The following is a 144,179-nucleotide window of genomic DNA, read 5'->3' on the forward strand; positions in this document are numbered from 1 at the left end:
AGGGAAGTCCCCATTAGGTTTTGGGGGTTTATTTTAGGATTTATTTATTCATTTATTTTTGGCTGTGCTAGGTCTTCATTGCCACTCTTGGGCTTTCTCTAGTTGTTGTAATTGGGGGCTATTTTCTAGTTGCAGTGCTTGGGCTTCTCCCTGAGGTGGCTTCTCTTGTTGCAGAGCACAGGCTCTAGAGTGTGGGTTCGGTAGTTGTGGCTCATGGGCTTAGTTGCTCTATGGCATGTCAGTCTTCCCAGACCAGGGATTGAACTTGGGTGTACTGCATTGGCAGGCAAGAGTCTTAACCACTGGACGCCTAGGGAAGCCCTAGGTATTTTTAACAAATGAAATTGTGCAAGTTGGGCTGTCTTGCCTTCTCTGTGAGATTATACAAATTTGTATAATGAGTTTACCATCATTTCCTGGCTCTACATCTAATGGGAGAAATTTTCTGTTTCTTGGATATTGATAAAACTTACTTTTATAGATAGTGTGGGGCTATTTACTTTATGGAGAGGGTATACTTCTGATTACTATTTCAGTGTATGTTATGATCATGGACTAATCAGTCTGGTCTTCCTAATTCTTTCTGGGAAAATTTTGGCTACTTTCATTTTCCTAGGAAAGTTTCTGTCTCTTCTAAGTTTTTGTATTTATTGGAACAAATTTATAAATACAGTCAATTTTGCTGTCATGTTTGCTTTAAAAATGTAAATTTGTTTCAGTATGTTAGGGAATGCTGTGAGCTTTCCGATTTCAGGCAAGCCTCTTTTCACCATTTTATAATAAACTACAGTGCTTCTTACACAAACATCGGGTCTTTTATAAGGTACAGTGCCATATTCATGGTGGTATTTATTTCTTAACCATTAAACATGTATAAAACTCTACTATTTTTATTAAGATTTTTTATTGACTTTTTTTCATGTGTGGTGATAAAGGTGTTACACCCCAACCCTGTTCTTCCCATAAGCCTGAGACTTTTCATAGTGGTGATTTTTTTTTTTTTTGTAAATACATATCACATTATAGCAGAACTGCCTTTGTATAGTGATCGCTTACAAATTTTAAAATCGCTTCTATATCCTAGAGTAATACACAGTCTTGGTCATAATAGTTTTCTTTTCCTTATTTCTTGATTATGCTTGTCCAATTAAAAAATTTTAGTAGTTCTTTTGTATTTTATTTTTATTCTTATCAAGCTTAAAATAGTAAAAGGCTTAAAATAGGGCTCCTGGTTGACTGCTTCCCCCACCCCTGCCCCAGCCCCAGCATAGACGTTTGTTTCCCTCTACAAGACTAAAACCTTCTTGAGGCCAGAATGGGTTTCACTCATCCCGAAATCTTCAGAACCCAAAAGGTTATGTGGTACATGGAGGCTCAATTATTAGTAGTATTTTTAATTCCCTCTCAAAAGAAGTGGTGGCCTGGGCACAGGAGGCAGACTGTGGAGGATAGTCTCCTTTCCTGGGTCCTCTACATCTTTCTCATGTCTCCAACTGTAATTGCAGCCTATTGAGTAATGTGTGTGTTGTTACAGGGGTTGTTGTCATTCACCGATATATCTATGGAGTTCAGCTGGGAAGAGTGGCAGCTGCTTGATTCTGTGCAGAAACACCTGTACCGGGATGTGACTCTGGAAAACTATAGTAACCTGGTGTCTGTAGGTAAGTACAGCTTCATGAGCCTGTACAAGCCCAGATCATGAGTCATAAGTCACCATTGCCTTTTCTTTTGTTGATCTACCCTGAAGCCTCTGGAGGTCACATGTTCTTAGCCCCTACTGAACCCTCAGCTCCTCACTGTCGTCTTCCCCAAGTGCAAACAAGCTGCTTTCTTTCCTCCCTCCTGACCTCTTAGTTCTCAGCAGTCTGACTACATTCTCTGTGACTTTCCCTTAACAGGGTATCATGGTACCAAACCAGATTTAATCTTCAAGTTGGAGCAAGGAGAAGAGCCATGGATCATAAACTTGGAAGTTTCCCATCAGAGCTGTCCAGGTGGGTGAGCAGATACCATGAAGATGGGAGATGGGGAGTAAACTGTGCTGGCATTCAGGCAGTGTCATGTGTGGGAACTGTTCTCTAACCCCTTGTACCATTGGAGCAGCTCGGGATGATCCCAAGAGTCCTCAGGTGAGGGCTGTCACTTTCCTCCCATGACTCCAAGAGGCTGGTGAGCTGTTCTCTGCACACTGCTCAAAGGTTGCTTTCTAGGTTAGTTTCCTTCCCTCGAGCACATTCCTAACTGTGGTCATAGGCCTTATTTTCCCTTTTGCCTCTGCAGTTAATTCCCTCAACTTTACCTGCAGTCTTTTCCTTCTTTCCTCTTGACCATCTTAGGAGGTTTCATTGCTTCCTTCACTCTTCTCACACTAGTCATTTGGAAATCACAACTCTTACCTTCTTGGGAACTTCTCTTTCTCTTTTTTTGCCACACCTCATGGCTTGCAGGATCTTAGTTCCTCAACCAGGGATGGAACCCATACCCCCTGCAGTGGAAACATGGAATCTTAAGCACCAGACACTGGGGAAGTCCCTTGGGCACTTTTCTGAAAAGAATTCTGAAACCTAGCCTTAAGTGGTTTTTATCACCTTATGTTTATTTCCCTGACTCCTCTTTCTCTTCCCTTTCAAGTTGTCCAAGTTTGGACTTCTCCTCTATATTGTAACTCTGGAAGGACTTACCATCTTGAAAACTGAAGCTTTTTCCTCCCAGTGTTGTAACAGCAGAGCTGCCAATCCCCTCCTCTCTTCTTCCTGCAATCTGGTTCCAACTTTATATGCTTCAGGACAGAGCTCTTGATCTCCCACTCTGCATTCTCAGTGGCAGAAATTGGAAGGCACTTCTGAAATTGTTCTTCCTCTTCAGTTTTCCCACCATTTTCTTCTTTGGGGAAGAAAATGTTTAGCAAGCAGTCCTGAGGAAACAGGACAGCTTCTGAAGTCCCCAGTACAGCAGTTATGTCCTAGGGTGACTAGGCTTGTGTCTGATGGGTGCTGTCAAGACCTTGCCCTGCTGTTGCTGCTTTCCTTTAACCTTGCCTTTCTGTCACTCTCATCATCATAGTGTTCAGGCTTCACAGATGGACTTTCCCATTCTCTCTACATCTCTTGTCCAATCTTAAATGTGACCTTCTCCAGGGCTCTTTTGGCATCCCTTTTAATTTGCACATGTGCCCTAGAAGACCTCATCCCTCATGTCATTCAATACCTTGTATGTGTTGTTGATGCCTGCTTTTTACTGAGCACTGAACTTAGGTGTAACTGCCTACCTGCTTCTCTGTTTGAATATTTAATGAAGATCTCCAGTATAATAAGATCCAAAACAAAGTCCTCTGTCTTTCTCCAAACATGTCTCTCTCCCAGTGATTTCAGTCTCAAAGAGCAGTACCTCCTGCTTGTCAAGTCTCAAATCTAGGAGTTTCTCTTGCTTCTGTCTAAAATGTTTTTGCCTTAATTTTCTTATGGCTCAATCCCTGTTTTAATATCTCATTGTACCATCCTAAACGTTATACCTAGCTATTATGTGCCCTGTTAATTCACCGTTTTAGTAAACTCCTGAAATGATAAAATTGGCATAAATAGTTGGCAATTATTTTATTAGTAAGTGCAGGCTAAATTTTTTAAATTTCTATTAAAAAACAATTCTCATCACTGCTAATCAGCTACCCATTTCTGTAGAGGGATTTATTGTGGTTTATTTCACTTACCTTTGCCCCCACACTTGGTTATATGGTGTGTGTGTGCACTTGGCCATTATTTCTTTTCAACCAGTGTCAGAGGCCTGGACCAGAAGAAAAAGACTCATTAAATAGCAGTTCTAAAGCACTTTAATTCTATATCAGGTTTATTTATGATTTTTAAATTACAGTGTTGTTGTTTTTTTTCTTAGATGGTTGGGAAGAATGGTACCAGAAAAATCATGATGAATTTGAAAGTGTTCAGAGAAGCCATGCTTGTAATGCATTTGGAAAACTTCATCTGAGCAAAACCCACATTTCTTCAAGACAAAGACTCCTTAAATATAAAACACATGGAAAAAGTTTGACACAAAACTTAGCTTCAGCCACAAGCTGTCTAAGAAAGAATACTGATCAATTTCATGGGTATAAAGAATCATGTTTTATTAAGCATCAAAGAACTCATAGTATAGAAAAAAACTGTGTATGTAATGAATGTGGGAAAGCTTTTCGTTGTAAATCACAGCTCATTGTACATCTCAGAATTCATACAGGAGAGAGACCATATGAGTGCACTAAATGTGAAAGAGCCTTTAGTGCCAAGTCAAACCTCAATGCTCATCAGAGAGTCCACACAGGAGAAAAGCCCTACTCCTGTATCGACTGTGGGAAAGTCTTCTCTTTCAGGTCACAACTCATTGTCCACCAGGAAATTCACACAGGAGGGAAACCTTATGGTTGCAGTGAATGTGGGAAAGCCTACAGCTGGAAATCACAACTGATATTACACCAGAGAAGCCATACAGGAGTGAAACCATATGAATGCAGTGAATGTGGGAAAGCCTTCAGTTTGAAGTCACCATTCGTTGTGCACCAGAGAACTCATACGGGAGTGAAACCCCATAAATGCAGTGAATGTGGGAAAGCCTTTAGGAGTAAGTCATACCTCCTTGTTCACATTAGGATGCACACAGGAGAAAAACCCTATCAATGCAGTGACTGTGGCAAAGCCTTCAATATGAAGACACAACTTGTTGTGCATCAGGGAATTCATACAGGAAATAATCCTTACCAATGCAGTGAATGTGGGAAAGCCTTTGGCAGGAAGGAACAGCTCACTGCACATCTGAGAGCTCATGCAGGAGAGAAACCTTACGGATGCAGTGAGTGTGGGAAGGCTTTCAGCAGCAAATCATACCTTGTTATACACAGGCGAACACACACAGGAGAGAGACCCTATGAATGTAGTTTCTGTGAGAGAGCCTTTTGTGGGAAGTCACAGCTAATTATACATCAAAGAACTCACTCAACAGAGAAGCCCTATGAATGCAGCGAATGTGAAAAAGCCTATCCCCGGAAGGCATCACTTCAGATACACCAGAAAACTCATTCAGGAGAAAAACCATTTAAATGCAGTGAGTGTGGGAAAGCATTTACTCAGAAGTCATCTCTCAGTGAACACCAAAGAGTTCATACAGGAGAAAAACCATGGAAATGCTCTGAGTGTGGGAAATCCTTCTGTTGGAATTCAGGGCTTCGTATACATCGAAAAACTCACAAGTGAGAAATCAGAATAGATTTGGATGTACTCACAGAAGTTGATCCTCAAGAGAATTCAGATGATGATAGAAGCAGGATATATAAGCAGGAACGCCTAAAAACACATTCTAATAAAATTAGTCGTGGGGGAGGGACCAATCATATTTGGAATGAACATGCAAAAGCTTTCAGAAATAAGTCATGCAAATCTTTATACATAGGAGAATGATTGAAGGAGTAAAGAGCAGTAATGGTATCATATACAGTAGCATAATTATGAAGATTTAATTTGGGGAATGCATATTAAGTTCATATGAATTTAATAAATCAGGAAAGCACTTTTCCATAGAAGGTGTGTTACAAGGGGAGTCATGTTCCAGATTTGATGCTGTTTTGGAGTGAAGAAAGTCCTTCTTGGTGGAGGATAAAGTAGTTTTGTTTTGTTTTTTAGTATGTAACTAATAGGAAAATAGCAAAGAACATATTCTGAAGGTTCAGGGGCATGGAGTGTGACTTTCCTGAGTAATACTACATAGCGTTTTTTAAAATTTTGGTATTTTATTTTTAAATGTAACTTGTTATATTTGATAATTTGTGGAATAACGTTCTCCAATATTCTTTATATTAAATGCTAGGTATCAGTATTGTCTCTTTATTTCCTAGCAATATAACTAAAGTAATGTGAATTTTAATAAATGAAAGGATTTTATCTTAATCCAAATGATTTTACTTATTCAATAAGTGGGCCTGTCCATTATTACAGGGCTGCTTTCCAAGAGCACTCATGGTAGTGAAGATTGATTATATTTAGCAATTCAGTGTCTGCTCCCTATTGATTGATAAGACTGGCTTAGAATTCTCTGGAGAAATACTCCTCCTATGTTGTGCACATCCTTGTGGTGTATCTCTCAGGGTGTCCTTCCCACCAGCCATAGGTGAGCATTCTGCCACGGTTGAGTCATGGTAACCTCTTTTCCAGAAGTTTGATTCTCTAATTCAGTCTCACATGAACCAGAAGGGAAATATCAGAATTCATTCTTGTCCCACAGTTTTACTAAGACCATCAATTAGTTCCTGCTATTTCAGTTTCTCAGGATAACTTTGGATATTCTGAACCTAGTTTTCTGGTGTTCTGTGTGCTTCCTCATATTTGCAATAAAAATATTATTTTCTGCTAATGTTAAGAAGAATGAGTTCTATTTCTTGTAACTGAAAGGCTTTAACTGGTAAATAGTTTCACTGGAATAAACTGTTAGTAAACTGTTAAAGAAAAGTGGGGTGTGTGGTTTAGCTTTATTCCTAAGACAAGAACAAAATCTTTCCGATTCCTACTTATATTCCAAAGTGGATATTTTTAGCTCATAGTATGAAATAGTGTTGTTGGTTATGTACACCAAGAACCTTGTGGACTCTGTTGGTAAGATTCTGGCAACACTCAGGAGTTATTGTCCTAGAAAACTTTTAAATTTATGAGGAAATCTAGGACATCAGATGAAATGGCTAATTCTGGTTCCATCAGCTCTTAAACATAAGGCCAGACTTGATGGCCTGAATCTCATCTCAAGGCAGAGTGTTGTCAGCAGCTCTCTGATATTGTGGTAATAATTGCTTACTCAAGAGTTGTAGGGTTGAGATGATGGAAATCAAAGACACAGTTGCTGAAATACAGAGTCATCTACCTTAAGTGTGCACCAATCCCTTATGTAAAAATGTTAGAAAAAGTGTCTCTTGATAATTAATCATTTGAGTAGAGGATCCTGTGAAGAATCTGAGGACTCAACCTAGCAAACTCATGATACACTTTGTATGCTTGTCACTCGGGGATACAGCCTAGAAGTTTGCAAACTGCAGTCCACAGGCCAAATACAGATGGTTGATACTTTTATGGATGGCAAGCTGAGAAGCTTTTACATTTTTAAATGGTTTAAAATTTTTCCAAACTATGAAATGACAAAATTATTTAATTAAAATTTCAGTGTCCATCAGTCGAGTTTCATTGGAACACAGCCAGCCATAATCTGGCTGTAGATTGCTTATACCTACAGTGGTAGAGTTGAGTGGTTGTGGCAGATACAGTATTGCCCCCAAAACCTGGCAACTCCTGATATAGAGGCCCTTCCTTCCCTGAAAAAGTGGACCATTCCTTGGAAGAGGAAGCTTATTCTTCCAATACCCCATGTTTCAGTTACCAGCTGTGTCCAAATGTACTCTTTTTATAAGGACACTGATCGTATTGACTTAGATCTCATTGTATAGACCTAATTTTAATTTAATTATCTCTGTAGAGGCCCTGTCTCTAATCCACATTCTGAGATACTGGGTTTAGGAATTCAATGTATTTTTGACAGGATGCAATTCAATCCATAACAGTCGGCCCTCCTGCCCCCCAACCCCACCAAATTCATGTCTTTCTCACATGCAAAGTACATTCACCCCTGCCCAACATTTCCTCCCCACCCAAATGTTAATCCACTCCAGCGTCAACTCTAAATCCAGAATCTTATCCAAATCAGATATGGGAGAGATTTGGGATATGATTTATCCTGGGGCAATATTCCTCTCCATTTGTGAACGTATGAAACCAAAAGAGTTATTTGCTACCAAAATACAATAATCAGATAGGTGTGGGATAGACATTCCCATTTCAAAAGGAAGAAATTGTCAGGGTAAGGGGTGTTATGATCCCAGAGAAGCCCCAAAACTAGCAGGGTAAATTCCATTAGATGTTAAGGTTTGAGAATAATCGCCTGTGGCTAAATGTTCTGTTCTCTAAGCCCAGTAGGATGGTGGCCCTGCATCTTCAATTTTGAATAGTGGGGCAGCTCTCTGGAATTGAAAAGGAGGCTTCACCCTCTGGAACCAAGAAAGTGGCCCCACCCTCAGTCTGTCCACAGCTAGATAGCTCTGTCAACCTGTTTCCTGCCTATAGAATCTCAGAAGTTTCACAAAGTTCCTTCATTTTAATTTTTCTCTGTTCTCTTGAGTCCAAGTTGGTAGCATTTCTGCCGAAATGATTGATTGGATTCATAAGCCACATACCCATAATCCCTTGAGCAAACAGTGTCTGGCCACATGCTTGGTGTTCTCTCCAGAGCTTGCTTTCTTGCTTTTTGCAATATGAGTAAGCTGAGAGTCTTCCAAACCTTTGCAATCTAGTTCCTTTATGCTTAACAATACAGTCTCAGTTTATCTCTGTCCTCCCATGTTTTACCATCACCATCAAGGAAAAGTTAAGTCATGCCTTCAACACCTAGCTTAGAAATCTCTGCAGCTAAATATCCCAATTCATCACTCACAAGTTCTGTCCTCTGGTAAACACTGAGACACATGTCAGTCAAGTTATCTGCCACTTTTCTCCAATTTCCAATAACATGTCCTTCATTTTTATCTGACATCTCACCAGTAGTACCTTAACATTCTCATATTTCTACCAATAACTCCCTCAAAGCAATCTGGGCTTTTTCTATCAAGTACCTCAAAACTCTTCCATCAGTTGCCAATTCCAAAGCCACTTCCAAAATTTTACGTATTTGCTAAAGCAACACCCTATTTTCTAGCCAAAATCTTTATACATTTGCTAGTCTGCTGTAACAAGGTACTGCAAAACAAGTGGTTTAAGCAACAAAAATTTATTTTTCATATATTTCATAGTTCTTGGGGCCAGAAATATGAAGTCAAGGTGCCAACAGAGTTGGCAGATTCTGAGGGAAGAATCTGCTCCAGGCCTCTCTTTGACTTCTGGATATTGATCTTCTCCGTTTGTCTCTCCACATCACTTTCTCCTATGTATGTCTAATTTGTGTTCAAATTTTTTCTTTTTATAAGGATACCAGTCATATTAGAGAAGGAAATGGCAACCCACTCCAGTTCCTGCCTGGAAAATTCCATGAACAGAGGAGCCTGGTGAGCTACAGCCCACGGGGTTGCAAAGAGTTGGACAAACTAAACACACACATACATGCACCAGTTTTATTGGTTTAGGGCCCACCCTAATGACCATTTGAACTTGATTATTCCTATAAAGACCCTGTCTCTAAGGTCACATTCTGAGGTGGGGGGTGAAGACTCCAACATATCTCTTGTGGTGAAAACAACTGACCCCATAACACTTGACAAGGAAACAGGCAGCTTGAACAACACTCTAAACCAACTGGACCTAACAGACATGTGAACCACTCTGCTCCACTGCAGCAGAATGCATAGTCTCCAAGTACTGTGAAACATTGTGCAGCACAGATCACACGTTAGGGCCACAGAACAAGCCCCAAAGGGCATCACAAACAGCTCTAAGGCTTTGGTCAAAACTGGGACCAAATAATAACAGGTTACAACTCAAAAGAATAAAATAAAAATTCATATATCTGTATTGATATATAATTGTATGTGTATAAACAACTAGGGCGGAGAAGGCAATGGCACCCCACTCTAGTACGCTTGCCTGGAAAATCCCATGGATGGAGGAGCCTGGTGGGCTGCAGTCCATGGGGTCACTACAAGTCAGACACAACTGAACAAGTTCACTTTCACTTTTCACTTTCATGCATTGGAGAAGGAAATGGCAACCCACTCCAGTGTTCTTGCCAGGAGAATCCCAGGGATGGGGGAGCCTGGTGGGCTGCTGTCTATGGGGTCGCACAGAGCTGGACACGACTGAAGCGACTTAGCAGTAGCAGCAGCAGCAAACAACTAGGGAAGAGGGGAAAACTTTTTTTAAAAGTTGACTATCAATAAATACAAAAGGAAATGACAGATTAGAAACTCACAGCTTGGTAGCCAGCAGAGTGATTCTTTAAAGCAACAGTCATCCATGAATGCTAAAACTAGGTGACAGTTTCATTAGTTTCAGAACATCTTTCCACAAAATGCTTACTGCTTATAGTTGGAAAACAAGAAATCTGGCATTTACCACCTTAATTATACAAAGCTAATATTGCAACTATTGGTACAATCAAACATCAGGGAACTGGTTGCTCTGATTCTCAGAGGAGGGCAAAACATCATTTATACAGTATTCCAGCCCAAAATGCATAACTGAATCGAAATTATGAGGCAGTATCTACCAAACACCAAGTCTGGGCCATTTACCATGACAATGACATGCAATTTTTAAAATATTGAGGATGTAAAAGACAGAGACTGAAAGGCTGCTCCAGTTTAAACACTTAAAGGGACAGCGCACTGCACACTGAACCCACATTGTTTCTTGGACATTTTCTGGGCAATTGATGGAATCTGGATAAGTTTTGTATGCTAAATAATAGTACTGTGTTTGCATTAATTTCCTCAATTTTATAATTTAACTGTCATTAGATAATAGAACGACCTTGTTGGAGAAACTCACTGAAGCTTTGGGGAGTGTAGAGGACTCACACCTGCAACTCATGCTCATACCTTTCAAGAAAAATATGTTCTTTTATAGAGAAAGCAGATATGGTCAAATGTAAGTGTTGTACAAATATAGATAAAAGGTATTTAGGAATTCTTCACAATTTTTAAAATTCTGTGTTTCCGTAGTATTTATTCAACTTTTTAATAGCATGAAATTATTTGTAAATGATACAGTTAGGAAAGAAAAATGAATTTAGCAAGGTCTTTGGATGTCACATCAGATTATCCATGTCAATTCTATTAATACTTCTACACACCACAAAATTTTCACAAAATAGGATTTAATACACTGAATTCATTTTCAAAAGTATCAAAATACAAAATAAGTTTTGTAGTGTTGGAACTGCGCTGTATCTTAACTGTAGTCATTAATACATAAACATTTCCTTCAGGGGATTTTCCCAACTCAGAGATCAAACCTGCCTCTCCTGCATCTTGCAGGTGGGTTCTTTTATCACTCATGCCACCTGTGAAACCCTGCATAAACACACAGGTGATAAAATAGAACTTAACACACACACAAATGAGTGTTAAGTAAAACGGGAAAACAGTTAAATCTTGTGGATTGTATCACTGTCAACACTCTGGCTGTGATATTATACTATAGTTTTGCAAAATGTTAACATTGGGGCAAACTTAGCCTCCTAGGCCTTTCCCAAGTTCCAAAGAACAAATTTAGTCAGAGAAGTAAGAAAATGCAGAATGAAAGGAAAACAGTCAAGCAAGACAAAATAATAATAGTTTAGCTGCTAAAGTCAAAGACCTTTAGTTCCTCCTCAGGGGCTTCCCTTGTAGCTCAGACAGTAAAGAATCTGCCTGCAATGCTGGAGACCCAGGTTCGATCCCTGGGTCAGGAAGATACCTTGGAGAAGGAAATGGCAAGCCACTCCAGTACTCTTGCCTAGAGAATTCCATGGACAGAGGAGCCCAGCAGGCTACAGCCCATGGGGTCACCAAGAGTCAGAAACGACTGAGCGACTACACTTTCTTTCTTTCAGGGGCTGTAGATAATGTTCTGAGCTATATCCTTTGAAATGTTTTGCAGATACTGAAACCTGCAGCAGATGGAAAAATTAAGTATATGCTGAACACCAGCATGTAGGCCCCAGAGAGATTGGAACCAGAAGATTGATGACGTTGACCCCTGATTACCTCACCACCAACCAATCAGAAGAATGTCCACAGGCTGATCACACACCTTGTAATCCCTCTCCTTCACCCTATCTTTAAAAACTTTCCCTGAAAGCCATCAAGCAATAGCCAACCATGCACCTTGCTTGGTCCCACATTGGGCACCTGCTGTAAACACTGCACTTACCTTCACCACAACCTAGTGTCAGTAGATTGGTGTTGCTGGGTGGGGGCAAGTGGACCCAAGTTTGGTTCAATAACATAATGACCTCTAATGGTAGAGCTGAGAGTTTTCTAGGGACAGTGTTACTGTGCTACCTGCCTTATTCTCATGCTACTTCTCTGGTGGCTCAGACAGCAAAGAATGCTGTCTGCAATGCAGGTAGACCTGGGTTCGATCCCTGGGTCAGAAAGATCCCCTGGAGAAGGGAATGGCTACCTGATCCAGTATTCTTGCCTGAAGAATTCCACAGAAGAGCTTGGCAGGCTACAGTCCATGGGGTCACAAAGAGTCAGACACAACTGAACGACTAAATACTTTCACTTTTCATAATAATATGAGAGAGGAGAGAGGAACTGAACAACGAACCACTCCATGAGGAATTATCAGTGGCTTAGTACAGTCTTTTATTCCAGGAAAGCATTCTCAAAGCAAGAAAGGTCCTCAGGGATCGAAAGATCCTTAGGGAAGATTTCAGGAAAATCTCAGAGGGTACCTCATGTACCCCTTCAGAGGGGAAAAAAAGGATCTTACAAGAAAGCCTCTGTGAAACTTCTCATAAAAAAACAAACCTTCCATGACAAAGAAAGGGATAACAAAGACTTATCCCTAAGACAAAGTCTTATCCCTAAAAAAATATTTTGATATATGCATGCCTGCTCAGTCACTCAGTCATATCTGACTCTTTCGTGACCCAGTGGACTGTAGCCCACAAGTTTCCTCTGGAATTTCCCAGGCAAGAATACTGAAATGGGTTGTAATTTCCTTGTCCAGGGGAATCTTCTCAACCCAGGCATCCAACCTGTGTCTCCTGCATTGGCAGGTGGATTCTTTTCCAGTGAGCCACCTGGGAAGCCCTACAATTAGCCATACTTATGTAATTTTGTCCTGTATTTTCCTTTCTACTCAAACAAGTTCCAATTTCACCATTTTTCTTTATTAGACACTCGTTTTATCCCTTTAGTTAGCATGCCTCCAACCGCAAGTAATGAAAATCCCATGGACAGAAGAATCTGGTGGGCTACAGTCCATGGGGTAGCAAAGAGTCAGACCTGACTTAGAGACTAAACAACAATGACTAATTGTAGGGTTCCCAGCAAGAAGAGGAACAAGTGAAAGCTAATTGTAGATAGAAAGATAGTATAAATATATACATATGCACCACAAAGTTTTAAAAAACAGCCATACTGGGGCTTCCCTGGTGACTCAGTGGTAAAAAATCAGCCTGCCAGTGCAGGAGACACATGTTTGATCCCTGGTCTGGGAAGCTTTCACATGCTGTGGAGGAACTAAGCCCTAGTGACACAACTATTGAGCCTGTGTCCTAGAGGCCAGGAGCCACAATTAATGAAGCCCCCAGACCCTAGAGCCCATGCTCTGCAGCAAGAGAAGCCACTGCAATGAGAAACATGTGCACCGCAACTAGAGAGTAGTCCCCATTCACCACAACTAGAGAAAAGCCCACACAACAACGAAGACCCAGCAGAGCCAAAACAATAACTAAATAAAAGTTTTAAAATGAAAATTAAATAAAAACTCCCATATTACCTTGAACTGAAAAAGACAAAAGCTGGACAAAATAAAAAAGAGATCTCTGGGCTCTCAATCATTTTTGGACAGGAAGGAGGCTGAAAAAGATACTCAATGGCAAACATGGATCACATTTTATGAATAAGGAAGGATGACTCAGCAGAATCAAGATCTAAGGTGCTGCTAAGAGGTATGGAGAACTGTACGTGAGCAGTGAACTGGTAACATATACCTAGCATGATTTGGAATTTCTATGAATCAGTGGCTGCTCTGTCGCCAGCAACTGCTGTATGAGGACTCCTGTTGTCCCCAGTTTGGAATAGTAGTGTCTAACTATTGCATTACATGTGTGTAAGATGAAGATAACAGGTAGTTTGATTGAGAGAAATAGCACGTAAGAGCTATATCCAAGGGGGAAGTCCTGAAGAGCCTCACCCCAAGCAGGGCCTGATTCCTAGCATGAGATTGATCAATCTGATGCCACAATGTAATGAGACATTTGGGGTCTTGGAACAGAAGATAGTGATAGTTTGCAGATATTAGCTATCAAACCCAGAGGACTGTGGTAATTGTGTATTCCTAAGATGACTACAAGAGCACCTCTTACACAGCACCCTCTTTCAGTGTGACAATGTGATTTTGTCACTTTTTCCATGGGGAGGAGAGGTCTGTGTCCCCGCCTCTTGAATCCGGATAGGCTAGTGAATTGTTCATAGACAGCAGATTGCAGCAGAAATGAAGCTGTGAGACTTCCAAGCCCAAGTCATAAAAGGAGATGCAGTTCCCACCTTGTTCACAGAAGCTCTTCCTGATGAAAAATTTCAGCTGCCAGGTAAGCAGTCCAACTGCCCTGAGGCTGCTGGGCTATGAAGAGGTGCAAACAGCTCACACAAAGAGATGAACTAAAGAGGCCTGAGACTACTGGAAGAGTGAGAGATGCCTACACCACCCCAAGTGTTACAGCACCTGCTGTTCTAGCTCCAGCTATTGACTGATTGCAATCACATGAAAGATCCCAAGACAAAAATTGCCTAGCTGAGGTTATCTTGAATTTCTGACCCAGGAAAGTGTGAGATATAATAAGCCCCTAAACTGTGACGTGATCTATTATGTAGAAGAGTAACTGGACCAGTTTGAATCAGACATGGAAAAACTGATGCCAGTTTGGGAAAGGAGCATGACAAGGCTGTATATTGTCACCATGCTTGTTTAACTTAGAGGCAGAGCACTCACTGGAGAAGGAAATGGCAACCCAAACCAGTATTCTTGCCTGGAAAATCCCATGGACAGAGAAGTCTGGTAGGCTATAGTTCAAGGGGTCACAAAGAGTTGGACACAACTGAGCAACTGAGCACACACACATGAAGAGTACATCATGCAAAATGCTGGGCTGAATGAATCACAAGCTGGAATCAAGATTGCTGGAAGAAATGTAGACAGCCTCAGATGTGCAGATGATACCACTCTAATAGCAGAGAGTGAAGAGAAACTTAAGAGCCTCTTGGTAAAAAAGGTGGCTTGAAACTCAACATTCAAAAAACTAAAATCATGGCATCCAGTCCCATCACTTCATAGCAAATAGATGGAGAAAAAGTGGGAGCAGTGACAGATTTTATTTTCTTGGGCTGCAAAATCAGTGTGGATGGTGACAGGTGCCATGAAATTAAAAGATGTTTGCTCCTTGGAAGGAAAGCTATGAGAAACCTAGACAGCATATTGAAAAGCAAATACATCACTTTCCTGACAAAGGTTCATTAGTCAAAGCTATGGTTTTCCCAGTCGTCATGTAGAAATGTGAGAATTGGACCATAAAGAAGGCTGAACACTGAAGAATTGATGCTTTCTAACTGTGGCACTAGAGAAGGCTCCTGAGAGTCCCTTGGGCTTCAATAAGATCAAACCAGTCAGTCATAAAGGAAATCAACCCTGAGTATTCATTGGAAGGACTGATGCTGAGTCTGAAGCTCCAATACTTTGGCCACCTGATGTGAAGAGCCAATTCACTTGGGAAAAAAGCTCTAATGATGGGAAAGATTTAAGAGGGTGGCAGAGGATGGCATGTTTGCATGGCATCACTGACTCAATGGACATGAATTTGAGCAAGCTGCAGGAGATACTGGAGGACAGAGGAGCCTAGTATGCTGCAATCCATGGGGTCACAAAGAGTTGGACATAATGACTGAACAACTGGACCAACACACAAAAGGACAGTATTGTTCAACTTTGTAAGTAAATAATATTCAAGATAATTTAATATTGAAGTTTATTAATGTATTCATCATATTAATCTTAATGCAGCAATAGGTTATTATAAAAATACATATTTATTTACCTATATAGCTAAAGAAAAATATTCAATATATTCCAGCCATTCTTCAGGATCAAGTCCTTAACAAATTCAAAATGGAAAGTAACTTCCTTTTAAGGTGATAAAGGGTATCTGCAACCTTCTACTGAAATTATACTGAATTCATTTATTAGTTCGAAAAGTTTTCTCTTCAGAACAGCATGGTAGGGGGTACTTCTCTGGCTGTCCAGTGATTAAGACTGTTGCTCCCAATGCAAGGGGCACAGGTAAGATCCCGCATGCCGCATAGTATAGCCAAAATAGAAAAAACAGCATGGGGGAGTGGGAGGATAGAAATAGGTGACAGTAATTAAGAGGTACAAACTTTAAGTTACAAGATAAATCAGTTATGGGTATGAAATATACAGTGTGTACTATATTATCAATAATTATGTAATATCCCATATGGCAGTAGTAGCCAAAATTTCTGGCATCAGGGACTGGTTTCATGGAAGAACAATTTTTCCTCAGACAGGAGTGTGGGGGTGGGGAATGGCTTTGAGATGATTCAAGTGTACAACATTTATTGTATTAATGATAATCTGTGTTTGCAATTGCTTCCCAGCACTAACATCACTGCCTCAGCTTCACTTCAAATCATCTTTTGCAAGTGCAGTTCATAGTAGGGTTCGAGCTCCTATGAGAATCTAATGCTGCCATTGATTTGATAGGAGATGGAGCTAAGGCAGTAATTCGAACAATGGGGAGCAGCTGTAACTACAGATGAAGTTTTGCTCATTTGCTGACGCTCACCACCTGCTGTGTAGCCCAGTTCCTAATAGACCGCAAGCTGACACTGGTTTGTGATCCACAGGATGGGGACCCCTGTTGTAAGGTAACAACAGACAGCAACTATACCTAACATGGTGATCATTTTGAAATGTATAAAAATATTGAATTGAGATAGGCTGGAACCTGGGAGGATTTGCAAATGGACAAACATCTCCTTGAACAATGGAAAACAAAGAAACTATAAAGGACTAAAAAATAACTGTACACATGTGCAATTGGGAAAAATTATGAATAATAAGACATATAAAGGCCAAAAACAACTGCTAGTTCTGATGTGCAGTGAGCAAAAGAAGGATACTGTGCATGATCCCTGAACAAAGTGGGTGGGTAGACCACCCTAAGCCACCCCTTTGGCCCAACCCACTGATCCACACCTACCTTCACCCTATTTAAGGGACAAGCTTACCCTATCTCAGAAAGCAAGCAAGGGCACTTGTTTCTTGTTCTGCAGTGTGAGTCCCAATAAAGCCTCATCTGAATTCCTTATCTGGCCACTTACCAATTTCTATCCATTAAAGAGTCCAAGGACCCAAGTTGGTAACATTATGTTATGTAACAGGAAGTAACTTGCAATTATAAGACAAACAAGTACTAGGAATGTGTTGAGGTCCTTTAATGGACCGGAACCTCGTGGTCCGGAGTCTATGATAAGAAAGTAAGAGAGAGAGAGAAAGAGGCTGATATTCCTTGGTTTACGCAGAAAGCCTAAAGCCTTTGACACAAGCCTTGCACTGCTACACGTAGGCACCAGGCGCCCTCTCGAGGAGGTGAAGGCACAGTGCACCTTCACCAGAGGGTATTAGAAGCCCGGGCAAGAAAGTGAGCTCAGTGAGCTTCTGTGCTCCAGAGAATTAGCCTGAGAGAGAGAGAGAAAGAAAGAAAGACACAGGGACCCAAGCTCTGATGGAGCAAAGGTGTTTATTTCAACATAGTGTGGGTATTTATACTGTCTTCAGTTCAGTTCAGTCGCTCAGTCATGTCCGACTCTTTGTGACCCCATGAATCACAGCACGTCAGGCCTCCTTGTCCATCACCAACTCCTGGAGTTCACTCAGACTCACGTCCATCGAGTCAGTGATGCCATCTAGCCATCTCATCCTCTGTCGTCCCCTTCTCCTCCTGCCCCCAATCCCTCCCAGCATCACAGTCTGTTCCAATGAGTCAACTCTTTGCATGAGGTGGCCAAAGTATTGGAGTTTCAGCTTTAGCATCATTCCTTCCAAAGAAATCCCAGGGCTGATCTCCTTCAGAATGGACTGGTTGGATCCCCTTGCAGTCCAAGGGACTCTCAAGAGTCTTCTCCAACACCACAGTTCAAAAGCATCAATGCTTCGGCGCTCAGTCTTCTTCACAGTCCAACTCTCACATCCATACATGACCACAGGAAAAACCATAGCCTTGACTAGATGGACCTTAGTCGGCAAAGTAATGTCTCTGCTTTTGAATATGCTATCTAGGTCGTAACTTTTCTTCCAAGGAGTAAGCGTCTTTTAATTTCATGGCTGCAGTCACCATCTGCAGTGATTTTGGAGCCCCCAAAAATAAAGTCTGACACTGTTTCCTCATCTATTTCCCATGAAGTGATAAGGTAACTATTTTCAGCAAAAATAAAAATCAAAAGTCCAAACTTACAAATTATCATAAGGCAATCCATATCAAAGACAGAGGGTTATAAATAATCACTTTTACCATATGGTTCATAAAAAGGAAGAGGGTCATAAATAGTTACTTATCACCATATGGAAAAACTAACGAAGGAAATGCATGCATTCTTCATTCCCTGGGAGTAGTTTGCTACTCTACTTAATTCCTGAATATTCAGGAATTAATAAGGGATGGAGGATTCATGACAGATCCAAAACAGCATACAGGAAGCTTCCTGTTAAATGCTTCCTGACGGGGATGTAATGTACAACGTGATAAATATAATCAACACTGCTGTATGTTATATATAAAAGTTTTTAAGAGAGTAAATCTAAGAATTCTCATCACAATGAAAAATATTTTGTTTCTTTAAATTTGTATCTATATGAGGTGATGATCACTAAACTTGTCATAATCATTCTATGATGTATTTAAATCAAATCATTATGCTATACACCCCAACTATGTATTGTGAAAAAGTGAAAGTATTAGTTGCTCAGTTGTGTCTGACTCTTTGTGATCCATGGACTATAACCCGCCAGGCTCCTCTGTCCATGGAATTCTCCAGACAAGAATACTGAAGTGGGTTGCCATTCTCATCTCCAGGAGACCTTTCCGACCCAGAGATGGGTTCAAAACCTCATCTCCTGCATTGCAGGCAGATTCTTTACCCTCTGAGCCACCAGGAAAGCCCAAATGTATATTGTGCTGTATGTCAATTATATATCAATACAACTGGAGAAAAAAAGGAGACTAAGACAAGGATATGCACAGATGGAGGACTATGTGAGGACATGGGAAGAAGACAGCCACCTGCAAGCCAAGCAGAGACCTTAAAAGAAACCAAAGCTACAAAATCATAATATCCTGTCTCCAGAATTGTGACAAAATAAATTTCTGATGTTTATTCCACCCATCTGTGATATTTTGTTATGGCAGCTCTGGCAACCAAACTGGAGATGAGGAAATTGGCTTCCGATGTGGAAACAAAATGAAACTGGAACAGTATCTCATACTCTGTGCACACATACAACTTCAGACAGAATACAAGTTAAATATGAAAGCAAAACACTGAAACTATTAAAAGATAATACATGGAAATCCTTTATGATATCAGAATGGAGAAAGATTTCTTAACAAAACACATAAGTAAACCACAAATAAAACGATAAAGGAAAAGCTAGATAAATTTTATGTCAAAAATAAAGCCTATGGGATCAACAATTTATAAACAAAATAAAGCATATATTGACAGAAAAAATTAAAATATATATTGCATATTGAGGATTAGTAAACAATATACATTCAGCTCCATGAATAGATAACACAATTGAAAAATGGCAAAGATAATTGACAATTTATGGAATAAAAGCCCCAAGTGGTGTAAAAATGTGTATGCTTCAGCAGTGATTGTTGACACACATCCTTGTAAAATAGGGAAGAACAAATCTGACTCCACGTTTGATCTGTTTCTTTTACTTTAATCTTTGTATTCTATTGCTTTTGCTACAATAGTGTTGCCTATAGTCTAAAATTTACGGGATAACCCATTCTCAAGTCTCTGACCTTTAAAGGTATAACACTTTTCTATTCACACAGAGATAAGAAGTTGCAGAAGAATAACATTTCTCTTATTGGAGGTTTAAATGAACCAGACCTACCTGAACAGCTCTGAGAACAAAGGATTCCAACACTAAGAAGTATGCAAAAACCAACCACTCCCCTTCTCCTTTCATTATAAAAGAAGCCTGAATTCTAACTCAGTTAAGATGGTTCTTATAAAACTCAATATTCAAAAAACTAAGATCATGGAATCTGGTACCATCACTTCATGGCAAATAGAAGGGGGAAAAGTAGAACCAGTAATAGACTTTATTTTCTTGGAATCCAAATTCACTGTGGATGGTGACTGCAGCCATGATATTAAAAGATACTTGCTCCTTTGAAGGAACGCTATGACAAACCTAGACAGCATATTAAAAAGCAAAGACATCACTTTGCTGACAAAGGTCTGTTAGTCAAAGCTAGGGTTTTCCCAGTAGTCATGTAAAGATGTGAGAGTTGGGCCATGACTCTGGTTGAACACTGGAGAACTGATGCTTTCGACTTGTGCTGCTGGAGAAGACTCTTGAGAGTCCCTTGAACTGCAAGGAGATCAAACCAGTCAATCCTAAAGGAAATCAACCCTGAATATTCATTGGAAGGACTGATGCTGAATCTGAAGCTCCAATAATTTGGTTACCTGATAAGAAGAGCTGACTCACTGGAAAAACAAAAACAAAACTGATGCTGGGAAGGATTGAAGGCAAAAGGAGAAGAGGACGGCACAGAATGAGATGGTTAGATAGCATCACCAACTCAATGGACATGAGCTTGAGCAAATTCCGGGAGATAGTGAAGGATAGGGAAGCCTGGTGTGCTTTACAGTCCATGGGGGTCACAGAGTCAGACATTATTTAGCCACTGAACAACAACAACAAGATGGTTCTTTGGGACACTAGTCCACCATCTTCTCTGTCTGCTGACCTTCCAAATAAAGTCACTATTCATTGCCCCAGCAACTCACCTCTGGATTTATTGCCCTGTCATGCAGCTGCCAGCATGAACTTGGACTCGCTTGTGTTCTGCATTTTAAGTATTAGTTTAGTTTTTCCGTGAATAAAATAATTAAATTATAGTGATTTAATTATTTTTCCGGGAAGTGGGTGCTTTGTTTTGGCCATGCCACTCAGGCTTGTGGGATCTTGGTTAGTTCCCCTACCAGGTATCAAACCCGAGCTCCCTGCAGTGGAAGCAAGGAGTTCTAATCACTGGAGCACCTGGAAATTATCAGTATTAGCCTGGTTAAAAAAAATCTGAATCCTGAGTATGGATCCCTTGTTTCTAACTCCTAATAATATTCCACCTTTAAGCAGCATAGTGGTTTAATAGTTGAAACGGATATTTTTTCAATCAGGCTAAATTAGGAAACAACTTTTTAAATTTATATTTTAAAACCTATAATGTATTTTTTCAGTTAAACATTTTTTTTCATCTCATCGAGGTAATATGTTTTTCCCTTTAACTTATTTACTTATGTTAATATATACCCTGATTACCCTTATAGTTCTAGAATAGAATCCACTTGGTTTCTAGTCTACGAAAATATTTCTATTTCTACAACGTATTAACAAAATATCCTACAAAAAATTATCTGTTGATAACTTTTCAGTATTTTTGCATGGGCAGCAATAATCAAGTTCTGTCTGTGCTTCCTTTTAAATCATAGTTTGTCCATTTTGATACCTTTATGCTATTAAATAAATAGAAACTTTTCCTTCTTCTAATTCCTCTAAAACAATTTAAATATAAGAGTTTTCTGATCACTGGATGTTTGAAAGAATTCATTGGAAACACAATGATGGATACTTTTCGGCACAGATTCCGTGATACTGTCTTCATTTTTATTCACGTCCAGGTTTCCTCGTTTCTCGGATCAAATCTGACACATCTGCTCCTTGAGAACCATAAAGAATTTAGAATTTATTAATACAGAGTGGATTCTCAATCCCTTAAGGGTCTGTGGCTCTGCACTTTCTTTCTTCATCCTACCTTTCACTCTCTTTTAAAAAAAATATAGTGACTTAATTATAACCTACCCCACTGCACTTGAGTTATAGATTAACTGCGCTTTTTTTGTACTTTACTATCTGTTTTCCATAAATGTGTTAGAATTATTCTTCTGTTTTCTCCAAGACCGACCCGCGTTCCAACGACGCCTGACGCTGCGTGTCCCAGGGCCTCCTGGGAAGTGTAGTTCGGCAGGGCTTTTCCCGCGCGCACGCGCAACCCTCTGCAGCCGGCTTGGCCCCTCTCTTTGTCTTTCGCTACCACGCGAGAGGCCACTGTGCGAGTGTCCGCGTGCTCGTGCGCGCTGTTCCCCGGCTAGGCTCCAGGCCGTCGGGAATCCCGCGGATCTGCCCGGGTCGCGCAAAGCCCGGGGGCGGGGCGGTCACTTGGGTCCCTGTCCCCGTCCGGCGCGTCCGTGGTCCGAGGCGTTTTTTGCAGGTTCCGGGGCTGGATCCCTGTGGAGCGGGCGGCGGGGGCTGAGAGGGCTCGCGGGGACCGGGTTGGGGGTCGTGCCAGGGCTGCAAGTGGGCGTCCCCATTTCGGCCTGGGTCTCAGTGGCTGGGTTGTGGTGGGCACCGGTGGGCTCTAGCGGTGGGGGGAGGCCCTTCCTCCGCTGCGGCCAGTGCTCAGAGCGCCTTGACGTTTCCTTCCAGACCGGCTCGTACAGGTGGTGTCTCCCACGCGCGTGCCCGGCCGCGCGCGACCTTAGGGACACACGGCCAGTCGTAGGGGCACCCTGGGAGTGTACGCGGGGCGACCCGATTATTCGCCTCCATCCCGGCTCCACCCAGCTTGCCTCTGCTTTTATCAGTAGGATTTTTTCCGAGGCGTCTCTACTAACAAAAAAGCCAAACAACTTTGACAGTTGCTAATGCGCTGAGGACAGCGTTGGCCTCAAGCCTTGTTTCTGACTTTGACCCACAACTGCCGCTTGAATCAGTCAACTCACAATTTCTGAGTCTCAGGCTTTTCATCTGAAACCGAGGGAGTGGCAAGAAATGACCTTTTCTTCCCGAGCTTGGAAGCTTTTTGCAGTCATTAAAACACTATTTTATTGATTACTTATCGATTCATTACTGTTTGTTTCAGCCACATGGTGCTGGACTGAAACTACTTTGCTTGCCTGTTTTCTTAGGTTAAGGATTTTAAAATATGTTCACTGTCGTCAGTTTAGAGTGTATTGATAAACAGGTTCAAATGAAAATCATTCATGATCCAATCAACAGGAAATAGTCACTGCTACGCTAACATTTTGTACATCTTTTAGTCAATAAATATGTGTATATTGTTAATAACCTTATTTGTTCCCTTTAAGAAAAAAACAACAAAATTGGAAATATGCTACATATCCTGCTTAAAGCCCTTACAATCTATCACAAATATGTTAAGTTGAAATATTTTGTCCCAAGTGGGGAGTTTGACCTTTCTGGGGGAGTTCTTTCAACTTGCCCCTGAGATCTTTTCTTTCTCTTCTTTTTCTCCTTAGTCTGCCCTGCTGCCATCGTCTCTGGACAGGGGACTGTATCGTGCGTGTACTGGGAACATAAACAGGGACTCCCAAGACATTTGCCCATCCCTCTTTCTACAGCTGTTGTGGGTCTTTGGTCACAGGCCCTGGGGTAGACTGCATGGAACCAGTGACCCCAATCTACCATTCGTGCATATATCATCTGTTTGGGGCACATGAACTTTTGTGCAGTATTACTTCTGTAATGAATGCTGAATGCATCAAAAAAGACAGCATGGTGTATAGAACATCTGGCACATAGTTGTTGTTTAGTTGCTACATTGTGTCTGACTCTTTTGGGACCACATGGACAGCAGGTGGGCAAGGCTTCTCTGTCCTCAAGATTTCCTAGGCAAGATTACTGGAGTGGGTTGCCATTTCCTTCTCTAGGGGATCTTCCCAACACAGGGATCCCATCTGTGTCTCCTGCATTGGCAGGCAAGTTCTTCGCCACTGAGCCACCAGGGAAGCCTGGCACATGATAGGTGTGAGTAAATGTCACTTTTCGTTGTTCTTTTTCCCTTGTAATTCCACAGGACTTGATGCTGAGTGGGAACTGTGGGATGATGATGAAGGTGCCCCTTCCTCCTGCAGGTGAACGTGCGCATGTCATGGGGAGGACTGCAGTCCTATGCAGGAAACTGCTGAGGTAAAGTCAAACCCACGAAGTTAAAAGGGGTCAAATTTTATAGCAGAGGGGTAGGCTTCCATTTCCTAAAGGAACACATGGAAGTCAAGAGGAAGAGCACTCAGGGAGAGCTCTCTCAAAAGCCAACCTGCAAAAACATTTGTTTAAATTAAATGAAAATAAGGTCGAATCTATTGTGCTGAGCAATTAATATCAAATTTTTAAAAACTACCACACTGATGGCTTATCACACTTTTTCCACCTCAGATTCTTATGCCTCATTTCAACATTTCTCTCTATTCTTGATAAATTTTTGCTGAAACCCAACTAAACTTTGCCAAGTAGTTTCTGACAAAGGAAATTTAAAGATCACATTGTGAATTTGGCTGTCTGCTTAATTTTTATTCCATGAAATAAAGTGAAAGCGTAACACAAAGGAAATGACCTGTTTTTTTACTAGAGGTGTATCTTCCTTGTCTGGGGTATGTGTGTATGTTTGTATTATGATTGACTTTTCTTGAACCACACAGAGGTTATTACATTTTTTAATGGTTAAATCTATTGGCTTTTAAGTAAAATTTTTTTACTTTTGCCTTTGTAGCATGTATAGGGACATTTTCTCCCAAATTACACTATCATGGTTTTCATTATTTTAAGTTCTGATTCCTCTGATAGTTGACCCTTGAAAAATAGGGGTATGAAATGCATGGGTCCACTTATATGCAGTGTTTTTGTGTTTTGTTTTGTTTTTTTTCAATAAATACCACAGTACTGTATGATCAGAGGTTGGTTGAATCTGCAGATATGAACCTTGGATATAGAGGGCTGACTATAAAATTAATTATGTGAGGATTTTTGAATGCATGGGTGGTACGGTGGATTAGTGTCCCTAACCCTCAAATTGTTCAAGGGTCAACGGTAGTTTGTTGTAATATATGAGATAGACATCTGGCTTTTTTTTCTTTCAAGTGTTAATCACTTCTCCTATTCATTAAGTAATCAGGTTTTACTTTGGGTGTGAAGTGCCACATTTATTGCATGAGAGATTTACATATTTGGCCTGTTATGCTTTATTTAGCTGTAAATCTTTTCTGGAGACAGTATGAAATACTTTTTTAAAATATAATTGTACAATATATGTTAATATTACTATTTACACTCATTATCTTGTGTTTCCCAAAATGTCCAAAGCTGTTCCTGTACCTTTTTTCTCCCAGGTGAACTTTAGAATTGCTTGTTAAAAAAAATTTTTTTTGAGATTGTGATTGGAATTGACTAAAAATATAAATCATTCAGGGCTGAATTATGAAGTCTTTCTGTCCTAGAAAGATCAATTTGTGTGTGAGGAAGTCTATTTTTATAGTCCCCATTGGTGGTTTTAGTTTGCTTTAGCCTATGAACTGTATACATTTCTTGTCACGTATATTCTATGTTTTATGTATTTTTTTCTGATATGCATAGATTTTTTTTCTACATTTTTATTTGTTTAAATAAGAAGGCTGTTGATATTACAGTACTATGTCTGTTGATCTGGAAGGATGGTTTGCATAGTGGGAAGAAAGCAAAAACAGTTTTTAAATGTGACCTTATATTTTTGTTAAAAATATCCAAATTGTTTATACCACCTCTTAAGAGTGGTTATGTTTGGTCACAAGAAAGAAATTTTTCTTATTTAGTTTATATACATTTATAAGTTTTGTCATCATATTTTACTTCTATAATAATAATTATGTCTCTCTTTGTCTTATGTGTGCCAGTTCCAGTTCTAAAATGAATATATTTTCACAATTTAGGGTATATAAAGGAATCATTTCTTGTGTAACTGGAAAGAACTTCAATATATATTTCTGAGTTGATACCAAGGGCTGAATCACAGGAAGACATGAAAGGGAAGAGGTTGGTGTTTCAAGTGCTGCTTTAGTGTGACATAGGGATGAGCAGGCTGTTCTTCATTTGTGCTTCTGTGGAACTAAGGTGACAGAATGTGTACATGGAAATAAGAGCTAATTCTGGGATGTGTGGTGAGTGTGTGAACATATGTGTATGTGAATACACACAAATAACTTTATGATTTTGGAAGTAAATATCTTGAATGTAGGGCTTCCCATGGTTCAGTCATAAAAGAATCCACCTGCCAATTGAGATGCAGGTTTGACCCCTGGGTTAGGAAGATCCCTGGAGAAGGAAATGGCAACCTACTCTAGTACTCTCGCCTGGGAAATCCAACGGACAGAGGAGCCTGGAGGGCTATAGTCCATGGAGTTTGAAAAAGAGTCAGACACAACTAAGCAACTAAACGACAACAACCCTGAACATAGCAAAAAAGAGAAATAGCATTCATTTCTGATACTTAATAGTTGTGCAGTCATTGCCACACTCTAAGTTTCATTTTTTGTTCTATAAAATGGAGATTTTAATGCTTTTTGTCAAATGCCTTTTGGGTTGTCTGTGAGGGTTGTTATAAAGTGCTTAGTATTTTGTCTTATATATTGAAAGCACTCAGATGTGAGAGCTATTGTTATTGCCAGGAACTAGTCACTTTCCCTTTAATATCTCATTTATTCCTCAGAACCCCCATGGCATTACATAGTGACTAAAGAGTAATTCTCCAGAAATATATACTCTCTATGCATCAAACAACATAACTTTAAACATATAATCCAAACATCAACAGAAGTACAAGGAAAAACTGGCCAATCTGTAATATTAGGAGAATTTAACATACTTCTTTTAGAAATTGATATGATTGGCAGACATAAATTAGGAATGTTATAGATTTTAAACCTTAGTTTCCTGTTTGTTCTTACCCAAAGTCACAAAGCCAGGAAAAGGAAAAAGTTGATTAAAACTCAAATCTGTTTTAATACAAATCACATAAGCTTTCCAAAAGTCTATCTAACACAAAGCTGCCTTGTCCTTCCCAGCACCTGTTCCTCAATGTCCTCAGTGGACATTAACTGGATTTTAGGATTACTTCTGCTGAGTAATTTTATCTGTGTGCAGAGACATAGACTTCTGCCATTCTTTTGTATCACATTCTATTTCTGTCCCTGGTAGTCCTGTGTCAGTTATACAGAAAACACACTCTGGCATTAGATGATTATGAATTCCTATTTCCTAGCAAGAAAGGAAGGTATTATAGGTGGACTATGAATATACCAATTGAAGTGCATTGGTCCCCAGGTTCACAGATCCTGGTTCCCCATAAATAAGCCTGCTCGTGTGAGACAAGAAAGACATTCCCAGCAGAGAAATTCATTCCTGGTGTTAGAGACCTCACTCCAGAGCTTCAGGGTAGAAGCAGAGGCCACAGGACTGAACAAACCTCAGACTTGCTGATCATCTCACACAGGCTGCAGAAATGACCATGTTACAGGTGAGTTTGTGTTTATTCCTCATTATTTTTCCAGGGGATTAGAAGAGGTATGTAAGACTTGAGTGAAAAAGGAAATACTACATTGTTAAGGAGTCAGGGGAAGATACCCTCAGAATGGAAGATCCAAACTGGGACAAAATCAAAGCAGTGATGCAATAACTATAGGGCCTTGAGAAGTTCTTAAAGTTTCAATTTTTGTAAGCCTTAGTGTCCAACATAATTATTCAATGAGATATAAACTTCTCAAATTCTCGACAAGTGTAATAAATACATGAATTGTATTATCCAAAGGAAAAAACAAAGTTCTTCATGGAAAGTAAGTATTTATTGGTCATTCCTTGGGGAAGCCTTTAAATAAATGATATAGTGGTAATGGCCTCAGGAGAAACATTGTAATAAATACAAGAGTATTGTAGCCATTTTTCATGGTTTTCCACAGAATGTGACCCAAAGGTAGTATGCCAAAGCCGAACTTAATCACTATAATTATTTATTTATTTACCTCTTAAGTTGTGAAGCAGAATTCATATGGAGAAAAATTCATAAAATGTTAAAGTGCAGCTTAATGTGTTATCAAATGAATACCCATGAAACCACCATTTCATTTCAAGAAATTGAACATCCCCTCCCAATCACAGCTTCTTCCTGACAGAGGGAATCAGGACTTTAGCTTCTGTAACCATTTCCTTGCTTGTCTGTTTAGTTTTACTCCTAAGCGTTTATTCACAAACACTGCAGTTGGTTTTGTCTGCTGTTTTCATGCTCATTTGTGTTTTGCTTCTTTCACTGTCACTTTCATTTGTTTCTGAGATTCATTGCATTTGCAACCTCTTCAATGAAGGCAGCTTCTTCTTTTTTAAGAAATATACATTCCATTTCCTCAGTTTATTTTTTTCAAAGCTTTAAAAAAAAAGTTTATTTACTTGTCTGTGTCGGGTTTTAGTTGTGGCATGCAGGTTCTTCCTGCATCTTTTCAGAATCTTTCATTGCAGTGCACAGACTTTCTGGTTGTGGCACATGGGCTCAGTAGTTGCAGTGTATGGCCTTAGTTATTCCACAGCATGTCAAGTCTTAGTTCTCAAACCAGGACTCAAACCTTGTCCCCTGCATTGCAAAGCAGATTCTTAATCACTGGACCATCAGGGAAGTCCCTGAAGGCAGCTCTTTAATATCATCAAATCCAGCCATTATCAAGTTTCCATTAGTCTCATAAATTCATAAGTTGTCATTTGTTTGCATCAGACTCAAGTGAAGTTCGTACAGTGCAGTTGATCTGTCTCTTAATTTTGGCACTGCGTATTTTTTTCTATCCAAATCATTTGTTGAAGAGGCCAGGCCATTGATCTGTAGTTTCTCACTATCTGAAGGCTCTGAATAAGAGATGTGGTGGGTAATGCATCCCCATGGTGTTACTGGTGTGTTGTCACTTGTGTTTCCTGTAAATTGGTAGATTCAGAGATGTGCTGTCCAGTACTGAAGCCACTGGCCACATACGACTGAACTTAATTCAGTTAAATCCCTTTGCCACGGTTGTTCCCTCTCAAGTGCTTAGTAGCCACAGATTGGACAGCCACGAACTGGGTAGCACAGGTAAAGAATGTTTCCATCATCATAGCAAGTTCCACACTGAGGTTTGATCAGGTTCAAGTGTGACTTCTTGGCAAGAATGTTTCAGAAGTTGTTGTGGTACTTCTTTCAGGAGGTGCATGATGCCCACAGGTCCCTCTTTGTCTTGCTATGGCTTTAAATGATCACTGCTTGTATGGATCATTTCATTAGGAGCTGCAGAATGATAACATCCTCCTTGTAACATTTTTTCTTATTTACTAACTAGAATGCTGTTCTCTAGTACCACAAAATACATCAAGGCTCAGTTTGTGCATCTGCCCTACAGTTAGTAGCTTAAAATTTAGTTATCATAAAATTTTGTTATAATTTTAAAAGTATGGCCAAAACATGGAAATATACTAGATTTTTACATATTGGCTTGGTATTCAGGAACTCCATAAGCCCATTGAAACTAACTAATAATTTTTCTTTAGATTTGGTTAGATTTCCATGTTTATAAAAATACCAGCAATACTTTTTTTTAATAAAAAGAAATTCCACTGACTTACTAGTTTGCTAAGACTTTCTATAACAAATAAATGTTGATTATTTTTCAATTTTTGGTGTGTTGTTTCATCTGTTTGTTCTTTTTCATACATTTATATTCTCCCTTATGAAATTTAGTCCTTCTTTTTGAAAAACATAAATGTGCTTTTTTAAAGCTGTTAGATTTTTCTGTTATCTGTAGCTCTTGTGATGTACATTATTCCACTTACAGATATGTTTTATCTGTATCTACTGAGGTGATAATATGTTTTTCCTTAATCTATTAATATAGTAAATATCGATGATTTTTTTAAAGTATTAAATCAACCTTGAATTTGGGGGATAAACTCCAGCTTATTTTTGATATATTTTCTTCTTTATATTTTATTCAGTATAGTAGCTTGGTGATATTACTTAGGATTTTTACATCAGTGTTCATGTGTAACTTGGCCTTTGCTTTTCCCTTCTTGCAGTATCCCTATTGAGTTTTGTTATCAAGATCATGCAAGTGTCAAAAAGTTTATCAAAAGTTGCTTCCATGTTATATAAGAGTTTAATAAAATTGAAATTATTTCAGCATTAAATGTTTATAAAATTAACTGGTAAAGCCATTTTTTTGTGAGATTTAAACTCAGGAGACCAGTTTTCCACATGGCCAATGCATGATTTGTAAAATCATTAATGAGTAAATGATCCATTTAAGAAGCAAGATAAAACAATAGATTTTAATGTGACCATGTGAGAAATTCACGTCTTCAATGTAGAATGAAGATTCTACATTGCAGCTCATTTTTGTGAGACCAGTTGATTAGTTTTGATGTGATATCAAAGAATGTCCACAATGAACTAATTCTAATTGTTGTAGGGTCTTTTGGATTTTCTTTATGCAATCATGCCATCTATGACAGTTTTACATGTTGTTTTCAATATTTATACTTGTTCCTCGCATTGTATTGTTCTGACCTCCTGCAGTACTTTGTGGACTAGAGGTGGCATTAGGAACACCCTTGTCTCATTAGGAACACCCAGGCCTGCACTGTACACTACATAGCACATCACAGGCGCTCACCTCTGACACCAGCCACCTGGAGTTCGCACAGACTCTGCAGGGTGAGAGCATCATCCCCAACAAGAGTGCCTTCACTTTAGTTGAAAGCTGTAAGTTCGAGAGTCCTCAGGCCACACACAACACTTCTGTCCAACTGGCTGCAAATTTGGGGGGTTCCTATGACCCTCTCAGGTTCAATGGAACAGTTCACAAAACTTAGGAAAGTGCTATACCTAAAACTAGTTTTATTACAAAGGACACAAGTTAGGACCAGCCAAATGAAGAGACACAGAGTGAGGTCTGACAATGTCCCAAACACAGAGCTGCTGTGCCCTCTCCCCATGGAATCAGGATACATCCTCCTCCTGGCCTGTGTCTGCTTACCAGCCAGAAAGCTAACCTGAGGCAGAAATATCCAGAGTTTTTATTGGGTGTCCACTGTGTAGGTGTGATTGATTAAATCCCTGGCCATTTGATAGAACTCAGCCTCCAGCCCTGTCTGCTCCATGGAGGTTGGACTGCTAGCCTCTCTCTGAAAGCCCCAACCCTCCAATCCAATGGTTGGTTCTTCCAGCATGGCCAGTGCTCACCTGGAGACTCCAGCGGCCCACCATGAGTTACCTTGTTCCATAAACTCAGGAGGGACCCACCACTAATAGCACAGAAACCTGCCATCCCAAAAAAACGGCACAAAAACCAGTTATATAACCTATAGCCATTAGCTTCACATACTGTTTAATTAAAATTAAGTAAAATAGAAAAGTCAGGTTCTAGTCACCTTTGACATATTCAGTAGACACTGGTGGCTGCCAGTGACTATATTGGATGATATAGATATGAGCATTTCAGTTGTCACAAGAAATTCTATTGGACAGTGCTGTTCTAGTTCTCAGAGACCAAACACTCTGTTGTACCATTAAGCATGAACCTAGATAGCATATTGAAAAGCAGAGACATTACTTTGCCAACAAAGGTCCATCTAGTCAAGGCTATGGTTTTTCCTGTGGTCATGTATTGATCTGAGAGTTGGACTGTGAAGAAGACTGAATGCCAAAGAATTGATGCTTTTGAACTGTGGTGTTCAAGAAGACTCTTGAGAGTCCCTTGGACTGCAAGGAGATCCAACCAGTCCATTCTGAAGGAGATCAGCCCTGGGATTTCTTTGGAGGGAATGATGCTGAAGCTGAAACTCCAGTACTTTGGCCACCTCATGGGAAGAGTTGACTCATTGGAAAAGACTCTGATGGGGGCAGGAGGAGAAGGGGACGACAGAGGATGAGATGGCTGGATGGCATCACTGACTCGATGGACGCGAGTCTGAGTGAACTCCGGGAGTTGGTGATGGACAAGGAGGCCTGGCGTGCTGCGATCATGGGGTCGCAAAAAGTCGGACACGACTGAGCGACTGAACTGAACTGAACTGATGATGCTAGCTGTACATATTTTATAGATTATGATTATCAGATTAAATTTCCTTCTATTTCTAGTTTGTTGATAGTATTTTACAATGAACAGATTTTCACAATATGCCTTTTCTGCATTTTGAAATGATAATGGCTTTTCTCCTTTATTCTGTTAATATAATAGTGATTTCAGAATCAATATCTTACATAACTGAAAGAAACTTCATTTGGTCAGGCCACATTATACTTTTTATGCATGTGTGTGTGTTAGTTGCTCAGTCGCGTCCAACTCTTTGCAACCCCATGAACGGTAGCCCTCCAGGCTCCTCTGTCCATGGGATTCTTCAGGCAAGAATACTGAAGTGGATAGCCATTCTCTTCTCCAGGAGGTCTTCCCAACCCAAGGATCAGACCCGGGTCTCTTGCGTTGCAGGCAGATTTTTTACCATCTGAGCCACCAGGGAAGCCCCTTTTCTGCATGGCTAAATTCAATTTGCTAACACTTTGTTAGGAATTTTGATTCTCTAAGAGCTTGTAATGTTCTTTTGTTGTGTTCATGTCTGGTTTGGGATTAGAGGTCTGCTGGCCTTACAAAATGAATTGAGAAGTTTGCACTGTTTATTCTCTGAAAGAATTTATATGAGATCATTTTATTTATTCCTTGAATGTTGGGAAGAATTCACCTCTGAAGCCATCTAAAACTTGTGGTTTTTTTTGAAGGAAGGTTTTTAATTGTGAGGGTCAATTCCTCTAATAGTTAAAGGACTAATTCAGACCTTTCTTCTGTCATTTTTGAGTACATTGTCTTTCAAGAAATATATCTATTTTATCTAAGTTGTCATGTATGTTGGCATAAATTAATATTATCTTTTTAACACCTTTATTGAACTATGTCAGTAGGATCCATTGACATCACTGACAAGTGTATAATTCAGTAATTTTTTTAGCAACTTTATATTATATAACCATCATCACAATCCAGTATTAGAAAGGTTCTATCATCCCAAGAGAATCTTTGTGACATTTGCAGTCGGTTCCTCCTCCCATCCCCGGCCTGAAGCAACCACTAATTTGCTTGCTGTCTATACAGGTTTTCCTTTTGGAAATATCATATAAATTGATTTTTATAAAAGCATAATCTTTTGTTTCTAGCTTCTTTCAATTAGCATAGTATTTTTGAGGTCCATCTATGTTTTAGTATATGTCAGAAACACATTCTTATTGTTGAATAGTATTCCATTGTATTGAATATATCATTTTTTATTTATCCATTCACACTTTATGGACACTTGGAATATTTATACTTTTTGGTATATTTGTTATATAAATATATTTTTATAAGTAGTACTAATATGAACAATCACTTATAAGTATTTTATTAAAGTATAGGTGATTTACAATGTGTTACTTTCAGGTTATAGCATTTATATGTATATGCATATATATATATATTCCTTTTCAGATTCTTTTTCATTATAGGGTATTATAGATATTGAATATAGCTCCCTGTGCAGGTCCTTGTTGGTTATCAATGGGATTTTATATATAGTAGTGTGTATATGTTAATCCCAAACTTTAATTTATCGCTTCACATTTCCCTCCTTACCCTTTTAGTAGCCATAAGTTTGTTTTCTATATTTGTGAGTTTGTTTCTGTTTTATAAATAAGTTCATTTGTATTACTTTTTTAGATTCTACTTATAAGTGATATATAATATTTGTCCTCTGTCTGACTTACTTCTCAGCATGATAATCTCTAGGTCCATCCATGTTGCTGCAAATGGCGTGATTTCATTCTTTTTTATGACTGGTATTCCACTGTGTATATATATACCGTATCTTTATCCATTCATTTTTCCATGGACATTGAGATCACTTCTATGTCTTGGCTATTGTAAATAGTGCTGCTGTGAACTTAAGAGGCACATGTATCTTTGCAAATAAGAGTTTTAATCTTTTCTGGATATATGCCCAGGAGTGAGATTGCCAAGTCTGTGGTAACTCTATTATTAGTTTCTTAAGGAGCCTCCATACTGTTTTCCAGAGTGGCTACACAAATTTACATTCCAACCAACAGTGTAGGAGGGTTCCATTTGCTCCATGCCCTCTCCAGCATTTATTATTTTTAGACTTTTTGATGATGGCCATTCTGTCTGCTGTGAGGTGATACCTTATTGTAGTTTTGATTTGTACTTTTTTAATAATTAGTGATGGTGCACATCTTTTCATGTGCTTTTGGACCATCTATATGTCTTCTTTGGAAGAATGTCTACTAATGTCTTCTCCCCCATTTTTTGATTGGATTGTTTGTTTTTTTGATATTGAGCTTTATGAGCTGTTTGTATATTTTGGAAACTAAGACCTTGTCAGTCACATCATTTGCAAATATTTTTTTCCATTCTGTAGGTTGTCTTTAAATGTTGTTTCTGGTTTCCTTTGCTGTGCAAAAGCTTTTATGTTTAATTAGATACAATTTGTTTATTTTTGCTTTATTTCCATTACTCTAGGAGACAGATCCAAAAAACTATTTTTGAGATTTATATCAAAAAGTATTCTCCCTGTGTTTTCCTCAAGGAGTTTTATAGTATCCAGTCTCACATTTACGTCATTAATCCATTTTGAGTGTATTTTCGTATGTGGTGTTAGAGAAGGTTCTACTTTCATTCATTTACGTGTAACTGCCCAGTTTTCTTAGCACTGCATATTGACAAGATTATCTTTTCTTTGTTGTATGTTTTCCCTACTTTGTTGTAGATTAATTGACCCTAGTGTGTAGGTATGTTTCTGGGCTTTCTGTCTAGTTCCATGGATGTATATGTCTGCTTTTGTGCCAGTACCATAATGTTTTGATTACTGTAACTTTGTAGTATAGTCTGAAGCCAGAGGGTGTGATTCATCCAGCTCTATTAAAGATTCTTTACTGATTATTTGGGATCTTTTATGTTTCTATACATATTTTAATACTATTTGTTCTATTAATAGTTCTGTGAAAAAAATGCCCTAATTTCATAGGGGTTACATTGAATCTGTAGATTGTCTTGAGTATTATGGTCATTTTAACAGTATTGATTCTTCCAATGCAAGAACATAGTGTATCTTTCCATCTATTTGTATCACCTTTTTTTTTCACAGCATCTTGTAGTTTTCAGAGCACAGGTCTTTTGCCTCCTTAGATCAGTTTATTTCTAGGTATTTTATTCTTTTTGATGCACTGGTAAATGGGATTGTTTCCTTAATTTCTCTTTCTGATATTTCATTATTCAGTTCAGTTCAGTTCAGTTCAGTCGCTCAGTCACGTCCGACTCTTTGCAACCCCATGAATTGCAGCATGCCAGGCCTCCCTGTCCATCACCATCTCCCAGAGTTCACTCAGACTCACGTCCGTTGAGTCAGTGATGCCATCCAGCCATCTCATCCTCGGTCGTCCCCTTCTTCTCTTGCCTCCAATCTCTCCCAGCATCAGAGTCTTTTCCAATGAGTCAGCTCTTCGCATGAGGTGGCCAAAGTACTGGAGCTTCAGCTTCAGCATCATTCCCTCCAAAGAAATCCCAGGGCTGATCTCCTTCAGAATGGACAGGTTGGATCTCCTTGCAGTCCAAGGGACTCTCAAGAGTCTTCTCCAACACCACAGTTCAAAAGCATCAATTCTTCGGTGCTCAGCCTTCTTCACAGTCCAACTCTCACATCCATACATGACCACAGGAAAAACCATAGCCTTGACTAGACAGACCTTAGTCGGCAAAGTAATGTCTCTGCTTTTGAATATACTATCTGGGTGGGTCATAACTTTTCTTCCAAGGGGTAAGCGTCTTTTAATTTCATGGCTGCCGTCACCATCTGCAGTGATTTTGGAGCCCAAAAAGATAAAGTCTGACACTGTTTCCACTGTTTCTGCATCTATTTCCCATGAAGTGATGGGACCGGATGCCATGATCTTCGTTTTCTGAATGTTGAGCTTTAAGCCAACTTTTTCACTCTCCTCTTTCACTTTCATCAAGAGGCTTTTTAGGTCCTCTTCACTTTCTGCCATAAGGGTGGTGTCATCTGCATATCTGAGGTTATTGATATTTCTCCCAGCAATCTTGATTCCAGCTTGTGTTTCTTCCAGTCCAGCATTTCTCATGATGTACTCTGCATATAAGTTAAATAAGCAGGGTGCCAATATACAGCCTTGACGTACTCCTTTTCCTATTTGGAACCAGTCTGTTGTTCCTCGTCCAGTTCTAACTGTTGCTTCCTGACCTGCATACAGATTTCTCAAGAGGCAGGTCAGGTGGTCTGGGATTCCCATCTCTTTAAGAATTGTCCACAGTTTATTGTGATCCACACAGTCAAAGGCTTTGGCATAGTCCATAAAGCAGAAATAGATGTTTTTCTGGAACTCTCTTGCTTTTTCCATGATCCAGCGGATGTTGGCACTTTGATCTCTGGTTCCTCTGCCTTTTCTAAAACCAGCTTGTACATCAGGGAGTTCACAGTTCACATATTGCTGAAGCCTGGCTTGGAGAATTTTGAGCATTACTTTACTAGCATGTGAGATGAGTGCAATTGTGTGGTAGTTTGAGCATTCTTTGGCATTGCCTTTGTTTGGCATTGGAATGAGAACAGACCTTTTCCAGTCCTGTGGCCACTGCTGAGTTTTCCCAGTTTGCTGGCATATTGAGTGCAGCACTTTCACAGCATCATCTTTCAGGATTTGAAACAGCTCAACTGGAATTCCATCACCTCCACTAGCTTTGTTCGTAGTGATGCTTTCTAAGGCCCACTTGACTTCACATTCCAAGATGTCTGGCTCTAGATTAGTGATCACATCATCATGATTATCTGGGTCGTGAAGATCTTTTTTGTACAGTTCTTCTGTGTATTCTTGCGTATATAGAAATGCAATGGATTTTGGTGTATTTATTTTGTATCCTGAAACTTTACCAAATTTATTGATGAGTTCTAGTAGTTTTCTGGTGGCATCTTTAGGACTTTCTGTGTATAGTATCAGGGACTTCCCCCAGTGGCTCTGCAGTGAAGAATCTGCCTGCACTGCAGGAGACTTGGCAGTAGACAAGGGTTCAATCCCTGGGTTGGGAAGATACCCTGGAGAAGGAAATGGCAATTCACTCCAGTATTCTTGCCTGGGAAATCCCAGGGGGTCCCAGACAGAGGAGCTTAGTGGGCTGTAGTCCATGGGGTTGCAAACGAGTCAGATATGACTGAGCAACTAAACAACAATGTATAGTATTATATCTTCTGAAAACTGATAATTTTACTCCTTCTTTTCAGATTTGGACTCCTTTTATTTCTTTTTCTTCTCTGATTGCCATGGCTAGGACTTCCAAAACTGTTGAATAAAAGTGGCAAGAGTGGGCATGTTTGTCTTGTTCCTGATCTTAGAAGGGATACTTTCAGCTTTTCACCATGGAATATGATGGTAGCTGTGGGTTTGTCATATATGTCCTTTATTGTGTTGAGGTATGTTTCCCCTATGCTTACTTTTTGGAGTTTTTATCATAAATGGGTGTTAAATTTTGTCAAAAGCCTTTTTTGCATCTATTGAGATGATTATATGGTTTTTATTCTATTGTTTGTTAATGTGGTATATCATGTTGATTGATTTGCACATACTGAAAAATCCTTCTCTCCCTGAGTTAAACTCCTTTTGATCATGGTGTATGATCCATCCTTTTACTATATTGTTGGATACACATTGCTAGTATTTTTATGAGTATTTTTGCATCTATGTTTATCAGTGATATCAGCCTGTAATTCTCTTTATTTGTGTGTGATACCTTTGTCTGGTTTAGGTATCAGGGTGATTATGGCCTCATAGAATGAGTTTGGAAGTGTTCATCTGCAAGTTTTGGAATAGTTTCATAAGGTTAGGTATTAACTCTTTAAATGTTTGGTAGAATTCACCTGTGAAGTCATCTGCTTCTGGACTTTTATTGTTGGTAGTTTTTAAATTACTAATTCAATTTCATTACTGGTAATTGATCTGTTCATATCTTCTATTTCTTTCTGGTTCAGTCTTAAGAGATTATACTTTACTAAGAATTTTTCCATTTCTTCCAGTTCAGTTCAGTCGCTCAGTTGTGTCTGACTCTTTGCATCCCCATGGACTGCAGCACGCCAGGTTTCCCTATCCATCACCAATTCCTGCAACTTGCTCAAACTCAAGTCCATCAAGTTGGTAATGCCATCCAACCATCACATCCTCTGTTGTCCCCTTTTCCACCTGCTTTCAATCTTTCCAGCATCGGGCTCTTTTCTAATGTCAGTTCTTTGCATCAAGTGGCCCAAGTACTGAGCTTCAGCTTCAGCATCAGTCCTTCCAATGAATATTCAGGACTGACTTCCTTTAGGATTGACTGGCTTGATTTCCTTGCAGTCCAAGGGACACTCATGAGTCTTCTCCAACATCACAGTTCAAAAGCATCAATTCTTTGGTGCTCAGCTTTCATTATAGTCCAACTCTCACATCGATAGATGACTACTGGAAAAACCATAGCTTTGACTAGATGGACCTTTGTTGGGAAAGTAATGTCTCTGCTTTTTAATGTGCTGTCTAGCTTGGTCATAGCTTTTCTTGAAAAGATGCTTTTCAAGGAACAAGCATCTTTTAATTTCATGGCTGCAGTCACTATCTGCAGTGATTTTGGAGCCCCCCAAAATAAAGTCTCACTCTTTCCATTGTTTCCCCATCTATTTGCCAATGAAGTGATGGGACCAGATGCCATGATCCTGGTTTTCTGAATGTTGAGTTTTAAGCCAACTTGTTCACTCTCCTTGTTCACTTTTATCAAGAGGCTCTTTAGCTCCTCTTCACTTTCTGCCATAAGGGTGGTATCATCTGCATACCTGAGGTTATTGATATTTCTCCTGGCAATCTTGATTCCAGCTTGTGCTTCATCCAGCCCAGCATCTGGCATGATGTACTCTGCATATAAGTTAAATAAGCGGACTGACAATATACAGCCTTGACATACTCCTTCCCCAATTTGGAACCAGTCTGTTGTTCCATGTTCAGTTCTAACTGTTGGTTCTTGACCTGCATACAGATTTCTCAGGAGGCAGATAAGGTGGTCTGGTATTCCCATCTCTTGAAGAATTTTGCACAGTTTGTTGTAATCTACACAGTCAAAAGCTTTGGCGTAGTCAGTAAAGCAAAAGTAGATGTTTTTCTGGAACTCTCTTGTTTTTTCCGTGATCCAGCGGATGTTGGCAATTTGATCTCTAGCTCCTCTGCCTTTTCTAAATCCAGCTTGAACATTTTGAATTTTATAGTTCACGTACTCTTGAAGCCTGGCTTGGAGAATTTTGACCATTACTTTGCTAGCGTGTGAGATGAGTGCAATTGTGCAGTAGTTTGAGCATTCTTTGGCATTGCTCTTTTTGGGGATTGGAATGAAAACTGACTTTTTCCAGTCCTGTGGCCACTGCTGAGTTTTCCCAATTTGCTGGCATATTGAGTGTAGCACTTTCACAGCATCTTCTTTCAGGATTTGAAATAGGTCAACTGGAATTCCATCACCTCCCCTAGCTTTGTTCTTAGAGATGCTTCCTAAGGGCCGCTTGACTTCACATTTCAGGATGTCTGGCTCTTTGTGAGTCATCACACCATCATGGTTATCTGGGTCAGGAAGATGTTTTTTATATGGTTCTTCTGTATGTTCTTGCCACCTCTTCTTAATATCTTCTGTCTATTAGGTCCATACCATTTCTGTCCTTTATTGAGCCCATCTTTGCATGAAATGTTCCCTTGGTATCTCTAATTTTCTTGAAAAGGTCTCCAGTCTTTCCCATTCCATCGTTTTCCTCTATTTCTTTGCACTGATCACTGAGGAAGGCTTTCTTATCTCTCCTTGCTATTCTTTAGAACTCTGCATTCAGATGGGTATATCTTTCCTTTTCTCCTTTGCCTTTTGCTTCTCTTCTTTTCTCAGCTATTTGTAAGGCCTTCTCAGACAACCATTTTGCCTTTTTGTATGTCTTTTTCTTGCATTTCTTCCAAGTTGACCACTTTATTGGTATATAGTTACTTGTAGTGGTCTCTTATGAGCCTTTCTATTTCTGTAGTGTTGGTTGTAACTTCATTTCTGAGTTTATTGATTTGAGCCCTCTCCCTTTTTTCCTGATGAGTCTGGCTAAAGGTTTGTCAGTTTTGTCTCTTCAAAAAACCAATTTTTAGTTTTGTTGATCTTTTCCTTTTTTTTTTTCCTTCCCTTATCTCTATTTCAGGTATTTCCCTTCTGATCTGTATGATTTCTTTCTACTAACTTCGGATTTTGTTTTTCTTTCTTTAGTTGCTTCACATGTAAGGTTGGCTTGTTTATTTGAGATTTTTCTTGTTTTCTGAAGTAAGCTTGTATCACTATAAACTTCTCTCTTAGAACTGTTTTTGCTGCATCCCGTAGGTTTGGGGTCATCATGTTTTTATTTTCATTTGTCTCTAGGTTTTTTTTTTTTTTTTTTCCTCCTTGATTTGTTCAGTGGTCCATTGAATCACTGGCATATTACAGCTTCCATGTGCTTGTGTTTTTTGCAGTTTTTTTTTTCCTTGCAGTTGATTTCTAACCTCAACCATGTTGTGGTTGCAAAAGATGCTTGATATGATTTCAGTTTTCTTAAAATTATGCAGGTTTGTTTTGCAGTGATCTGGAGAATGTTCCACATGCTTTTGAAAAGATTGTATATTCTGCTGGTCTTGAGTGTAATGTTCTCTACGTTTATATTAACCAGTTTAGTCTAATGTGTTTTTTAAGGCCAGTGTTTCCTTACTGATTCTTTAGTCTACATGATCTGTCCATTGACGTAAGTGGAGTGTTAAGCTCCCCTATTTTATGTGTTTGTGTGTGGGTGTAATATATAAAACCAGTGGCCCAGCGGTAAAGAATCCACGTGCAATGCAGGAGACACAAGAGATGGCAAGTTCAAACCCTAGATCAGGAAGATCCTCTGGAGAACGAAATGGCAACCCACTCCAGTATTCTTGTCTAAAGAATCCAGTGAACAGAGGAGCATGGTGGGCTATAGTCCATAGGGTTGCAAAGAGTTGGATATGACTGAAGTGACTGAACACAGCAGCACAGCACATTATTGTGTTACTGTCAGTTTCTCCCTTTATGTCTGTTAACATTTGCATTATACATTGAGGTGCTATGTTAGGTGCATATGTATTTACAATTATTATATCTTCTTCTTGGATTGATCCCTTAATCATTATATAGTGTCCTCTTTTGTCTTGTAACAGAGAAGTTCTGGATTTGTTTCTGTAGGTCCATTTTCCTATCTTTTGTTCTCTTCTCTTGTGATTAGATGACTCTCTTTAATGTTAGGCTTGTATCCCTTTTTCTTTTCTAGTATGTATATCTATTACAGATGTTTTGATTTGTGGTTACCATGAGGTCTTTGTATAGCAATCTGTATATATAAATGATTACTTTAAGTTGCTCATCTTTTAATTTCAAATACATTTTTAAAAGCCTGCATTTGTGTTCTCCTCCCCTCACAATTACTGTTGTTACCATATTTTATATCTATTTTATGATCCCCTAACTGCTTATTGATAAATGATTTTACCAGCTTTGTCTTTTAACCTTCTTACCAGCTTTATATGTGGATTACCAGCTTTACTGTGTGTTTGCCTTTACTGGTGGACTTTCTCATTTCTTCATTTTCTTTTTCACCTTGAGACATTCCTTTGTCATTTGTTGTAAAGCTGGTTTGGTGGTGCTGAATTCTTTTAGGTTTTCTTTAGTCTGTAAAGTGTTTGATTTCTGTCAGATCTGAACAAGATTGCTTGGTAGGCAGAGTATTCTTGATTGTAGGTTTTTCCCTTTCATCACTCTCAAAGTATGTGATGTGCTGTTTACAGTCAGGTTTCTTATTTTCTGGTGGTATTTTGAATTTTTAAAAGAGTGTGTTTGTGCTTTCTTGTCATCTTAGGAGACTTTGGGACAGAAATCCATCTTGATTTAAAATCCAGATACCACGACTTCCCTAGTGGTCCATTGGTTAAGAATCTGCCTGCTAATGTAGGAGACGGGGGTTCGATCCCCGGTCTGGGAAGATTCCTCATGCCATTGGGTAACTGAGCCCATGCACCACAACTACAGAGCCTACACTCCAGAGCCTGTGAGCCGCGACTACTTAAGCCTGCTTGCTCTACAGTCTGCATGCCACAACTAGTGAGCCTGCATGCCACAACTACCAAAAGCCCATGTGCCCTAGAGCCTGTGCTTTGCAACAGGAGAAGCCACCACACTGAGCAGCCTGTGCACTGTAGCAAGAGAAAGGCCACACACAGCAACAAAGATCTAGAGCAGTCAAAAATAAAAATAAATAAATAAAATTAATTTTTTAAATATCTGATATCTTTCTGCAATGTAAATTAGGTTATATCACTTCCATCCTGTAAAAGCTCTAATGGCTAATTGTCAACAGTGAGAAGGTGTGGTAACCACATCTGCCTTGCTCCCACTGTGTCCTGTAGTCCAGTCACTACAAGGTACCCTGGGACCTTGTCTGACTGAACTGTTTATACTGTGTTACCCTAGCAGTTTGGGTCCCCATTTTGGACTTGATGTCACTCAGAATGCTTTTGCACCCCCTTTTCTATGGAAACCACTACTAATTTCCTAAAACTTTATTTCATGTATCACATCTTCAGTAGAGACTGATACGACCATAGATGGAGTGCTAGGCTCCCTCTCTGACCCACGTCATGCCCTCACTGGACTTTCTGCCTCAACTCTTAAAGCAACTTGCTTTATTTATAAGTGTACACATTTGTATATGTCTACAACCTAAGAAGTTTTTGAGGATATTGTTTTATTATCTTTCTTTTGTTGCTGCCTCTTCTGGTGCCAAATTTGACATTCAGTGAAAACTTTGTTAGTGGTTTGGAAAATTTAAAGTCATATATTTCAGTTCTCATGTAAATGAGAGGATGAAAGAATGCATAATTGCCTTTTATCCTACAAAATAGAGTGCAAAAGTTGGGACCCAATAGACATTCTATAACTTGCCATGATAAGAATGATGTGTTTAAGCTCTGATACTTGTTTTCTATATCACCTAGTGATTTCTGCTTCTGATTCACTAGGACTGTGCTCTTACAGGGGTCATTCTCATTTGAAGATTTATCTGTGGACTTCACCCAGAAGGAATGGCAGCTACTGGACCCCCATCAGAAGGACTTATACAAGGATGTCATGTTGGAGAATTATAGCAGTCTCGTGTCCCTAGGTAAGAAAAGCTACCCAGGACTTCCCTGACAGTCCAGCAGTTAGAACTCTGTGCTTCTACTTCAGGGGGGCCTGGGTTCAATCCCTGGTCAGGGAACTACGATCCTGAGAGCTTTGTGGCATGGGCAAAAAAAGAAAAACTTCCCAGAAGATCTCATATTGTGTCTAGTACCTTGCTTGTTCTTTTTTAGTTTCTAAGAGTTCTGGGACTTGCAAATTTTTTAATGATTTTGGACCTAAATTTTAGAGATCAAAGTTCTTGGACTATGACAGTCCCAGGGAAAGTATTTGAACCTCACCTTCCAATAATGAAGTCTTATTTTCATTGTGCTGCCTCTGAAGCTAATAGCAATAGTGGTAGTGAGGCTCCTGAGGCTTTGCCAACAAAGGTCCATATTGTCAAAGCTATGGTTTTTCTAGTTGTCATATATGGATGTGAGTGAGAGTTGGACCATAAAGAAGGCTGAGTGTTGAAGAATTGATGCTTTTGAACTGTGGTGTTGGAGAAGACTCTTAAGAGTCGCTTGAACTACAAGAGGATCAAACTAGTCAGTCCTAAAGGAAATCAATCCTGAATATTCATTGGAAGGACTGATGCTGAAACTGAAGCTCCAATACTTTGGCCACCTAATATGAAGAGCCAACTCATTAGAAAAGACCCTGATGCTGGGAAAGATTGAATATGGTTGGATGGCATCACTGATTCAGTGGACATGAGTTTGAGCAAGCTCTGAGAGATGGTGAAGGACAGGGAAGCCTGGCATACTGCAGTCCATGGGGTCGCAAATAGTCGGACACAACTGAGTGACTGAACAGCAACAAAGCTCCTGAGGCATGTAATTTACCGAATTTCACATATTGTTCTTATATTGACTCAATCATAAGAGCAATCCTGTGTGGCAGGTGTGTTGCACTATTTTTTTTTTCTTCTAATGAGGAAATTGAAACAAAGAAAATAGTTAAGTATTTTTGCCAAGGCCTGACAGCTAGGAAAGGAAAGAGCCTGAATTTGAACCAGGGCAGACCAACTACAGAGCCTCTGAAAGGTTTATGGTTTTGGACTTGAGTTATAGAAGTCAAAGATTCTTAGACCATATTATCCACTGGGGAGACTGTTACCATTCCTCTGAGGATTGTTTACTTTGTTGGTATTCATGTGGGTGGCTTCACTGGGTCAGCTAATTCCAAACCTTGCTTCTTCTTCAGAGGCCTCAAAGGCCATGCAGTAGGGACCAAGGTTTTTGTGATTTTCCCTGAACAGGTTATGAAGTTATGAAACCTGGTGTCATCCTTAAGTTGGAGCAAGGAGAAGAGCCATGGACAGGAGATGGAGAAATTCCAAGTTCAGACTCGTTAGGTGAGTGTATGAAGACCAGGTAGAGGAGAGAAGGTGGAAGTCATTCTCAGCTGGTGGTGCTTGGCATCCTTGAAATGTGCCTTAGAGGGCTCTTTTCAAAATCTCAAACCTTTAATGGTGATTCAGAACAGTTAACATGAGCTACTGAAGTGAATCACATTACATATGGCTTCTTTGCTCATAGCTTGAAGTACATGTGGCTTCTTTGCTCGTAGCTTGAAGTGAAATGTTTCCAGCTGGTGTGGCCCATGATGTTATTCCCAGTCTTTCACATCTGGGACTTTGACTTCTTGCTAGGTATTCTGTCCCCTGATGTGGTTAATCTCCTTCTGTCCTCCTTTCTCTCTGTGGTCAAAGACACCTGTGCTTGACCATCAGGGCTTTATTTTTCCCCACTTTGGGTGTCTCTGATGTGAAACTCTCTCTGTTCAGCCTTATTATGTCAGAAAGTGGATTATTATTCCTCCCAAACTGTTGGTCCACTTCTCCCCTTAGTTGGTCAAGTTCTGTTGTGCTTTTTCTGTAGCTTAGACGTGGAGTATATGGAATTACCTCTTTTCTACCTTTTTTTTTTTTTACTAAGTTTTTTACCTTTGAAAAACATCTTTTGAAAGACTTCTCTATTCCTACTTAAAACTAAGCCTAGTCTGAACTTCCCAAATTACTAGCTAGTGTAGATCCCAGTTCTCATCTTCTTTTGTGAGTTACGTGGCACCACCAAGCATCCAGCACTGCTCTGAAGAGCTGGGCCCTCCTCCTCATTTCCTGTTGTGTGACGCTGACTTAATTCAAGGTCCCTCAAAAGCAGACCCTGAGATACTTAGCGGGACTGTGATCTCTACAGTGTTAGTGGGAGAAGAGGAAGTGAGATGGGGTGAGAGAGGAATGTATGAACAGTGTGCTTCTGGGAACCCTCTGAGGAACCAGAAAGCTAGTACCACCCTCTGTCTCCTGTTTCTCAGTGACTGAGTATTGCCCCAGGGAATATTAAGGCTCCAGAGTATCTGGCATCCCTGCACATGGCCCAAGAATGCACTTGCAGCCCATCTCTCCATCTCTTGGTGGAGAGATGTGGGCACGCTGGTTGTGTCCCACAATTGACCTGAGCTGCAGTGTCCTCTGAGTGTGGCTGAAGGGAGGCAGGTGACACTGAGGACCTGTGGAGTGAGCCCATGTAGCCTGTTCAGCGATTACTCCCTTTGCCCCAAGTTGGTGGTCAGTTTCATTTAAACTTAATCTACTGTCTGCTTTCTGTTCTTGTTTACAGTGTTTAAAGTGTTTTTCAATACCTAGAGGTTAGATATTGCAGTCATACTAGGAAACTAAACATTAAAAGGCCTTAATTCCATCAAATAGCATTTCTAGGTTTTTATTCAATAAACACAACTATGAAAGGACTTATAGGACTTTTTTTTTCTTCATAGATCAAGTCTTTCAAGTAAATGGTCATATGACTTGGCACAGGGATAACAAGAAGTTTAAAAATATGAAACAAGATCATGAATGTGATGCACTTGGAAAAAAGTTTAATCTGAGCATGAACTTTATTCCTTTAAGGAAATCAAACAAAGAAGGTGACATAGATGGATTAATTTTAAAACATCATTTAGATTTTCTTATTCCAAAAGCAAACTATGGAAGAATGGAACCAGCTGACTTAAACATATTTGACAAATTATTTCTCCATACCAAGACTGAGGAAACTGATACTTGGTTAAAATACTATGCATGTGATAAAATTAGCTATAAGAAGTCACAGATCATCATATATCACAGAAGTCGTTCAGGGGAGAAGCTCTATGAATGCAGTGAATGTAGGAAACGCTTCAGTAAGAAATCAAGTCTCATTAAACATCAGAGCAGACATATAAGAGAAATAGCCTATGGCTGTGGTAAATGTGGCAAAACTTTTCCCCAGAAGTCACAGTTTATTACACATCATAGAACTCATACAGGAGAGAAACCTTACAATTGTAGCCAGTGTGGGAAAGCCTTCTCCCAAAAGTCACAGCTGACATCCCATCAGAGGACACATACAGGAGAGAAACCCTATGAATGTGGTGAGTGTGGGAAAGCCTTCTCCCGGAAGTCACATCTCATATCACATTGGAGGACACACACAGGAGAGAAACCCTATGGATGCACTGAATGTGGGAGGGCTTTTAGTGAAAAGTCAAATCTCATCAATCATCAAAGGATTCATACAGGAGAGAAACCTTTTGAATGTAGAGAATGTGGGAAAGCCTTCAGCAGGAAGTCACAGCTTGTCACACATCACAGGACCCACACAGGAACAAAACCCTATGGATGTAGCGATTGTAGAAAAGCCTTCTTTGAGAAATCAGAGCTAATTAGACATCAAACAATTCATACTGGAGAGAAACCCTATGAGTGCTGTGAATGTGGGAAAGCCTTCAGAGAGAGGTCTAGTCTTATTAACCATCAGAGAACCCATACAGGAGAGAAGCCTCATGGATGCATCCAGTGTGGGAAAGCCTTTTCCCAGAAATCTCACCTCTTATCACATCAGATGACACACACAGGAGAGAAACCCTTTGTATGCACTAAGTGTGGGAAGGCTTTCAGTAGGAAATCCCAGCTTGTCAGACATCAGAGAACTCATACAGGTGAAAAACCCTATGAGTGCAGTGAATGTGGGAAAGCTTTCAGTGAAAAATTAAGCCTCACTAATCACCAGAGAATTCATACAGGAGAAAAACCGTATGTGTGCAGTGAGTGTGGAAAAGCCTTTTGTCAGAAGTCACATCTTATATCACATCAGAGGACGCACACAGGAGAGAAACCCTATGAATGCAGTGAATGTGGGAAAGCCTTTGGTGAAAAGTCAAGCCTTGCAACACATCAGAGAACCCATACAGGAGAAAAACCTTATGCATGCAGGGACTGTGAAAAAGCCTTCTCCCAGAAGTCACAGCTCAATACTCACCAGAGAATTCACACAGGAGAGAAACCATATGGATGCAGTCTTTGTCAAAAAGCTTTCTTTGAAAAATCAGAACTAATTAGACATCAGAGAACTCATACAGGAGAAAAGCCTTATGAATGCAGTGAATGTAGGAAAGCCTTCAGGGAGAGGTCAAGTCTCATAAATCATCAGAGGACACATACAGGAGAGAAACCCTTTGAATGCAGCGACTGTGGCAAAGCCTTCTCTCGGAAGTCACACCTCATACCACATCAGAGGACACACACAGGAGAGAGACCCTACAGTTGCAGTGAATGTAGAAAGGCCTTCTCTCAGAAGTCACAGCTTGTTAATCATCAGAGAATCCATACAGGAGAGAAACCTTTTCAATGCAGTGAATGTGGGAAAGCCTTCTCCCAAAAGTCACAGCTCATTAATCATCGGAGAACTCATACAGTAAAGAAATCCTAAGAATGGTATTAATGTTAGTCTTTGACAGAGATCTTACCTCATCAGTTATGGTAAATCTTTCAGATAATAGTTACATCACATTATATGTGTGAATACACTTTTAAGTTAGGAACTCTAAATAGGTTATGTCGGGGATGCTTTCAGCAGCCTGATGTGTTTCTTATATTAGAATCCATAGAGGGAGAATGACCCTATGAATTGCAGTGGATTTCAAAAACATTTCAAACCATTGTCAAACCTTTTACAGTAGAAAATTAACAGTACAGAAGAATACTGTGACTATAAGAAAGCTTTCCAGAGATCAAATTTCATTAGCCATTGGAAAAATTACCACTGAAAATGAACCCTATTCCAGTGAGTTAAGGAAAACTTCATGAATACAGCAAGTGAGGTGATATTTTCATCAAGAAATAACAGCTCATTGTACATAAGAAGATGCCCTCAGGAATGAATTCTTTGAAAATACTAAATATGGGACAATCTTCGGCAAGTAACCCCACCATATTGTATCCTGTGGTTTAGAGACATTAGAAATACATGCCCCTAGATACAATGCTATAATGGAAAGCCATGCACTCTTTATAGACATGGGTACCAAAAATAACTGGTTCTAAATTATATTAAGGCTCAACTATGAAGTTTCTAAAAATGTGAATAAATTGAGTCTTTGGAATACAAAATTTCTCCATGGTATGTAATTATGGCTTATTTTCCTGTGTCACAGGCTGTGTTTTGTATTTTGGAATTACATATGGTAATGTAATTTGGAGCATGAGATGTACATGCCTTGTAGTGCCTCTGATGTCTATGAAGACATACCATGTGCCACTGGTTTTTCTATTTTAATAATACTATAAAAATGGTAACTCATAGGACATGTCTTACTGCTCAATAAGTAGCATGTAATATCAACACATTTCCTTATGATTTGTTAGTTTATAAAAGGCTCTATTGTTGTCACTGACCTTTCTCTTTAGTAGCAAAAGCCAACATTATATAAAGTCTTTTGGATCCTAGACTCTGAGAAACAGTTTATATAAAACCTGGTTAATAAGTATTCTAGTGTAGAACTGCAGAATGGCACGAGTGAATTGTGAGGAGTGGGCACTGTGGCTCTGCACTCCTGCTCAGTGGCATTAACTTGGAGCAGAATGCCCTCCTTGTGTAACAAGGTGCCTCCATGCATCCAGTGTGTGTATCTTAAGTGCTATGTCACCCAAGTACAACTTGTATTTTAATTTACTGTGATGAATTGTCATGAATATTGTGTGCTGCTATTATGTTTTGGTGTTTCGTAAAATATCCTGTAAAAATTAGATGAAGAAACATGTACTTGAGAGTCACTATGCAGAGAATATAAAATATAGAGGATTTCATGGTGAGAACCATATTTTTTGTGTATCCCAGGAAGCCTATTTTGCCTTCCTGCAGATTTCTGTGATTACCAGACAGGTATCAGAAAACAAGTTTTTATTGTTTCATCATTGGAAATATTTGTGTTTCACTTGCCTTTCAACTGTCATATCATGCACAAGAGAAATTTCCTATGTGTGCTTACCATTTTATAAGGGTGGTTCCTTCTGAAAATGCATGACCCATGCCTAGGTTTATTTAGACTTTTGTAGCAATCTCTCTATAATGTTGTTTGACAAAATCAACTATGTTTTTTGTATGATGGTGAAATTCAGAAAAGTCTAGTCTAGTTTCCATACTTGGAAAAATCAGGCCTTCTCTCATGCACAAGTCGTTTTAACTGTGGTGTTTGGTACCTTTGATTCTAGCAGTATTTTTTTCTTTATGTACAATTTTACATCATTGTTGGAAAATTGGAATATTAAATAAATGAGGGTAAAATCATGAACTGTTGTACCAGAATTTCAACAAAGTCCTATTTCCCAAATTTTTATTCATACATAAATTTATGGACTTCCTACTTTTCTCCCTAATACCTTAAGGTCATTTTACCAGGTTGGTGAAACAGACCTTTGTAAAAGAACAAGTAGTTGCAGTGTGGTGTTTTACTTTGTGGGTTGTTGTTGTTGTTGTTTTCCATTTTTTCTTTTCCATCTATCCTGGGTCTCTTTCCTCAGCCCAGTGATTGGCTTGTTGGGTCTTGAATTGGGCCCAGGAGTCTGTTGTCTAAAAACTTCCTAGTTTTGCTCACTCCTGTTCTAGATTATTTTTGAACTATTAAGCAGTTAGTCTTAGAACTTCCTTTTTGAGATGATGAAACTTCACTGGCCTTTTGATTGAATCCCAAGGGCGAATGTGTTTCCTAAGGGTCTGATGTCAGTCATCCTGTGCCAGGGCTGATGCTGGCAGCAGGGGCTTTGTTTATCACAATACCTAATGTTCCACCTCCCAAGTGTGTGGTGTAGAACTCACTTGGCATTCTGTCTTCTGAAGGGTCACAAGAGGCCTCTGATTCTGAAATTTAGAGATTCTTAGTGTTACATTTTTAAGACACCTTGGTAAACCACAAAAATATATTTTCCCTCACTGATTCCTACTACAAATGCTGCATCAAGAAAGCCAATTTTAAAGTTAGGCTGGATTTACTTATGGTTTTGTGAAGCTCAATAAATGAGATTTAGATGGAATACTTGAGGAGGAGCATCTCCTTCCTTTTCCTCTTTCACCTCCCAGGTTCCTCCATTGGTGTGGAAGCAATCCTGCAGAGCATACTTTCTATTATATTCCTTACATTAAATACTGGATCTTCTGGAGGTCCTATCTATGAATTCTGAGACCTATATCAGGATTGCCTTGTGTTCAGCTTTTCTTTGTGGGCTTTGATATTTTCAGACACCATTATCTGTATGGATATATATGTTCCTGACATTTTTATTTCATGTGACTTGATCATATGTAGAACCCTGAGATGAAATGAACCCAAAGAATACCAGACATATCTACCAACATCTGCATTACATAGCAAAGTATACATCCATAGACATTTGGACTCTACACTCGAGATCTCAGTCATTTGGTCATTTACTCCAGTATGTGCGCAGATTGTCAATTTCATTGCGTTTGTTAGCCTACAAACATGATACCAACAAGTTTTCAGATGCTGAGCACCTAGTGCTGGCCTGCATGCCAATTAACTAATTCAGCTATGACTCAGCAGCTGTATGCATATTTTTTGCCCTTTTCGTCCTTTCAGTTCATTTTTTTGCACTTATATACATACTATTTATTTTAAGATGCAATTCTGATTATACACTCTTCTATTGAAATACCATGTGGCTAATTATAGACTTGGCTTCCCAGGTGGCTCAGCAGTAAAGAATCCACCTGCCAATGTAGGAGACATAGGAGACATGGCTTTGGTCCCTGGATCAGGAAGATCCACCTGGAGAAGGAATGGCAACCCACTCCAGTATTCTTACCTGGAAAATCCCATGGACAGAGGAGCCTGGTGGGCTACAGTCCATGAGGTTGCAAAGAGCTGGACATGACTGAGCACATGTGCGTGCACACACACACATACAGTTGTGGACTGAAGCTGTAATGTCCTCGTGGTATATGAGTACTTTTATACAAAATCATACCTGTTCATAATTTCTGAATACTTTATCTCTCCTCTTACAGTCTTGGTTTTGTTTTGTTTTTGTGTCCTTAACTTACTTGAGAGTTCTACAATCTCTACAATCTGTCTTTATGCTTTTGTGTGTGTGTGCTTTTTTGTCAATCTACTGCCACTGAAATGCCCTTGTTCCTTGTTAATACCTATTCAACCTATGTGAACCTGTACATGTATTTCACTGGTGATAAAATCGTTGCATGTTTTCTCTTTCCCATTAGGAAGCTTCTGGAAAGCTAGGACTCTCTTATTTGTCTATATAATGTTAACAACTGAAGCTTTGGTACATAAATGTAAGTGGTGTCAGTGGCTGTGTTTTCTACCACATAAGGAGGCATAGCTGCAATGAGAGAAGTGTGAAGCCACCACGGAAGCCAAGTCATGAGCGTCCTGGCTGGGTTCCAGGATCTGGTTCTTGTCTTGAAGTCTGGGTTTATCTCTGCCATTTTCTTGCCTTGATTATTGGATTTTCTGTGAGATATCCCAAATATCCTTATAATAAATCCCCATGTTTGTTTCAGCTGGTTCCAGTTGTGTTCATTATTACAACCCAAGTGCTGCTCCTCACTGACAGCAAGGTCAGACTATATCATAAGTTGCAGCCTCTGGAAGCAGATACTGAGGTGAAGTTTGGGGTGCAAGATGTTTATTGAGAATCAACATGAAGTAATGGGAGAAGAGAAGGGAATGGATTGGTCAAAGGAAAAGTCAAAACTACACTGTAGGTTGTGGAGACATTGGCCAGACCAGCAGAGGCTCTGAAGAGAATCACTCATAAAAGTATCTCATATTTGGCATGACATTCAGGCCCTTACAACCCTGAGCTGTCAGTCAGTAGAGGCAGGCTGCCCTGAGGAGAGAGTGATCTCAGGTGAAGCAGCCCTTTTCCCCTGAGACCAACTCTGGACAAGCTGACAAGTGGAGGGAGTCCCTGCCTCTGGGCAGCAGGTTGTTCCTGGAAGAGGGATCTGGGTGGTTCAGCTCCACAACTGCACAGAGCATCCCTTCCAAGGTTGGGTTTGTCTAGAGAGAGACTAAGAAGAGGGAAATCAGGAAGAACTACAGCCCTCCTGTTGCAACTGTTTGCTCTCACCTGTTACGCATTCCAGATTCTCACAGCTGCCACCATTGCTAACATCAGTGAGAGCAAGATCCTCATTCCTAAGGGCCCTGGTCAGCATGCCCTTCTCACACCCAAGCTGCTGTGTTTCTCCAGTTACCATCACAAGTGGGCAAGGAAACGCCAAGGAGGATCTCGGTGGGTTACCTGCATCAACTCAGATTCTCTGCCCCATGTATGATGGCAGCCCATTCTCCTCATGATGTATCAGACAACCTGCATAGACAACAGCTCCTCTTTCCTGCTGGTCCCAGGTTATAAGGAGCACAATCCTCAAGTCGTGTCTGTCTTTATTAATTAAGTGGGAAACACTCTGTCTCTGGTGAAATGTATGTCTCCTGTGGAGTTCAAGACCTCTTAACTCTGCAGCCTGGAGTGGAGTGTCCAGGAAGCACAACGGCCCCTGGAGGGTCTTTGGTAGTGGTGGTTGGTGAGGCCTACCCTCACTGCTGGGTTCTTCCACTTTGAGAACACAGCACTGCCTTTGTCCATTTTATAGACTGCACTCTGAAGGGAAGCACTCTGTCCTATCAGAATATTGCTTCTGAGCTGGGGCTTCAACTGTGCTTTCACGAGGCTGTTCCAAAGCTCTCTTGCAGAAGCAGCTACTGGTACATGCAGTGGGTCCTTTTGTGCTGGACATAGTCTTGCACATCCTTTAATGCAAAGTGGGTCCTCTGGACTGATGCAGTGTATATGGGATAGCATACTGGCTGACCAGACATTTTGTAAGCCTTTGGATAGTGGTGCTGGCTGAGGCCCTGGGGCAGGAAAGAAAACACATGCCTGGAATATTAGATTTTCCTGTGAGGACAAACATTGGCCTTTTGAGGGCCAAAATAGTCAAATGCTAGTTGGTCTCTCCTAGTAATGGTGCTATACTGGGGACTCAGTCTTCGTCTCTTATTTTAGACATTCAGTAGTGGCCAAATCAGCCCTGGTGGAAGAGACTGCTGTTGGACAGGATTGACATTCTCGGCCATTAGAGTAACCCCTGCATTGGAACCCTGGTCTTTGGTTAAGGGCCACCATGGTGAGGAGGCCAGATGGATGGCTCTGAAACTTACTCCCCAGGTAAGATAGTAAATGAAAAAGATATATATTGCATTCCAGGTAAGGGGCTCAGCAGGGAGGGTGGCAGAGATTAGTGTGTTCTTAAAGACTGGCAAGGAGAAGGCAATGGCACCCCACTCCAGTACTCTTGCCTGGAAAATCCCATGGACAGAGGAGCCTGTTAGGCTGCAGTCCATGGGATCACGAAGAGTCAGACATGACTGAACGACTTTACTTTCACTTTTCGCTTTCATGCATTGGAGAAGGAAATGGCAACCCACTCCAGTGTTCTTGCCTGGAGAATCCCAGGGACGGGGGAGCCTGGTGGGCTGCCATCTATGGGGTCGCACAGAGTCAGACATGACTGAAGCGACTTAGCAGCAGCAGCAAAGACTGGCAAGGTGACTATTCCTATCATAATCTGCAGGGGGCGCTCCGCAGAAAGACAGAGGCAGTGGAACTTCCCTCAGCAAAGCCAAGGGGTCCTGAGGAGAGGTGAGCCTGCTGTCCGCCAACCCAGCCCCTCGGCGAGCGGCGATCGAGAGACGATCAGACGCGACAGGGGTTCCGTCTAAGCAGTTCCGCTTTATTGCCACAAACTCTTGGTTTATATAGGCAAGCAAGGGGGTTTTGTGAGGGACTCTCTATAGTTGCACCAATCACGTTAAAGGTCAAGTCGTCATGTGCCATAGTTGCACCAATCATGTTAAAGATCAAATCGTCATGTGCCTTCATTATAACAGGAGTCTATGGTGATCACGCGATGTCCACGTGCACAGAAATCAAGAGAGCCAATCAAAAACTGTAACACAGACCATGCCCCTATCTCTTCCGCCAGGCGCCATCTTAGTTTCCGACTGCAAAGCTAGCCCATCTTTAAGGTTTCCCATTTAGGGCCCCACATCTCCCCCTTTTTTATTTTATTTAAGCCCTCGAGACATTTATATTGATGTTCTGTAGAGCAAGGCGTAAAGCTGTAGGCGGCCAACCTCCAGCCTCGCCAGCCCCTCTCGCAGCTGTGCCTGTCTTATGTTGCCCTCCTCTGAGGGTCTTACCCATCATTGGCTATCCAGCCACCTCTTGGGGGCTAGGCGGAATCTCTCTAGATGGGCATCTAGAACTCTTTATCTGTCTCAGTTAACCTCTTGAAGGGCTAAATTAATCCATGGGTTTTGTGGGTGCCTAATGTGGGGCTCCTTTTCCATGACCTGGGCAAGCATAACTATTTTTTGTTGTAAGCGCCTATTGCAGGCTGTGAGATTTTTTACCTTAAACATTACAACAAGCGGAATAACAAAAACAAGCGAATGACGAAAACAAGCAAATAGAAGGCATTTTTAAACCAGGTAAATGGACTTTGTACAGTCCCATAGATCCGTTGCTCCCTTTTTCACCTGTGAGAGTCTCTTTTAACACTGGTACAAAAGCTGGGGTATCTCACATAGCAGTCTGTGCACGCCAAGACACTCAACGTCTCGATCGCCCTGGCGTGGAGATCAAGCTGCTGTTGGAGTCCCATTATGGCGGATCTCAGGTGTTCGAGCTGGTTTGAAATCCTTGAGCAGAGGCAGTGGATATGTTTATAACCTCGATGGTCTGAGCTTGTTGAACTGGATGGATGCTGACCCTGTTTTACCCTCATGGTTGATGGCCTTGTGTATCATTAAACCCAGGCTTCAAAGATTCTAAAAACTGTTGCACAGCCATGGCAATGACGAAGGTCAGCAAGGAGAGGATAGGTAATCCAACGATCACCAGGAGCAGTGTCCACCAGGGTCACCGCATCGATGATCTGAAAGGGAAGAAAAGGTCACCTCAAGGACTTTTTGTTCTTGGGCTCAATATGTGAGTGTCTCTTTAATCTGTGTCAGATTTTGAGATTTGACCTCTCTCTTGTGGTGTAAATTTTAAGATTCCTTACTGGCACCCATATAGGGCTGGGGTCCCTTGGATGTGGTCCCCCCAGAGGCCATCATAGCAGAGAGGGCCTTGGTCATCGCCTTGGTAAGGGCTTCAGTTTGAGCCTGAAGGGCAGTCGAAATAGAGCGGGTCTGATGGCTCTGTATCCCCATGTCTTTGGTGGCTATAATCCATCGCTCCATAGAGCGGTCTTTCTGCCCTGCGCAAGCCAACTTATGGCCTGAGTTCATCCCTTCCCAGACTAATAGCCTAACAAATTGATCTCTCAGAGGCCCTGGAGGGAATTTTCTCTGTATACTCTTTTCCACCCGATCTATGAAGGTGGAGAGGTCTTCGTTATTTTTTTGAGTGATGCCCAATATAGGGGGCTCACTGGGACCCTCCGCAAGCTTTTTCCAGGCAGCCAGGCATATGGACCGTACCTGATCTGTATAAGGAGCAGGAATGGTGGCCTGTTGAGGTCCCGTACTCCATTGATCTGCCATCCCTGACGACATCCCGAAAGTCACTGGGATAACAGGGTTGGCAGCTTGATTTCTTTCTGCCTGAGCATGACACTCTTCCTTAAGAAAGGCACACCATTTGATATAGGTGTTACTGGGGAGCACTGCCTTACATAGCATCTTCCAGTCTTGGGTCGTACAAGGTTGATGAGCCAGGCCCTGGAGAATAGTTTCTGCCCACAGGGAGTTCGGGCCATCCTCTGCCACTGCCTTTATGAGCTCTTTTAAATCATTGGCCTCCCAGGGGTACCAGGCTGCCGGCCTATTCCCCCCTCCCCACCCGGGTTAACATTTACAGGAAAGGCTTGAGTCGGGCCGGTAAAGGGCAGCGAGGATCTCCAAGGGTCCCCGGGATAGGTTCTCCTTTCCCAAGGTGACCTCATTGTCTTTCCCACCCAAGGTACTCCCAAAACTTCCTCAAATCGGGGAGTCAGGGAGGGGCACAGTTCTCTCCCCTGGGCTCCCGGTCTCAGGGCATCAGAGGGGTCTCTATTCTCTTTCACCCCTTTGTCATCCCCAAAAGGCTCCCATGGCCCGCTATTCACTCTAGAGTCTTTATTCCCTACAGTGTCTTTTGCTATAATTTGGTCCGACATGAGTCATTCCTCGTCAAACTTTTCCCATTGTTTTCCTGATTTTGAATTGTGGGTACCCGTATCAGTGACATGCTCCTCGCTCCGTGAAAAGCAGAGCTTGAGGGCCAAAATGGTCAGACAGAACCCTAAGGGGGGGGCCTCACCATGTTGAACCTCTCGCTGCCTAGCAAGGGTTTGTACTTGATCCCAAGTGTCCCAAGAGAACAGATTGGCCGAAGCAACCCAGGGGGCTAACCGTACAATGGTCCCCCAGACCTAAATGGCCTGAGCGTCAGAAATCTCAAGTCCCCTGCTTATGAGCATATATCTCAGTGCCCTGAGTGCGGGCTCATCAGATTTCCCAATGTTATTTCCCATGCTGCTGAGAGAGAATAGAAAGAAAAGTCACTGAGGACAACCACCAAAAATCCTACTGGGAGTCGTGGTGGCCAGAAAGTTGGGCTTGTGGTATGCTTTTGAAACTTTTTATGTGCCTGCATTGTTGCACGGAAGTTTTCTTTCTGGGGGCGGGCACCCTAGAGGTTTCTTGCCCGGTCCGTGACCCCCTTATCCTGTCACGGGAGTCTTCAAGTGGCAGGCGCCCTAATGGCCTTTCAGTGCCTGACCCGTGCCCACAGGGAAGATTCTAGGCCACGTCCTCAGTTAAGGATGATTAAAGGGGAGTTTCACCCGGTCGGGCTCTAGTTACTGAGGCTCACTTTTTGCGGAGCCTTCAAAGTCCGCCAGAGAGTGGCCCTAGCCAGGACTTATCAATTGCCTTCACAACCATTCGCCTGTTCACTGAAACTCCCGAAAAAGGAGTTAAGGACAGATCAGAAAAGAAGAGGAGAATAAAAAGTCAGGAGAGTTTTGCCACTTCCCTCAAAACAGAGGGGGGCCCACCTTGAAATCCGGATTTCCTCTAAAGGGGAGCGCTGTGCTGCGACCAGCCTAGAGTCCTTCGTCGCTCCTTCTTTCAGAGCTGCACGGTGTCACCACCTCTGTCCATCCACTTCGTGCCCCACGTTGGGCGCCAGTTTCTGCAGGGGGCGCTCCGCAGAAAGACAGAGGCAGTGGAACTTCCCTCAGCAAAGCCAAGGGGTCCCGAGGAGAGGTGAGCCTGCTGTCCACCAACCCAGCCCAAGAGACAATCAGACGCAACAGGGGTTCCATCTAAGCAGTTCCGCTTTGTTGCCACAAACTCTTGGTTTATATAGGCAAGCAAGGGGGTTTTGTGAGGGACTTTCTATAGTTGCATCAATCATGTTAAAGGTCAAATTGTCATGTGCCATAGTTGCATCAATCACGTTAAAGATCAAATCGTCATGTGCCTTCATTATAACAGGAGTCTATGGTGATCACGCGCTGTCCACGTGCACGGAAATCAAGAGAGCCAATCAAAAACTGTAACATAGACCACGCCCCTATCTCTTCCGCCAGGCGCCATCTTAGTTTCCGACCGCAAAGCTAGCCCATCTTTAAGGTTTCCCATTTAGGGCCCTACAATAATCCTGTTTAATTAGGTAGCATAGATGGTGTAGAAGCCCAAGGTAGCCTAGAGAATGACTATAGACTGGACACAAGCTCAGTCAAGTAGTGATCCAATTTGCACACATGGGATTGTTTCTAAAGCAGATTTTCATGCCCTAAGATACATAATATGCAGCCTTTGATTTCACAACTTCATTCTTTGTATCCTTCTCAGGAAAAAGGAAATATTTTCATTACCACGGAGCAGACAGCACTACACATTCAGTTTTACTCCTGGATTGTTGTAATATAGCTTGAAGAGATCCAGACTATCTGAACATGCACAGAACATCAGCATGCTCCACCACAGCAGTGAAATCATGCCAGTCAAACAAGTTGTGCAGGAAGTGGCCAGTAGCTTGGAGACCCGATGCACCACATCCATTCCAGAAGCTAGGCAACACCCTGAGAAGGATTAGCAACTCACACCCCACTCCAGTACTCTTGCCTGGAAAAGCCCATGGATGGAGGAGCCTGGTGCTGCAGTCCATGGGGTCGCTGTGAGTCGGACACAACTGAGCGACTTTGATTTCACTTTTCACTTTCATCACTGGAGAAGGAAATGGCAACCCACTCCAGTATTCTTGCCTGGAGAATTCCAGGGATGGAGGAGCCTGGTGGGCTGCCATCTATGGGGTCGCACAGAGTTGGACACAACTGAAGTGACTTAGCAGCAGTAGCAGCACAGAAGATACCATAGGACTCACATTTCTGCACACTGGTTTATAGATTTTTGTTAAATTAAAAAAAATAATTTCATTTGTTTTATTTTTGGCTGTGATGGGTCTTCAATGCTGCATGGTCTTTCTCTAGTTGTAGCAATCAGGGGCTACTCTAGTTACGGTGCACAGGCTTCTTATTGAGGTGGCCTCTCTCGTGGTGAATGGGATCAAGGCATGTGGCCTTCAGTAGCCTCGGCTAATAGGCTCAGAGTTACTCTTTAGCATGGGCTTAGTAGTTGTAGTGTATGGGCTTAGTGGCTCCACAGCATATGGGATCAGGGATCGAACCTGTATCTCCTTCATTGGCAGGCAGATTCTTTACCACTGAGCCACAAGGGAAGCCCCTGCTTCATAGATTATCCAGGGCTGCTTTTTTAGTAATTTATGTGATGTGTTGACATCAAGTTATAAGTTCTTACTAACTGGAATCTTCTCTGTGCTTACGTTGAATTTTTCATTAATAATATCAATAAATTCTGTTTTCTTATTCCATTTTGGTAGAAGTGTGTCTATTAGCTTTTACAGTGAGCAAGATTTTGATTTTGTTGATCTGTTGGTACCTTTGTTTCTGTTTAGTTAATTAGCTTAAAGCTGAACTGGGCAGAGGCCAATATTAAGATATCAGAAATGCCCTGGCATAATATAAATACTGAAGGAAATACGGTTGTTGATGTAGATTTATCATGAGTAATTTACTCACCAATTCCCCCAATTTTGACCTCCAAGAGGGACTAGAAGACACTTCTGCCAGGACCCTGAGAAAATGCTGGGTGATGGGATCCCCAGCATCCTAGAAAAATATGAGTTCTTGAGGTCAGGTCATGGTCAGGTCACAGTCAGGTCACAGTGAGCCTATAAACCTCTAACAAAACAAATGTCAGGGCCTCCCTGGTGGTCTAGTGGTTAAGAATCTCCCTTTCAATGCAGGGGATACCAGTTCAATCCCTTGTCAGGGAAGATTCCACATGCTTTGGGGCAACTAAGCCTGAGCACCAAAATTACTGAGCTTGTGCTTTAGAGCCTGTGAGCTGCAACTCCTGAGCCTATGTATCATAGAGCCTGTGCTCCACAAGAGAGGCCACCGAAACGGAAAGCCCACACACTACCACAAGACAGTAGCCCCTGATTTCTTCAACTAGACAAACCCCACACGTAGTAACAAAGACGGAGCAACCAAAAACAAATAAATAAATGTTTTTTTAATGTTATTTTTGGTTAAGAAGAAAGAAAAGAGGAGGCATTTAATTCTGTCTCCATTCCTCCTTGCAGCTTTTAATACTTAGAAAACCCTGTAAGCAAAGCAGCATTATTATCCCTCACTTTATTTGCTTAAGGTCCTGAGCCTTGACTTTCACCCTCTGAAGTCCAGGCCCTGCTTAATAACAGGGGTTTCCTGTATGGACTGGTCACCCTGATTGAGAGTTTTTGTCCAGGACCTAGTCTGGGTCCTCCCACCAGTGCCCACGCCTGGCTGAGGAGGCAGATCTCAGCTGGCAGGGCCCTCAGGGTCAGGTCCCCAGGCTTTGTCCAGCAATCATCACTGAGGGAGCCAGATGTCCAGGACCCAGTTGGCCCCCAATTTGTCCCTGGGCTCCCCAGTTCACCCATTGTCCCAAGGCCAGAAAGTCTGAAGGGCCCCAGGGAGAAGGCCACCAGCCGTCTCTCACAGAACTCTCTCTGACCCAGGACCCCTGCAAGTCTAACTATTGACCTAGTAGGACTTCTAACTGCTGGGTTAATGGTCCCTCCTTAAGGGCCTTGTGGTAATGATCATGTTCCAGTGGCCATGCGCCTACCTCATCCGTTACAACTACAGTGGGCTCAAGGTCATTGTGGTAATCAGAATTGCTTGACCTACAGAAGTCTTTGGAAGTGGTTAATTGATCGTGGGATCTTAAGGACCAAAATAGAGGGACAACTTATGAAGGACTTATCTTTGTAATATCAAAAATATAGAAGTTGGATGTCATTGAGGACAGATCCTGTCATTGGGTCACAAGTACATACAGTAAAATTTAGGAACAGTCAACAGGCCACTTTCTTGTGTGTCAGACTGACTGCTTCTGGGCAGCAGATAAATGTTAATACTAGTGGACTTACCCATGATCATGATTCCATCACTACACTTTCTCTACCTTAAAAGATATTGTTGCATTTGCACAAAATGAGCCTCTCTGTCCTGTTTGCTTTCTCTGTCTCTTTTAGGCATCAGTGTGAAACACAAAACTCCACACGCTTTATGTCCATGACCAAAGTACCAAGTTCAACCACATCGCCTTTCTTTCACACTTCCTTGTCCCTGGTGTCCCAGTTTTGTGTCCTGTTGGGATTCTAACAACCAGACAAGTGAGTTACTTCTGCCAAGAAACTGATTCATATCTATGTTCCCAGGCATCCCTCCTCCTACAGAAAGCAGATTTCCAAGTATCCTGCTCATAACTTTGACCACTAGGAAGGTCTTCACAAAATGGGGGCTCCACGTATCAGTGGTGCCCTTCATATGGTGCTGATGTATCTGTGAACCAGGCCTGAGTTGTCTCCTCCTCAGCCAGTGGTCGTAGGGAGGTCCCCATGAAAGACATAGGGCTCTGGACTCCCCATTTATTCATTTTACTTTATGGACTTTCCAGGGCCCAATTCCAAATAGATCATTTCCACAATATGATGAGATGCAGCAGCAGTCAACGAACCTGATAATCCATCAGAGGATGGCTGTCACTGGTCAAGGACCACATGGTGGTGACGAGATTGGTCTCTATTAGAGTGTGTTGCCACAGAATCTATTTCTCCAGTGATATAGTGAAATAGTTCTCTGCCACAGAAGTCATGGTCTTCCTCCCAAATCTGAGGCCTTTGTAAATCTATTAGAGACTGAAGTCCACTCCACACAGTATCCCATCTCCCTCCTGTCCTAACACAGCAAGAGCTGAAGCATCTTGCAGTTTCATCTGGGGGAAATCTTGCAACCGCGCTGGGCCTGCTGCCAAGCTCTTGATCTGAGCTTCGCTCAAAATTGGAAACTGTTCACAGTAGAATTTCTGAGTGTGTTCCAAACTGCCTTCCTAATGCAGAGAGGTCCACTAAGTGTTATACCTCTTTGTGGTGTCGAGTGTAAATTTAAATAACTTTTCCCTTACTTTACAGGGCTGTCTCAGCATTCCTAGTTCACTAAATGTCTAAAAACATCATTGATATCAGGCTTCTAAATCTTTCTGGGGTTTGCCTTACACCTCTGGGGCATATGTGTGTTACCAGTGCATCTGTACTTGCTACCCCTTAAAAAATAGCGATAGAGCTGTCCTCCACAGGGCCCAGGATCTGATCAATTGCTGCTTTCTAACGGGGTTAGACCTGCTATTTTAAAAATTGTTCCTTTAAGGGCTTCCCTGGTGGTTCAGTGGTAAAGAATCTGCCTGCCAATGCAAGAGACACAGGTTCGATCCCTGATTCAGGAAGATCCCACATATCATGGAGCAGCTAAGCCCCTGAGCCACAACTATTGAGCCTGTGCTCTAGAGCCCAGGAGCCCCAACTACTGATGGCTGAGAGCCCTAGAGCCTCTACTTTGCAACAAGAGGAACCACTGCAATGAGAAGCACAAGCATTGCAACTAGAGAGTAGCCTCTGCTCACTGTAGCTAGAGAAAAGCCTGCACAGCAATGAAAACCCAGCACAGCCAAAAATAAATTGAAATTTTTAAAATTGTTCCTTTAACAAGTTTTAGTCTACCTATCTTCATTCTTTCTTCAGAACCACATTTTAAAAATAAATTTTATTGATAAAATATATCTATTTTAACATAAAGTTCAAGTTCCAAGCCTTTTTGGGAGGCGGGGAGGCTCCTTGCCACACAGCATGTGGAATCTTAGTTCTCTACCAGGAATCAAACCTGTGCCCCTTGCATGGAGTAGAAGCACAGGATCCTAACCACTGGAACACCAGAGAAGCCCTGAGTTCCATGCATTTTGGTAAATGCCTGAGTCTATATAACCACCACTGCTACCAAGATGTACAACTTTCCAGCGCTCAAAATGTTTCCTGTGCCTCTTCCCAGTCAGATCTACTCCTACTGCTAACTGCAACCATTGATCTCACATTCAACCCTATGGATTATTTTTATCTTTTCTAGAAATTCACATGAATGGAATTATACAATAGGTAATCCTTTGTGTCAGCTGAATGTTTTTGAAATTTGTGGGCATCAGTAGCCTGTTATTTTATTGCTGAGTAGTTCATTGTATGGTTACACCAGTTAGTCCATCTGTTCACCTGTTGATGGGCATTTGGACTGTTTCATGTTTTCAACTCTTAAGAATTAACCAAAGATGCAACATGATACTCAGAATGGCCAGACGTGAAAGACTCCAAGAAAAGTGTTGCAATCGTGTGAGAAAGCAAAACCCTCATACACTGCTGGTGGGGATATAAAACAACATGCAACCACTTTGGAAAACAGTTTGGCAGTTTCTTCAAAAGATTAACATGAACTGACCACAGGATACAGCAATTCTCCTTTTAGCTATATGCCCAAGGAAAATGAAAATGTCCATAAAAGCTTGTATACCTAGCTCATAAGATCAGTTTAATGAAAGTTTGATTTGTCTCTGCTTCTGATCTCTGTTGCTGAAACTATGATCTGAGGGTCAAAGAATAAGAAAAAGTCAATAAAAGGAGAAACCTGAGGGGGTGTACCTATACATTCTTACTCTTAAAAATCTGTTCAGGAATTTACCTTCATGTGACAGAGTCTGGGAGCCCATGTGAACATAATACTTCTGATTTGTGCTTATGTAATCACTGGGTCACTTAAATTTAAATTGTATGGCAGAAACCAACAAAACATTGTAAAGCAATTTTCTTCCAACTAAAAAGTAAATTTAAAAATTAAGAGCAGGATGTTTCATTAAATATATGTTGTTGGGACCTTCAACCAAACATTTTGGACAAAATAATAGCATCGCATTCCTTGCTGTTGTTATCTAGTCACTAGTTCATGTCCAACCCTTGCATTCCATGGACTGTAGCCCACCAGGCCCCTCTGTCCATGGGATTTCCCAGGCAAGAATACTGAAGTGGGTTGCTATTTCCTTCTCCAGGAGATCTTCCTAACCCAGAGATAGAACCCAAGTCTCCCACATTGCAAGTGGATTCTCTACCACTGAGCCACCTGGGAAGCCCCATTGCACCCCTACGTTACACTAAAAAACACCAATTCCAAAAGGGGTAATTTGTAATTGCAATATAAGAAACAACAAAAGTATCATATACAATCATATGGATACTTATAATATTATGGATGAAAAAGATTTTTAAGGCATATTGAGGAGATCAATTATAAAGCATAGATTTCACCTCACAAATTCAATGTTATAAGCTATAAAATTGTCTTCTATTACTGACTATGATTTTATTTTTAACATTTAAATCTTTTATCTATTTGACTAATTTATAGTAAATTGATACACTGAAGGAATGCACATTTACAAAAACATACTTATTGAATATATTCAATTATGCAAAAAATTTATGAGCCTATAAGTTCTAGGCAATGAAGTAAAGGTCCAAATAAGACAAAAAAGTTTTCTGCACTCAGGATCTGATATTCTAATGAAGGAACATAGACAATAATCATTAAATTTTTAAAAACAGAAGAAGTTATCTAGTATAAACAAATGCTATGATAAAAACAAAACAGGGCAATATGATGTAGAATAATTTGAGTGTGAGATAAGCTGTTCTTGGATGGAGTAGTTTTAAAGAACCTTTTGAGAAGATATATTTGAGTGGAGACCACAGAATGTTGTAGGCAGAGGAAAGAGAAATCGATAACAATTATCTTAGTATGTTTGAGAAAGAGAAGAAAAATAGCAACAAAAATACAGTATCAGTTCAGTTGAGTTCAGTCACTCAGTCGTGTCCAACCCTGCGACCCCATGAATTGCAGCACGCCAGGCCTCGCTGTCCATCACCATCTCCCGGAGTTCACTCAGACTCACGTCCATCGAGTCCGTGATGCCATCCAGCCATCTCATCCTCTGTCATTCCCTTCTCGTCCTGCCCCCAATCCCTCCCAGCATCAGAGTCTTTTCCAATGAGTCAACTCTTCGCATGAGGTGGCCAGAGTACTGGAATTTCAGCTTTAGAATCATTCCTTCCAAAGAAATCCCAGGGCTGATCTTCAGAATGGACTGATTGGATCTCCTTGCAGTCCAAGGGACTCTCAAGAGTCTTCTCCAACACCACAGTTCAAAAGCATCAATTCTTCGGTGCTCAGCCTTCTTCACAGTCCAATGCTCAGATCCATACATGACCACAGGAAAAACCATAGCCTTGACTAGATGGACCTTAGTTGGCAAAGTAATGTCTCTGCTTTTGAATATGCTATCTAGGTTGGTCATAACTTTTCTTCCAAGGAGTAAGCGTCTTTTAATTTCATGGCTGCAGTCACCATCTGCAGTGATTTTGGAGCTCAAAAAATAAAGTCTGACACTGTTTCCACTGTTTCCCCATCTATTTCCCATGAAGTGATGAGACCAGATGCCATGATCTTCGTTTTCTGAATGTTGAGCTTTAAGCCAACTTTTTCACTCTCCACTTTCATTTTCATAGCTAAGTATGAGTATGTACTGGTTTTGAACATAAGCATGAGTTGGGACTTTTACATTTTTTGCTCCTTATCATACCTCTTTTCCAATTTTCTTACTTTTCTGTGGGTTACTTGAACATTTTTTAGAATTCTATTCTTAATTATTGAAAGTATTTTTGAGTGTCTCTTTACAGTTTTCTTTTTTCCTTTTTAGTGGTTTCATTAGATATTACACATCCTACTTAATATAGTCTACTGGTTTTTGACATTTTCCCATTAGAGTGAAGTGCAAAAACCTTACTTCCCTCCTCACTCACTAATATAACTACCTTAAGGGTTTCCTCAACATACTTTGGATTTCCACATCAGATGGTGGTGTAATTTTCTGTTTCAACCATCAAATGTGATTTTAAAAGCTCATGAGAATAGTCCATTATATTTACCCTTAATTCTACCCATTTCTACCCATTTTTTAAAATTTTATTTATAATATTTGTAAAAAGAGTTTTGGCTAGAAGAGTTTGTTTAGTTTTAGCAATCTTTGTATGAAGGCAACAGTAGATGACAAATATAATTGTCAAGACAAACACTAAAATTAAGACTTGATGTTGTGAGTAATGTTTTGAAACCATCTGTGTGGGTCTAGCCCCGATAATTGATCAGTTAGTTGTTTAGTTAGAGTTTCTAAATTAGTGGAAGAGGGCAGATTATTAGAAAAGGTTTTAAATATTTTTTGTAATAATTGTATATTTATGGAGGCATTATCATGTAAGTTTTGTAAATGAAATTTGCTTTGTTTTCAGTTGTAGGCACTATTATTGAAATGAAGAGGAGTAACACAAAATTGAGTAGAATTTTAATCACATTTTAGCATCACCTGTTTTTGTATATCTGTTAATTGATTACTAACCCATTTGACGGCCATTTTTAGTTTGGGGTTTTTTTTTTTAATATCTCTATTTATTTGAGCCTGAGTGGCCCACATAGTTTGCGGATCTTTAGTCTAATTTTGAATAAAATTATGTGTTTGAATTGAGGTTTGTAAAGCAACACCAGTGACAGCAGCAGTGGTGTAAATAGCTATTAATTTCAAAATGTCAAAAATCAGCCATCTAATGAATTGTTTAGATCATCAGAGCAATTTAGTAAGTAACTGGGAAGCAAGTCTAGCCATGGGACCTTTTTTCAGGGCCACGGGAGATTTATTGGTAACAACAACAAAGGTCCATCTAGTCAAGGCTATGGTTTTTCCAGTAGTCATGTATGGATGTGAAGAAAGCTGAGCACCGAAGAATTGATGCTTTTGAACTGTGGTGTTGGAGAAGACTCTTGAGAGTCCCTTGGACTGCAAGGAGATCCAACCAGTCTATTCTGAAGGAGATCAGCCCTAGGATTTCTTTGGAAGGAATGATGCTAAAGCTGAAACTCCATTACTTTGACCACCTCATGCAAAGAGTTGACTCATTGGAAAAGACCCTGATGCTGGGAGGCATTGGGGGCAGGAGGAGAAGGGGATGACAGAGGATGAGATGGCTCGATGGCATCACCGACTCGATGGACGTGAGTCTGAGTGAACTCCAGTGTTGGTGATGGACAAGGGAGGCCTGGCATTCTGAAATTCATGGGGGTCGCAAAGAGTCGGACACGACTGAGCAACTGAACTGAACTGAACTGAACAGATTATGTGGCGATCGAAGAATCAAAAGGGAGTCATTTTTTAAGGAAATAGAGGAGTTAAGACAAGTATATAATTTACAATTTATGTAAGTTACAGAACGTAAAGTCTTATTGAATTGTAAAATTTTTATAGCTATAACAAAAGGAAGTGGAACACAGGCTTGTATAAAATATGATTGATTGTAGTGAAAGAAATAATTCTTATGGCTATGACTAGTTTTTGTGAAATGTCTGGTCTAAGTCTCAAGTTTTTTGGTGTTTGTAGCAAATTTTTAGGTGTCTCATTGTTCAGGCCCAATCTGTTTATCAAGAATGATTTGAGGATGAGGGGGGGCCATTTTACCATCAAACCATCTAAGAAGTCTTTTGTCATGGTAATGTTTTATTGTAGTATTAGTGACCTTTTATATTGCTTGAGTAACATAATCATATATAGTTTTGTTAATATCATCTGAGCAGTTAGATAACCACATACCATGGGGTCTCCAATCGACAATTGTATGATTAGCCACAAACATTAATTTTTTTGATTTGGCCTGACATTTGTCCCAATGAACAGGAATATACTTAAAGTTTTTATTAGTAAACTCTTTGTATAGTGTTATTTTTTCTAACTTTTTTCTAAAGTTTTAGTAGTATAAACATGGTTTATGGACAAAGGGCAGTAAATAATCTAAGCAGTGTCTGAAAGTCTTTTTTTGGAGGCAGGACAAAAGCCCAAGTTTGTCGGCTAATGTTTATGTATAATTTTGTTTGGCTCATACACAAAGGAAGGACTTTATAACTTAGAGAGATATTAATTAGTTTTTTTTTTTTTAAGGGTGTGAGGGCTCTTTAAGGCTCTAAGGAGAAGGCATATGTATAGAGTCATTGGTTAATATGATTGGGTTTTTTTCTATTTTACAACCTGAAGTAAAGGGGGGTTGGGTATGTAAGTCCAGTAAGTGTGATTAATTGGTTCATTTTGAGCAGAGGAGGCGAAAGCAAAGTAAGCATAGTGAGGTTTTTAGGACTTTTAGGCATTTTTTGTTGAGAAACCAGATTTTTAGTTTGATTAGTAAGGGTTTTTATTTGTCTCCAAGAGGGGAGATTATAAGGTTGATATTGCCGAGGGTGATGTTTTTTGGAGATATTTAGAGCCACCATGGCCCATATTGGAATTTTTTTTTTCGGGGCGGGGGGGGGGGGTTGTTGTTTCTTCTCTATCTCGAAAGCTGGGGGACCCCTTGGGTTGGATCTTTTGAAAAGGAAGCCATGTGAGTTTGTTGGATCTCTCTGGGGAAATATAGCATACCATTTTTTCTATAAGATTAATTTTTCAGATTTTCATTGTTTATTTAACCTATCTTGGTATCAAATGGGCAGAGGAGGAAAAGAGTCTTTTAATTTTTTGAAATGTTTTTTTTCTTCTTGTCAAGATATCTTCTTGTGGTAAATTAAAAAAAATAAAACAAATAAAGCTGTATTAACAATAGTTATTAATACAAAACAAGTGTTAGTGCAAAAACAAGACTGGGAGCTGACTGTGGCTCAGATCATGAACTCCTTATTGCCAAATTCAGACTCAAATTGAAGAAAGTGGGGAAAACCACTAGACCATTCAGGTATGACCTAAATCAAATTCCTTATGATTATACAGTGGAAGTGAGAAATAGATTTAAGGGACTAGATCTGATAGACAGAGTGCCTGATGAACTATGGACAGAGGTTCGTGACATTGTACAGGAGTTCGTGACATTGTACAGGAGATAGGGAACAAGACCATCCCCATGGAAAAGAAATGCAAAAAAGCAAAATGGCTGTCTGAGGAGGCCTTACAAATAGCTATGAAAAGAAGACAAGCAAAAAGCAAAGGAGAAAAGGGAAGATATAAGCATCTGAATGCAGAGTTCCAAAGAATAGCAAGGAGAGATAAGAATGCCTTCCTCAGCAATCAATGCAAAGAAATAGAGGAAAAGAACAGAATGGGAAAGACTAGAGATCTCTTCAAGAAAATTAGAGATATGAAGGGAACATTTCATAAAAAGATGGGCTCGATAAAGGACAGAAATGGTATGGACCTAACAGAAGCAGAAGATATTAAGAAGAGGTGGCAAGAATACACAGAAGAACTGTACAAAAAGAGCTTCACGACCAAGATAATCATGATGGTGTGATCACTCACCTAGAGCCAGACATCCTGGAATGTGAAGTCAAATAGGCTTTAGAAAGCATCACTAAGAACAAAGCTAGTGGAGGTGATGGAATTCCAGTTGAGCTGTTTCAAATTCTGAAAGATGATGCTGTGAAAGTGCTGCACTCAATATGCCAGCAAATTGGGAAAACTCAGCAGTGGCCACAGGACTGGAAAAGGTCAGTTTTCATTCCAATGCCAAACAAAGGCAATGCCAAAGAATGATCAAACTACTGCACAATTGCACTCATCTCACATGCTAGTAAAGTAACGCTCAATATTCTCCAAGCCACGCTTCAGCAATACGTGAACTGTGAACTTCCAGATGTTCAAGCCGGTTTTAGAAAAGGCAGAGGAACCAGAGATCAAAGTGCCAACATCCACTGGATCATGGAAAAAGCAAGAGAGTTCCAGAAACACATCTATGTCTGCTTTATTGACTATGCCAAAGCCTTTGACTGTGTGGATCACAATAAACTGTGGAAAATTCTGAAAGAGATGGGAATACCAGACCACCTGACCTGCCTCTTGAGAAACTTATATGCAGGTCAGGAAGCAACAGTTAGAACTGGACATGGAACAACAGACTGGTTCCAAATAGGAAAAGGAGTATGTCAAGGCTGTATATTGTCACCCTGCTTATTTAACTTCTGTGCAGAGTACATCATGAGAAACGCTGGGCTGGAAGAAGCACAAGCCGGAATCAAGATTGCCAGGAGAAATATCAATAACCTCAGATATGCAAATGACACCACCCTTTTGGCAGAAAGTGAAGAGGAACGAAAAGGCCTCTTGATGAAAGTGAAAGAGGAGAGTGAAAAAGTTGGCTTAAAGCTCAACATTCAGAAAACGAAGATCATGGCATCCGGTCCCATCACTTCATGGGAAATAGATGGGGAAACAGTGGAAACAGTGTCAGACTTTATTTTTTGAGCTCCAAAATCACTGCAGATGGTGACTGCAGCCATGAAATTAAAAGACGCTTACTCTTTGGAAGGAAAGTTATGACCAACCTAGATAGCATAATCAAAAGCAGAGTCATTACTTTGCTAACAAAGGTCCGTCTAATCAAGGCTATGGTTTTTCCAGTGGTCATGTATGGATGTGAGAGTTGGACTCTAAAGAAAGCTGAGTGCTGAAGAATTGATGCTTTTGAACTGTGGTGTTGGAGAAGACTCTTGAGAGTCCCTTGGACTGCAAAGAGATCCAACCAGTCCATCCTAAAGGAGATCAGTTCTGGGTGTTCATTGGAAGGAATGATGTTGAAGCTGAAACTCCAATACTTTGGCCACCTCATGCGAAGAGTTGACTCATTGGAAAAGACTCTGATGCTGGGAGGGATTGGGGGCAGGAGGAGAAGGGGACGACAGAGGATGAGATGGCTGAATGGCATCACAGACTCGATGGACCTGAGTTTGAGTGAACTCCGAGTGTTGGTGATGGACAGGGAGGCCTGGCGTGCTGTGATTCATGGGGTTGCAAGGAGTCGGACATGACTGAGCAACTGAACTGAACTGAACAATAGTTGTAGGTTTAGAAAATATCTTATGTTGGAATTTAGTAAAGTCTGCTTTAGATAAGGAAGACAGCAGTGTTTTTGTGTATTTTTTTAATTTTTTTTATTTGTAATTTTAGTGTGTCCTGTGTTCGTTTGACTATGTCTTGTGTCTGTGGTTATAAGGAATGTCTGTAATATGTTTAATAGAAAAGGATTGTAGAAATTGTTTGTATTGAAGTATAGGCAGGGCAATTGTCTATTTTAATAGAACTAGGAGTTCTTATTATAGCAAAGCAGGCTAATAGGTGAGTTATAACATGATGTGTAGCTTTACCATGAAGAGGTGTGGCTCATATAAAAGAATTGGTGTCGACACAGACACGTAGGAAGGAAGATGGAGAAAGTTTAGAACAATGAGTTACATCCATTTGTCATGGTTTATTAGGCTGTAATCTTTGAGGATTAATATCTTGTGTAATGGGTTGAAGATCTAGGGGTTTACAAGTAGAGCAATTATTAATGACTTTTTTAGCCTGGCGGTATGGGAGTTTTTATAGCTGGTGTAGGGAGCCAGCACTGTTGTGTAACAGAGCATATTGTTTTTTTGGAGTAGCAAAAGAAACAAGTTTATCAGTCTTTTTATTACCATAGTCATAGGACGAGGAAGGTAGGAATGTGTCTGAGTATGGGTAATATAATTGGGAGAAGTACAGTTTTTAATAATGGATTGTAATTTTTTTTAATGTTGTTGAATAATAGGTTGATTGGAGTTTATAGTAGAGGTTTTTATATTTTTTAATACAAAAACTGAATATAAGGAATCAGAGACTATATTAATGGGGTAAGGATGTAGGCAAATAACTTGAATAAGAGTATATAATTTATTTTGTTGAGCAGAATGGAATTTAGTGTAAGAGACTATATTTTTTGAGAGACTAGAATGAGGCTTTGGCGTTGTTAGTCTCATCTATATAGAAAACTTTAGCTTGTGGTATAGGCTGTGAGCTGACGATATGGGAAATAATAAATTTAGTATTTTTGAAGAAATTTCATAGCTTATTAGAATGAAATTTCTCCAAAATATTTTAGAAAGGCTATTTGAAAATCGGTGGAAGTTTGTAATGTGTTTTTAAATTGAGATTTATTTATAGGTATTACAATTTTATGAGGATCAAAGCCAATTAGAGTTTTAGGGTTTTTTTTAATTGATAATGATGAGAGCAATTAAATCAAGGTGAGGTGTAAGTGACTTTATTTTTTTTTAAGGGGTATAGATCTACTTTATTGGGTGTTTTTGTTGCGCAAGAAGTTTTGTGGGAGAATGAAGAGAAGGGAGTACAAATAATTTTAGAGGTAAATTTAATCTCATGTGAGTAATAAACTGTTTTTGTAATTTATTTTGTACTAAATAGAGTTTTTCTCGTATTTTTTGAGAAAGTGAACGAGGGCTATCTAAATTAGGATCTCTTTTTAAAGTATTAAATAGATTAGTCAGTTGATAATTAGCAATGTCTAATGAGGGTGTAATCTAATTTATATCATCCAAGAGTTTTTGAAAATCATTTAAAGTTGATAATTTATCAGTATGAATCTGAGTTAATTGAAGAATAATTTATTGTCTATCAACAATAAATCTTAAGCAATGGTAAGGTGTAGAGGTTTGAATTTTTTTAGGGGCAATGATTAACAAAGAGTTTTTAAGCATTCTTGAGCTATATCAAACATATGTTGAGTTTTTAAAACAGATGGAGCCGAAAACAATATATCATCTATATGATAAACAACAAGAAAGTCAGAAAATTGTTTTTTCACAGGCTCAAGGGCTTTAGCCACATAGTATTGACACCTGGTGGGAGAATTTATCATTTTTTGAGGCAGCACAATCTATTGATGTCGCTTATGAGGCCCGATGTGATTAGGAAAAGGGAGAGAGAAAACAAATCTCTCTTGGTCTAAAGGGTGTAAAGGTATATTTAAAAAGAAGTCTTGTAAATCAATAATAACAATATGTCAACTTTGAGGAATAATAGTAGGTGATGGGATTTTTGGTTGTAATGTTCCCATAGGTTTTATAGATGTATTAACTTTTTTAAGGTCTGTTAAAAGGCGCCACTTGTTAGATTTTTTTTTATATATAACAAAAATAGGAGAGTTTCAAGGAAAGTAAGATTTTTCAATATGTTTTAATTTTAATTGTATGTCTATAAGTTTTTTAGCAGCCTGTAATTTTTTTTTGTGTGAGGGGCCACTGCTCTGTTTAAATAGGCTCATCATTTATTTAAGTTATTTTAATAATTGTTTTGTTTGTTAAATGAGCAGTGACCCCTAGGAAAAAATGTGGAATGTATATTTGAGTCTGTCATTGTATAAGTAAGTCTCTTTTTATTAGATTAAGGGGGCATTTATCCCATAAGGTCTTAATGTTGTAGGTTGGCCTTTTGGTCTCTCACATGGGTATATCTGAACACTTTGACAGACTTTTTGTATTTTAGTTTGAAAAACTTTTGCAATTTGGCAAAAGACCTTTTGTACGGGCCAGGATTTAGGCCATAAGTGTTTGGAAATAATAGTAATATCAGATCCAGTGTCAAGGACACCAGAAAATCCTTTACCATTAATTTTGATATTTATATTTGGTCAGGCATATTTAGGTATCAATGATGTCCATAAGGATTGTTTTTTATTTGTACTGTCAAATCTGTCTGTCTGTACATTATTAGAGTAGTTAATAGAAATGTAAGGCAAAAGAAGTAATTGAGCAATTTTGTCTCTCTTTTTGAATTGTCAAAGAATCTGAGATGACATCATAATTTGAATTTTATTTTTATAATCTGAATCAATTATTTCAGGGTGAACAGTAATTTTTTTAGAAGTCAAACTACATTGGCCAAGCAAAAGACCGAAGGTTTGTGGGGGCAGTGGTCCAAAAAGTCTGGTAGGTACTCTAGAAGGGACTGTTTGAGAGTAAAGGAAAAAATCATTTAGGGCTGGTATATCGACAGCAGCACTGTCAGATGTTGAGGGTTTGAGGGAAAAGATAGAATTTGTCTCTGGTTTTTGTTGTCGGGGACCTGGGGCGGGGGGGGGGGGGGGGTCCCTGTTTGGAGTTTTTGGAATAGGTTTTTCATCAATATCAAATTTAGATTTATAATCTTTGGCCCAATGTATTTTTTATGGCAGCGAGGGCAAGTTTTTGGAGGTTTTTTATTAGCCTTTTTAAGGCAGTCTCTTTTTAAATGGTTTTTATTTCTACATGTAAAGCATCTTTTATTTTCTTTTTTAAAGTCAGCAGCCATTGTCTCAACTAGCATTTGTATCTTTTGAGTTTTTGATCTTAGATTGTGACAAGCCTTCAAATAATCAATAATAGTCTCAGTCTCACGAATTGCTCTCACGATAGCTCTTTGACATTTTTCATTTGTATTTTCATAAGCAAGTAATTGTTTTAGCTGTTTTTTGGCTTTTTTTTATTACAGTATGGGAAATAGCAGTTTTTAATCTAGCTAAAAAATCAGCATAACTTTTATTAGGTCTTTGTAATATTTTAGTGTAACTACCTGTAGGTTCCCTTTGAGGAGTAATTTGATCTCAAGCTTTAAGGGCCACTGTTTTTAATTGTTTATGTAACAAGGGAGGGCATTGTATTTGAGCTTTTATAGTATCAAATTGTCTGGAGCCAGTTAACATTTTATAAGTAATTTGGTTTTGGGAACGTGTCAGCTCAAGCATTTTTGTTAGCATGATCTTTGGCTGTATCATGAAACCACACTGTCTATTGAAGATATTTTTTCGGTTTAAGGAGAGTTTTTATTAAAGTTTGTCAATCATAGAGAATAAAGTTTTTAGTAGAAGATGTCACAACATTTAGAAGCTATCTAGTAAAAGGCGAATGTGGGCCATACATAGTTACAGCTGTTTTTATTTGTTGTATGTGAAAAAGATTAATACCGTCATATTGAGGTATCATCTTTGAGTGTCAGAATTTTTTTAAAACTGGAAAGATGGAAAAACCATCAGCGTCAGAACTTGTAATTGTAAAGCCAGTGATTTAGAGAGAGCTTCTGTTGTGGAGGAGAGTGAATAAGTGTTGATTTTTTGTAAATATGAGTCTGTGTCAAGGACTTATCATAATTGCCTATAAAAGCATTGTCAGTTTTGGTGTCAAAAAACGTCTCAGGAGAGTCGTTGTCAGAATCATTACGTTTTAACAAAGGAGAGACTTTTGGATTCATGTCTGTTGGCAGAGGAGGAGGAATTGGAACAGCTGGGACAGGGCTAGAAGGAAATTTTTGAAATATTTATGTTGTTCTAATTGGGCCTTTTGTTAAGTTTCATCATCTAATTCATATTTATGCAATAAGTGTTCTGTCTGTCATCGAATATCGTGAGGGCTAGATTTATCTTGAAATGGCAACATTATGGCTTTAATGAGAGCCCATAGAGGCCAGAAATCAATTGGAATATTTTTTCCTTGTCCAGTGGCTCATTCAACATTTTTTTGACCCAGTGCCAAATTTCTAAATCAAAACTGTCTTTATCAGGGAACCAGGGATTATGTTTGACTACTGTTTGAAGGCAAGCCTCTATTCATTGGCATGAAACCAGAAATCCCTGAACTTTAAACAAATGGTGAAGTAAAGTAGAGAAATGATGGGGCTTTCCAGCCGTTTGACCCATGTCTTAGTACTTACCAACCTCAATAGGCCCTGACCTCCTGGAGTCACTCTGTCTGAAATGTCACGTATATCAGACTCCCTGTTTGGGCGCCACTTGGTTGGGGTCCTTTAATGGACCAGAACCTGGTGGTCTGGAATCGACGATAAGAAAGTGAAAGAGAGGAAGAGGCTGATATTTCTTGGTTTATGCAGAAAACCAATAAAGCTCTTGGTACAGAGCTTGTGTCACTCACGAAGGCACCAGGCGCCCTCTTGAGGGGGTGAAGGCACAGACCGCCTTCAGAAGAGGGTCTTAGAAGCCCAGACAGGAAAGTGAGCACAAGGGGTCTCTAACGCTCCAGAGAATTAGCCAGAGAGAGAGAGGGGGCGAGGGGGAGAGAAAGAAACAAAAATGACACGGGGACCTGAGCTCTGATGGAGCAAAGGTGCTTTAATGATTTTTCTGTGAGTATATATAGGCTGTGGTACAAGAAATTTTTTTGACAATGATAAAGATCAGAAAACCAAACGTACAGTAACCATTACCAAGGGAAAAAGGGATAATAATGGTCACAAGGTCAAGAGACAATCTATATCTCAAGAAAAGGGGGGTGAGACTAAGCAGTTTTGTTGTAAAGAGAATGTTTGGCTGAGAGCTACCCCTCGTCTGAAGTCAGGGATAGCGGCCCAGAGTGCCAGGCTGCGACGGCGCAGGAACGGCCGGGAGGAGCCACTGAGTGTCCGAGGTCAGGGGCGGCGGCTGAGAGGAGCTACCGCGCGTCTGAGGTCAGTGGCGGCTGGGAGGAGACACCCCGCGTCAGAGGTCAGGGCGGCGGCCGGGAGGAGCTACACAGCGTCCGAGGCCAGTGGTGGCCGGGAGGAGACATCCCATGTCCGAGGTCAGAGGCGGCCAGGAGAATCCACCTCACCCCCGAGGCCGCGGCAGTGACCCTGAGGAGCCACCCCGAGCCCAAGGCCAGGGGCAGCAGCTGGGAGGAGCCATTCATGCCTGAGGCCAGGGCCAGCGGCCGGGAGGAGCAACCCAAGGAGGGGTGGCTGGGCGGGCATAGGATGGCCTAGAGGAGCTATCCCACGTTGAAGGTCAAGAAGTGCCTGGTAAGGAGATACCCCTCGTCCAAGGTAAGGAGCAGCGGCTGTGCTTTGCTGGAGCAGCCATGAAGAGATACCCCATGCCCAAGGCAGGAGAAACTCAAGTAAGATGGTAGGTGCTGCAAGACGGCATCAGAGGGCAGACACACTGAAACCATACTCACAGAAAACTAGTCAATCTAATCACACTAGGACCACAGCCTTGTCTAACTCAATGAAACCAAGCCATGCCTGCAGGGCAACCCAAGATGGGTGGGTCATGGTGGAGAGGTCTGACAGATTGTGGTCCACTGGAGAAGGGAATGGCAAGCCACTTCAGTATTCTTGCCTTGAGAACCCCGTGAACAGTATGAAAAGGCAAAATGATAGGATACCAAAAGAGGAACTCCCCAGGTCATTAGGTGCCCAATATGCTACTGGAGATCAGTGAAGAAATAACTCCAGAAAGAATGAAGGGATGGAGCCAAAGCAAAAACAATACCCAGTTGTGGATGTGACTGGTGATAGAAGCAAGATCCAATGCTGTAAAGAGCAATATTGCATAGGAACCTGGAATGTCAGGTCCATGAATCAAGGCAAATTGGAAGTGGTCAAACAAGAGATGGCAAGGGTGAACATCAACATTCAAGGAATCAGCGAACTAAAATGGACTGGAATGGGTGAATTTAACTCAGATGACCATTATCTCTACTACTGCGGGCAGGAATCCCTCAGAAGAAATGGAGTAGCCATCATGGTCAACAAAAGAGTCTGAAATGCAGTACTTGGATGCAATCTCAAATACGACAGAATGATCTCTGTTCGTCTCCAAGGCAAACCATTCAATATCACAGTTATCCAAGTCTATGCTCCAACCAGTAATGCTGAAGAAACTGAAGTTGAACGGTTTTATGAAGACCTACAAGACCTTTTAGAACTAACACCCAAAAAAGATGTCCTTTTCATTATAGGGGACTGGAATGCAAAAGCAGGAAGTTAAGAAACACCTGGAGTAACAGGCAAATTTGGCTTTGGAATGCGGAATGAAGCAGGGCAAGAGTTTTGCCAAGAAAATGCACTGGTCATAGCAAACACCCTCTTCCAACAACATGAGAGAAGACTCTACACATGGACATCACCAGATGGTCAACACCGAAATCAGATTGATTATATTCTTTGCAGCCAAAGATGGAAAAGCTCTATACAGTCAACAAAAACAAGACCAGGAGCTGACTGTGGCTCAGATCATGAACTCCTTATTGCCAAATTCAGACTCAAATTGAAGAAAATAGAGAAAACCACTAGACCATTCAGGTATGACCTAAATCAAATCCCTTATGATTATACAGTGGAAGTGAGAAATAGATTTAGGGGCCTAGATCTGATAGATAGAGTGCTTGATGAACTATGGAATGCAGTTCATGACATTGTACAGGAGACAGGGATCAAGACCATCCCCATGGAAAAGAAATGCAAAAAAGCAATATGGCTGTCTGGGGAGGCCTTACAAATAGCTGTGAAAAGAAGAGAGGTGAAAGCAAAGGAGAAAAGGAAAGATATAAGCATCTGAATACAGAGTTCCAAAGAATAGCAAGAAAACATAAGAAAGCCTTCTTCAGTGATCAATGCAAAGAAATAGAGGAAAACAACAGAATGGGAAAGACTAGAGATGTCTTTATGAAAATTAGAGAGACCAAGGGAATATTTCATGCAAAGATGGGCTCGATAAAGGACAGAAATGGTATGGACCTAACAGAAGCAGAAGGTATTAAGAAGAGGTGGCAAGAATACACGGAAGAACTGTACAAAAAAGATCTTCATGACCCAGATAATCATGATGATGTGATCACTAATCTAGAGCCAGACATCTTGGAATGTGAAGTCAAGTGGGCCTTAGAAAGCGTCACTAAGAACAAAGCTAGTGGAGGTGATGGAATTCCAGTTGAGCTGTTTCAAATCCTGAAAGATGATGCTGTGAAAGTGCTGCACTCAATATGCCAGCAAATTGGGAAAACTCAGCAGTGGCCACAGGACTGGAAAAGGTCAGTTTTCATTCCAATCCCAAAGAAACGCAATGCCAAAGAATGCTCAAACTACCGCACAATTGCACTCATCTCACATGCTAGTAAAGTAATGCTCAAAATTCTCCAAGCCAGGCTTCAGCAATACGTGAACCGTGAACTCCCTGATGCTCAAGCTGGTTTTAGAAAAGGCAGAGGAACCAGAGATCAAAGTGCCAACATCCACTGGATCATGGAGAAAGCAAGAGAGTTCCAGATACACATCTATGTCTGCTTTATTGACTATGCCAAAGCCTTTGACTGTGTGGATCACAATAAACTGTGGAAAATTCTGAAAGAGATGGGAATACCAGACCACCTGACCTGCCTCTTGAGAAATCTGTATGCAGGTCAGGAAGCAACAGTTAGAACTGGATATGGAACAACAGACTGGTTCCAAATAGGAAAAGGAGTATGTCAAGGCTGTATATTGTCACCCTGCTTATTTAACTTCTATGCAGAGTACATCATGAGAAACGCTGGACTGGAAGAAACACAAGCTGGAATCAAGATTGCTGGGAGAAATATCAATAACAGAAATATAATATCAGATATGCAGATGATACCACCCTTATGGCAGAAAGTGAAGAGGAACTAAAAAGCTTCTTGATGAAAGTGAAAGAGGAGAGTGAAAAAGTTGGCTTAAAGCTCAACATTCAGAAAACGAAGATCATGGCATCCGGTCCCATCACTTCATGGGAAATAGATGGGGAAACAGTGGAAACAGTGTCAGACTTTATTTTTTGAGCTCCAAAATCACTGCAGATGGTGACTGCAGCCATGAAATTAAAAGACACTTACTCCTTGGAAGAAAAGTTATGACCAGCCTAGATAGCATATTCAAAAGCAGAGACATTACTTTGCCGACTAAGGTCCGTCTAGTCAAGGCTATGGTTTTTCCTGTGGTCATGTATGGATGTGAGAGTTGGACTGTGAAGAAGGGTGAGCGCCAAAGGATTGATGCTGGGAGGGATTGGGGGCAGGAGGAGAAGGGGACGACAGAGGATGAGATGGCTTGATGGCATCACAGACTCGATGGACGTGAGTCTGAGTGAACTCCGGGAGATGGTGATGGACAGGGAGGCCTGGCATGCTGCGATTCATGGGGTCACAAAGATTGTACACGACTGAGCGACTGAACTGAACTGAACTGACTAAAAGAGACCCAAGCCTGTCTCACACAATGACCTCAGTCCTGAGAGCTGTATGCATTTCTACTCGCCTCTGGCAGAAGCTGATAAGGAACAGAGGATATATGAGAAACAGCATGTAGGAATCCTCCGGTTAAACATTCCCTGACAACTGTTGTTTTTTCTTTTGAGGCTCTAACCCTCTTCTTGTTACCAGTTCCTTTATAAGCATAGAACTTATTCTAGCTGGTCTTTTTCGTTAGGCCTTCTGGTGACAAATTCTTCATTTTCCTTCATCTGAAGGTCTTCATTATCTAGAGGTCTTTATTTCCCCTTCATTTCTAAAGAGAATTTTTGCTAGATGCAGAATTAGGAGTTTACAGTTTGGGTTTTTTGTTTTGTTTCGTTTTGTTTTTTCAGCACTTGAAAATTACTATGCCATCTCCTTCTGGTCTCTGTGGTTTCAGATGAGAAATCCATGTTCTTTAATTGTTCCCCTACAAAGAATACACTTTTTTCTCTCTTCAAATTGAATAGTCAAAACTGAGTTCCTAGTGAATTATTATAGAGAATTAGGCCATTGTTGTCCTCCATGTTTAGCATAGAAAAAGGATTTTCTAATGGACTTTTCAGAGTATAACTACGCATGATGTGTAGCACTATTTAAAGTCTACTGATGAAAGAACATGTACAATGCTTCTGTGACAATTGGGTATGGATGACAAAATGCCTAGCCTATGAAATGTTTCCCTGTTAGCATAACTTCTGACCTTAGTTACAATATCTGATTAGTTTCCTCCTAATGTGGAAATTACTGGAAAAACCATAGCTTTGACTAGACAGACCTTTGTTGGCAAAGTAATGTCTCTGCTTTTTAATATGCTGTCTAGGTTGGTCACAACTTTTCTTTCAAGGAGCAAGCATCTTTTAATTTCATGGCTGCAGCCACCATCTGCAGTGATTTTGGAGCCAAAAAAAACAAAGTCTGTCACTGTTTCCATTGTTTTCTCAATGTAAAACATTGTTTCCCCATTTTTACCTATCAAGAAAGCTGTCCTCTGAAGAATTGATGCTTTTGAACTGTGGTGTTGGAGAAGACTCTTGAGAGTCCCTTGGACTGCAAGGAGATCCAACCAGTCCATCCTAAAGGAAATCAGTCCTGAATATTTATTGGAAGGACTGATGCTGAAGCTGAAACTCCAATACTTTGGCCACCTGATTTGAAGAACTGACTCACTGGAAAAGACCCTGATGCTGGGAAAGATTGAAGGGGGGAGGAGAAGGGGACGACAGAGGATGAGATGGTTGTATGGCATCACCGACTTGATGGACATGAGTTTGAGTAAGCTCCAGGAGCTGGAGATGGACAGGGAACCATGGGGTCGCAAAGAGTCAGACACGACTGAGCGACTAACACACAACACCAAGGGAGACAATCTGCACCTGGGACAGGCAGCTGACCCACCATAGTATAGAGTGATAGATATGTTGATTATATCAATGCTTCCTATTGAAAGATTTGCAATCAAAAGGGGAAAATGATGGGGAAATTTTTCACATGTTGAGGTATGGGAAAGTGACTCTGGCTTATACATGATTTAATTTGAACTTTAGGCTAAACAAAACAGTCTATTTATGGCCTAAACATGCACTGTATATCTGCTTTAGCCAGTAAGGAAAAATACATTTAAAAATCAGAATGAAGTAACCATGGTTCAGACATCTAAAATGGAGCTGGGTGGCCATTGTGGATGTAGGTTCAGACACAGTCCTATATTACTGAGAACCTGAGTTAGCTAAACTTTATCAGACTTAAGGACATCATCAGCCATTTTATCAAAACAGCTATTTTATCTGTTAGCAGCTGCCAATCAGAACCTCATGGTCTTAATGTCTCCTCACAACTATGAAATCTTTCTCCTACTTTAGAAATCGTAGTGGCAAAAGAGCTCAAGCTATAGCCTGCTAGCAAAAGGCACCAGTTTCTTTAGACAGAATTGTATTCATTAATAAACTTGCTTTAAATTATATTTTGGCAAAAAATAAAAACACTCCAAAACTTATTTTCCCAGTTGCCATATAAAATAGGAGGGCTCTTTTCAGGAATACTACAAGGGTGCATTTTAGTCATTATCCTTAGTGTAATTGTCTACTAATTGTCAAATGTTTGTCCAGGTGCTATAACAAAACAAAGAGAGAAGTAATGTATTCATAATACAAAATGTTGATGCTAAGCTTGGGAATTAGACTATTTCCAACTTTGTGTCCAATTTCCCCAAATTGAGGCAGAACTACAGGGCACTTTAATAGGAAGTAGCCACAGTGGCTGTTTCCCATTTGCTCAAAGAGTTGGGGGAAATTAAAACAGAAATGGAAACTAAAACTGAGCTCCTCTGCCAAGTTTCAAATTAACCTCTCAATCCTAAACTTTATCCCCTCTCTTATTCCACACCTGTTCCCCCTCAAGACTGAGGAGTATCCAAGAAAAGCAGTAAACTGTTAACAGAGCAGGACCCTATAGGGCCTTCCTGGAATAACTCCCCTCACCACCCCTCATCCTGTCCATGCATTCAGAAATGTAGGAAAACTTTAGCCTCCTAGGCCTTCCTCAAGTTCCAAAGAACAAATTTAATCAGATAAGTGAGAAAATGCAGAAAGGAAAACAGTAAAGCAAGAAAAAATAATAGTTTAGCCATTACACAAAGTAAAAGACCTTTAGTTTCTCCTCAAGGGCTATAGATAACATGCTAATAAGCCTCTTCCTTTGAGCTGTTTTGCAGATACCGAAACCCTCACCAGGTTGAAGAGGTTACCTGTAAGGTGCCCGCTAGTACTAGACCCCAGACCAGTTAGAAACAGAAGGTTGGGGATGCTGACTCCCAGTTACCTCACCGCCAGCAAATCAGAATGTCCACAACCTGATGCACTCCACAAACCCTGTCTCATAATGTTTTTAAAAACTTATTGAAAGCCCTCAGGGAGTTCGAGTCTTTTAAGCACCACTTTCTGTCACCAGAAACCTGTTTCCGTGGATTGATTGTACTGTGGATGGCTGAGCCAATCCAAGTTTAGTTGGCTAACAGATCATTTTTCTTTCTTGTCTCTTTTTTCATAAACTGTTCAGCTCCACCTAGAATAAGGTTCCCTGAGTCAGTGGGCCTAATCTCTCCTAACCTTCCCATCACAATACAAAGCTTCCCGCCCTACCTCCCATTCCCTCAGCTAGGAGCTCTGTCAGAGCTTAGTCCTCTGTGTGTGCTCGGGACCGAGCTCGGGACCGGGAGGAACCGAGCTTTCGGGGCTCCCTTTGGAGCTTCAGGGTGGAAGCCCGGCTGCCGCCTCTGCTCAGGCGGACAGCTCGCCAATCCGGGCTTGGCTTGGGGACGATCGCCGTGGCCGCCCCGGCCTCGGTGGTTGAGCTGCCACACCGGACTCCAGGGTCTGGGAGTCAGAGTCCCTTGGGTAGGACGGTCCTGCCACTGCCGCCTTCTGGGCTGCAAGTCTTGGAAGCAAAGGCAAGGGCTGCAGTCGATTCTGGGAACAGTAGTCCAAGCGTGGATGGCTTGGACTCAGGCTGAAGCCGCAGTGGACCCTGGGAAGTGTAGTTGTTTGAGGCCCCGTTCACCTTGTGGGCGCGGGGCGTACTGGGAGTCTTCGTGTGGGGGGCTCTCTGCCCGCGAGGCGCTGAGGCCGCGGTGGGTGCTGGGAAGCAGAGCTGTCTGAGGCCCGCGGCCTGGTCGCGGTCGGTGGCTGAGGCTCCGGAAGGGGCAGTTTGCGGGACTCTGGCTCGGGGTCCCCGTTGCAGAGACAAGAACTGTCCTGTACTGACCGAGGTAGGAGAAGGGCCCGCTCTGCCCGAGCCGGGGTCCGCCGGGCCTGAGGTGACCGAGGGCGGTGGCCTCATCCCGAGCTCTGGAAGTCGTGGCTGCCCAGCCAGCAGCGCGGAGGAGATGCCCCAGCTGCGGCCCCGTTAAAGGCTGCGGCGCTGCGGCCGCGGGTCCGGCCCAGGCTGGGTGCCCCTGCCGCGGCGGGGAGGGAGCTGTCGTGGACGTCCCTGATCCTTCGTGACGAGGGCGGTGGTTGCGGAGCGACTGGCCCCCAGCCCGGCCCGGTTCGCCCGCACGGCCCCGCCGGCAGTGCCTCAGCTTCTTTCTCTCCCGGCCAGCTGCGCCCTCCACGCTGCGTTTTCAGCCGGCCGTGCCCTGAGCCATGTCGCAGGTAAATTGTGCTTCCTTTCTTCTGAATGCAGCTGTGTTTACATAGGCTTTCCTTCTCCTGTAACTCCTACCCCTGTATCTGCCCTGCCTCCCTCTCTTGTGCTTGATAGGACAGGAGAGGGTTCGCTGGGGGCGCTGTCCCGATGTGGGCGGGGTCTGAACGTACACCTGGCTGTCCCGTTCTCCTTTTGCCAAACGAATTCGATGGAATGAGGAGTGCTTTAGGCTTCTCTCTCCCGCTGCCGTTCTTTCACTTATTCGTCCTGTTTTTATTGATTATTTTATTATTATTTTATTGATTGTTTTCGTTGAGGCTAAATGCTTGGCAGGCAGTTGTGCTTCACAGAGGTGGGGGACAAGAAGGCCAGCCAGTCCAAATTATTCCGTCTGGATGCAGTTTCATTTCTCTGTCCTGCTTTTTTTCATGCTTGTCTCCAAATCCAGAGGCTCTCCAACTTTTGCCTTGAGTCCAGTTTCCTTCTGTACCGCAGATCCCACTGCAGTATATTATATTAGGAAACAGCTTCCTTTATTAGCCAATAATCTATAACAAGTTATAGGGACTTGAATTTTTTTTTTTTTTTTACTGTAAAATATGACTCTGTCATACCTCTGGAACTGTTACTAGTTTGGAACTTTTAAACATCCCGTTCATGCCTGATGGCTATGTGGATCACTCAAGTACTGTAAAGCGGGGGCTTTTTATTACCCCAACCCTGAGGGAAAAAGCTTTAGGTTCCACCCTGGAATGTCCTTATACTTTAGTCTTTATTCTCTTGTTCCCTGACTTTGCTGAAACTGTCTCCAAGTTTCACAGCTATTTCTTCAGAAATGGGGATGCCTGGGGATAAACCTGGGTGTCCCTTAAACAGATGCTGCTGCTATATGCTACAACCAGTAGTGACTACAAAGAAATTCTTGTCAAATCATTTTAAAATGTTGTTGGTTTAGTCACTAATGCATGTCCAACTCTATGCAACCCCATGGACTGTAGCCCGCCAGGCTCCTCTGTCCATGGGATTTCCCCAGGCAAGGCTAGTGGAGTAGATTGCCATTTCCTTCTCCAGGGGATTCTCCCAACCTAGGGACTGAAGCCGTGTGGCCTGTGTCTCCCACATTGGCAGGTGGATTCTTTACCACTGAACCATCAGGGAAGCCCCCGCTAAAGTAGGCTGGTATTAAGGAAAATATACATCCCCTATTAAACATAAAGGGATTGTCTTCATTATTTATAAAGTGTTGTGAGATCTTAAGAATATTTACAGCCAAAGCCAGAAATACGTGTTGTTCACATGTATAGTCACAAAATTATAAATTATCTCAGGACAAAGCATATTTTTTTTCTTTAACTACACAATAAAACGAAACCGCTAAGCTCTTACTTATATTCTTAATAATAACTCAGAATACTGAAAACTGTCATTGCACTACTTACGTACATTGTCCACCCTCCACAGTGGACTCATTTCACTCCTTGATCAGGGCCTTTGGGAGTATAGATGCTGGTTGTACAGATGTATGTGTGTCATTTCAGGGGTCAGTGACATTCACAGATGTGTCCATAGACTTCTCCCGGGAGGAGTGGGAATGGCTCCAGCCTGCTCAGAGAGATTTGTACAGACATGTAATGTTGGAGAACTATGGCCACCTGGTCTCACTGGGTAGGTATTTCCTCTCATCTCCTCTGACCTTTAGGATGACAGTTGTGAATCTTGATTATCTGACTGAATATTCCCAAGGAAGGAAAGTTTTTGTTTGTTTGTTTTCTTTCAAGAGGAGGGTTATAACTTCAACTAGTCTTTCGACATCTTTCATACTTATATCTGGCATTTCTAATAATGGCCTCTTTTTTGGTAAGGATTCAAGGACTAATTTTGAATGTATTTCATTTTCCACAAGCAGGTCTTAACATTTCTAAGCCAGATGTGGTTTCCTTATTGGAGCAAGGGAAAGAGCCCTGGCTGGGGAATGGAGATGTAAGCAGAGAGCTGTTTCCAGGTGAGTGAGTGAGAAGCTGGTAATTAAGTTTTTTAAAATAACAACCCAAGCAGCCAGTGAGAAAGCAGTACTTTTCTTATATGTTGGATAGAAAGTTTTCCTTGAAAGATGCCAGAGATACAGGAGGGGACTGTGAGGTCTTGCCCATGCAAGGGGATCGCTTCACACCTACTTACCTGTCTGCCTTCAGTTCTCTTCTCATCCTTTTCCTCACTTTATTTCTCTTCTCTTTCTTTTTAAAAATTGACATATGTGCTTTTATTGTCTTAAGTTAAAAGGTGTATATTTTTTCCTTTATATTTCTGTTCTAACCCTCTTGAGTGATTCATTATGCTTTGGTTAATTAATGGGTTTATTCCTTCACTAATAGATTAACAATATTTATTTTTTAATCTCATTAAGAGTTTCTCTTAGGTAGTATGCCTCAGAGAGTAGAAGGCATGGCATAGTGAGATAGTGGGTCTGTAAATAACTTGGTTAGAGGTCCTCAAGTTGGCAGTTCAACAGTTAGAAGAAAGGAATTTCCAGTTGGTGTTAAAGACCTGGGTAATTCAAATAGGGATAGTAGTAACAGAAATAAAAAAGACAGAAAAAGGGTCAGTTTTTGAGAAAATGTAGTGAATTAGCTTGAGATATGCATGGTGTGAGTAGAGGATGGTATTTCCAAGTAGAGAGGTGCACAAACTACTGGAATATGTCTTAGAAAAGAATTCAAGTTAGGAATGTAGAAGTGGGAATCTTGTATTAAGAAGGAAAAAATAGAAGCAATGAGATTGATTGAGAAGAGCTTTGAAAGCCTTCTTCATGTTAGGTTGAAATAAAATTGCTGGTGAAGCTCTTTAAAAAATCAATATGGCCATGCTTCACCATTTAAGATTCTGACATAGAAGACCTTTGGAGTCTAAATTGTATGTATTTATGACAATTTGCATAAGTTCTGTAGTTGATTCTGAAGCCTACCTCCATTGGAAATCTACTGGCCTTTAGAGAGTGGTCCTCTGGAGATAACAGGGGAACACTTACATTTAAAGAGAAGAAGCTAATGGAAGGACTAGTGACAGGACAGAAGATGCCTTGAAAACAGAGTTCTGACTTTGAGAGCAAGACTTTCAGGAGTAAGGACATGGAAAGAGAGTCCTGTATGGCTGAAAGTCACAAGGTGGGACAAGTGCCCAGAGACTTCCTCATCAAAGAATGAATTGAAGAAAAAGCCTCTAATACCACTATGTTAATATAACTCTTGCAATTTTTGTGTGTTCCTTCCAGTACCCCCTTTTGTTGGTGAGTTAAATTTTATTGGGGGCAAAATGAGCACTGCAGCCCAGGAGACAGCACCTCAGATAGTTCTGAGGAACTGTTCCCCCATAAGTTTTTGAAAGGTGAAATAGCTCACAGAAATAAGGCATAAAACATAAACATGCAGCGTAAATTATTATAAGACACCCATGTAACTACCACTCAGGTCGGTAAACACAGAAGTCCTGGGTCCCTAAGAGCTGTTTGGGTGCTCATCCCAGTCACTCCCCACTGCACCCCCTGCAAAGGTAATTAATTTTCTTTAATGATAGTAACTTCCTTGGTTTTCTTTATAGCTTTTTCAACTGTTTGTGTCTCTAGTCACTAGTTTACATCTGTATGTTTGTGAACTTTTTTACAGATAATCATATGTATGTTCTAATTTACTTCTCTCAAAATTATAATATTCAGGTATTTTGCATATTGATCTAGGAGTTTGTTTCATTATACAAGTAGATACAACCCAGTTTATCCATTCTGTTATTGACAGCTTCTTGGGTTGTTTGCAGTTTAGGGCTGTTGCAAGTAACATTGCTGTTGTCCTTGGGTCCTGGCACATCCTGGCACAGGGTTCCTGTGGTTTATATCTAGAACTGGAATTGCTGAGCCAGAGGATGATGTGCCTCTTTCACATCATTAGATGATGCCAAAATGTTTTCCAAAGTATTTTTACTGACTTGCACTCCCACAGATACCATAAGTGAGTTCCTCTTGCTCCCCATGTTTATCAACACCATGTACTATTAGATATCATAATCTTCACACCTGTCAGGAGATAGCACACCTGTTAGGAGTGTGTGCAGTGCGAGCTTAATCTAGTTTAAATGTGCATTCTACAATTACTGATGAAGTTCAGCACCTTTTCATATGTTTATTGAGTATTTAGATACCCTCTTTTATGAAGTGCCTCTTAGTTTTTGCTCATTTATTGTATTCTTTTCTTGTTTTGTAGGAGTTAAAAATTTTGGATACAAATCCTTCGCAATTCTATTCACTTCAAATATCTTCTCTTACATGTGACTTACTTTTCCCCTTAAAACCTCTTTTAATGAACAGAAATTCTTAATTCTAGTGCTGTCAGATTCATCAGTCCTTCCCTTTATGAGGTTTTTTTTTTGGATGTGTTTAAGAAATATTTCCCTACCACGAGGTCATGATGATGTTTTCCCAGATTTTCTTTTTTAAAAGCCTAGTTGTTTTGCCATTCACATTTAGATCCATGGTTCACTTTGGGTTTATTTTTGTATGTCACATGACTTAGTGGTCAGTTTTGGTGTCTTCTTTGTTGACATCCATTTCTCAAGGTACCATTTATTGATATGTCTGCCCTTTCCTTCACTGGTTACTCATAAATTAAGTTGTTATATCCTGGGTAGGAAGAGTCAATATTGGGAAAATGACTATACTACCAGATGCAATCTACAGATTCAGTGTGCCCCTATCAAATCACCAATGGCATTTTTCACAGAACTAGAACAAAAAAATTCACAATTCACATGGAAACACAAAAGATCCCAAATAGCCAAAGCAGTCTTCAGAAAGTTAAGTTTTTGTGTATGTTTCTGGGTTCCCTATTTTTTTTTCTATTTTTCTATCTTTGCATAAATCAATACAGTCAGTTATGGATTTAATACTGGATAACATTTGATTGTATTTGCCTCACCTCATTCCTTTTTTTGCTGAATAATGTCATTTACAGACATCTTGACATTTCACTATATAGTACTTCATTATGTATAAAGTATAGGGATATTTTCTATACAATTGGAATATTTTCACATCAGAATAACAGTTTTCCCTAATTTTGTTTTAATGCAGTATCCATATATAAATGATTCATAAATGTGTTTATAACTGGATTGTCTTTTCCCTGTGGGATGATGAAATGTTCCTCTATGTCCTGTAACTTTGAGTTGTAACTTTTTTTTAAATATTAAGACTTTGGGTCTTATTTAAATCCTGTTGAGATATTAACTTTATTTAAGCAGGCTGTCAACATGGGTAAGTTCTAACCTGTTTTCTCTGTACATGGTTCCAACGACAGTCTGGTTTTCAAAGCCTTTGCAGGTCTATTTCATTTGTCCCCATAAGCACCTCTTAGTGGCCTTTCTGGAACTTAGACAGTGGGTTCAGCTTTAGGTGTGCTATTTAGGGTCAGATCCATGCATGCACAGCTCAAGGATGAGCCCAGAATTTCATACACAACTTCACGAGATCACTTTCTTGAGCTCCTTTTCTCACAATCTCCCCTTTCCTTTTTGACTCCCAGGGCCCCCTCTTTCAGGTCTTCTGGATAGAAAGGTAGACCTTTAGGTTCCCCTCTACACTTCTGTAACTTTGTCTGCCTCTGTCGCCATGCAACAAGGGGACAGAGGAAAAAAAACAAGGTGAGGGGTATTACCCCTGTGCTCTTAGGACGATAGGTTTTTCTGCTGAGGGAGGAAATGTTACTCTGCCTTGGAGTGTTAATTGCCTATATGGCCATCACTGCTGCAGCATGCTTTGGGTTTGAGCAGAAGAGAATGGGAAATGAACAAACAATAAGATTTCTCTGTATGGCTCCCCTTTCCCATTTATAAGACAGAAATAAAGGCTTCTCTTGGAGCTCTTTACCTGTTCCCCAGTTTTTGCTTTCAGGTTGCATTTGACTTTAGGCCTGGAGAGAGTAGAGATGGGAAAAAATACAAGAAACTCACCACCAGTTGTGTTACTTTGTGTTCTGACTTCCTTCTGCAGTCAGGTTGCTACCATTTACCTTTCAGAGTACTCAGCTAGCTCCTTTATGGACTGTTCATGGTTTTCACTTGTACTTAGTGGGAGAGCCAGTCAGAGTGTACTTAGTCCATCTGTACACGCTGGGAGCCACTCATATTTTATAAGTGAAGAAAAAAAAAAACAGTTACAGCATGCGTAAAGATCATGCTAATAAAGTGAGAGGATGAGGCCCAGTTTAGATTGAGCAAAAGTATAAAGTGTAAGAGGAAAATGGTGGGAATTAAGGATGGTTCTGGAAAGCACTGGTCAGATCATGCAGGTATTTTACAGGCTGTATTAATGAACTTAGAGTTCATCCCTAGGCTAATAGGGAGTCATCCAAAGATGTTAGGCAAGCGAGCACTTTAGTGACATCCTTCTGGCTGAAGTTTGGGAAACAGATTTATTGGAAGCAAGCCTAGGAAACAGGATAGCCATTTAAGAGTTGTTTCCATAACCTAATCTAGATGTAATCATTACCTGAACCATGGAGGTGTCCAGGGAATGGAAGAAGGTATACAGATGGCAACAAAGTAAGGAAGTGAACTCAAAAAGACCCAGTGATTGACTAGATAAATGACATGACGATGACTGAGGAATTGTGATTGACATCACTTTTTTGGCTGGTATTATTATTTCTTGGAAGAAAAAAAGGATGAGCAAGTTTGAAAAAAGAAAGATTATATCAATTTGTAACTTGCTAAATTTTGGATCTTTGGGTTACTCAAGTATATAAATTCAGTAGGCAACTCAGTATCATAGTCTAGATCTTAAGAGAGAGATCGCAGTGCTTCTTAAATTTTAGTCCTCTGGATTGTTTTAAAACATACTTCCAGGCCCCTCTCCAGAAATTTTGAGTCATTAGGTTTGGGATAGAACTCAAGAATTGACATTTTTAACAAGCCCCCGTGATACTGATGCTGAGTTAAAGTACACATTTAGGAGTTAGTGGTACAGCTTCTCAAGATTTGAATTTTCTTTGTAAAATCTCCATACCCCTGTTGTTGAATTTATTCTTAAGCAACTTTTTAAAGTTTCTTTTCTAAGAAGTTATATTGCTTTTCTATAAGAATGCTAATGACTTTGTATATTTATCTCTCAGTCTTTACTGTAGCATTTTAATAATATCTTAAACTTTCCCTGCAAATAATATAATGATTTTTCTATTAATTAATAAACTTTATTTTTCAAAAAAGCAGTCTTAGGTTCACAGCAAAGCTGAGTGGAAAGTACACAGTTCCCCTGCCCATTCCCACCCTTGCCTGGTCTTCCTCACTGACAACATCCACAGTTCAGTTCAGTGGCTCAGTCGTGTCCAACTCTTTGCGACCCCATGAATCGCAGGACACCAGGCCTCCCTGTTCATCACCATCTCCCGGAGTTCACTCAGACTCACGTCCATCGAGTCAGTGATGCCATCCAGCCATCTCATCCTCGGTCGTCCCCTTCTCCTCCTGCCTCCAATCCCTCCCAGCATCAGAATCTTTTCCAATGAGTCAACTCTTCGCATGAGGTGGCCAAAGGACTGGAGTTTCAGCTTTAGCATCATTCCTTCCAAAGAAATCCCAGGGTTGATCTCCTTCAGAATGGACTGGTTGGATCTCCTTGCAGTGCAAGGGACTCTCAAGAGTCTTCTCCAACACCACAGTTCAAAAGCATCAATTCTTCGGCGCTCAGCCTTCTTGACAGTCCAACTCTCACATCCATACATGACCACAGGAAAAACCATAGCCTTGACTAGACGGACCTTAGTCGGCAAAGTCATGTCTCTGCTTTTGAATATGCTGTCTAGGTTGGTCATAAGTTTTCTTCCAAGGAGTAAGCGTCTTTTAATTTCATGGCTGCAGTCACCATCTGCAGTGATTCTGGAGCCCAAAATAATAAAGTCTGACACCATTTCCACTGTTTCCCCATCTATTTCCCATGAAGTGATGGGACCAGATGCCATGATCTTCGTTTTCTGAATGTTGAACTTTAGGCCAACTTTTTCGGTCTCCCCTTTCACCTTCATCAAGAGGCTTTTTAGTTCCTCTTCACTTTCTGCCATAAGGGTGGTGTCATCTGCATATCTGAGGTTATTGATATTTCTCCCGGCAATCTTGATTCCAGCTTGTGTTTCTTCCAGTCCAGCGTTTCTCATAATGTACTCTGCATAGAAGTTAAATAAGCAGGGTGACAATATACAGCCTTGACGTACTCGTTTTCCTATTTGGAACCAGTCTGTTGTTCCATGTCCAGTTCTAACTGTTGCTTCCTGACCTGCATACAGATTTCTCAAAAGGCAGGTTAGGTGGTCTGGTATTCCCATCTCTTTCAGAGTTTTCCACAGTTTATTGTGATCCACACAGTCAAAGGCTTTGGCATAGTCAATAAAGCAGAAATAGATGTGTTTCTGGAACTCTCTTGCTTTTTCCATGATCCAGTGGATGTTGGCAATTTGATCTCTGGTTCCTCTGCCTTTTCTAAAACCAGCTTGAACATCAGGGAGTTCATGGTTCACGTATTGCTGAAGCCTGGCTTGGAGAATTTTGAGCATTACTTTACTAGCGTGTGAGATGAGTGCAATTGTGCAGTAGTTTGAGCATTCTTTGGCATTGCCTTTCTTTGGAATTGGAATGAAAACTGACCTTTTCCAGTCCTGTGGCCACTGCTGAGTTTTCCCAATTTGCTGGCATATTGAGTGCAGCACTTTCACAGCATCATCTTTCAGGATTTGAAACAGCTCAATTGGAATTCCATCACCTCCACTAGCTTTGTTCGTAGTGATGCTTTCTAAGGCCACCTTGACTTCACTTTCCAAGATGTTTGGTTCTAGATTAGTGATCACATCATCATGATTATCTGGGTCGTGAAGATCTTTTTTGTACAGTTCTTCCGTGTATTCTTGCCACCTCTTCTTTATATCTTCTGCTTATGTTAGGTCCATACCATTTCTGTCCTTTATCGAGCCCATCTTTGCATGAAATGTTCCCTTGGTATCTCTAATTTTCTTGAAGAGATCTCTAGTCTTTCCCATTCTGTTTTCCTCTATTTCTTTGCATTGATCCCTGAGAAGGCTTTCTTATCTCTTCTTGCTATTCTTTGGAACTCTGCATTTAGATGCCTATATCTTTCCTTTTCTCCTTTGCTTTTTGCCTCTCTTCTCTTCACAGCTATTTATAAGGCCTCCCCAGACAGCCATTTTGCTTTCTGCATTTCTTTTCCATGGGGATGGTCTTGATCCCTGTCTCCTGCACAATGTCACAACATCCACAGTATTACATTTTTCACAACTGATGAACATACCTTGACATACCATTATCACCCTAAGTCCATAGTTTACCTTAAAGGTTCTTTCTTGGTGTTGTACATTCTGTGCATTTTGACAAATGTGTAATGACATGTATCCATATGTTAGTATGATACAGAATAGTTTTACTGCCCTAAAAATTCTTATTCTCTGCCTACTCATCACTCTCTTCCCCCAACCCCTGGCAACCATGGATCTTTTTACTGTTTCCATAGTTTTTCCTTTTCCAGAGTATCCTATAGTTGAATTCATAGTATTTAGCTTTTTCAGATTGGCTTTTTTCAGTTAATATTATGCATTTAAGGCTTATTCATTTATACCTTTTCATGGTTTGATAGCTCATTTCTTTTTAGTGCTGAGTAATATCCCATAGTCTAGCTGTATCATGGTTTGCCATTCTCTTACTGAAAGACATCCTGTTTCTAAGTTTTGACAGTTATTAATAAAGCTGCTGTAAACTTCCATGTGTAAGTTTTTGTATGGACATGTTTTAATTATTTGTGTAAATACCAAGGAATGTGATTGCTGAATTGTATGGTAAGAGGATGTTCCATTTTATAGAAAACTGACAAACTGTTTTTCAAAGGCCTGTGCTATTTTTCATTCCCACCAGCAATGAATAAGAGTTCCTGTTGTTCCACATCCCTGTCAGCATATGTTGTTAGAGAATTGTATTTTGACTATTTTGATAGGTGTGTAGTGGTATATCATTTTAATTTACAATTCCTTAATGACATATGATGTTGAGTATCTTTTTATATTCTTACTTACCACCTATATATCTTCTTTGGTGAAGTGTCTGTTCATGTCTTTTGCCTATTTTTAAATTGGGTTGTTCATTTTCTTATTGTTGAGTTTTAAGAGTTCTTTGTATATTTTGGGTAGTAACTCTTGTCAGATATGTATTTTTCCAAATATTTTCTTTCAGTCTTTTCATCCTGTCTTCTTACTCCCTTGACACTGGCTATTTCAGAACAGAGGTTTTTAATTTTAGTGATGTCCACCTTATCAATTACTTCTTTCATGGATTGTGCCTTTGATGTTATATCCAAAAAGTCATCAATATAACTAACATCATCTAGGTTTTCTCCTTTGTTATCTTCTAGAAGTTTTATAGTTTTGTTTTACATTTAGTTCTGTGATCCATTTTGAGTTAATTTTTGTTAACAATGTAATCTGTGTCTAGGCTCGTTTTTATGCATGTGGATGTCTAGTTGTTCCATACCATTTTATGAGAAGGCTGTATTTGCTTCTTGTGTTGTCCTTGCTATTTTGTCAAAGATCAGCTGACTGTAATCATGCAGATCTCATGCATGCGCTCTCTCCTCTGTTCCATTTATCTCCTTGTCTAGTCTTTCACCAGTGCTGCTCTATCTTGATTACTGTAGCATTACATAAGTCTTGAAGTCAAGAGTCAGTCCTTTGACTGTTGTTCAGTGTTGTGTTAAGTATTCTAGGTCATTTTCTTTTTTGTATAGAGTCCATTTGTTGAGATCTATGAAATAACTTGCTGGGATTTTGATTGGAATTTTGTTGAATCTGTGTACCAAGTTGGAAATAATTTTAAACTTCCAGAGTTGCAAATGCAATTGTCATTTTCAAGACATTCTGACAGCAAATAAAGTTTAAATAGAGGTGAAGAAGATTAACCACCTATCCTTTACAATTATTTATCTTCCTAATAGTTTTGTTTTTCCCTCACCTTCAATTACTTATTTTTAGTCTCCTAATTCACCTACATCTTTCTTATTTAATGTCTTCTGGACATGACAACTATAAAAGTCATGCAATGCTAAGATTTTTTTTTTCACTATAATTCTCATTTTAAAATGGAAGAATGGCTTTTATGTTACTCAATACAAAAAATTAAAAAAAAATTTGCTTTGTTTTTTCAGCTTCAAAGTCAAATATTGAGATCCAAGAGTTTTCTCCAAAAAATGTCATATTAGAAGATGATTCATCCCAGTACTTGATAATGGAAAGATTTCTAAGCCAAGGCTCTGAGTATTCCAGTTTTAAAGAAGGCTGGAAATGTGAGGGTGATACTGAGATGCTGCAGGGAAATCAGGGATGCATCAGGCAAGTGACAGTTCCCCATCAAGAAGCCCTGTCTCAGCATGTGAATGTCAGTACTGTGGAGAGACCCTATGGATGCCATGAATGTGGAAAAACTTTCAGTCGGCGCTTTTCCCTTGTGTTACATCAGAGAACTCATACTGGAGAGAAACCATATGTATGTAAGGAATGTGGGAAAACCTTTAGCCAGATCTCAAACCTCGTAAAACATCAGATGATACATACAGGAAAGAAACCCCATGAATGTAAAGACTGTAATAAAACATTCAGTTACCTTTCTTTCCTCATTGAACACCAGAGAACACATACTGGGGAAAAACCCTATGAGTGTACTGAATGTGGAAAGGCCTTTAGTCGTGCCTCAAACCTCACTCGACATCAGAGAATTCACATAGGAAAGAAACAGTATGTATGCAGGAAATGTGGGAAGGCCTTTAGCAGTGGCTCTGAACTCATTCGTCACCAGATTACACACACTGGAGAGAAACCTTATGAATGCATTGAGTGTGGGAAGGCATTTCGCCGTTCTTCACATCTTACCCGTCATCAGAGTGTCCATACCTCCAAAACCCCCTATGAATGTAATGAATGCAGTAAAGCTTTCCGTTGCCACTCCTTCCTTATCAAACATCAGAGAATTCATGCTGGAGAAAAGCTCTATGAATGTGATGAATGTGGTAAAGTTTTCACATGGCATGCATCTCTTGCACAACATATGAAAATTCATACTGGAGAAAAACCCTACGCATGTACTGAATGTGACAAAACCTTTAGTAGGAGCTTTTCCCTCATTCTACATCAGATAACTCATACTGGAGAGAAGCCCTATGTATGTAAGGTATGCAATAAATCCTTCAGCTGGAGCTCAAACCTTGCTAAACATGAGAGAACACACACTCTAGAGAACTCCTATGAGTATGAAAATTCATTTAATTACCACTCATTCCTTACTGAACATCAGGGAATTCACATGATAGACAAAACCTAAAAATGTATAGATTTAAAAAAAAAAAGTAGTTAATGCCTTACTTTGACTTCAGTGAACTCTTGAAAAGAAGCCTTATGTGAATATGTTGTGATTAAAATGTGATCTATGCTGTAGTCAGTATTCTGGAGAAAACGCCCAGGAATATTTGGGAAAGCCATTAATAGCTGCTCATTCTCTTTTATAACAATAGAAGATGAAATCAATCAGTATTGAGAAGATTCTTCATCTGGTGGTGGTGGTAGTGGTGGTGGTTTAGTCACTAAGTCGTGTCCAACTCGACCCCATGGACTGTAGCCTGCCAGGCTCCTCTGTCCATGAGATTTCCCAGGCAAGACCACTGGAGTGCTTTGCCATTTCCTTCTCCAGGGGATCTTCCTGACCCAGGGATCAACCCTGCATCTCCTGCATTGCAGGCAGATTCTTTACCGCTGAGTCACCAGGGAAGCCTGTACTTCTTCCTGGAGATCAGAAAATTCATAATGAAGAAAAGTCAAACACAATAAGAAATTTTAAAATACTCTTCCTAAGGGGGGGAAAGCAACCCTATAAATGAACTTAACATAGGGTGACTTTCTTCAGTATTTCAAACCTACAAAATTATCCTGGGGAAAAACCACCATTATAAAGAGTGCAGCAAAATCTTAGAGTTCTAAGAAGTTATACTGGACAGAATTGATGTGGGAGGTTTTTTTTTTTTTAATGGGAATGTTTGTTTTGGCTTTTTTAAAAAGCAAATTCATTAAAGCTATGAATAAATCTTTTGATTTATAGTAAATTAAATGTGGTACTGGCTGAGTTTGTTTCTTCACAGCAAGTGTGATTATGAAACTGCAACTATCACAATATTGACATCAGCAAGAGTAGCATGCTTTTGTAAACATTATAAAGACATAGAAGCATTTTTAGATATTTTATGGTTTTAACTTTGAGTCAGAGTTTGGACCTAAGATTATGATAATTCATGTTTACCCTTGAATCTGACTAGATGTCTTAATCAGTCTGAAATAACTGTAAATAAGGTACATCAGAGGAAAATGCCAAGGTTTTCCTCTTTTGCTCCAATTACAGTAAGAACATTTCTTTTGTAATCACATTTGTCAAATCATATTGTTTTCATCTCCACATATACCTGCCCATTCTTTATTCTCCCATTTTAAAGATTGTGTTATCTTTGAGGCATCTGACTGCCTCCTAAGAACTTCTCTTGCATTTAGTACACGAAATATGTGATTAGCACTCGGATAAGTGCTTCATTCAGAGAAGGTGATGACACCCCACTCCAGTACTCTTGCCTGGAAAATCCCATGGACGGAGGAGCCTGGTAGGCTGTAGTCCATGGCGTCGCAAAGAGTGAGACACGACTGAGCAACTTCACTTTCACTTTTCACTTTCATGCATTGGAGAAGGAAATGGCGACCCACTCCAATGTTCTTGCCTGGAGAATCCCAGGGACGGGGGACCCTGGTGGGCTGCCGTCTCGGGTCACACAGAGTCAGGCACGACTGAAGTGACTTAGCAGCTGCTATGTCTGACTCTTCACGACCCCATGGACTGCGGCCTACCAGGCTCCTCCGTCCATGGGATTTGCCAGGGAAGAGTATTGGAGTGGGTTGCCATTGCCTTTTCCAGGACTTAGCAGCAGCAAGTGCTTCATTAGTGCATATTTTTTCATGTTCTTTCACAAGATGAGAGCTAGATACTTCTTTTCCACTCAATGTAACAACAAAACACATAGCTGCTGTCTAATATTTACTTTTCTAGAACCATTCAAAACCTCAAACTATTAGAACAGCTCCACTCTATAAACCCCCATTTTCCTATAGTGGTGGCCAATATGATTATTTTCCCTTGCACCCTGTGGCAATCTTTGATGAACAAGAATATATTTGTCATCTCAAATATATCTGTTACATTCAGAGGTATGACCATAAACTTCTCCCAGGAGGAATGAGGGCTGATTAAACCCTGCTCCAAATTTTTGTATGGGAATGTAATGATGGAGGACTATGGGAATCTGGTCTAAGGTGGGTACTATTCCTCCAAATTCAGAATCTGAATTTAGGAATCTGCCTTCTCCATAGGAAATATCAGGATGTAAGCTCCAAGTTGCCTGGCTGAATTTGTAGTCCATGTTCTTGAAGTAATGTTTTAAATTGGTACAAGTTGGAAGTGGCATGCATTCTGCTTTGGTTCTTCTACTGCTTCTCTTCCCTAGGATCTAGGGAAACCATAATATTTCGAATTATCTGTCTTCTCCTTATAAGCAGGACTTTCTATTTCTAAACCAAATATGGTCTCCTTACTGGAGCAAGGGAGAATGAAGAATGATGGAAAAAATGGGAACAGGCCTATGCTCAAGTGAGGGAAGAGCACTTAGGAACAGAGTGTCTTTGCAGGCCACCACAAAGTCAGTTCTCCAGATATGTTGCTTGAATAATTTTGTAAAAAATAAGAACTTTCCCCCCAAAATTTACTTCATGCAGCATCATTCTGAACTACATAATTCACCCAAAGTTCCTCTTGTTCTTTGTGGTAAAATACTTCAGAAAATAAGAACTATGCTATTGTTTTTCATTTAATTAAAGTACAGATAATGCATCAAATACATTAAAATATAGTTAATTCCTAAATTATACAATAAAAGATACGTCAAAACACTGAAAAGAGAAAGTGAAAGTTTTGGTATTTTCATTTATATAGTATGCTTTCTTTGTCATAGCAGTGCAGTGCTGGCAATGTTGCTTTCACTCAATTTCAGTACAGAAATCTGTGTTACATCTTTCCATGGTTAACATAACAATCTTTTTTTTTTAATAAGTTATTGCAGAGGTAGCAGAAGACTAAAAGAAAAGCTTCTTGTTTTTCAAGATGAAATTCAGTAACAATGGCCAGCCAAACACAAGATAGAAAAGAAAATGGCAGAAATAAAGTATATGTTGTACTTTAAATTACTCGTATATTATTTCAGTTCCAATTTGTTTGACAAAGAAACAATAGTGACATATAGTGTGACCATCTCAATACATGTGAAAGGGTAAACATCCAAAATGAACATTTTAATCTATGTAGTACAAGGAGTTTGTATTTCAGATACACAATTATCTTAGGTTTGCATACTCAAAAGATGTGAAACACCGGAAGGAAACCATTGTAGCTATGAAAGAGTTACAATATTTTTATTACTCTGTTGTCATGATTATCCAATTATCCATACTAAAACAGAGACAGAGGAGAGAGAAGGAAAAAAAGATGAGTGTAAGGCACAGACATTTAGGACAAACTCAAAAGTTCTGACATATGTGTAGTTATAGTCTTTTAAGAAGAGAGAATGACAGAAGAAATAGTTGAGGAATTCACTCAAGAATCTTAGAAATGATGCAAGATAATCTATAGATTCAAGAAGCTGAGCAAATTCCAACCAGGCAACTATGCACATTGTAATAAAAAGTAAAACCTGGTTATCTAAAACTGGTATGGGGTAGGAGAGATTACCTTCAAAGGAGCAACAATAAGACTGGAAACTTCCTCCTCAAATGATATGATGGAAGTCAGATGATAATGAAACAATGCCTTTAAAGTGCTGAAAAGGAAAAAAAACCAGAGGTCAAATTGCCAACATCCGTTGGATCATAGAAAAAGCAAAAGAGTTCCAGAAAAACATCTGCTTTATTGACTACGCCAAAGCCTTTGACTGTGTGGATCACAACAAACTGTGGAAAATTCAAGAGATGGGAATACCAGACCACCTGACCTGCCTCCTGAGAAATCTGTATGCAGATCAAGAAGCAACAGTTAGAACTGTGCATGGAACAACAGAAAGGACTATGTCAAGGCTGTATATTGTTACCCTGCTTATTTAACTTATATGCAAAGTACCTCATGCGAAATGCCAGGCTCGATGAAGCACAAGCTGGAATCAAAATTGCCAGGAGAAATATCAATAACCTCAGATACACAGATGATACCACCCTTATGGCAGGAAGCAAAGAAGAACTAAAGAGCCTCTTGATGAAAGTGAACAAGGAGAGTGAAAAAGTAGACTTAAAACTCAACATTCAGAAAACTAAGATCATGGCATCCGGTCCCATTGTTTCATGGCAAATAGCTGGGGAACAGTGGAAATGGTGAGAGACTTTATTTGGTGGGGCAGCGCAGGGGCTCCAAAATCACTGCAGATGGTGACTGCAGCCATGAAATTAAAAGATGCGTGCTCTTTGGAAGAAAAGCTATGACCAACCTAGACAGCATATTAAAAAGCAGAGACATTACTTTGCCAACAAAGGTCCATCTGGTTAAAGCTATGGTTTTTCCAGTAGTCATGTATGGATGTGAGAGTTGGACTATAAAGAAAGCTGAGTGCCGAAGAACTGATGCTTTTGAACTGTGGTGTTGGAGAAGACTCTTGAAAGGCTGTTGGACTGCAAGGAGATCCAACCAGTCAATCCTAAGGGAAGTCAGTTCTGAATATTCATTGGAAGGACTGATGCTGATGCTGAAGCTCCAATACTTTGGCCACCTGATGTGAAGAACTGACTCACTGGGAAAGACCCTGTTGCTGGGAAGGATTGAGCACAGGAGGAGAAGGGGATGACAGAGGATGAGATGGTTGGATGGCATCACCGACTCTATGGACATGAGTTTGAGTAAGCTCCAGGAGTTGGTGATGGACAGGGAAGCCTGGCATGCAGCATCCATGGGGTCACAAAGAGTTAAGACACAACTGAGTTACTGAACTGATACTGATACCAATCTAGATTTCTATACCAACCAAAAAATCCTTTAAAGTTGAAATAAGGATGTTTCAGATAAAAACGGAGGGAATGTGTGTAGCACAGCTATGACTAAAAGAAATAATACAATGAGCTCTTCAGGCAGTATGAGCTGATCCTAGATGGAAACTTGCAATACAGAAGTATTGGGAAACTAAGGCCTATGGTCCAAATCAAGGCCTGTGAGCTAATAATAGGTAATATTTTAAATGGTTGCTTTAAAAGATGAATATGCAAGAAATATAAATGAATTTGACACAGTAGTTTGTAGTTTAAAATATACATGAAACTAGAGAAGCATGATAATTAATACATGGTAAGAAAAGTTATGACCAATCTAGATAGCATATTTAAAAGCAGAGACATTACTTTGCTGACTAAGGTCCATCTAGTCAAGGCTATGGCTTTTCCAATAGTCATGTATGGATGTGAGAGTTGGACTGTGAAGAAGGCTGAGCACCGAAGAATTGATGCTTTTGAAGTGTGGTGTTGGAGAAGACTCTTGAGAGTCCCTTGCACTGCAAGGAGATCCAACCAGTCCATTCTGAAGATCAGCCCTGGGATTTCTTTGGAAGGAATGATGCTAAAGCTGAAACTCCAGTCCTTTGGCCACCTCATGCGAAGAGTTGACTCATTGGAAAAGACTTTGATGCCGGGAGGGACTGGGGGCAGGAGGAGAAGGGGATGACAGAGGATGAGATGGCTGGATGGCATCACTGACTCGATGGACATGAATCTGAGTGAACTCCGGGAGTTGGTGATGGACAGGGAGGCCTGGCGTGCTGCAATTCATGGGGTCGCAAAGAGTCGGACACGACTGAGCAACTGAACTGAACTGAACTGAACTGAACTGAACTGAAGAGGGGATGGATGGAGTGTAAGATTCTAGCCAGCACTGGGAAAGTGGTAAAAGTACTTGTTCGGCTCTCTCTTGATCTAGGGGCCAATTAATAAGTATATTCTACTTGAGAAAATTCAATATGCCATACACATTTCTCTATTATGTTTCAGTAAAAAAAAGTTTTTATAAGTCTCCCAAAAGATTATTAAGCTTCAACTTTAAAACAAGAAGTTACTACAAGAATTCCATATTGTCTTAGAAAGCAGCAACCAATGCTTCAGGGCACTTAAGATATCCACACAGAGTTAAGGCTGGGTCAAGTGTTGTTACTGAGAAATGACTTCAAAGAGTTTTCTATTGAACATTATACAGTACGTCTCAGGACAGGAAACTTGTTAAATCCTTTAAAGAAATTTCAAAGCAAAAAGGCAGGAGACCTTGGAGACTGGGTGTTAATGACTTGGGAGAAAGAGAACATGTCTTCAGTAACACTTTCAAAGAGTCTACCTTTAAAGGGTAGGAGAGAGGAAAGGTAGTAAACCAAAAGGTAAACAAATTTGTTATTCTTTTAAAACTATTTTTAAAAATTAATTTTTTAAGTATTACATTCTGTAACACCAATACTCTCAATATCACAGAGGAAAACATTATGTATAAAAATTGAAATTGATCAGAAAATAGAAATTTCAGATTCAATGTGAAATTTTGTTGACTGGTAAAAAATATAATTTTACCTGTTTTCTGTGCCTTTCTTAAATTATAGGGCAGTTTATGTCATTACATTTATTAGTCTGTGAATTCCCTACTGATGTTAAATATGTTAATTACTATCTTAATAGAACTCTTTACGCTAAGTAAATGACAATTTTCTGTAATTCAAATTTCACACATGAACTGCTATAGTAGACTCCTAGTTTCCCAGGATTTTTACAATAGCCAGTATAAGTTTTTTTAAAGCAATAATTTCAACCTCTGAGGAAAGATTTCTAAAGAACTTCTGCTAGCTCTTCAAATAAAATATACACTCATGCTGGAGCTGGTATGTGGCCTACATTCCAACCCAGTCTCATATATTCTTCTCTTTACCCCCTTGCCTGTCCATGTTCCAGCCACTGACCTGTGATTTATTTAAATAAACAAACGAGGACTTTTGTTTTTGCTGTTCTACTTACAAAGCTATTCTGCCCCTCCACCTCTCCAATTCCCCATGGATGACTCCTTTCCTTTCCTTCAGGTTTCAGCTTGAATGTCACTATCTCATGGAAGCCTTTCCTGACTGCCTTATCTAACATATGTTTCCCTATTATAACACCTCATTTGTTTCCCTTATATTATGAATTTTGCCTAGAGGTCAATTTAGATGAAGTCTAAAAAGAGCTCAGGCCCTTTAGCAACATTTTCAAAACGTGCCTTTAAAAAACTGTAGACAGAAAAGCTGGCTTAAAATATGTTTAAAAAAAATTATCTGATATTTTTAAATGGCTAGAACCTATATATTCAACAATAGCCTGAGAAAATATATTTGTAACTTTGAAGATATTAAAATCATACTTTTGAAAATTATCTAAGTATTTCATGATGGAATTGTTTACTATTTTAAAAAATACACAACTTACCTAGAAACTTTAACAGCAAAGAAGTAAAACAAAAAAAAATTATGACTCAGAAATAAGCACTGATAATATTTTGGAACATATTCTTCTAGGATAGTTCAATGCACATATATACACACATATTTACAATATATATTTTAACAAAAACATGGTTCTACTCAACTTAAATGCAGAATACATCATGTGAAATGCTAGGCTGGATGACTCACAAGCTGGAATCAAGATTACTGTTAGAAATAGCAACAACCTCAGATACACAGAAGATACCACTCTCATGACAGAGAGTGAAAACTTTTCACCCTATTAATGAGGGTGAAAGAGGAGAATGAAAAAGCTGGCTTGAAACTCAACATTAAAAAAACTAAGATCATGGCATCCAGTCCTGTCACTTCATGGCAAACAGAATGGGAAAAAGTGGAAACAGTGACATTTTATTTTCTTCACCTCCAAAATCATTGAGAATGGTGACTGCAGTCATGAAATTAAAAAGATGCTTGAATGCTCCCTGAAAGGAAAGTTATGGCAAACCTAGACAGTGTGTTAAAGAGCAGAGACATCACTTTGCTGTATAGTCAAAGCTACAGTTTTTCCAGTAGCCATGTATGGATGTAAGAGTTGGACCATAAAGAAGGCTGAGCACTGAAGAATTGCTGCTTTGTGGTGCTGGAGAAGACTCTTGAGAGTCCCTTGGACTGCAAGGAGAACAAACCAGTCAATCCTAAAGGAAATCAACCCTGAATATTCATTGGAAGGACTGATGCTGAAGCTGAAGCTCCAATATTTTGGCCCCCTGATACTGGGAAAGACTGAAAGCAAAAGAAGAAGGGGGCAGCAGAGGATGAAATGGTAGATAGCAGCACTCACACAACGGTAATAAATTTGAGGAAACTCTGGGAGAGAGCGGAGGACAGAGGAACCTGGCATCCTGCAGTCCATAGGGTTGCAAAGAATTGGACATGACTTAGGAACTGAACAACAGCAACAATTTAAAAATCAAAATACAGTATATTCCCAGTTATCAATAAACACAGAACATTTTAATGACCATATTATATTCCATTTTATGGAAATACATAATTTAGAAAAAACAATTAGCTGTTAGAGGGAATTTAGGAATTTTAGTTTTTCACTACAGCATGAAACTCAGGTGACTGTTGTTACTTATACATGTTTGAATGAAGGATTCTTCTATAAAAGCTAAGAAAAAATTGTTAGGTTAAAGGCTAGGAATATTCTCACTCTGCAAATATACTGCTTACCTGTCCCCCAGAAAGGTTTTATGAATTTTTGCTTCCATCAGTAGCCTAAAGAACAAAGCACTGTCACAAGTATTTGGGTCATTTCACTCCTTTTCTATGAACAGTGATCAAAGTATATGAATTTGAGGACGGAGGAGGCAGCGGGAGGGAACATGAATAATTAAACTACAGTTCTCTCAAGAGTCTGTTTCTGCATGCGTGTCAATTGTTGGAATATCTTGCTATGCTGACTGTGACTCTCGTGCTTAAAAGAGAAAAGAAATTTTGATTCCAAGCAATTTTTGCCTTATACAATCACTTAAATTTCTTATTTTAAGTTTATCCTCCATTGAAACACTAAGTAAACAAAAGACACATAATTTGGGGGGGCGGATACAAATATTTAAATGAGTACCTATTATGGGCCAAGTACTAGGAATAAAACAATTAACAAGTTAGAGTTCCCATCTTACCAAAGCTTAAAGCTTAGATTGTAAGATACATAATTAAATAGGAAATACTGTGAAAGTTTGAAAAGCATGTTAGAGCAGATATAGGATACAATACCTAAAGGATGAACAGGCCAGGTTAAGGTCCAGAGAGAGTGAAGAGATGGAGTAGCAAGGGATGTGGCCTGAAAAGACAGGTAAAAGTTTGAGCATAAAAGGTCTTGTAAAACATTCAAAAGGAGGGAAAAGACAGTAGAGGATTTAAAAGTGAAAAGTAATACCATCAGATTAGTACCTTACACTAATCACCCTGGGAGCAGTGTCGAACACAGATGAAAGGAAAGCAAAATGTATTAACAATCTTATTCATGCAGTATTGGTTGTAATTACAAAATATCTGGAAGGGAAAATGGATTAAATGTACATTATAGTATATCCACATAGTCAAATACTAAGCTATTTGAATGAAATGAATGAAAGAATGAAACAGCATGCACTGACATAGAAAGATATGCTTGTTATTTTTTTGACATAAGTTTATTTATTTTAATTGGAGGTTAATTACTTTACAATATTAGATTGGTTTTGCCATACATCAACATGAATCCGCCACAGGTATACACGTGTTCCCCATCCTGAAACTCCTCCCTCCTCCCTCCCCATACTCTGTGGGAGAGGGAGAAAGATATGCTTTTTAAAAAGATATAGAATAAAAGCTATGACTCAATTTTCATAATAAGAAAAAACCAAGGTGAAATATGCTGGGTGAGACTGGGCCTGAGTCCACAGCTGCTGGTGTACCAAGTTATTAGTGAGCCAAAACTAGTACATAAATTCCAACCCCCATTTAAGCAGACCACAACTCCTTTGCTGAACATCATTTAAGATGATCTCCTCATGCAAGGACCACATGCATTTGGGATCCTTTTCTAACTGCTGCCTGCTACTGCTATACCCGGAGGGCTGCAAACACCTAATGAACAAAGGGAATATTGGGTGCCATAGCATGGCTGCAGGTGCTGCTTTCCAGGAGCACCTAGAAAGGTTAGGTAGGAAGTTAAGCATGAGCAAGCAACAAGGATGCCCTAGCCAAAAAGGATGCAAGCTGATTTCTAAACCCCACCCCAGGCATGGCAAGGAGAACTCACAGATATGCTACAGATACAAACTAACCACAGGGGCTTCTCCAACTCTTGCACATGGCAGCTATGTCCTCAAGTAACCTTAGGCAGCTAGGAGCCCATTCAGTTCAGTTCAGTTCAGTTCAGTCCCTCAGTCGTATCCGACTCTGTGACCCCATGAATCGCAGCAGGCCTCCCTGTCCATCACCATCTCCCGGAGTTCAGACTCACGTCCATCGAGTCAGTGATGGCATCCAGCCATCTCATCCTCTGTCGTCCCCTTCTCCTCCTGCCTCCAATCCCTCCCAGCATCAAAGTCTTTTCCAATGAGTCAACTCTTCGCATGAGGTGGCCAAAGTACTGGAGTTTCAGCTTTAGCATCATTCCTTCCAAAGAAATCCCAGGGCTGATCTCCTTCAGAATGGACTGGTTGGATCTCCTTGCAGTCCAAGGGACTCTCAAGAGTCTTCTCCAACACACTTCAAAAGCATCAATTCTTTGGTGCTCAGCCTTCTTCACAGTCCAACTCTCACATCCATACATCACCACTGGAAAAACCATAGCCTTGACTAGACGGACCTTAGTCGGCAAAGTAATGTCTCTGCTTTTGAATATTACTATCTAGGTTGGTCATAACTTTTCTTCCAAGGAGTAAGCGTCTTTTAATTTCATGGCTGCAGTCACCGTCTGCAGTGATTTTGGAGCCCAAAATAATAAAGTCTGACACCATTTCCACTGTTTCCCCATCTATTTCCCATGAAGTGATGGGACCGGATGCCATGATCTTCGTTTTCTGAATGTTGAGCTTTAAGCCAACTTTTTCACTCTCCTCTTTCACTTTCATCAAGAGGCTTTTTAGCTCCTCTTCACTTTCTGCCATAAGGGTGGTGTCATCTGCATATCTGAGGTTATTGATATTTCTCCCAGCAATCTTGATTCCAGCTTGTGTTTCTTCCAGTCCAGTGTTTCTCATGATGTACTCTGCAAAGAAGTTAAATAAGCAGGGTGACAATATACAGGCTTGATGTACTCCTTTTCCTATTTGGAACCAGTCTGTTGTTCCATGTCCAGTTCGAACTGTTGCTTCCTGACCTGCATACAGATTTCTCAAGAGGCAGGTTAGGTGGTCTGGTATTCCCATTGCTTTCAGAATTTTCCACAGTTTATTGTGATCCACACAGTCAAAGGCTTTGGCACAGTCAATAAAGCAGATATGTTTTTCTGGAACTCTCTTGCTTTTTCCATGATCCAGCAGATGTTGGCAATTTGATCTCTGGTTCCTCTGCCTTTTCTAAAACCAGCCTGAACATCTGGAAGTTCACAGTTCACATATTGCTGAAGCCTGGCTTGGAGAATTTTGAGCATTACTTTACTAGCATGTGAGATGAGTGCAGTTGTGCGGTAGTTTGAGCATTCTTTGGCACTGCCTTTCTTTCAGCCCATTAAGGATTCATAAATATCCTAAATATACATACATCTGATTATAGCAGACTGAGTTGTGGGAAAGACATGCACAATAGAGTCTGTTATTATATAACTTGCAACTTTCAATTGGCCTTGAGTGTATGCCCATTTGCATTCCCTTTCCTGACTGGTGGTGGATGTAAGCCCTATTTTGCACAGGGCAGAATCAAGAGGAGATGGAGAAAATAAAAAGGAAAGTCAAGAGGGCTTGTGGCCAATCCTTTGGGGCTGGCCTGTTTTCACATCTAGGGAGTGTATTATCCTCTATTAAATAAAAGATATGTTTGCTTGAGCTGTAACCAGTCTGTTGTCTCAAATCCTTGCTATGATGAGATAGGAGCCAAGAAATCCTACCTGAGCTATAATTAGTCCATCATTCCAAATCTTTGTTATGATGAGACAAGAACCAAAGGAGAGAAATAAACCGACCTGACATTTCCAAGCTACATGTGAATCCTATTAGAGTATCCCTCATCTTAGAATCTTCTGGGATTTAATCTAGGCCCCTATAAATTTTGTTTTCTTTGGTCACAGCCCAATATCAGCCTAACCTCAGCTCTGATGTTTTCTGTCTGTATAGCCATCATGACAATCTTCTGTATTCCTCATGCCACAGTCATAAACTCCAAATGCCTGCCCTTCTGGAAAATTTCCTGGTGCCCTCTGAGATTTCCCTGAGTGATAAAGAAACTACTTTATTCCTCAATAACTTCCCTACAAATTCCCTTCATTTCTTTGCATTAACAAACTTGGCTACCCCCTGACAAAAACACTGTGTGCATGCTAAGATGCTTCAGTGGTGTCTGATTCTTTGAGACCCACGGACTGTAGCCCACCAGGCTCCTCTGTCCATGGGATATTCTCCAGGCAAGAATACTGGAGTGGGTTGCCATACCCTCTTCCAGGGGATCTTCCTGACCCAGGGATCAAACCCACATCTCTTACATCTCCTGCACTGGCATTGGCAGGCAGGTTCTTTACCACTGAGCCACCAGGGAAGCTTGGAAAAAAACCCACTCAACAAAAATCACACCAAAGGGCTATTTATTCCCATGCACTCTGTATCTATAGGCTGTTCTAATCAATTGCTACCTCTTGTAAAAAAAACAAAACAAAAACGCCCAAAATGAAAAAACTATTTGAGACTCATACCAGCTAGTTACAACTTTCTCTCTTCTTTGTTGTTACCTTCTGTTCAACTGGACTCTCATCATTCACTTAGACTTTCCTATTTGTTTTACTGTCTTCTCCAGGGGAGGCCTACTGGTAACTGGCTGGGGGGGGGGGGGCCGGGAGTGGGGGTGGGGGGTCGCTTTCACATACATAGTCTTCTTCTCTAAAGCCTCTGATCAGTCTTTCATTCATTTTACTCTTGGCAGATTATCTTGGCATGAAATCTATAGTCTCATTTCTATATTCTTTCTGTTGGCCAAGAACAGGGGGAACGACTCATCTTGGCCATGTAGCCTGCCCTGGGATAAGGAATTCTGTAACTGGACACATGTTCTCTAAGCAAAACCAGGCTACTGTTAGTAAAGGAGAAGGAGGAAACATAGCAATTAGCAGTTATCTGCCACACTGGGCCAGAAAGTAGTTCTTAAGAAACCAAACAAGCTGTATTGTATGGCTCAGATACTCTTAAGACAGCTCTTAGATATAAGTAAATCAAGAGGTAATTAAAACCTTTCCTTTTGAGAGAATGGTACAAGTATCCCTTCTGGTAGAAAACATCAATCTGTCTATATGTGCTCAGATTCCTCTTTCCCCTTCTCAGAACTTAATGGTACTGACAGTCCCTCTTCTTATGCAGGCACATTTAATCCCTCCATACTGGATACATTACATTAGGAATTAAACATGTCCTAGTTTTTCATTAAAAAATATTTTCCATTTGAAGAAGGAAAGGAGCTGATTGCACCAACTGTACTGACTCCATTTTTAAAAGAAAAGGAACTCCATCTTACACTCTCAGTGAACTTTGGAATGCAAACCTGGGAAGCCACAGAGATAAAATGCCAACAGCCGAGCAGGCCTCCCGGGTGGATAAAAACCAGGCCAGGCAGACCCCGTACTTAGACCTCCCAGAGCCAGAAGGAATGCAATGTCCACATGTAATCTTAATAATACTTATTGATGTAGACTAAACCATATGTTCAGATAGGTTTAGAATGTAAATTTATGGCCTTAATCTGATTGTATCTCTTACTAATATTGTCCCGAGTGGACTTTGGGGATGAGGATTTGGGGACATGGGCTTGGACATGTACACTTTGGGTATAAAAAAAGGTTGTCACAAAAATTGGTTGGGATCCTTGGCTAAGGAGGAAACTCTGCCTCGGACCCGCCGGTATAATAAACTGCACTCCACTATCCACGCTGTCCTTCTGACTGAGTTTGCTTCCTGGAGCGTTTGGCTATAACATTTCATGCATTGGCTGGGAAGCTCCTCACTGTGAGGAGACAAGTCCCATTTGGGGCTACTCTGAGACTTTGCGACTCAGATCTTCTGGACAGGGGAAGGCGCCTCGCCCTTCTGCAAAGATTCCATTTCCCGACGCCCAGATCTTTCATGTTAGTGGGTAGTGGACAGCAGCAGGGGAGTTGAGCACTCAAGTAAGGAGGTTCCCACCCAGCAGGGTGGAAGAGGGGACCTGATCAACCCCCTGGGAGGGAATGGGGAAGACAATGACTGTGACTGTTATAAAGGAGATGCTGTCCGCGTTGTCTTGAAGTAAATTATTACCAGGCGATTGTGAGACAGCTTTTGAAGGAAAAACTTGGGTGAATGTCACAAAGAAGGTGGTGTCCACGTCGTCTTGGGGTAAATTATTACCAGGCAATTGCGAGAGGGATTTGGGGGAAAGAAACTTGGTCTTTGTGTGTTCATATTCTGCTCCCCCTGAGGAGGTGTCCCATCTGTTGCAAAATTCTTGATCCCCTCAGAATTGTCAGGCTAGAAGGAGGGGGATACATAAGTGAGTATGAATTGGCTTTTCTGGAGACGGCCTGGAACATGGGATATTTAACCCATCTGTGTTTTCATCTGCACCTGATCAAGCCCACCAAGGTAGAACAGACTTAGACCACGTGGTGTTCTGGTTCGGCCATCCAAGCAGCAGGTGAAGACACACAGATCCCCCTTCTCCCTCTGGGATCTGGCAGGTAAGGCTCTTCTCACCCCAATGGCAATTTAAGTGTTTCATTGAGTGGAAATAGCAGAAGTACATAGGGCATAGAGAACTTCGTAAACAGAACAAAAAGGAAAGGAAGAAGAAGGTCCAAGAAGGTAAGCAAGATGGGGGGAAGTGAATCTAAAGCAACTGTGTTGGAGTGCATGATTAAAATTTTAAGAAGGGATTTGGAGGAGACTATGGGGTGAAGATGGAGAAGGCAATGGCACCCCACTCCAGCACTCTTGCCTGGAAAATCCCATGGACAGAGGAGCCTGGTGGGCTGCAGTCCATGGGGTCACGAAGAGTCGGACACGACTGAGCAACTTCACTTTCACTTTTCACTTTCATGCATTGGAGAAGGAAATGGCAACCCACTCCAGTGTTCTTGCCTGGAGAATCCCAGGGACGGGGGAGCCTGGTGGGCTGCCGTCTATGAGGTCACACAGAGTTGGACACGACTGAAGTGACTTTAGCAGCAGCAGCAGCAGCAGCATGGGGTGAAGATGGTGCCTAACCACCTTCACATACTCTGAAGTCGAATGGCCCACTATGGGGTAGGAATGGCCACCAGAGGGCACCATGTCCTTAAAAATAGTGGAAGCAGTCTATACAGTAGTCACAGGAGAGCTAGGACACTGATCAATATCCATATATTGACTTGTAGCTATGGTTGGCTCGAGATCCTCCTCCTTGGGCAAGGCTCTACATTCAGAAAAGGAAAGGGAAAATATTAATGGTACAAAAATTGATGACAAAAAACAAATTTTGCAGGATCCAGACAGGGACGATTTGCCCCATACTGGATGATGCATTGCCATCCAATGCTCCATCTGGACCGGAGGCCACCTTGCCCGATCCAGGGCCTGCTGGTGCTCCCGCAGCTGCCCTCCCACCAGCTCCCCCAGAGATCGCAGAGCTGCCATCTTGGCAGGCTGCAATCCCAGCAAAGGAGCCTCTAGTCAACGCCCACAGGATTCAGCCCCAGACGAATCTCCTAAACTATACCCACCTCTCCTGGTGAGTACTGACAGGGAAGGGGGAAGGAAACACTGGAATTAAACAGAGGCTACACTCTGCCGAAGAGCTAGGGGAAAGGGCTCCACTACAAATGCCCCTCGGACAGCTTCAACAGCCCCAGTTCAGGGAGCAGACGGACATTACCACTAACCTCCTGTAGCTTATCGTTACCAACCGTTTTCCTCTATGGACATATTAAATTGGCAGAAACACACTCCACCATACTCGGAGGTGCCACAAGGCATAATAAGGCTGATGGAGACTATTTTTCCAACCCACTGTCTTACATGAGACAGCATAATTCAGTTACTACTCTCACTCTTCAGCACTGAAGACAGATACAGGATCCATACTGAGGCTAGAAAATGGCTATGAGAAACGGTCCCTGGGGGTATCACGAACCCACAGCGGTGGGCAGAATTAGCCACCCCTGAAAAAAGGTCCAATTAGGACTATAACACAGAGGGAAGGAAGGGGTGGCTATTTTGCAAGGTCTCAAGAGGGGGACCCGAAGTCTTGTTAATATGGCAAAACCTAATCGAAGTAATCCAAAAGGAAACTGAAAACACCTACTGAGTTTTATGAAAGACCATGTGAGACCTGTAGACTTTCAGCTCAGTTCAGTTCACTCGCTCAGTCATGTCCAACTCTTTGCAGCCCCAGGGACTGCAGCACGCCAGGCCTCCCTGTCCATCACCAACTCACGGAGTTTACCCAAACTCATGTCCATTGGGTCAGTGATGCCATCCAACCATCTCATCCTCTGTCATCCCCTTCACCTCCTGCCTTCAATCTTTCCCAGCATCAGGATCTTTTCAAATGAGTCAGCTCTTCACATCAGGTGGCCAAAGTATTGGAGCTTCAGCTTCAACATCAGTCCTTCCAATGAACACTGAGGACTGATCTCCTTTAGGATGGACTGGTTGGATCTCCTTGCAGTTCAAGGGACTCTCAAGAGTCTTCTAAAACACCATAGTTCAAAAGCATCAATTCTTTGGAGCTCAGCTTTCTTCACAGTCCAATTCTCATATACATACATGACCACTGGAAAAACCATAGCCTTGACTATATGGACCTTTGTTGGAAAAGTAATGTCTCTGCTCTTTAATATGCTGTCTAGGTTGGTCATAACTTTCTTGCCAAGGAGTAAGTGTCTTTTAATTTTATGGCTGCAGTCACCATCAGCAGTGATTTTGGAGCTCAAAAAATAAAGTCTGACACTGTTTCCACTGTTTCCCTTTCTATTTGCCATGAAGTGATAGGACCAGATGCCATGATCTTCGTTTTCTGAATGTTGAGCTTTAAGCCAATTTTTTTACTCTCCTCTTTCACTTTCATCAAGAGGCTCTTTAGTTCTTCTTCACTTTCTGCCATAAGAGTGGTGTCATCTGTATATCTGAGGTTACTGATATTTCTCCTGGCAATCTTGATTCCAGCTTGTGCTTCTTCCAGCCCAGCATTTCTCATGATGTACTCTGCATAGAAGTTAAATTAACAGGGTGACAGTATACAGCCTTGACATACTCCTTTTCCTATTTGGAACCAGTCTGTTGTTCCATGTCCAGTTCTAACTGTTGCTTCCTGACCTGCATACAGATTTCTCAAGAGGCAGGTCAGGTGGTCTGGTATTCCCATTGATTTCAGAATTTTCCAGTTTATTGTGATCCACACAGTCAAAGGCTTTGGCATAGTCAATAAAGCAGAAATATATGTTTTTCTGGAACTCTCTTGCTTTTGCGATGATCCAGCAGATGTTGGCAATTTGATCTCTGGTTCCTCTGCCTTTTCTAAAACCAGCTTGAACGTCAGGGAGTTCACAGTTCACGTATTGCTGAAGCCTGGCTTGGAGAATTTTGAGCATCACTTTACTATCATGTGAGATGAGTGCAACTGTGCAGTTGTTTGAGCATTCTTTGGCATTGCCTTTCTTTGGAATTGGAATGAAAACTGACCTTTTCCAGTCCTGTGGCCACTGCTGAGTTTTCCCAATTTGCTGGCATATTGAGTGCAGCACTTTCACAGCATCATCTTTCAGGATATGAAACAGCTCAACTGGAATTCCATCCCCTATGCAGTCAATCACTTTTGTAATCTTTATGGCACCTGATGTAAACTACAATGTATAACCAGCTGACCTTTTAAATTATGAATCATGACTGTAACATGATTGTATCTCTCTTTAACATTTCCCAGGCTAAGCTTAAGGAATTTGGGGATGTGGGTTTGAGCATGTACACTTAAGGTATATAAGGTTTTCACAAAAGTTGGTCAAGGCCCCTGGCTAAACAGGAAATCTGTCTCAGACCCACCAGGGTAATAAACTGCACTGCACTATCCACGTTGTCCTTCTGAGTGAGTTTGCTCCCCGGAGTGTTTGGCTACAACACAGCCTTTGTATCTCAAGCCTACCCTGATATCAGACAAACTCCAAAAGGCAAATGGAGTATTAGCCATGACCACCTCACAAATAATTGAGATTGCTGATAAGGTATTCAGAAACAGAGATGTGGAGGCAAAAAAGGAGGCTGATAAAAAACAGAGAGAAGATAACAAGAGAACCAATCAGAGGACCATGGTAGTGGCCACGACCTTGGGAAGATCCCTCCCTGGGCCTTCCCCCAAACCTCCACCCCCTCTAAATCGGAGTTGTTCTCCTGGCAAGCTTCCTGCAAGAAAGCCCAGGACAGCCCTGCAACCAAACCAATGTGCCTGATGCTAGGGCTTTGGTCATTGGAAAAATGAATGCCCCCAGAATAACAGGGAAAAAGAACTGGCATTGGCCGTTATAGGGCTGGCCAGACTAGAGACTGAATAGGGGTGCCAGGGCTCAAAGACACAAGGTCCCTTGTGAAGAACCCATGGTAAAACTAAAAGTGGGGGTCCAAATTATTGACTTTATGGTGCATACTGGAACTGAAATGTCAGTGGTGACCAAACCAGTGGCACCCCTGTCAGAAAAGGCCAATGCTATAGAAGGAATAACCGGGGAAAAGCTAATCAGACCATTTTGTCTATCCTGGAAATGCCAGATGGGAGGACATCAAGTCACTCATGAATTCCTGTATATTCCTGAATGCCCAGTACCTCTGTTGGGGAGAGACTTGTTGTCTAAATTGGGACACAAGTGACCTTTTCCCCCCAAGACAGGCCCACTCTCTGGGTGGGCTCAACCACCTATTTACTCTCCCTCCCAATAACCCCTCAAGATGAATGGAGGTTGAAACCAGATGGGCTAAACAATCATAAGAGAGAGAGCTGATCTGACAATTCCCTGAGATTTGTGCAGAATATACCCCGTACCCCACCCCTCCGCCCCCGCCGGGCTCGCCCAATATCAAGCTCCGGTGGTAACAGAATTCAAACCCAGTGCCATACCAGTCAGGAAACGTCAGTACCTGCTACCTCTGGAGGCCAGAGTTGACATCTTGCCACATATTAATAAGCTATGACAGGCGGGCATCCTGATTGAATGCCAGTCAGCCGGGAACACACCAATCCTACCTGTAAAGAAGGAAGAGGTCTAGACTACAAGCCTGTGCAGTACCTCAGACTGGTCAAACAAGCAGCTGTAACCCCATACCCCACTGTTTCTAATCCCTATACCTTGCTCAGCCTCCTCCCACGGAGTGCTAAGATCTATACTTGCCTGGATCTAAAAGACGCAGTTTTTTTGTTTCTGCATTGCTCCAGTATCTCAGCCCATTTTTGCCTTTGAATGGGAAGATCTAGCAGGGGGCACCAAGTGACCACTCACTTGGACTCACCTCCTGCAAGGATTTAAGAATTCCCGACCATTTTCGGGGAAGCCTCGGCTTCCGATCTGGACTCATTCCACCCAGAAAGATTTAGATGCTGGCTGTAATAGTACTAGACGACCTGCTGTTGGTTGCAGAGAATAAAGAGGCCACCCCGCAATGACGGGGAAAACCGACTGGCAGATAAAGCCGCAAAACAAGTGGCTGAGGAATTTGGAGGTGCTGGGGGTGCGACTGTTAAGACTCTTGTGCTCTCGAGAATGCCTGAGTTAACTTCAACTCTCCCACAGTATACCCTGGCCCAAGACCAGCTGGCTGAAACAGAAAGGGCCACCAAAAGTGAAAAGGGTTTGTGGGAACTGCTGGATCACAGGCTGCTAGTTCCCGAGGCATTAGCCCCTTCATTAGTGTCTCAGGTACACCAGACTACCCACTTGGGACGTGACAAAATGGAAAAACTAATTTGGAAATATTTCTTAATACCACGGCTTTCTTCCCTGTGTAAAATGGAATCCCAGAACTGTTCTGCTTGCTCAGAGGTCAATGCTGCCCCTGACATAAGCAGAACTCTCCAGGAATACAGTTAAAGGACACTGTGCCCTTTGAACATTTAGAAGTGGACTTTACTGAGATGAAACCCTGCCAACATGATCGTTATTTACTGGTCATGGTATGTACCTTCTCAGGATGGGTGGAGGCCTTCCCCACCTGAACTGAAAAAGCAAATGAAACGGCTTGCTGTCTGCCTCAGGATATAATCCCCAGATTCAGGTTCCCACCCAGTATATGATCAGACAATGGCCCTGCTTTCGTAGCTGATTTAATTCAACAGGTATATAAAGCTCTAAATGTCAAACGGAAATTACATACAGCATATAGGCCCGAGTTCCAGAATGGTGGAAAGAACTAACCGAACCCTTAAAGAAACACTTTCAAAATGGATTATAGAGACTGATTATTCATGGATGGACTTACTTCCGGTGGCCTTGCTCAAATTAAGAGTGACCCCACATTCCCACAGTTATTCTCCTTATGAAATTGTCTATGGGAAACACACTCCCATAGTAAGACAGGTATTAGCAAATTTGCCACAGGTAAGAGGGGATGGGATTTCATGCAAATGGAACAATTAAGTAAGGTAATAAACCAGGTAACTAAGTTTGTCCAAGAAAGGGTGCCATTCCCCCTTGGGGAACAGATTCATGAATTTGTGCCCAGTGATCAAGTGTGGGTCAAGGACTGGAAGCATGATTCTCTGGCCCCACACTGGAAGGGTCCATACACTGTTGTTCTAACTACACCTACAGCAGTTAAAATTGCAGGTGTCACTCCCTGGATCCATTACACAAGGGTGAAGAGGACATACCACGCAGACCTGGAGGATGCTGAGTGGACTGCACAGAAGGACCCCACTGATCCCCATGAAATCAAGATCATCTTAAAAATAAAAAAAGAAAAAATGAAGCTCTGCTATCAACTCCTGCTACATGGACTTTCCTGTATCATCTTGGGACTAACCATAATTTCAACACAAAACATTTTTATCTCATGGCACATTCCTATGCGAACTTCCATAACACTTCTAACTGTTGGGTTTGTGGGGCAATGCCTTTATCAGTAATGGATAGATTCCCTTGGTGGGTGTCTCCCCTCCACAGAGGGGACTTTAGCCCCCTCTGTTCCTTTTTGAGATAACAAAGAAACAACAATCTTTCTTTGGTAACTCACAACCTGTCACTTCTTTCTTGGTGTAAACTGAAATCTAATCAGATTGACCAAGGCCATGAGGTGACATTTGATGTAAATGCAAGCTTTACAGAAGTGACAAAAGCCTATACTTTTTACTTTAAAAATAGTAAAGATAAGAACTCTATGGCCAATAAAAGGGGCCAATCCATCAGGTACTTTGAACAGTTTTACCAGATATGGGGTGAATATTTTTGGATGACTCCAGAAAAAGGCCAGCTTATTGTCCCTACCCCTATCTGCTGGGAACAAAGGGAACAAAAGATTGGATTTGGTGACCATGCTGTAGATCCAAAAGAATTGAAATACATGGGATACTTATCTTCTGAGCAATGTAAACAAATATTAGAGGTCACCTATTGCCCAGATTTACCAGCTCGCTGGCCTGGCTCAGACTGGAAAAACAACCCTGGGATCCAAAGGGTGGCCCCTAACAGCACTCAATGGCTGTGCAGGTCAAATTTATGGCCTTGGCTTCCAGCCGGTTGGGTCAGCCACTGCACTTTAGGATTTGCCTTTGCTCGTGGAATTATTAAGCCATCCTTAAAACAAGCCCCAGTAAATTTGCTGTATTTACATGTGCGGTGGGCAAGGTCTGTATTTCAATGGTACGATTACTTAGCTGCCTTGTTCATACCATCTAGAGGAACAACAGATATTATAATTAAAGTAGAAGCTCTAACTAATTTCAAGAAACAGGCCCTCCTGGACAACACAAAGGCTATCCAAGCTTTAAATGAAGAATAAATACAAATAAGAAGGGCAGTGATTCAAAATTGGATGGCTTTAGACATACTTACAGCCACCCAAGGAGGGACCTGTGCTATAATTAAAATTGAATGTTGTGTATATATTCCTGATTTATCTGGCAATGTATCAGCTGCTCTAGATAACATGAAAAACCAGGTAAAATCTATGTTTAATGATAACCCTCCTTTTCGGACTTCTGTTTGCCCATGGATAAAGGGCAATTAGTGGAAGACTATGTAATCATTGTTATAGTTGCTCTGTTAATTTTGTTATGTGGACCTTGTCCAGTGTATTGTCTGGTTGGTGTCACTGAGATTGGCTGCATTCACACAAATATATACCAAATATATCCCTATGAGTGATGCTCATACTAGAAGTTGAGAGCATCAAGAAGGGGGAATGAAGAAGGAAAGGAGCAGGTTGCCCTGACTGGACTGACTCCATCTTTAAAAGAAAAGGTACTCCATCTTACACTCTTGGCAAACTTTGGACTGCATACCTGGGAAGCCATAGAGATAAAATGCCAACGGCTGAGCAGGCCTCCCAGGTGGATAAAAACCAGGCCAGGCAGACCCCATAGCTAGACCTCCTGGAGCCAGAAGGAATGCAACGTCCACCATGTAATCTTAATAATACTTATTGACGTAGACCAAACTGTATGTCCAGATAGCTTTAGAATGTAAATTCATGGCTGTAACCTGACTGTATCTCTTACTAACGTTGTCCAGAGTGGACTTTGGAGAACTTGAGGATGTGGGCTTGGACATGTACACTTTGGGTATAAAAGGTTGTCACAAAAATCGGTTGGGGACCCACTGGTGTAATATACTGCACTTCAGGGGACTTCCGTGGTGGTCCAGTGGCTAAGCCCCCAAGCTCCCAATGCAGAGGGTCTGGGTTTGATCCCTGGTCAGGGAACTAGATTCCACATTCCACAACTAAGAGCTGGCATGCTGTAACTAAAGATCCCACATGCCGCAATTAAAAGATCCTGAGTGCTGCAACTAAGAGCTGGGGAAGCCAAAATTAATCAAGTTTAAAAAAATAAATCAACAATCTGCACTCCACCATCCACACCGTCCTTCTGATTGAGTTTGCTTCCTGGAACGTTTGGCTATAACACCTTGACCGAACCTCTTTTCAGCAACTTCCCTATCTTTCTCCTACTATCCAAATTCGTCCATGTTTATTCTTTACTTCCTCATCCTTTATCATTAAACTCATCCCAATCTACCACCCATCCTCAACATATCATTCAGTATTTACACCTAGTTCAGTTCAGTTCAGTTCAGTCGCTCAGTCATGTCTGACTCTGCGACCCCATGAATCACAGCACACCAGGCCTCCCTGTCCATCACCAACACCTGGAGTTCACTCAAACTCATGTCCATCGAGTTGGTAATGCCATCCAGCCATCTCATCCTCTGTCGTCCCCTTTCCCTCCTGCCCCCAATCCCTCCCAGCATCACGGTCTTTTCCAATGGGTCAACTTTTCACATGAGGTGGCCAAAGTACTGCAGTTTCAGCTTTAACATCATTCCTTCCAAAGAAAACCCAGGACTGATCTCCTTCACACCTAAGGTCAACGATAGTCTTCATGTTGCCTTTTTTTTTTTTTTTTAAGAATTCATCTACTTAACCTCATCAGTCAGCCAGTCAGTCAGTCAGTGCAGTCGCTCAGTCATGTCCGACTCTTTGCAACCCCATGAATCACAGCACGCCAGGCCTCCCCGTCTATCACCAACTCCCGGAATTCACTCAAACTCATGTCCATCGAGTCGGTAATGCCATCCAGTCATCTCATTCTCTGTCGTCCTCTTTTCCTCCTGCCCCCAATCCCTCCCAGCGTCAGAGTCTTTTCCAATGAGTCAACTCTTCGCATGAGGTGGCCAAAGTACTGGAGTTTCAGCTTCACCATCAGTCCTTCCAATGAACACCCAGGACTGATCTCCTTTAGGATGGACTGGTTGGATCTCCTTGCAGTCCAAGGGACTCTCGTGAGTCTTCTCCAACACCACAGTTCAAAAGCATCAATTCTTCAGTGCTCAGCTTTCTTCACAGTCCAACTCTCACATCCATCTGGAAAAACCATAGCCTTGACTAGATGGACCTTTGTTGGCAAAGTAATATCTCTGCTTTTCAATATATTATCTAGGTTGGTCATAACTTTCCTTCCAAGGAGTAACTGTCTTTTAATTTCATGTCTGCGATCACCATCTCCAGTGATTTTTGAAGCCCAAGAAAATAAAGTCAGCCACTGTTTCCGCATCTATTTCCCATGAAGTGATGGGACCAGATGCCATGATCTTAGTTTAACCTCATAGCAGCATTTAAACAACCGACTTTGCCTTCCTTCTTCAAACACTAATTTGTTCTGGTTTAGTAAAATTCTAGTTTTACTTACTTTAGATATAGGTCTCCGTGGTCAGTGGTAGACATTCTCTTTTCACACTATCAATTTTCCCTGTGCAATTTTAGTAACTTCCACAAAACCCATTACCCAGTCTATCTCCTGATGTTGCTAAAATTGTATCTCCATCCTAGACATCTCCTCATGTCCAGATCAACATATAAGCCTGCTCATCTAATGTCTCATATAACATGAGCATGACAAATTGCAACTACTGCTTTTTACTTCCATCATAAGTTCCTCATTCTGTATTTTGTTTCTTAATAAATTAGAACTACTCTAGTCAGTATCTGTAAGACCAAGTAGCCAATCTCAAGGGTTCATTCAGTATTGAAAATTGGTAACTTCCCCTTTACTTGAAGACTCACTGGTTTTCTCATGCTGAAATGTCGGGATTTCCTTCCTGCTTCTCTGACACCTGCTTTCAATGACCTCAGCTCCATCCACTCTACACTAAGCCCAAAAGTTCTATCAACATATCACTTCCATTCCTCCCTTTTCTATGGTCTTATCCAAATTTGTACAGTCAGCATAAAATATTTAACTACAAACCTTGTGACCTTTGTCTTTTTTTAAAAACAAGATTACTGTATTGACTCTATTCCAATAAGCTTATTTTTCTCATATAAAAATATGCCCAAATATAAGCAGTATAGTGCTGGTACAACTATTTGAAGATATCTTTGTGAAACCAGGATCTCTCTGACATCATCCTTATTTAGGCCATGCTTGTCATCCTCCTGGTCACAAGATGGCTCATTCAGCTTTATGAGTGCAAAATCCAAAGGGAGAAGACTAGGGAAGACAGAATGCAAAAGGCAGTGCAAAAGGCAAAGAGAAAACACTAGATAGACCTGTCCCCAGTAATACTGTCTATATTTGATTCATCAGGAATGAGGGGAATGGCTCCACATGGCAGCAAAGCTGCTGAAAAGAGTTCTATAATTAGACATGTTGATATAAGCTAAAATAGGATTGCCAGTAGGGAGGGATGAACTGAATATTCATTTAGCTACTAGCAATATCTGTCACGCCAGGCCAGAAAGCAACTCTCAAGAAAATGCTAGTAAAGTAGTATCATATAGTTCAGATACTTTGAACTTAATGCAATTAACTTAATCAATAAGGTAACTGCAAACATATTAAAAACACATAATTTTAAAGTTATGTATCAAAAAAGACAACATCATAGTGAATATTAGACAACACTTAGATTTTAAAACATGTGTATACCTGTGGCAGATACATGTTGATGTATGGCAAAACCAATACAATATTGTAAAGTAATTAACCTCCAATTAAATAAATTTATTTTTAAAAAAAATTATCTTAGACCAAAATGTGTTATATAGCTATAGGTGTGTTTATAGGACTATTGATAGCCTCAAATGCTTATTTTAGAGGACACTGAAACAATGACCTTGAAATCCACCTTAAGACAATGAAAAAGGCAACCTCACATTCTTAACTGTTACAGGGTTTCTCTTCCAGTATGAATTCTCTTATGTATAATAAGTGAAGAACTCTGACTGAAGGTTTTTCCACATTGAATACATTCATAGGGTTTCTCTCCAGTATGAGTTCTCACATGTCTTCTAAGAGAAGAGGAAACACTGAAGGTTTTCCTACATTCCTTACATTCATAGGGTTTCTCCCCTGTATGAGTTCTCACATGCATTCTAAGAGATGAGAGACCACTAAAAACCTTCCCACAGTCAGTGCATTCATAAAGATTCTCTCCAGTGTGTATTTTCTTGTGAACTTTAAGGTGAGAGCTTGTGTTGAAGGCTTTTCCACAGTCATCACATTCATAGCGTTTCTCCCCACTGTGTATCCTCTTGTGCACTATAAGGTAAGAACTTGTGCCAAAGGATTTTCCACAATGATTACACTCATAAGGTTTCTCTCCAGTGTGAGTTCTCACATGAACCTTAAGAGATGTTTTTTGACTGAAAGCTTTTCCACACTGATTACATTCATAAGGTTTCTCACCAGTGTGAGTTCTTACATGTCTCCTTAGGGTCGAGGAGTCATTGAAGATTTTCCCACATTCTTTACATTCATATTGTTTCTCACTCATGTGACTTCTCTGGTGCAAAATAAGATTAGAAATCCTTTTGAAAGTTTTTCCACACTGATTACATTCATGTTTCTCTTCAGTAGGAGTTTGCTCCTGTTGCTCAAGGGATGAATGATGACAAAAGATTTTGTTTTTATTACATTCACAGGAATTCTCCACCATGCAAAAATTGTTGCATATAGGAAGCATATTATTATGTTTGAAGTGTGTGTCACATTTGCAATATGTGTACACTCTCTGTGCTATTTGAGTTCTTTCAAGATGCCACAGAGTTCTGTCATATTCATGACTTTCACAGAGCCTCTCACTTACAGAGATATTTTCAAAATTGTTTAGGGTTGGATTATGTTTCAAACACTCAATATTTAAGTAACATTTATGGCAATGTTTACTGGTAGAAACTCTCCTTGAAAAAACAAGTGCTGATCTAAGTTTAGAGTTTTCCTCTAATTCATGATAGTCAAACAATCTCTCCTGAGATGCTGTCTTCTTTTGAGTAAATGTCACTTGCCTCAAAATTCCCTCTGGGATCTTGTGCTGTTTTCTGATCCTACCGCATTCCCAGTCTTCTTTTAATGTAGAAGACAAATCATCCATTGTGAATCTTATTATTTTCATGCCACCAGATGATTTTTCACCCAAAATATTCTGATTAGAAGTTGACTCTTTGGTTTTGAATTGAATCTCCCAGTCTGAACAGGTGCCTTGGGGAATTCTGCTTTTCACAGTTCTTATGTCTTCTTGACCCAACAGGGAGATCACAGGCTTGCATAATTGATATTCCACTAAGGTGAGATTTATATAGTTTTCCAACATCACATCTCTGTACATACTTCTCTGAGCAGAGTCCAGCATCATCCACTCCTCCTGGGTGAACTCCACAGCCACATCTTTAAAAGACATTGGTCCCTGTAACCAAGTTGCTGGAAATCCTGGCACTATCCTTTCCCCCTTAGTATTTCTCATATAGAAACAGGCAGAGTCCTGTGCAGGCAGAGCCCATATTGAGGATAGGTCAGTGGCTGCCATCTTGAGCATTTGAATGTGACATCCACCTGTACAACAGGGCTGAGAGATCTGGATACTTCTTTTTTTGTTTCTCTGGTCCAATCAGGTCAGGAATGCATTTCACTGGGTGTCCTCCCTGTAGCCAAAGAGGCAGGTTCAGGTAAAAGAAGAAAGGTAAAAACAGGGTTCCATGGGAAGCAAGGTAAAAAAAAAAAAAAATTGTAGACCCTCCCCTGTACCTTCCAGTAAGGTCTCATCAATTTAAAACATTTATTGGGATTTGTATCGATATGCAATATAGTCATCTTTGGCCCCCTTCTAGAACTGCTGCCTTGGTTATTTATACTGGCTTCTCCTGTAGACTACTACTCAGCTCTGGGTAGAAAAACAAGATTTTAAAAAATTGAAGTCAAAGAGAATCAGTTTAAAAAGGCATAGTTTCTTGAATTTCATGCATACCTTACTACTTTTTCAGTTCACTTTTTAAAATAAAAAATAATTTTCCTGCTAATCACAACTGTTTTATGTAAATTTATTTATTGTATATGTAACTAAGTATTTACCTAAACAACCTTACATATAATTAATAGGACTAATGATTTGGCTGCTACCCTACTTTTAATTTTATTGGAGCTGTTTAAGGTAAACGTGACTTCATTTGATTACCTTCAATTTAATCTCTGTCCCCAAAGTCCATATTTCCTTATGATAATTCATTCTATCTAAAACTTGAATGGGGTTAACAAAGAGGCATGAGCTATGTTCTAAGTTTTGAGACTGAGGCCTTTAAATTTCAGATGGTATAATACTTCCTGAATAATTTTTATAATATAAATATTGAAACAACTGACACTTTCTGTGAGTAGAAATGAGGAATGCTTGGAGACTTTAAGGATCACAAGAAATCATGCAATAATATATTATGCTAATATTTTTACAAATCTCACTTTTTTAAGGTTAATAACTTTCAAATATAAGACTTCTATCTCAGAATTATACTCTAATAGAGTTCAGGTTTAATGGACAAAATTAGAGAACTCACATTTTTATTTAGACAAAGATTGTCAACAGGTAGATTTTATGTACCTAATCCAGAAGTGTACATAAGACTGTCATTTTAATGTAAATCATATAAAAATATACATCTGATTTGTTCCTTGCCAGGTATCCTGAGTATCCAGAACACTCCCCATCACACATGCCCAGAACTGACTCAATTAACAACTACAAACTGAAATTAATCACTACCATTTAAAATTGAATCAGAAGTCCAATATCTATCCCAAAAGATTTTGAGCCCAAAACTTTCAAGGGAAAAATCATTTTACCAAATAGAAGAAAAAAATCTGTGCTTCTCGGATTACTCATGAGACTAGTAAAATCTTGCAAGGATGGTACAAAGAAAGATTAAAGTGCAATCTTAATTATGAACATTGAAAAGTTCTAAGTAAAATATTAGTAAATTGAATATGGCAGTATATTAAAGTAATAATACAATGTCACATTCAAGCAGGGTTTAACCAGGAATGCAGGAATGGTTGAAAAGTAGAAAAACTATTATTGTTATTATAATGTCAGGGTATAATGAACACTCTTGTATCCATCACTCTTGTTTTGAAACAGATCTGGGAATGATGTATCACTCATAAATATTTCAGAATTTATCTCTGAAATTAAAAACTCATAACCAAGATACTATTATCACACCTACAAAACTAGTAATAATTCCTTAATGTCAAACACACCAGGCAGTCTTGAAAATTTTCTGTTATCTCATAAATGTGTAACCCCTCTCCCACCTTGTTTCTTTGACTCATGGTTGAAACAACGTTCATACAATCTTACATTCTTTAATTTCAAGTTTGCCACAGAGAAACAATATCTCATTACTGTGGTACAGCTCAGTAACAGATTAAGGTGTGCGGACAAAGGATGTCACAACAAAGGATGTTGTGGCCTTCAAGCCATCAGCCACTACATCCACCCTAGACTATGTATCCTGAGGGGATTCAGCATGGAGAAACGCAGGATACTGACCCTAGATAGATAAGGTGCATAGCAAAGGAATGGTTACAATAAACCTGGACTCTTGCACCTTCCCATACACAAAAAGTGCTAAATTCATTAACCTGAGATATCTAGTTTTCTTTAATTAACAGTATTTTTTTGATGTTCCGACTACCAGGTCTTTCTTATAAAAACTCCTATATATCCTGGCTCCTCCCTTCTCTTTGGAGCAATCTCTCAAAGCTATTGAGAAGATCCACAGAATAAAATATAATTCTCAACTTTCAGGTTGTGTATTTTCTTCAGTTAACAGTTCTGGCAACCAACTAAGGGACCCAGAGTAGACTTCTCTCCTTCACATGAACTCTACAATGAGCCAGAGTCTTAGTACAGGCCTCCTGTGCCCATCTGCCTCCTCAAAGAATTCAAGTTTGAACTTGAATATGAATATGGGTGAATCTCTCTTGGTTCTCCTGGTTCTCCCAATTACTTGCTGATGATACTGCATTTTATTTGGGGATGTATAACAGGTACTTGGCTCACCAGGTGAAAGATACTAGGGTTGCTTGGTTGACAGACACTATGAAAAAGAACCACTGCCACCACCCCTCTTCACATAGACAGTTGGAAGATCCTGGGGGACTCAGGATGAAAGACAGCAGGATTTGTTTAATTGAAAGACACTTAAACTAAGAAAGACACTGAGTAATCTGGGCTGAGTGGTTAGGTAGGAGGTTGACCTGATGTTTTTCCTCAAAAGGCTATCTTAACAAGAATTTGTCAGAATAAAAGTGAAAACATTACGATAGCTTTCAGCTCTGAAGAAGGGACATCTCATGGCCAGCAATGGCTTTCTCAGGCAACTGAGAAACTTGCAGAAGTGGTAAAGGCAAATCTTCATAGTGTCCAGCTGTCCCTATAGGGAAATCCATTCAACTTAACTTTAAAAACTTGCTCTCCTGGGGACAGAAATAAGAACTAGCCACTCTGTGATCAAAGCACCCTGATGGTCTTCTACTACCAGAGGGATAACTGAGACACATTAGAGGAGCAGAGAAGACTCTGGGGTAAAAACCTAGAGGAATTAAGCTTATAAGCAGCACACTGGTCCACCACACAATTTCACTGGTAAATTTTATCCTCAACGAATTCAATTTTAAAATGGGAAATAGATTCTCTCAGATAAACTAGGGGAATCAGAAAGCCAACCTCCAACTAACACCCTAGCCAGATTTATGTACATACAGAGCTCATACTTGCAAGAACCTTTAATTGGGGATTAAAGGAAATCTCACCCTGAAAATGACTATGATGGGGCCCTTTTCCTGCATACACAGTCAAGTTAGAGAAAGTTAGCTTGATAAAACATCTTTTCAGAATTCTGACCTTAAAGATAAAAGCCCTTCTAGGGTGAACCTGCATTTCTCTTTCCTGTGTCTTTGAGACTAAATGTTCTATCTGTTCGTCTTGTGTGTTATATGTGTGTGTGACTTGAGAACTTGGTCTCTGCCATCCAAAAGGCACACATATCATGTTCATTTGATGACAAATAGACTGGGGTCCTGATCAGTCTTTCGTCTGACTGTACCAACTGTTAGGGGCTTTTTGCCATCCTAACCTTCATTGTGTCAGTCTGTACAATGAAGACCTTCACTTTCTTAAACTCTTTTTGGGAGTAAACCTTCTAGGCATCCTTTATACTGTCTTGTAGGGAAGCCTCTTGCATCTTATTAGTTTGAGTCACTACTATCATATATTTCATTAATGGCCAGATGATGGAACCATCAAATGGAAGAAACTTCTAAACTGGTAAATTTTTAAAGAGCTCTCATTATAAACAGTTGTTTTCTTGGTACTTATGGGGGGAAATAAACCACATTAAATGGTGGAAAAATTATAAAATTATTTATACACACACATACACACACACACATAAGATGATTAACCTAAGAACTCTTAATTTAAAACAGACAAAAAAACAGTCTGCGAAGTGTTATTTGTGGCCTCTGCTTCCCCTCAATGGATATTACAGATGCTAATAAAAACAAGTTAATGTTAATTAGGTAAGTTAACAAGAAATTTTAAAAAACTGAAGGGAAAGTCTATAGACTTTTTCCTAACAAGGGGAAATTTTAAAGTGACTCATCCCCAAAAAGATAAATCTCTCGATGGTTATTAAGAAATGGGATAAATAAAACAGACATTAAGGGAATTAAAACAAAAAGTTTTGATGCAATACTATCTCAGGTTGGATGGGCCAAAGGGATCCCCATTGGTCCCCAACATTAAAGGGCCCCAAACAAGTCCACCTTATTTACCCTGTTGTGACTCAGCTGGTAAAGCATCTGCCTGCAATATGTGAGACCTGGGTTCGAGCCCTGGGTTGGGAAGATCCCGTGGAGAAGGGAAAGGCTACCCACTCCAGTATTCTGGTCTGGAGAATTCCATGGACTATATAGTCCACGGGGTCGCCAAGAGTCAGACACGACTCAACTTTCACCTTTACTTCAACACAGATACAGCACATAATTCCATAAATTTCAGATTATGGGCTTCCCTGGTGGCTCAGAGGTTAAAGCGTCTGCCTCCAATGTGGGAGACCCGGGTTTGATCCCTGGGTCAGGAAGATTCCCTGGAGAAGGAAATGGCAATCCACTCCAGTATTATTGCCTGGAGAATCCCATGGACAGAGAAGCCTAGTAGGTTACAGTCCACGGGGTCGCAAAGAGTTGGACACGACTGAGCGACTTCACCTTCACCTCAGGAGATAGATGGCCCTCAGGGCAAATAATTGGAGTTTCATTCTCTGTGGATCCATACTCCAAGATGAAAACAGCAGGACAACTGAGGAAGCTGGGCCTTGGCCAGACAAAAGATAAGTGACCACTTATTTTTCATTCTTAAAGTCAGGAGGATTCCCCAACTACACAAACACAGAAAAGTTCCTTAGGGGACAAAAACTAGGGGGTGCCATCCCATAGCAAATGAGGCTAACTACCCATAGGCCTCTGCTGTAGCACCTATCTTGGCTAAGAGATGCTTGGGAGGATCCTGAGACATACCAAATATGTACTCCAAATCAGGCAAATCAAAAAGGACTGACCAAAGGAAAACCAGAAGAAATGCTCCATGTAAGTGATTTAAACTGCCCCAAGGGTGCAACTCTCTGAGTCCACCCATGTATCTATACACAAGTAATGGATTCTTTTTTCCTCCTAATAAACACTTTACTTGTTTCACTACTTTCCATCTTTGTGGGATTTATTTTCTGCAAAGCTGAAGCGCCAGGGCCTTGCCACTGACCACTAGTCTAATCCCTAGGATTCGGTGCTCTCAGTCCCACAACTCAACCTCAATCTCTGTCCATGAACTGAAGCTGTTGCAAGCCCAAGGCCACCGAGATCAAACCAAACACACACACACACACACACACACACACACACACATAAAGGGCTACAAAAAATTAACACTGAGATAGCTGACCAACAATTACTTGGGGCAACAGGCCAATTAACCAAGTTAAAAGATTGACAAAAAAAGGCCTGAGTCCCTTGGTTCAACCCTTTACTAGGGTCCCAGAACATTTTACGTAAAATAGATAAAAGGTCAGGGGATAAAAGAAGGCAAAGCTTCCATGACTGCTTGTAAGACCAAGACTTGTTGATAGGCTTCCTTTACTGTTGGGGACCAATGGGTACTATGTGGCCTGCTTGGTATTGTTATTATAAGACAGCATGTAGATATGCCCCTCAAGAAATATTAAACTTACTAAAGGAAACCAATAGAGTCATACAATATAAAGTAAAAACTGGGACCGATATTCAGGGACTAACAAAATTAATAACATAGATTTTGTTCTGGGTCTAATCTGTGTACTCAGAGGGCCTTTGTTGAATGCCTTACTCAAGCTTTTGAAGACAGTGAACCCTAAAGTTCTATGAATAGTACACAGAACTCTTAATTTTCAGTTTATTTGGAAATCATCTCACCCCAAATCTGATTCATAGCCTACTTAACGGTTTATTAAGGACAAACAGAAATCTTAAAATTTTTTTCCACAAATAATAAAGCCTGAATCATCTAAGCAAGCAAATTTAATTTATTCCCATTGTTAATTATAAACTAAATTTATATTGTAATACCTGATTCAGAACTAAGTTTTTAAGTGATGCTATGAGATCGCTAGTTTTGTCTGTTTATATGTGTGTGTACACATTATACATACAGATGTCTCTACCTTCAGAAAATATTATCAAAATTAAACTCATAAAGAGTTCTATTTAATTGGCTTATAAGTAAGCACTTACAAATTAAATATTTCAAAATATAAAAGAAACTGGTCAGAATGAATTCCAGGCTCACATGATCTAGAGGAAATACTCAATATTAATTAACATCTGGTATTAAACCTAGCTTAAGCTTGCTGGTTTATTCAATATAGACAGGTCTTATTTTTATTGTACCTAGGTTTATTGAAGGTCAATATGTTCATGTTATTTCTGTTGCAGATTTGTTAGCAAAAAATTAACTTGGTAGGATGGTATTTTCATAACTTATAAAAGTAAATGAGTTAAGAGTTTTCAAGTGAACTCTTTAGGAATAATTATATATCTAAAATAGTTTCTCCTGATTTTTAGTAACTTGAGTTTTGCTAAGTTAAGCTAAATGATGGGAATTCATTAAATAGCCAGGTCATTTCAGGTAAGATAAAACACGTGAACATTAATTGGTAAACAGATCTAAATTTACCTCCTTTTGTCTCCTTATGAGACAGAAACTAAAGATGTTTGGGATTTTTAGACACATGTCTTATAAGACACTGAAGAAAGAAGTCAGAAAATTTATGTTACTAGGGGTTATGGAAAATTCCAAGTTTGCCAACCAGGAAATGCTGCTATGACAAACAGTTCACAACTACATACTGCATGTCCGTTTTCCCTAGAGATTAAGGTTTTAAGGGTTAAAACTGAAATATAATTAATAAATATTAAGGAAAGCATTTTAATGTGCAAGGGAATTAGAATTTATGTTTTCAGTAAAAGAAGGTATGAAGAATTGAAGTGAATCTGTTGGGTAAATACGGGTGATTTTGTCCTGTAGTTGCTTAATTCTTGATAAAAAAAAATAATAAGGGACAACCTAATATGGATACAGAAAGTTTTGGAAAGTTTGTAGAAAAGGAGCCCTGAAAAAGTAGTTTTGTACATGTCAAATTCTAACTAAAAAAAGTTCTTTTAACCTTTAGCCAACTCTGAGATGCTTCAAAGGAGCCCTGAGACATCTCACAGAGGAATATTAAACTAGGCTTACTTGGTATGTTGAATTACTTGAGAAGCATTGTCAGGTGATTGGAGATAAATCTTAGGTTATATTTTATCAGTAAATGTCATTAATACAGATATTCCAAAACTTATTTGGAATTTCTAAAAATATGGTATGTCCTGGTATAATGTTACCAGTCATAATTCTAGTTATTGAAATGTTTTATGTCACAGAAATATGCAAGTTTCTTGGCTATTGCCTTGTAATTAGACCTTTGACCATGTCATTCTAAGAAGAATGCTTTTGTAAACAAAGATAAAACATTTATCTTTTTCTCTCTACCTGATCCTTCCATAATTTGGCTTCTCCAGCTGACTGACTCCAGATGACTTGGCCTATTATGTCAAGATTACAACTAGTTATACTAATCATTGTTTTAATTTGCTCTCTCTCATTTTCAAATTATTTATGCCTTGTGTCTCTCTCTGCTATGGTATTAATGTTACCAGTTGCATTATATTCTGTTTTACAAGACTGTTGTCTCTTGCATTACACAATGCGTAACTAGGCCTCCAACAAAATTAATATCTCAAAACAGTTAATCATATATATAACTCTACACATAATTAGTGTAATAGTACAACTCTAAATATGGTTAGAAGCAACAAGGGAAAACATCTACTGGATCACAATAATACAAGCAATCCAGAGAATTTTAGACGATCAACAGGGTCTAACCCCAAAAAACATAAAGTGAAAAAGTGAAAGTGTTAGTCGCTCTGTCCTGTCCCACTCTTTGCAACCCCATGGCCTGTAGCAGGCTAGGTTCCTCTGTCCATGGAATTCTCCAGGCAAGAATATTGGAGTGTGTTGCCATTCCCTTCTCCGGGGGATTGAACCTGGGTCTCCTGCATTGCAGGCAGATTCTTTACCATCTGAGCCACCAAGGACCAAACAAAAATCCTCAGCACATCAAATGGCCTATCAACAGAATCTTTTCCTGATTTAGGGATGAGAGCCTTCCCAGCACAGTGGACTAAATTGGTCATGCAGACTTCCCAAATGATCCAGTGATTAAGGCTCTGCATTTCCACTGCAGGGGGCACAGGTTCTATCTCTGGTGTAGAAACTAAGATTCCACATGCCATGGCATAGTCAAAAAAAAAAAAAGAATTGTCATGAAATATTATGACCAAGACGAACCACTGTGTTACAAGAATGTCAACTGCCATATCAGCAAAGAATGCTGCAGCCTTCAGGTTATGTGGCCACTGCAGATCAGCACCCTGAAGGGATTCAGGATGGAGAAACAAAGGATACTGTCCCTGAAGAGTTAAAATCCTTATCAGAGGAATGCTTTCAATAAGCCCAGACTCTTACATCTTCTCATACATCAAAAAGTGCTAAGATCATTAACTTGATGTTTGGTTTTCTTTAATTAACGTAATTTTGTTTTATTCTAACTACCTGGCTTTTATCGCAAATCTCCTGTATATCCTGGCTCCCCCCTTACCTCTTGGGAAGGTTCCTCAGAGCTGAGAGGCTGCGCCCTGGCTTAATTTCTCAACAGTACACCCCCTAAAAAAAACATAATTCTCAACTTTTAGGTTATGCTTTTTTTTTTTCAACTGACAGGTGTAAAGACCGACTGAAAAAAAAGCACCAGGATAAAGTAAGAAGTACAAGCTGGACACCTCTGCTCCTCTCACTCACGGAAGAAAGTCAGACTACCCCAGCGCCTGGCGCTGCTCACCCCAAAACACCCACCCCGAGCCTGAGTCAGTCCCAGGAAACCCGGGCGACAAGAACGCCTCCCCCTACCCACGGCCGACTGCCTGGCGAAAGCAGCAGCCCCTTGTCCCCTCTCCCTACCGCATCTCCTTGACGTCCGTGAGCCTACGCGCTCACCTGTCCTCAAGGTTCAAGCCCCCCGGGTCGGAACCACCAGGCCGCGGTGGAAAGGGAGCAGCGAGCACAAGGTGCAGGCAGCCGAGCCGAAGCTCTCATCCGAGAGCAGCAGGGCAGGGGCGCGCGCTCGCCTGGCCGCGGAGCCAGGGCCAGGACTACATTTACCAGGAGCCCCCGCGCCACCCTACGGAGCGTCTCTGGGTTTTGCGTTCGGATATGCTTCTCGGCTGGTCGTGAGTGGACGTGGAGCGCGTGCGCGAGGGGCTGGGGCGCGGCGTGGGCTGCTGGGGCCGGAGCAAGAGGCCGGGCGGGGCCCACGCAGCAGCCGCCTGCCCTGTGGACCCGCGAGGCGCGGGAGCTCGGCTGTGAGCTAGCAAGCAGAGCTGCTGCCTTTGTGACGGTTATTTTGCGCCTGCAGGTGCCGATCGTAGGTATGCATGGGAGGGCTGGACGTGGTTTGCTTGCTAGAGGACCGGGTACCGCGGTTTGCTCACCTCATCCGAGGTGGACGATCGTTTCACCAACAATGGTTCTTCCCTATGGTCTTCCTGGGCTGAGCTATCCCCGGAGCCCCTTGGATTCTCGTGGTTGCGCTGGTGGGATTGGACCTTGATGCCCGCTGCGCCGGACGGTGTTGGGGAGTCCGAGCCACATAGTCTCAGCGATGAAGGATTCTTCTGTTCCTGTTTCCTTTTTCTTCCCAGCTGAGGCCAGAGGTTTAAATTTTTGCATCTGGCCTTTCCAGCGTCTGCTAAACGTGATCTGATCATGCTGTTTTTTTGTTAGAGCAGGAAATTTCTTAACTGTGAATGTGTTAACGTTCATAAAAGAAATCCGACGTGGTTATACTGGTTTTGAAATATATATATATATGTGTGTGTTGCTGCTGCTAAGTCACTTCAGTCGTGTCTGACTGTGCGACCCCATAGACGGCAGCCCACCAGGCTGCCCCGTCCCTGGGATTCGCCAGACAAGAACAATGGAGTGGGTATATATATGTGTGTGTGTGTGTGTGTATGTATATACATACACACACACCACAGGTCGCAAAGAGTCTGACACGTCTGAGCGACTTCACTTTCACTTTCACTGTATTCTAGTCGTGGATACTGTAAAAGTTATATGCTCCAAGCGTTGATAAAATAAGTTTTATTTAATAAGTTTTGTGCCAAAAAGAGCTGGACCAATTTCTATTTCTTACTCTGAAATAAAAACTTTTTACATATTGAAATTATTTTATCATTTATCTTCCTCAGAATTGCGTGTCATATTAGTATTTTCAGTGTTTAAAATAGAACAAGTTTGTGTTGGTCTTTAAAAAAAAAAACAAAACCTGCATGTCTAACTCCTTCAGTTGTTGCTGCTGCTGCTGCTGCTGCTGCTGCTGCTGCTAAGTCACTTCAGTCGTGTCCAACTCTGTGCGACCCCATAGGCAGCCCACCAGGCTCCCACGTCCCTGGGATTCTCAAGGCAAAAACACGGGAGTGGGCTGCCGTTTCCTTCTCCCGTGCATGAGAGTGAAAAGTGAAAGTGAAGTCACTCAGTGGTGTCTGACTCTTCGCGACCCCATGGACTGCAGCCTATCAGGCTCCTCCATCCATGGGAGTTTCCAGGCAAGAGTACTGGGGTGGGTTGCCATCGCCTTCTCCTCAGTTGTTGAGTTTTCTCTTTTTGTTGTTTGAATCAAATAGTTTAACTAGAAGTGTGTATGTGTTTAAACTAGTTTTATTTTTCAGACTCATCTCATAATTACATTTTGTGTTTTCTCTTGACACTAGAGCACTTAATCAAATTTGTACATAATCTAACACCTGGTATGAATATCAAAGAAGAGGTTGTCATTTCTCAAGAGGTTGACAAAAAGTTTGACATCAAAATTATATAGATCCCACCCAAAGTATATGGAGAAGGTGGCAAATGTAAGTTCTAGCTATACTTCATATACAGGATATACTGTTAAAGAAAAAAAAAGAAGTAAGAGGAAAGACAGATTGTCATCCAAGTTGTGTGTGTATGCTCAGTCATGTTGTAGTCTTTGCAACTCCATGGACTGTAGCCTGCCCGGCTTCTCTGTCCATGGAATTTTCCAGGCAAGAATACTGGAGTGGGTTGCTACTTCCTACTCCAGGGGATTTTCTGACCCAGGAATCAAACCCACATCTCTTATGTCTCCTGCATTGGCAGGCAAATTCATTACCCCTTCGCCACCTAAGGAAGGCCATCCAGAATGCCAGCTAAAACAGTGTTAGTCACATTAGGGATGTCGACTAAAGTTAACTGTCTACTAGGATGGTATATAATTTTAAAAGATGGTATAACACGTGTTGGCAAGCATGTGGGGAAGTTGCAACCCTTGTATGTTGCTTGTGTGAAAATAAAATGATGTAGTCACTATGGAAAACATTTCAGTGGGTCCTCAAAAAGCTAAACATAAAGTAACCATATAAGCCAGCAATTCCACTCTTAGGTATAATCATCAGCAGATGAATGAATAAAATGTGGTGGATCTATTCAGAGGAATATTATTTAGCCATTAAAAAGAGAGAAATGCTGGTTCAGGCTACAACTTGTATGAACCAAAATGTCAACTTGAAAAAATGCACAACATGAATGTTGTGAGTTAAGTTTTATTTGGGGCAAAACGAGGACTGGAGCCCAGGAGACAACATCTGAAACCACTCTGAGAAACTGTTCCAAAGAGGCAGGGGAGAAAGTCAGTATATTTGTGATTTTGGTGAAGGGGGAATTCATTCAATCAAGTACTGCTGCTGCTGCTAAGTCACTTCAGTCGTGTCCGACTCTGTGCGACCCCATAGACGGCAGCCTACCAGGCTCCCCCATCCCTGGGATTCTCCAGGCAAGAACACTGGAGTGGGTTGCCAGTTTCCTTCTTCAATGCATGAAAGTGAAAAGTGAAAGTGAAGTTGCTCAGTCATGTCCGACTCTTCACGTACCCATGGACTGCAGCCTACCAGGCTCCCCTGCCCATGGGATTTTCCAGGCAAGAGTACTGGAGTGGGGTGTCATTGCCTTCTCCGACAATCAAGTACTTATCTTCCCAAAGGTTTCTGCTAGTCTGGTGAAGCTTTTGCTTGTCACAAGGAACAATCATCAACATGAAGGATTTCAGTGCTTTCTAGATATGAAGAGAAACAAGAATTTGGCTCCTTAAATCTGCTCCTGAAAAATATCTAACTGAAGATGTATCCTGTCAGTTTTTGCCCCCACCGAGCACAGAATACCTCGTTTCTGCTTTCCACCCTGAACTCCTTTCAGGGAATGTTGAAGGTTAGCAGGTGCAGCAGCATATGACTTAATCATTATAGAGGTAGATGACAAGTGCCAATTTGTAGTTAATAAAAATATTATACTGAGCAAAATAAACCAGACACAGACATATGATTTGAATCAACTATAGTATGATTTCTTTTTAACCTATAAGGGAAACAAATCTGAAAAAGAATGTATGTGTGTGTGTATAACTAAGTCACTTTGCTATACATCTGGAACTACCACAAAGTAGAAAATCAGCTATACTTGAATAATAAAAGAGATTTTTTAAACAAGAGAAAGGATTCAATATAGTATTAGAACCATTCAATTCCAAATAAAATTTAACACAGAAATCTAGAGATTGTGGAGTGGAGGCAGTCTTTGGAGCTCTTTTCTTCCTACTCCTGGGGATTTTGATCACTGTACATGTATTTCTGGAATAGTCTGACGTCTTCTGTGTGGGTGTGTAGGTACATGCAGCTGGTCTGAGGGATTCTAGGCTCATGATTAACAAGCCCCTGATCACAGCACCTCTCCTCAAGTTTCTTCCTTTCCCACAGCTTCACTTGCTCGATATCTCCTGCTTCTCAGGAAGTTCTGTCAGGAACAAGGAGGGCATGGAGGCTGAGTTGCTAACTGTCCGGTCCCACGTAAGTTGGGCTGCCTTCATTCTTTTTTGTTTTCCAACTGGGAATCCATTTTTGGTTAAAGGTTCTTAAGGGATCCATATGTCAGTCACCTCCCCCTGCAGACTGGCACTATTTTGTTTGCTTTATTTATAGTTGTTTTATTTCCTTTCATATCAAAGCAACACAGCTTGGACAGAAATGTGTGGATTATCAAGGATTCTAATGAGATGCTCTTTGTCCACAGTGAGGAACTGAGCACACAGCAAGCTTTCTCCCTCAAAGATAATGACAGAACTGGGGATACTGGTGCCTTTTTGAGGGATTCTCTAGTCCCTGGTGGTCTTGGATGTGTGGCTGGCTTGTTAGTTCCTGCCTGGGGACTGCCTGTTTGGAGGAGCTTGGGGATAAGTTGTGTAATTATCCAGGAGTAACTAAAATGAAGACAGGGAGAGCCTGGGGGAGGGTGGATCCTCTGGGGACAGAGTGACTGGGTGGGGAACCCTCCTTCAGCCTCTCTCAGCTTCTCCCCTAGATCACCCCCTCATGTTTCATGTGTATTGAAAACCCTACCAGAGAACATAGCCTTTGCTTTGGGCTGTCCTACATATTTTGAAGGATTTAAGAAAAATAATCTACAGTATTTATCCAGATATTTACTTTTTTTTTTTTAATTTGGCCACTCCACATGGCATGTGGGATCTTAGATCCCTGACCAGGGATGGAACCCACACCCCATGCATTGTAAGCCCAGGGTCTTAATCACTGGACTGTCAGGGAAGTCCCCAAATATTTGCTCTCTGTCTTTCTTATCTGTCATTCCTTAGATGTAAAATTTCTCTCTTGTATTATTTTCCTTGCCTGAAGAATTCCCTTTAGCATACCTTTAGAGCTGGTCTGCTGGTAACAAATCCTGTTTAACTTTATTTGAGAATGTATTTTTCATCATTCCTGAAAGATACTTTCACCTAGCATTGAAATTCTTGCATGACAGTTCATTTCTTTCAACATTACAAAAGCCCACTATTCCACTATCTTTTTATCTTCACAGATCTTTGATGAAAAACACTCAATCATTCAAATGGGTTTTTTTCCTTCTGTGTGTCATCTACAGTTCTTTTTGATGTGGCTAATAAAAACCTTGCTTCTGTATCTGTTATTTTGTTGCCATAAAATATAAGCTCTTCTCCATTTTTTAATGCCTATCAATGTTTAAGAAAAATGTTTTAGAAATTATTTGAGGTCATGAAACATGGCCACATTGGTTTCTTAAGTGTTAAGTTGTACTTGAATTCAAGACTGTTTTTCCCTTCTTTTCCTGCCTTGTATTAGGTTCTAATTATTTCACATAAGTGTAGATTGACTGATTCTCCTTGCTTTAGCTGTTTACAACATACTTGATTTAAATGAGAGTGTTTCTGACAGTTTCTTAACCTAAAGTGTAACATGAAGCTGGTTTCTAGACAGTGCATACCATTCCTTTTAGGGGTTGACCCGAAGTAGACATAAATGCTACTCATTCCTAGAATAAATTCTGTTCTATTCTCTTTCCCTACCCAAGGGCTATCTGCCTAATCTTCCTGTTAATATTTGGGAAAGTGGGGGAGCAGAGATACACATCAGGCTCACATTTGCTTCATGTTGTAGACACTGGTGACCTTCAAGGACATACTTGTGAACTTCACCAGAGAAGAGTGGAAACTGCTGGACACTGCTCAGCAGATCATGTACAAAGATGTGATGCTGGAAAACTACAGAAACCTGGTGTCTTTAGGTGAGACCAACCTCTCTTTGTGCAGTGGGTGGGAATTGTTTTGATTTGTTGAATTTTAAGAAATTGTATATTTTGTATATAATTATATGTTTTATATTTTAAGAAGTATATATTTTGCTGCCTCTGTAGCCCTACCATGTCTATTCTTCAGAGCCCCCACAGGACTGTTGAAGGGTCAGGAGTTGGGCTTGAACTGGGATGTTTCTTTGTGTCTAGCCCAGAGCTCCTAACCCTTGCCCAGTACTTTATCTTTCACTGTAAACAGGGCATCAGCTTCCCAAACCAGATGTGATCCTGCGGTTGGAGAAGGGGGAGGAGCCGTGGCTGGTGGAGAGAGAGATTCACCAAGAGACCCATCCAGGTAAGGACCAGACCCCTGCTCAGAGAAGGAATTGCTGGTCTCTAGTTTTCCATATTTCAAAGACAAGGACTGAGTTTATTTACCTTCTGTTTCCCCATTGCTCGGCTGCCTTCTTCAGTCTTGTCACACTTCAATTTGCATTCATGAAAATTATCTTTCTGTGGATGTGCTTGGCTCTAGCCCTGTTCATAGTGCTTTCTCGATTCTTACCACTAGCTCTAGCATCTGCACCCTCTTGTTTATCATAGAATTACTTCTCATCTTTAACTGTCCTTTCCCTGCCCTGTGTCCCTTCCCATAGCCTTCATTCTGCTGCTTTGTGTAAGCTCTGCTCTGGGACCTCATCGCCCACTCCTGCTCTGGGTTTGTTTTCTGCCAGGTAGAAGACAGCTACAGACAACTCACTGTCAACAGTCCTTGTTGACGTAACTCTCTTTCCTTCCCAGAATTGCTGCTCTCAAAAACACCTGTTTTCTCACTGTCATCTAGCTTTATTTAATGTTCTTTTTCAGTTTACTCCTATTCATTTTAATCTTAACATCTCCAATTTGCAGATTGTTATGAGGATTCCTAGCATCATTCCTTTTCCCAACTTCCCTGTGTAGAGCAGATCAGCCTTCTGGGCTGAGAAATAGAAGGCAGTCCTCCATCTTCCTCCTCCTCTGTTCCCACTGACTGATCATTTCCCTGACCTCTGTTTCTAAGCTCAGTGCCCTGACATCTTTCTCCTTGGCCCAGCCATTCTGGTCTGGATCATGCTGCCTATGGTCAATTTCACATGTGGCAGAGAAGCCAGGACACGTGCCAGTGACCCCTGTGCCCTTGTGGGCACCATGGCCCCCCAGGCCCAGTGCAGTCCAGGCATGCTGTAACCCACCACAACCATTTCCCTCTGACACATCCACACATACCAGGCATTCCCTGCATTTCAGGCTTCCCGTGTGATGTAACCAGAGTCTCAGTCATGCTAGAAGTTTCACCTCCTATTCTTTGTGAAACCTTTTGACTTGTTAAGTACAGGTTCCTTAAGGTTTTCTGAGCTTTCATGTTGTTTATACTTTTTAAAAAATAATTTATTTATTTTTGGCTGTGCTGGGTCTTTATTGCTGTTGGCACTAGTTGCAGCTAGTGGGGGCTATTCTCTAGTTGTGGTTCACAGCCATCTCATTGCAGTGACTCCTCTTGTTGTGGAGCATAGGCTTCAGGGCGCACAGGCTTCAGTAGTTGTGATGCATGGGCTTAGTTGCCCGTGGCATCTAGCATCCTCCCAGACCAGAACTGGACCCATGTCTCCTGCATTGGCAGGCAGATTCTTATCCACTGTGCCACTAGGGAAGTCCTGTTTCTACTCTTAAAGGTCATAAATGTCTTAAGTTGTTTAAATGTCATAAATTTTTTCAGACCTTTTTACACTGGGCCTTGTAGATGACTGTATCAAATACCTGTCTCAGGGAAGGTTTCTTAGACACTGGAAAGTACTTGATCCCTCAGCTGCTTTGGAGCCATGGCAGGAAAAACTGTTCTCTGTTTCTTTTTTTCCCCTATTTTTTCCTGTCTGTATTTTTTCCAATCCTGTGTTGAGTTTAGCAAGCTTTCCTGGATGTCTATCTGTTGACAAGTATCCAAAAATAACTGTATAACCAACAGTTTACATTTTGGTGGAAAATTTATTGTCAAAGAAATACTAAAGTTCCATACATGTGCTTAATCACCTGGAATTTGAGGGAATCTACAAGCCATAGGAACTTCATTATTAAAATGAAAAGTATTATGGGTGATGGCTTTAAAAACTCAGATGAGTTCATTAATGGCTGCTACAGATTTTGAAGATAACTCAGGTGGGTTATCTCCCATGTTACAGAATATGTGGAATATTTTTAGGACTTTAATACATTTAATTTTTCTGTTGCTTTACTCAGACTTGTCCATCCATACCCAGCTCCACCCCTCATCATATGTGTTCATTTTAGAATTTTCCAGCTGGCATTTGTAGTTTGAAAAACTTATCCATGGGATTTGGATGCATGGAGTAGAGGAGAGGAAAAAGATGGCATGTGCTTGTCAAAACTCATCAAGGTAGAGGTATTTGTAAGTGTAATGGACTTTATTGCTGTTTGTTGTTTAATTGCTAGTCATGTCCAGCTCTTTTGCAACCTGATGGACTGTAGCCTGCCAGACTCCTCTGTCCATGGGATTTTCGAGGCGAAAAGACTGGAGTGAGTTGCCATTTTCTTCTCCAGGTAGATCTTCCTGACCTGGGATCAAACCCACATTTCCTGCATTCGCAGGTGGATTCTTAACCACTGAGCCACAGGGAAGCCCAATGAACTCTGTTGTTAAGCCTTTAAAAGGAAGTAAATAACTGCACTTTGCTATAACATGGATGAACTTTGGGGACAGTCTGCTGGGTGAAATAAGTCAGTCACAAAAGGACAAATAGTGTATCATTCCACATATATAAGGCACTTGAAGTAGCCAAAATCATAAAGACACAAAATATACTGGTAATTGCTGAGCACTGGGTTGAGAGAAGATTGGAGTATTATTGTTTAACAGTATAGAGCTTCCATTTTAGAAGATAAAAACAGCTGTTGGAGATGACTGCACAACAATGTGAAGATACTTAATACTTGAATCATGTACTTAAAAATGGTTAAGATGGTGTGTTTAAAAAAATTTTTTTAATTGAAGGATAATTGCTTTACAGAATTTTGTGGTTTTCTCTCATACATCAACAAGAATCAGCCATAGGTACATTTTATGTTATATGTATTTTTTTAATCACAATTTTTTTAAAAAAAGAAATCAGAGTGGGTAAGAAACAAATGACTAACAAAATTGTGAATGAAAATTAGGACTGGGAATGGGGATTGGGTTGTACAAAGAAGGCAGTTAGGAGCCTGGCACAGGGATTGTTTTGCCAGGTGTCTTAGTTTCCTGTGGCAACCAAAACTAAGTTCCACAAATCAGGTGGCTTAAATCAACACATTTACTTTCTCACAGTTCTAGAGGTCTGAAGTCCAGGTGTGGGCAGGGCTGTGTGCCCTCTGAGGCTTCAGGGGAGGAGCCTTCCTGCCTCTCCTAACTTTGGTGCCCCAGGTGCGCTTTGGCTTGTAGACACATCACCTCCATCTTCACATGGTCACCTCCCCTGTGTGTCTGTCTTTGTGTCTCCTCTCCTTTCCTTGTAAGGACTCCAGTCAGATGGGATTAGGGTCCTCCTACTCCAGTAATACTTCATCTTAACTAATTACTTTTGCAATGATCCTATTTCCAAATAAGGTCATAAGCTGTAATGTTGGGGGTTAAGACTTCAACATATCTTCTTTGGGGAACACAATTCACCCCGTATGTCAGGTAAGAATAGATATTTCCCCACTTACATAGGAAGAGGTGATATTGGGTAAATTGTGGATTTTTTTCTAGATTTCAGAAACAAACATTTTAGCCAAAAGGCATTGAGAAACAAATACAGGCTCTGAAGCAGGGAAAGTAACTTGCAGTAGTATGCATGTGTATAAGTAGAAGGGCGAAAAGTCCAGGAGAATGTGAATTAGGGTTCAGGTTCTGAGTTAATATCCTGTGTTAGTCCTGTCAATTTTAATAAAGTCTTGATGTCTCAGAACAAAGGAATCAAAGCAGAAGGCGGGAATGATGCCAGCAGTGAGCATTACAAACTGTATTGCTTTGATGATGAACTTCCACCTTATATGATACTTAGGATAACCTTATAGGTCCTTAGATGACACATAAGCAATATGATTTTTGAAAAGTTTAGCACTTTGTCTAAATTCACCACTAGTAGTGGCAAAGCTTAGGTTAGAAGCCATATCTGGGTAACTTAGGTGCAGTTGCTCTTCCAGTCTGTCACACAGCCTTTCTGAAAGGTTCGCCATGTCAGACACCTGGAATTATTCTACACTGCTTTGGTGATATACATAAGAACCATTTCCTTCCATAGAACTGTGTTCATGGTTTAGGAATGTGAAGAATTCATGTCAGAGAAGGGCCTGGCAGCAAGAAGACCCATTAGGCTCTTATATCATCATTAGTTGAATTAGCTAATGGCAGCAGCCCCTTCTGTGGTTTTCCTAAACTGCCACCCCAGCACTGAATATCTTGATCCCACATGTCACAGCTAATCCTGTGGCTTCTCTTACTCTTTGCTCCTTTTATATGCATATTATAGCCCATCACATTTCCTGTCAATGAGTCTTCTATCCCTTTTTCTCTATCACAGTTACAAAACCATATTTGAAAGCAACACTACAGGACTTAACATACTTTTTTCTACATCCATCCTACCATTCTGACCTTAATACTTCTTTTAGTTATAGAAGCTTTTCCATTTCTTTCAGATTTGGAAACTTCCGTTGAAATTAAATCAACTTCCACTAAGAGCATTTCTAATGATAAATACTCCTGTGATGTTAAAATGGAAAGAATGGCAAAGAGTGATCTCTGGTATTTGTCACTGGAAGAAGTCTGGACTTGTGGTGGTCAGTTGGACAGGCCCCAGGACAGCCAGGAGAGACATCTGAGGCAAGTGGCATTCACCCAAAAGAAAGTACTTCCTCAGGAGAGAGTATGTGAAAGTGGGAAGTATCGGGGAAACTGTTTTCTGCCTGCTCAACTAGTACTGCAAGAGTATTTCTGTAAACATGACTCAAATCCTAAAGGTTTGAAACACAATTTGGTTTTCAGTGGCCATCAGGAAAGCTGTGCAAGCAACAGTAATGAATCCAGTCAAACTTTCTGTCAAAACATCCGCCTTATTCAATTTGCAAGAACTCAAGCAAGAGATAAATCACACAGATGCCCTGATAACAATTCTCTTACTCATGGTACATCCCTTGGTATATCAAAGGGTGTGCATAGAGAAAAACCCTATGAATGTAAGGAATGTGGAAAATTCTTCAGCTGGCGCTCTAATCTTACCAGGCACCGTCTTATTCACACTGGAGAAAAACCTTATGAATGTAAGGAATGTGGAAAATCTTTCAGCCGAAGTTCTCACCTCATAGGACATCAAAAGACTCATACTGGTGAAGAACCATATGAGTGTAAAGTATGTGGAAAATCCTTCAGCTGGTTCTCTCACCTTGTTACCCATCAGA

The 144,179-nt window shown here is 40.7% G+C and overlaps 3 protein-coding genes across 5 annotated transcripts in view; 2 read left to right on the forward strand and 1 right to left on the reverse strand.

Annotated features, from left to right (window-relative positions):
- Positions 1 to 1,540: 1,540 nt before the first annotated feature.
- LOC138093438 (zinc finger protein 26) lies at positions 1,541 to 97,035 on the forward strand. 3 transcript variants are annotated; one of them, XM_068989441.1, is made up of 5 exons: positions 1,547 to 1,661; positions 1,899 to 1,994; positions 4,231 to 5,181; positions 46,406 to 47,873; positions 95,532 to 97,035. In XM_068989441.1, the coding sequence occupies exons 1-5, from the start codon at positions 1,562 to 1,564 to the stop codon at positions 96,415 to 96,417; spliced, it is 3,501 nt and encodes a 1,166-aa protein (XP_068845542.1). In that variant the 5' UTR covers positions 1,547 to 1,561; the 3' UTR covers positions 96,418 to 97,035. The 3 variants fall into 3 exon arrangements, with proteins under 3 accessions (XP_068845543.1, XP_068845544.1, XP_068845542.1); XM_068989442.1 differs by lacking the exons at positions 46,406 to 47,873; positions 95,532 to 97,035 and having other exon boundaries at positions 1,541 to 1,661; positions 3,889 to 6,216; XM_068989443.1 differs by lacking the exons at positions 1,899 to 1,994; positions 46,406 to 47,873; positions 95,532 to 97,035 and having other exon boundaries at positions 1,541 to 1,661; positions 3,889 to 6,216.
- Positions 97,036 to 122,234: 25,199 nt separating this feature from the next.
- On the reverse strand, positions 122,235 to 123,872 carry ZNF891 (zinc finger protein 891). The gene has a single exon (XM_068989447.1). The coding sequence runs from the start codon at positions 123,870 to 123,872 to the stop codon at positions 122,235 to 122,237; it is 1,638 nt and encodes a 545-aa protein (XP_068845548.1).
- A 12,932-nt stretch (positions 123,873 to 136,804) lies between these two features.
- Positions 136,805 to 144,179, forward strand: part of ZNF10 (zinc finger protein 10) — an 8,076-nt gene continuing 701 nt past the window's right edge. Inside the window, exons 1-4 of the mRNA XM_068989608.1 lie at positions 136,805 to 136,951; positions 138,575 to 138,701; positions 138,967 to 139,062; positions 143,421 to 144,179. The exon at positions 143,421 to 144,179 is cut by the window's right edge and continues 701 nt beyond it. Of these exons, the coding sequence (XP_068845709.1) occupies positions 136,805 to 136,951; positions 138,575 to 138,701; positions 138,967 to 139,062; positions 143,421 to 144,179 (1,129 nt within the window). The remainder of the gene's footprint in view (positions 136,952 to 138,574; positions 138,702 to 138,966; positions 139,063 to 143,420) is intronic.

Source organism: Capricornis sumatraensis, chromosome 17 (assembly GCF_032405125.1).
Source record: "Capricornis sumatraensis isolate serow.1 chromosome 17, serow.2, whole genome shotgun sequence".
NCBI classification, from domain to species: Eukaryota; Metazoa; Chordata; class Mammalia; order Artiodactyla; family Bovidae; genus Capricornis; species Capricornis sumatraensis.

Coding starts and splice junctions, on each gene's coding strand:
- LOC138093438 (XM_068989441.1), top strand. CDS start 1,562: ATGGAGTTCAGCTGGGAAGAGTGGCAGCTGCTTGATTCTGTGCAGAAA. Junction 5,182..46,405: donor ACCATGGAAATGCTCTGAGT/GTGGGAAATCCT, acceptor TAAGAGAAATAG/CCTATGGCTGTGGTAAATGT. Junction 47,874..95,531: donor GGGAAAGCCTTCTCCCAAAA/GTCACAGCTCAT, acceptor AAAAACTTTCAG/TCGGCGCTTTTCCCTTGTGT.
- ZNF891 (XM_068989447.1), bottom strand. CDS start 123,872: ATGGCAGCCACTGACCTATCCTCAATATGGGCTCTGCCTGCACAGGAC.